Source organism: Lepidochelys kempii, chromosome 12 (assembly GCF_965140285.1).
Source record: "Lepidochelys kempii isolate rLepKem1 chromosome 12, rLepKem1.hap1, whole genome shotgun sequence".
NCBI lineage: Eukaryota > Metazoa > Chordata > Testudines > Cheloniidae > Lepidochelys > Lepidochelys kempii.
In genome coordinates this window covers 23,406,188-23,528,083 of record NC_136391.1, presented here as the reverse complement: position 1 = coordinate 23,528,083, position 121,896 = coordinate 23,406,188, and the positions used below count along the sequence as shown (strand labels likewise).

Genomic DNA, 121,896 nt, shown 5'->3' with positions numbered 1-121,896 from the left:
AATCTTTAATTACTTGATCACAGACTATTTTTCTAGACCCATGCTTCATTCGATTAATTACTTACAGGCATTTCCTATCTTTTGAGTGCTTGACTTGACAACATTAACATTCTTTTCACAATTTTTTTATGTAACATAATTATAGGAGGAACGAACAGTGATGCCTACATTTAGGCAAGCAAACATTTTTTCTTGGTGATACATGCCTTTTTCTGAGAAGCTTTACTACCTCCATTGTTTGCAACCTGGTTTTGATCTTTGACAACAGAAAAGCCCAGGTGCTTTTTGTTCATCTCATGAAATTCTATTCAGATTTGGCAGTTATAAGCTATTGTAAATCACTATTTCCTTACTGTGTCTTATGTTTTTAGAATTTCATTTTGTCAGCATGCAAAAACCCTGAACATTGTAAGGCCAGAACATAGCTATAATAGCTGCACCATACACTATACTGGGAACCCCAGGGAGCAGATATTCAACACAGTTGCTGTGAGCAACTTTGTAGCAGTGGGAGAGAGAGACCCAAGTCTGGTTCCCCTCAGTCAGCCTGTGGACCAGTGTAGGCTTATGCCACACTGAGCATTCACAGAAGCTGGGAATAGAATATAGATGTCTAATATAGCAGATTGTTGGTATGACTCTCATCCACATAGCCATGCTGCCTTTCAGAACTAACCTACTGTATGTTTGTCCTTAGATATGCTATCTGTAAAAGGGGGCTACTCATTCATTGTTAACCTACTGTTTCAGTGTGCTCAAGGGATGAATCGGGATTGTTGCATATTGTTGTTCTTTGTGGGAATCCTGCCACATTTGCTCTAGAAGTTGAAAGTGTGTGAAGAATGAATCAGAGTACTATAAGAAGAGAAAGGATGGGTTTATGGTTTAAGGCTGGTTTAATGACACAAAGAAGAACTCAGTTCTCTCCCTGCTTCTGCCACAAATTTCCTTTATGATGCTGGACAAGTTACTTAAACCAAATTTTAACAGGTGGCCACTAAATGTATTCTTCATTTTTCTAGGTGCTTGAGATATGTAGGACCTAACTTTCAGAAATGCTACTGAGGACTCACAACTATAACTGAAGTCAATGGGAGCTCTGTCTACTTAGTTCCACAGGTAATGAGGCAATGAGATCTGGAGGAATGAGAACAAGGTTGGGAATCAGGAGATCCAGAATTCTCATTTTGACACTGACTTTCTGTCTGATCTGAGACATAACTCTTAGTCTCAGTTTCTCCATCTGTAAAACGAGGATAACAATAATCTCTTGGCTCCCACGGATGCTGTGAATATAAATTATTTAATGTTTGTGAGGCATTCAGATACTGTATTACAGTAATGAGCACCATGAGAAAATTAATTCATTATAGGATTTGGATGGTGTTCAGTAAGTAAGGTGTGAGGCTATATATTGACCAACAAAGATAAAAGGGAATATTGAACACATAACTCAATCATTGAACATTCCCTCCAACTGAATAAGACACAGGTTCTGTGGACAAATAATATATGGTCATGGAATGACTATCATAATGCATATGCACCAGTGGGCAGAATTAAGATTGCATGCATTCTTAATTCTGGCATTTCTTTCAAAGGCTTGACTTTGCAATCTAAATAACTTTATTTTAGGATTTTTGTATGTGGTTTATTTAGACTTTTCAAAAGCCTTTAACAAAGTCATTCACAAGAGGTTATCAAGCAAAGTAAGAAGTCAGAGAGTGAAATACTGTCATGAATTAAAAAGTGATTAAAATCCATAAAACTAGGTAGGAATAGACAATCTTCAACACTGCAAAAAGTTAACCAAGAGCTGCCCCAAACATCAGTACTAGAAATTATATTTAATATAATCATCAATGATCTGGAAAAGGAGGAATAATGAGATAGCAAAATTTTCAAATGACACAAAATTATGTAGATTAACCAAATATTCAAAAAGGAATTAACACAGCTAGATGAATGGTCAGTCTGATGGCAGATGAAATTCAAATAACATACACTGGAGGGTAATAGTCGAACTACTCAGAAATGTTGCTGAGTACAAAATAATCTGTATTCAGTCAGGAGAAATAACTGGGCATATTAATGAAAACATTTATTCCATGTATCCCCCTGATTTGTTCTTCCTCTCTCTGAAATAAGAAGTTGTCCCCAACACATTCCAATAATTTATTGGAAATTTTGTATTTTGCTGTATGACTTTTCCAGCAGATGTCTGGATAGCTCAACTCCCCGGTTACTACCAGGTCTTGTATTTGGGATAGTTCTGTTATTTGTTCTCGAAATTCCTCTTCTACCTCCTCCTCCTGATTTGGTGGTCTAGTATATATCCCTACGATGACATTGCCCCTATTTTTTCCCCATGTTATCTTCACCCAGAGACCTTCAACTGATCTGCTTCTCACCGCCTCTTGGATCTCAGAACAAGTGTGTATGTTCTTTATGTACAATTCAACACCTCCTCGATTTTTTCCCTGCCCAGACTTCCTGAACAAGCTATGCCCTTCTATACCAGTATTCCAGTCATGAAATTTATCCCACCAAATCTCTTTGAGGCCAGTTAGGTCATAAGTTAGCTTGTGTACTAAGACTTCCAACTCTTCTTGTTTATTCCCCATACTCCTTGCATTTGTGTATAGACATCTAAGCAGTTGAGCGGATTCCCCCACAAATTTCTCACTTGTGGCTCCTATACCTTATTGTAATTTACCATTTCCTCCACCCCCAAACATTTAGTCATCTGTCAGGCTCTTTTATACCTACCTGTGGGCTTTTGTCACCTATCCTCTTTGAACCTGGTTTAAAGCCCTCCTCACTTGATCACTAAGTCAGTGTATGAAGTTGCTCTTCCCGTTCTTTGTTAGGTGGACTCTGTCTCCTCCTAGCAGTCCTCCTTCACAGAACAACATCCCATGGTTGAGGAAGCCAAAGCCCTCCTGTTGACATCATCTGCACAGTCATGCATTTATTTCCAGGATGTATATATCCCTGAATGGGTCTTAACTGCAACTGGAAGGATGGACAAAAACACCATCTAGGCCCCTGACTCCTTCAATGTCTGAGAGATCTGTAGTCACTACTGATATGCTTAGGGTCACAGCTGGCAGTATCATTAGTGCCTACATGGATGAGCAACATGGAGCAGTGGTCAGAGGGCTGGATGAGCCTCAGCAACCTTTCTGTAACCTCTTGGATGCAGGCTTCAGACTCACAGAAAACCTCCCAGGATATCTGGTCAGGTCAGCAAATGGATGTGACAGAGGATGGGTGCCTATTTGTGAATCTTCCCATCCATGTCTTTTTTTTTTTTAAGCCTCTCTTTGTCAGTTGTCCAAATTCCTGTGCCTGGTGCTGCTGACCACCCAGTTTACTCCCTTTCTAGGTGAACTTGTAGCTGTGTCTGTGCTGTGTTACAGTGCAGTATTTCCTCAATGAATTGTTGTACACTCTGAAACCTGAAATACTCTAAATTCCACAGCATGCCAGTGTGCACAAAACAGGAATTTGGACTCCATTGTGCATCAGAGTGCACAACAACAATTCAATGGTGAGATGCTGCAAGCTGCAGTTGGGCGTAACAGGCGCAGCTGGGCTACAAGTTCATCTTGGTGCTAGGGTGGCAGACTGCAGAGCACAGAAGGTCAGCCAGCTGGCTGATTATACTAAAATTGGGACAAAACACCAGCTTCAGTATAATCAGCCAAGCCACAAAGCCATTTCCCACCTCCACAAACACACACATGCAAAACCAGGACATCTGGTTACCCAGGCCTCTTTATTTGTACTCCCTCATCAATGATAATGATTAGCATCCTAGGCAGTGGGAGTTTAAAGGACACCCCTGTTTTTGATTACTGCTGGAAGACATTTTGATTCTAAAATCAGAGTTCAGATGACATTTCTTTGTCTTTTGTACTCTTATTACAGTTATCTATTTTTCTCTAGAATGTAAATCTTATTAGAAAATGTGCTACAGCTTAAGAGCTGATTTTAAATGGTGAAATATTAATAAACAAGTAAGGTCTTCCTAGACTTAATGTGCAGTGGATCTAGATTCTGCTGATCAAAGATTCAGATTCAATTATGCTATATCATTCCAGTGTAAAAGCATTTTTAAGCAGTGAGGGCTCATGTATAGATAATGAACAACATCATTTCCAAATCTGCAATATAATATGCCAGCATATTTCTTATAGGCAGCTGTCTTATTCTGGCAAAAATTCAACATTAATTTCTGGAACAGGTGGTCATTATTTCATAACACATCCCCTGAGGAAATTCTGATAATGGAAAACAGTGTAGATCATTTTGTCATCTTATAAACTATGATTTTAACCTGTTCTATCAGCAGTAACCTCTTTTTATCTCAGTACAATCTAAAGGCCGAATCTTTTTCGTGTTACTCAAAAGAGTAATCCCATTAAAAACACTGGGTCCAATTCATCAGTGCAATACAGTCCTATATGCTGACTCCAGTGATCAAAGTGGTCATAAACCTGGCAGATTCAGCCCCTAGAAATTCTCTAATTATAGGGGAAGTCCTTATGTATTATAGAGCTGGAGCAGGAACTCTGCACAGTCCTGCTTGCAGTCTCCTGCACAGGTGGTATGTAGGGGTCATGGGCAGAGATAAGAGAGTCTAGCCATTGCAATGGTCCTATGGTGTCACAGCCAGCCAGTTATGGCATACCCACGGCTACTCTAACCTGTCACACAGGCTCAGCTGGCTCTGGACAGTCCCAGCTTAGCCCGTGGTTAAGGTTAGAGCTATATTGTGTGACAATGTCCCTTTTATGGAACCAGACATTGTAGATGAAGGAACAATATTTGTCTAGTAGCCATATCCAGATCACACAATATTCTCAACTGCTTTTGACAGTTTAATTTTAAATTTCTCAAGCCATAGAGCTTCCAGCACTTCCGGTAGATTATCCCAGTCTCATAGATATCACTGTCTTAAAGTTTTTCCTGTTATTTAACCTATTTTTCCTTTTTTCAAATTTAATCACATTAACCCCTTGATAAAAAAAAATCCTTTTCCAATTTGGTGTCTATTATCAATCCCCCCTCCTTACATACCCCAAACAGAACTTGCATCAGGTCAAACTGTCAGGAGGGGCTCATTTAGTGTTCCCCAAAAGAGAACAAATAACATATTAAAGGGACACCATCACACAATATAGTCCTAAGTTTTAGGTTTTGTGAAAAAGAAGATTTTACAAAACTGGGTATTTTTTGTTAATTAAAGAAAACAGCTACCAGAAACTTTGTTTGTTTGGATTTAAACATTTTCCTGCATTGTCTGCATCCCAGATATACAAGCATTGTATTAGGATATGTGTAAGGGACCGGGGCATAGGCAGTTTGGCCTAGTGCTCAAGGGTGGTAGTTAGCAGGAGTTGGAAGAATCGCTAGAGCCAGGTTCAGTAAGGAGGAGCCAGGGTCAGGCTGGAAATCAGAGGTAGTACCAGGCTAGAGATCATCAGAAATGTTTTGATGAAACTTTTTTTTATCAGAAACTGCTAGTTCATACAACTGAAACATTTTGCAGGAAAGGGTCAGTTTCAATTAATTTCTCCTTTCAAAATATTTATTGCAACAAAAATTAGAAATTAAAAATTGTCATAACTTTCCAATTTGGCATTTTTAAATGAAAAAATCTGGTTTTGTTTGAAACAATTTTATTTAAAAAATTAAATTAATTTATAATATTTTTAAAATAAAAGTTGAAACAATGTTTTGAAATTATTGAAACATAATGTTTCAACTGACCAGAACCTTTTTTTTAAATTTTGGTTCATGAAAATTTTGGCAATTTTTGACATTTCATCCTAATTCATAACTGGAAAATGTTTTGAAATCTTGAAAATTATCACTGTTTTCCACTCAGCTCTAGCCCCAAGCCCCAACCTATTTAATCAGGATTATGTATACACATTGTGTTGCCCACTATGTTTAATAAGTAGACAAAGAGATCTTCAACCTCAGGCTGTGATATTGTCAGATCTTGGAAGCTAAATAGGGTCACTCCAGATCTGTAACTGGATAGCAGACCTCTGCAGAACACACAGCCTGTTTAATAGATGGCACCCACCCCTCTAGTGATTAATGAAATATGCCTTATTTTTAGGGGACACAGTGTGGCAGAGCTAGTTTAGAAAATATTGCCAAATTCCTTGCTGCAAAGGACCTCCCCAAGTCATGGAGTCTCTTCTAATATTTGTGTCATGTTACTGCTCATGTCCCAGTTCCACATTGTGTAAAGGATGAACTACTTCTTGCTGATTTCAAGATCAGTGGTGGAAATAACCCGGGCTTCCTTGTTAACTATTTCATTACTGGTCATTTTAGCAGAAACATGCCTACATCACAATCTCAGACTGCCTTCTATGCCTTCATAGGTGCCAACAGATCCGATTGTCTCTGTGCATCTGCCCCCAGCCAACTTCTAGAATGTGGTAATGCATTTTCAATACAAAACAGTGCAGCACATTGAAAATTATACATTCGGGGGCAGTGTACAATTATATCAACTGAAACATCGCAACAATACTGTACTGATTGGGGATCTTCAGTCTGATCATGGCTCAGGAATGCAGAAACCATATCAGCAGTTTTTTCCAAGTTCAATTATTGCCTATCAGACTGATGAAGAATATTAGATCAGTTCCTGGCAAAAAATAAATTAAGGGTATAGGAAAGACTGTACGCTGGCTTTCTGTCTTTTTTAACATCAGATCATTAACCTACCCATCATCTTCATCTTACATGCCAAGTCTTGCTTTTTCCTGCTACACCCCTTTCTACTCCATTGGTGTGCAAATTATATTACTGTTGTACATGCACTGAATACAAAATCATTGCAAGTTACAGTACTTTTGTGAGTCAAACCAAATGTAACACCTCCATTTCATCACCACTTAATTTGTCTCAGACTTCCATGTGATTTTCATATAATTACAGTAGAACTTTTGTTGTCTACAGTACAAAGGCTTTGTGGTATAGCTTTACCAGTGTAGCTATACTGGCGTACATTCCTAGTGTAGTCCTAGCTTATGTTGAGTGCCAACAGAAGGAGTTTTTCTGTCAGCATAGTTATACCACCTCCCTAACTTATAGTAGCTATGCTGACTGAAGCACTCTTCTGTCAGCATAGCTATGTCTACACTGAGGGTCTTGCTGGCCTAGCTAGATGGTGTATTTTTTTTTCCCACATCTCTGACTGACATAGCTATGCCCACAAAACTTTGTAGGTTAGTCCTAGACTAGGTCTGAGTTTGGTCAGAGGTGTTCAGCTATATTACAAGAGATCTTTCCATACTTTGTAATCTAAGCTTAATGTCCAGCTATGAATTTTGTAGTGTTAAGCTTAATGTCCAGCTATGAATTTTGTAGTGCTGAGGCTATCTGTGTTTATATTTTCCTTAATTTAGTTTTTTGCATTTAATAAGAGGTTTTCCTCATGTCTACTAAGTCCGATCATTAGATGTTATACAGAAAAACTCTTCACTGTGTTTTTCTTCAGCACATCTTTGGGAGACTGTTTCATTATCATGCATGGGAATATATTCCCTCGGGCAAATTCATCACTGATGAAAGCCCCTGAATTCAGTGCTGTCACACCAGAAATGGACTTGGCAGGCAAAGGGTGATATAACTTCTAGAATCATAGCATTACGTTTAATATTGAATACAGTGCCACAAGTTCTCCCTTTCTTTTTGCGGATACAGACTAACATGGCTGCTACTCTGAATACAAGATATAGTTAACAATAGGCAGGCAAGACACCACCTTCACAGGCTTCTGTGAGAACCCACAAGCAACAGACTGAGAAATATCCATTTGAAATAAATGTTTTCAAAGACATTCAGTACAGTGAGAAGTATTTACCTCACAAACTTTCACAAAGGTGTAACGTGCAGGAGTGCTGGTAAGATACAGAACATTCCCTAGTTTTGTGATCTGCTTTAATTTAGCTGGAATATAATTTAGTACACATACAGCTTGAATAGCTTTCATATTCACTTAGGCACTCAGTACAGTGATAGGTATAAGAATAGACATGGAACAAAATCTGTTTTCAAGATTTACAAAACGTTTATTCTGAATCTGAAATTTTTGTTTGGGAAAAATATTGTGAAATATCTTAAAATAAATCTGACTTTTATTTGTATTGTGTGAGCAAACTAAATCCAGTCTAATAGCTTTTAAACTTGCAGTTTGAAAGAAGCTGTTTTTTGAATTGTAGGAACACCCATTACACTCTCCTAATTTTTGAAGATAATTGAAGAGAGGGGTGTATGTATGTGTTTTATTTTATTTTATTATTTTGCTTCTGGTTTGAACTGTTTATATTGCAGCAGGTTTTAGCCACAAGTAATTTTTTGCAGCCAAATTGTAAACTATGTTAAGTATTATACAAATGTAACTAACTTAACTATGTTCATTTTGCTCAGTGCTGATTTGTGCCCACCCCCTAAAAGGCTCATTAGGCAAATCAAGCAAATGTTGTATCCAGCTGATAGAGCTAACAATACCAGCATAAACACTATGGGCCTGATTCTCCTTTAATTGATGCCAATTTTATACTGATGTCACTCCACTGAGCTCAATGGATTTGCTCCTGATTTATAGTAATGTGAGAGAAGATGCAGACCCTTTACGTCTGATAGTATATCTCTTGTTATGAAGGAATAGGCAAGAGCCAGGATATATACAATTCATACATACAGAATTAAGGCGGTTGGTACATCCTTTCCCCTAGATTGAATATTTTAAACTGAAAATGCAAGTTATCAAATAACATACCCCAAAAACAAAATAAAACAAAAAAAAGGTAAAAATACAGAGCTCCAAATCACATATACTTGAACCAATGTGTAAGCACTAACTAAGAATAGCTCACATTACTCTTTGGAAATGTGTCATTGCTTCATTTATTTTCTCAACAAACCATACCTACATTTTACAAGATATTAAACAGAGCTCTGTGTGTGTATATAATATGCAAGACAGTTGAATCTAATGCAAAGTAATACATGGATTCAGGCAATGTTGTTATCATCAGTGTTGTGTTGCATTTTAGATGCCACATCTTGGACTGGAGAATGATACAAGACTTCTTTTTGGATACCTAGGGTTCAGCACTGGCATAATTCCAAGACTCCTTGATATGATTTTTTACTTGTTCAGCAGATAGATTATATATTGAAGCCATGCCCAATCATCTGATCTAGATGTAGAATAAAACAGCTTGAGAATTCAGCACTTACATTCTTTTCCTTTCAGAAAACTGCAAAATATATTTTGAACTATCCTTTAACTTTGGTCAAGTATGGACTGATATGCCACATGATTAATCCAAAGTAACTCATTCTGAAATGCAGCATTTTAAAGTTTAAAATTGTAATCACTTTCATTATCCAATTCATTTTTATTATTTTTCTTTTAGGACTTTAACAAGATGTAATTTATCTTCACCTGTTTAAAACTATATAATAGCATAACCATATTGCAAGGAGTCATACTTTACTGTCATAAAATTATTAAAGTACATATTTGCCCACATACCGTTTTCCTCCCTCCCCAACGTGCACAGGTGAATGAGCTGTCAGTAAGGGTATGTCTACACTACGGAATAAGGTCGAATTTATAGAAGTCAGTTTTTTAGAAATCGGTTTTATATATTTGAGTGTGTGTGTCCCCACAGAAAATGCTCTAAGTGCATTAAGTGCATTAACTCGGCGGAGTTCTTCCACAGTACCGAGGCTAGAGTCGACTTCCGGAACGTTGCACTGTAGATAGCTATCCCACAGTTCCCGCAGTCTCCGCTGCCCATTGGAATTCTGGGTTGAGATCCCAATGCCTGATGGGGCTAAAACATTGTCGCGGGTGGTTCTGGGTACATATTGTCAGGCCCCCCTTTCCTCCCTCCCTCCGTGAAAGCAAGGGCAGACAATCGTTTTGCACCTTTTTTCCTGAGTTACCTGTGCAGACACCATACCACGGCAAGCATGGAGCCCTCTCAGGTAACCGTCACCGTATGTCTCCTGGGTGCTGGCAGACGCGGTACGGCATTGCTACACAGTAGCAGCAACCCATTGCCTTCTGGCAGCAGACGGTGCAGTACGACTGGTAGCTGTCCTCGTCGTGTCCGAGGTGTTCCTGGCCACGTCGGCTGGGAGCGCCTGGGCAGACATGGGCGCAGGGACTAAATTTGGAGTGATTTGACCAGGTCATTCTCTTTAGTCCTGCAGTCAGTCCTATTGAACCATCTTGTGGTGAGTAGGCAGGCGATACTGATTGCTAGCAGTCGTACTGTACCATCTTCTGCCGGGCAGGCAAGAGATGAGGATGGCTAGCAGTCGTACTGTACCATCTTCTGCCGAGCAGCCATGAGATGTGGATGGCATGCAGTCCTTCTGCACCGTCTGCTGCCAGCCAAAGATGTAAAAGATAGATGGAGTGGATCAAAACAAGAAATAGACCAGATTTGTTTTGTACTCATTTGCTTCCCCCCCTCCCCTGTCTAGGGGACTCATTCCTCTAGGTCACACTGCAGTCACTCACAGAGAGGGTGCAGTGAGGTAAATCTAGCCATGTATCAATCAGAGGCCAGGCTAACCTCCTTGTTCCAATAAGAACAATAACTTAGGTGCACCATTTCTTATTGGAACCCTCCGTGAAGTCCTACCTGAATACTCCTTGATGTAAAGCCATCCCCTTTGTTGATTTTAGCTCCCTGAAGCCAACCCTGTAAGCCGTGTCATCAGTCGCCCCTCCCTCCGTCAGAGCAACGGCAGACAATCGTTCCGCGCCTTTTTTCTGTGCGGACGCCATACCAAGGCAAGCATGGAGGCCGCTCAGCTCACTTTGGCAATTAGGAGCACATTAAACACCACACGCATTATCCAGCAGTATATGCAGCACCAGAACCTGGCAAAGCGATACCGGGCGAGGAGGCGACGTCAGCGCGGTCACGTGAGTGATCAGGACATGGACACAGATTTCTCTGAAAGCATGGGCCCTGTCAATGCATGCATCATGGTGCTAATGGGGCAGGTTCATGCTGTGGAACGCCGATTCTGGGCTCGGGAAACAAGCACAGACTGGTGGGACCGCATAGTGTTGCAGCTCTGGGATGATTCCCAGTGGCTGCGAAACTTTCGCATGCGTAAGGGCACTTTCATGGAACTTTGTGACTTGCTTTCCCCTGCCCTGAGGCGCATGAATACCAAGATGAGAGCAGCCCTCACAGTTGAGAAGCGAGTGGCGATAGCCCTGTGGAAGCTTGCAACGCCAGACAGCTACCGGTCAGTTGGGAATCAATTTGGAGTGGGCAAATCTACTGTGGGGGCTGCTGTGATGCAAGTAGCCCACACAATCAAAGATCTGCTGATATCAAGGGTAGTGACCCTGGGAAATGTGTAGGTCATAGTGGATGGCTTTGCTGCAATGGGATTCCCTAACTGTGGTGGGGCCATAGACGGAACCCATATCCCTATTTTGGCACCGGAGCACCAAGCTGCCGAGTACATAAACCGCAAGGGGTACTTTTCAATAGTGCTGCAAGCTCTGGTGGATCACAAGGGACGTTTCACCAACATCAACGTGGGATGGCCGGGAAAGGTACATGACGCTCGCATCTTCAGGAACTCTGGGCTGTTTCAAAAGCTGCAGGAAGGGACTTTATTCCCAGACCAGAAAATAACTGTTAGGGATGTTGAAATGCCTATATGTATCCTTGGGGACCCAGCCTACCCCTTAATGCCATGGCTCATGAAGCCGTACACAGGCAGCCTGGACAGTGGTCAGGAGCTGTTCAACTACAGGCTGAGCAAGTGCAGAATGGTGGTAGAATGTGCATTTGGATGTTTAAAGGCGCGCTGGCGCAGTTTACTGACTCGCTTAGACCTCAGCGAAACCAATATTCCCACTGTTATTACTGCTTGCTGTGTGCTCCACAATATCTGTGAGAGTAAGGGGGAGACGTTTATGGCGGGGTGGGAGGTTGAGGCAAATCGCCTGGCTGCTGGTTACGCGCAGCCAGACACCAGGGCGGTTAGAAGAGCACAGGAGGGCGCGGTACGCATCAGAGAAGCTTTGAAAACCAGTTTCATGACTGGCCAGGCTACGGTGTGAAAGTTCTGTTTGTTTCTCCATGATGAAACCCCCTGCCCCTTGGTTCACTCTACTTCCCTGTAAGCTAACCACCCTCCCCTCTTCCCTTCGATCACCGCTTGCAGAGGCAATAAAGTCATTGTTGCTTCACATTCATGCATTCTTTATTCATTCATCACACAAATAGGGAGATGACTACCAAGGTAGCCCAGGAGGGGTGGTGGAGGAGGGAAGGAAAATGCCACACAGCACTTTAAAAGTTTACAACTTTAAAATTTATTGAATGACAGCCTTCTTTTTTTTGGGCAATCCTCTGTGGCGGAGTGGCTGGTTGGCCAGTGGCCCCCCCACCGCGTTCTTGGGCGTCTGGGTGTGGAGGCTATGGAACTTGGGGAGGAGGGCGGTTGGTTACACAGGGGCTGTAGTGGCAGTCTGTGCTCCAGCTGCCTTTGCTGCAGCTCAACCATACACTGGAGCATACTGGTTTGGTCCTCCAGCAGCCTCAGCATTGAATCCTGCCTCCTCTCATCACGCTGCCGCCACATTTGAGCTTCAGCCCTGTCTTCAGCCCGCCACTTACTCTCTTCAGCCCGCCACTCACTCTCTTCAGCCCGCCACCTTTCCTCCCGGTCATTTTGTGCTTTCCTGCACTCTGACATTATTTGCCTTCACGCATTCGTCTGTGCTCTGTCAGCGTGGGAGGACAGCATGAGCTCAGAGAACATTTCATCTCGAGTACGTTTTTTTTTCTTTCTAAGCTTCACTAGCCTCTGAGAAGGAGAAGATCCTGTGATCATTGAAACACATGCAGCTGGTGGAGAAAAAAAAAGGGACAGCGGTATTTAAAAAGACATTTTATAAAACAGTGGCTACACTCTTTCAGGGTAAACCTTGCTTTTAACATTACATACATAGCACATGTGCTTTCGTTACAAGGTCGCATTTTGCCTCCCCCCACTGCGTGGCTACCCCCTCAACCCTCCCCCCTCCCTGTGGCTAACAGCGGGGAACATTTCTGTTTAGCCACAGGCAAACAGCCCAGCAGGAATGGGCTCCTCTGATTGTCCCCTGAAGAAAAACACTCTATTTCAACCAGGTGACCATGAATTATATCTCACTCTCCTGAGGATAACACAGAGAGATAAAGAACGGATGTTGTTTGAACGCCAGCAAACATACACTGCAATGCTTTGTTGTACAATGATTCCCGAGTACGTGTTACTGGCCTGGAGTGGTAAAGTGTCCTACCATGAAGGACGCAATAAGGCTGCCCTCCCCAGAAACCTTTTGCAAAGGCTTTGGGAGTACATCCAGGAGAGCCGCGAATGCCAGGGCAAAGTAATCCTTTCACATGCTTGCTTTTAAACCATGTATAGTATTTTAAAAGGTACACTCACCGGAGGTCCCTTCTCCGCCTGCTGGGTCCAGGAGGCAGCCTTGGGTGGGTTCGGGGGGTACTGGCTCCAGGTCCAGGGTGAGAAACAGTTCCTGGCTGTCGGGAAAACCGGTTTCTCCGCTTGCTTGCTGTGAGCTATCTACAACCTCCTCCTCATCATCATCTTCTTTGTCCCCAAAACCTGCTTCCGTATTGCCTCCACCTCCATTGAAGGAGTCAAACAACACGGCTGGGGTAGTGGTGGCTGAACCCCCTAAAATGGCATGCAGCTCATCATAGAAGCGGCATGTTTGGGGCTCTGACCCAGAGCGGCCGTTCGCCTCTCTGGTTTTCTGGTAGGCTTGCCTCAGCTCCTTCAGTTTCACACGGCACTGCTTCGGGTCCCTGTTATGGCCTCTGTCCTTCATGCCCTGGGAGATTTTGACAAAGGTTTTGGCATTTCGAAAACTGGAACGGAGTTCTGATAGCACGGATTCCTCTCCCCATACAGCGATCAGATCCCGTACCTCCCGTTCGGTCCATGCTGGAGCTCTTTTGCGATTCTGGGACTCCATCATAGTCACCTCTGCTGATGAGCTCTGCATGGTCACCTGCAGCTTGCCACGCTGGCCAAACAGGAAATAAGATTCAAAAGTTCGCGGTTCTTTTCCTGTCTACCTGGCCAGTGCATCTGAGTTGAGAGTGCTGTCCAGAGCGGTCACAATGGAGCACTCTGGGATAGCTCCTAGAGGCCAATACCGTTGAATTGTGTCCACAGTACCCCAAATTCGAGCCGGCAAGGCCGATTTAAGCGCTAATCCACTTGTCAGGGGTGGAGTAAGGAAATCGATTTTAAGAGCCCTTTAAGTCGAAATAAAGGGCTTCATTGTGTGGACAGGTGCAGGTTTACATCGATTTAATGCTGCTAAATTCGACCTAAAGTCCTAGTGTAGACCAGGGGTAAGATCTTTCCATTGTTATTCAAGTACATCAGATATAACAAATAATAATTTCTTCATTAAGCCCCCTTTTACTGTATGCTTACAACAGCAAATGACTGTTCACATGTAGACCTACTATTCTGCACAGACTCAGCCTGCATTAAAAGACTAACATAATCATATTGAGAGAAAGCATTTAGAGAACTATAATCCAATAGTATTCCTGAAAGACTTTTTACATAATGAAAATCTGTGAAGAGTAAATATATTGATCAGAAGCATCAAAAACATTTAAACATTTCTGTATATATGATCATTCCTCAATATAATTTTTTTTAAAAGGCTATAATCAATCTTTCAGGTTACAAAAATGGGAACTTGTGTTTTATTTTTAAATCCCAATGCTGCTTTGACATCATGCAATTTGTTCAGTATTGTTACTTTGAATAATTTAATTCATATTAGAAAATATTTTTACATAGTTCTGTATATTAAATACTGAGACTTTAATCCTACCTCATATTCATGATGCCATGAGATTCACATTGTGCTGTCAGTTTAGAACATGAGCATTACCAATTAGTCTGGTGTTCAGGTAGTTTATGAACTAAGGCCCAGATCCTGCAGACTTACCCATGCGCTTAACTTTATGGATGGGGAACGATTCCAGAATTAATTTTGTCAAGTTTAACAATTGCAACATTTCACAGAAACAGGTTAGCTTCCACTGTTATTATGAGAGCCAATGGCCCATATTTTGTGGTCCTTCAATCGAGCAAAACTTCTATTGTAGTCAATAGGACCTTTGCTTGACTCAAGACCACAGAATTTGGGTCCCAGACATTAGAGATAGAAAAGATTTATTATATCACCGAGGTGCAGACTCTAATGGTATTTAGGCTCCTTACTTCCATTGAAATCAATGAAACTAGAGTGGGCAAAGTATTAGTATATAATGTACTGCAGGAGACAATGCTGTACTAATGGGGTTAGGGACCAGGGCCCAGATCCACAAAGGTATTTAGGCTCCTAATTTTGGAATAGTAGTCAGAAGGTACTTGTTTTTTCTTTAATAGGAATGTAGAATTATGGTGTTTGTATCTGAGAGTTTGGTATATCAGTCAGATGATTTAGAATTAAATAGAATCATCTGGTTTATTGAGCTAATTGTCAATAGACATATTTTTAAAGTTTTTTTTTATTTAATTACTGCTGCAAGTGAACCAGTTAGTTAACAGAACATACTTTATTTTAAATGGAAGAAATAATAGTGACATTAGCAAGTTTTACTGCAAGTATAGAAAATGTCATTCCACCATGTACAGGATGGAATGATGCAAGTTCATTCAACTCTAAGATTTTAATATTTCACAGACTCATATTAAAATGGCTATGCAATATTGATAAGACAATTATTTTGAAATAAAATCTGATAGTATGAAAAAAATGCACATTGCTTAATTTCTTGCTGAATACACAGAATAACATTTTGGTCCCAGGTTAGCATCATAGTCAAAATATTTTTATTTTTGTCACACATTGAACATGTACAATATTATAAAGCTTGATTTTAATAATTGTTATTTGCAAAAATATTCTTCTCAATCCCTTCAAACTGCAATTATAAAGTTCATTCCTAGCATGAAAATCTGTAAACTGAACAGAATTTTCAGAACAAAAGGATTAATTTGTTTCACAAGAAACCAAATTTCATTGTTTAATTCAGCTTTTTTAAAAAGGTATTCGATGGATAAATAAATTGTAATTGCTAGTTAATGTCTTTCAGGTTGCTCATTGGGATGTTATAACATTCTCCCCATATTCTTATTTGTAAAGTTTCTATTTATAATAAGATATTCTAACATGACACAAAAAGCTTTCTAATAGCAGTAAGAATCAAAGTGCAAAATATTTACTTGGTTGGGGGAATGCTCTTGCTCCCATTTAAATCTAAGGCAAAATTTTGGATTATTTGATGAGACTAGGATCTGCTCCTTGATGCAGACTTGCACAAAGGGTTTTTGTTTATTACCATTTGGATTTTATGCATGTAAGTTTCCCTGAACTATGTCACGTTGTACATACAGTTGTACTAGGTATTTTTAGGAGATTAATGGTAGGGTATTAGCCAATTAGGTGGTGCCAATCCTGCTCTCAGACTTCTGATTATCTTTTAATATCACATACCTTAATGTATGCTCAATTGACAATACTGATGTTGTTGAGACATGGACAAGTTAATGATGTGTAAATCTGCAGTTTACGCTGAGATAGAAAAGTTTAATTTTTTGGAATGATAAGGGGTCCAGTCCTGCAAAGGCTTATTTATGGGAGTAATCACACTGAAGTAAGAGGAGCTACTTACATGAATAAGGGCTACTCACAGAAATAAAGATTTGAGTAGCTGAGTGCATGTGTCTTGTATACACTACAGATTTACAACTCATTAACCTGAGGCTCATTTTTGAAAATGTCAAATCGTTTACTGTTAAAACACTTATACAACTAACTGAATACAGACAGTCTACACAGTTCAGGACTTCAAGACAATTAATCATTTATTATCCACCGGATACCAAAACTGCATTCCTTGGACAACCAAAACTCCTACCAAAGTTAATTGAGCACAATAGGAGTAAAAGGTGTGCAAGGAAAACAGGATAAGGTCCTAGCTCTTATTCAGTTCCTTGTAAACTGAATGATGGGAGAGTGCAAACAGTGAACATGAATATCTAGTGATTGGTGGTAGCAATCCAAATCTATAGTATTAAGGTTTTCCTGCAATTTTTTGTGTGCGTGTGTATTTTTAGAAAAGTTGTCAAGCCCTTATAGTTGTGAAGGAGTCCTTCACTTGTAAGTCAATGCACAGCAGTTTCAGCAAGTCTCCATCTAGGCAGACTGGAACAATAGCACCAAAAATACAAACTTTCTCTCTCTTCTCAAAATAATCTGTTTGTGACCATTAAGCAGTCAGATTAATAATCACATACGATATTACCCCAGTAAAATAAGTGAACTGTATTGGTTAAAAATCTACAGCCTTGCTATGAATCCTCACAACACATAAAGACTTAGCCTGGGCTGGACCATATGCAAAATTCACATTAGCATCTATGAGAATTCCACATGCTGAGGAAGATCAATATATGGCCTTAAATTCAGACTGTAGTAGCATGGATTAGTGTTTCCACTTAGTGTTAACTGACCACTTAAACATGAATGGTCTCTTGAAATATGTGTTAAACATTCTGTTCCACCTTATATTTAGCTGTGATACTCTGAGGATACTTCCCAGACTGAAGAGCTCTGTGTCAGCTTCTCTCTCTCACCAACAGAAGTTGGTCCAATAAACTATAAAAAGAAAAGGAGTACTTGTGGCACCTTAGAGACTAACAAATTTATTTGAGCGTAAGCTTTCGTGAGGCTTTATACACTGCTGTAGCTCACGAAAGCTTATGCTCAAATAAATTTGTTAGTCTCTAAGGTGCCACAAGTACTCCTTTTCTTTTTGCAAATACAGACTAACATGGCTGCTACTCTGAAACCAATAAACTATATTAACTCACCTGCCTTGTCTCTCTGATATCCTAGGACCGACGTGGCTACAACAATGTATAGGTTGAAATATGACATACAAGAGCTTTTATTTGCGCTCCAAAAATCTAACTTTACTCGTCTTCACTTTTAAAGGGTAAACTCTGGGGGCACGAGGAGAAAACTGTGGAGTAGCCAACCAGAAACTCCAGTCAATAAGGGCAGAAGCAACCAAAGCAGGGATTTTTGGTCCATTGGAGAACTTTCTACAGTTTTGACCATGCTTTATCTCTCCTGTGTTGCTTGGCTGTTTGCTCCAACCTTCCTGCTCCCCACTCCTCCCTCAGTCTCTTCACCTCAGAAGAGCATCTTCCTCCAATCTTGTCTATTTAGATTGTAAGCTTTTCAGGGCAGGAACCGTCTACTGCTCTGTGTTTGTATGGTACCTATATATAATGGGGGAGTCACTCTTGATTGGCCCTTAGGCATAACTGTAATAAACATGGTTAATAATAATATTTTAAATATGTTTGCCATCTTTTGAATCACAAAACTGTTTTATTAAGAAAGCTAACATGATTTTGTTTAAAACACGCATACACACTAATACTGCATATGCCCAGTAACTTCTTGTCAACAAATTTCATGGTGAATTTTAGTAATGCGTCCTTTATGCTCAATTCAGAGGAGTCACTAATTTATCACCCTATAAAGCAGTGCCTTGTCTTTATATTTGCCTGAACAGTACAATCTATGCCCCTGACATTGTATACCTCCTCAAGAATCTGTGTGCATAGGAGCAAGTCTACTTTAATCAGAACAGATGTACATAATTTGTATATTTAAAAAATGAATACATGCATTTTTATGCAAGAGATCACAGAAATTCTCTTCAAAGTCAGTGTTGTGTCAGTACTCACAGTTTTATTGGGGGAGGGAAAAGAGTTTAAACTGTCTACATGCAAACAATCAAACAAGAACAAAATGTCAAAGTTAGGCTTTATGCTCTGTTCTTACAAAACTGCACAGGCATCCGATTAAAGATATCAACTATAGGCCCAATTTTGCATTTCCAGTCATTTCAATTGGACTAATCAGGCAAATAAAAACAACAGGATTGAGCCCTGCAGTTCTAGTTTCCTCTGGATTCCTGCAGATATAGATCTCATTAACAGTAAGAGGTCAACATGAGATTAGACCTCTATTTGTGCTACAGAACCTGAGGCAGACAAGCTAGAGCATCGGTTTTCACTTTACATGATTTTGTTAGTTTGCCACAACCCGTTTTAGAAATTACTACTTCTAATTTTGGATAAATATTTAATTTTGCAGCTGATGTGAAGTCCAACCACTTGCATGGAAAGAAGAATTTGGACAAGTAGCAAGAATTAGCTTTTCTGCTGGGGAAAATAAAAGGAGATGTATAAAAGGGAGGGATGGAGCCTGTTAATATCTCTCTGTGAAAGCTGTTCTACAGAAGATACTCTCCATCTACTTTGAAGATTTTTATTGCCTTTAGTGATTATTAATGTGTACCCTGCCAAAAAGTGCAATTAGGGACTGTACAAACAGTGCATTTGGTATCAAATGTTGCACACTCTCCAAGAATTAAGATAAAATAGAGGTTGTTTAATCTTCTTACTGGGATTTTCTATTTTTTCTTCTGGACAGAATATCCTGTGTTTGAGAGGAAAACTCACACACGTGTCCATTAGTTTTGCCACAGACATCCACCTTAGACCCCAAATCCTGTGCAATTCTCAACTACTTTGTAAACATGGACCAGCAATGAACATCAGAGCCTATTAAAGAATAATTTCAGGCTACTGAGAACAGTCATCTATTAATAGCAGACAAATCCCTGCTATAGCCTGTAGTGATAATACCCTGATACTTTGCACACAGTTAACCATTACAAAACCAGCAAAAAGTCATCCTATATTGTAGGCTGATCCGTACCTTTAGAGCTTTCAAACAAACCAAAACCACATACATCCAGATGCTCCACGCATGATCAGATTGTATGCCATCCAGATTTATTTTATACGCAAGATATTAAATTGTCAGCTCTTCCAAGTGACCCATCCTGAAGCGGTCCATACTGCATGAAATACTTGTGAGAGAGAAAGTGGTTCTGTCTTGCAGAAACACTAAGCCAGCCTATGAGAGTTTTACCACACACACCGCCAAGACAATAGCGATAATGAGCACCGCGGAGAAAATGATCCCAGCTAGAACTTTGCTGATATCGCAGAAGGATTTGTTTTCCTCCACGGAGATCATGCCAATGGAGGAGGCGCCCACGCTAATGGTGGATTTGAGTTCAGCCCCAGGGTCCTGCTTAGCCTCTACTGTCCATTGGGGGACATTCACCTTCATCTCCATCTCGTACATCATCTCTCCTACTTGGTTGATCTCGTTCTCCAGGTCTTTCAAATCCACTACATCTATGTTGTGTTCAGCCTCGTATTTCATGTTCTGGACGCTCATAGCCCTGGCGGCCACCCCAGAGGTTCCCCCGCTCATGCCCGTCTGGATCAGGTGCTTTTTGGGAACGTTTAGGGGGAACTCCTGGCCCAGCTCCAGGGCTCTCTTCATGTCAATCTCCAGGATCTCCATGCAAGTGGAGAAGATCACCCAGAGCCTCTCGAATTCAGTCTTATCCTCCTTACTCACCGTCTTGTCCTTCAAGACGGCGGTGAGCTTGTTCCTGTTAGCCACCGCCAGCTCCTGGGCTTTCTGCCGAGTCTTCTTGAGCTCCTCCCGCAGGTTCTGCGAGTCCGAGGTGCCCCCAATGGTCAGCACCATGTGCCGATAGCAAGCAGTCACCTTGCTGAGCGCATCGAGCAGCGCTTTGCATTCCTCCTTCACCATGGCTCAGGCAGGCTGCAGACCAGTGCCCCAGCCAGCGGGCTCCAACTGGCGGGCTGCTCGCTGGGTGAACTGGTGTCCCCGCTGGTCTACCTCCCGCGGCTCAGTTCAGATTACCCTCTATTGGATCCAGGGAGCTGCCAGCGCCAGATGTCACCAACACGCATGGTAATCGCGGAGCTCGGATCCCGCATGCAAATACTTAGATCTAGCCCCTTCCGACCGCTCACACGGCTCCAAATCCTCCTACGGTCCATGCAAGCGGGAGAGGAGTTTGGGGAGTGAGTGGCATCGCTTTGCGCACAGTATTCAGCATCCGAGGGAGGACTGCCCCAGTCCCTACTCCAGATACACCGAGATGGAGAACAGCTGCGGTTTCCTGCAGGCGGCTCCAGTACGAGAAAATCAGATGCACGTTGTTTTTAAATGCACCAAGCCGAATCGGCAGGAATGAATTAAAAACAGAGCTAAAAACAAGACAGCCTTTAATTAAAGCCCGAGTGCTGCCACCATGTGTGCCAGATGACCAGAGGCCGGTCTGTAGCGCCTGGAAACTCGCCTGCCCAATACCAACCTGGCGCCTCAGCTGTTGACATTAAATACTGCACAGCTGGAGCACCTGGAGGAGTCACGTGGTGCCGAGCAGGAAGTAGCGCCGCGGTTTCTCTTTCCAGCGAAATACAGCCGCCCTGCTCCTCGGCGTGCCTAGGCTCCGCCTTCGCAGGCTGCTGATTGAGTGGACGCTACCTCCGTCGCGGGAGAAGCCGGGGCTCATTGGCTTGGCGTAGCTGGGGTGCTGTGGTGCGCCGCCCGCTCGGATCCTGGTAGGGCTTGGTTGAAATGCACAGCAGTTAATGGGGGAGCTGGGCTGGACCGCTAGTGGTGCTCTGTGTCTGGGGAGGAAGTGAGACAATGTTACCTTTGTAAGTAAGTAAATTTTCTGGTGTCTGTTGACTCCCTATTTTCTAAATCGGGCTGGGGGGACTTCCCCCCCCCCCGGAGGGAGTGTATGACTTTGGGGGCTGCTGGGCAAGTGGGGCCCCTTCTCCTGGCCTTGTCAGCACTGACCGAGACGTTTCCTGTGGCAGAGGGTAGCACTTTCGGGGGCTGTAGCTGTCCTTGCGGTGCCCCCAGCTCATCCTTTATAGTGGGGGTGACTGAAAACAGGGTTTGCCGCTGTCACATGGTTTTCATTTTAAATTGTCTTCCTACCAAGGCCTGTGAACTCAAGCTTCGAAAACCACCTTCCATCCTCCTCTGCTACCCCAGCGTAAGAGATGGGATGGAGGGGGAGCGGGAAGTATGTTTTGTTCCAGATCTCTGGGTCCTGGCAGTGCTGTTGCTTCTCTGTGGGAGTTAAGTTACAGCGTAATGCAGGCATGTGGGGCTTGTACACAGAGCTTCGGTTGGCTTCATTTTTATACGCTTCAAGGGAGACACCGTTGCAAAGAGAGTGTGTGTTTTCAGAGAGTGAACGTGTTTCAGAAGGGAAGTATGCAAATTCTTTTTCCACCCTCAACACAGTGCTGGACTCTGGATGGGATTGTTGTAATTGTTTCTCCGGTATAGCAACGTTCACCGTCTTAAATGTTGACACTGCAACTCTGTTGTTGATATCCGATCCAAACTATAGGTTTCTGTCCAAACTGGAGACTTCCAGAGGGCTAATTAAGTCACATTTCTGATTGTCCCATGGGGTGGGGAAAGAGCTCCAAATATATTTTTGAATTAATTTGGGGGGGAAACATTACATTATGTTGGGATTAAACTGCATGCAGCGTAAACACGGGGTTAAGGGTCTTTGAGTTAAACACAGGGTTATTGGTTTTTCTTGTGGTCCCACTTGCGTTAATAGTTGTTGCTGATTATTTCTCAGACAGTACAAACTTTTTTTTCCATGAGTAAATACTGTTTCTATCAGGCTAGGAGAACTGATACTTTTCCGCAGCTTTAATCATAATACTATCTTAGATTTTTTTTTTAAAAGAATGCAGAAGGTGACTCAGACTCGTTGGTTCGTATCAACACATTTTGCTTCCTTCCAAAGCTTCTGATACAGTATGTAGAGTAAAAGGTTGTGTTTCTCTCTTTGAGCTCACTTAAGTGAGTGTGAACTGTTTAGGAAGCTTTGTAGCAAGTATAGATGTTGAGTCAAGAGAGGATTTGTGCTTGGGCTTTTTATAACTGTATATGCAAATTAGCAGTAAGTTAATGTGACAAACTTGAACACTTGTTACAAATTAGTAAAATATTGTGAATTGACTGCTTTGAAAATATATTGTAGAAATACTAATTTAATAGTTTTTAGTGGTGAGTAGTGAATATTTCATACTGTGCTGATTATATTATAATTTTAAAATTTTCTTGGTAGCTATATACTTTGGTAATGGGTGCTCTAGACTCACTTAAATGGTAACAGTGAGTACTGACCACTACACTGTACAGTAACTTATGCTGTTTTGCAACATAGAGTACATATTTATCAACGAGGAGTGCCAGAAAACTTAATTGCCACAGTCTCCACACCTCATTCACCCCTGGTTTAAGGAACAGCCAGATGGCTTGCTGAATTAAGTGACTTGAAATAGATACATTTTCTCTTTTTTCATTCTTTATGGGGATATGAGAATGTAACACATACCACCATAGTGGAACAAAAAATACCATATGTTCTAAGTGGTATCTAGCTTCAGAAACTTTCTTGAAATTTGTCATGGAAGGCCCAAGATCAATTAAGTAGCTGCCTCCCCATTTCAAGGCAATGCTAACCTAGGAAGGTTGAGCCAAAGTATGTGGGATCTTGCATGGGAATGCAATGACGCTAGGTGAACTTGAACTATGTGTAAGCAGGTTTCAGATTAACAGCCGTGTTAGTCTGTATTCGCAAAAAGAAAAGGGGTACTTGTGGCACCTTAGAGACTAACCAATTTATTTGAGCATAAGCTTTCGTGAGCTACAGCTCCCTTCAACGTGTAAGCAAAGATTTGTAATTGCATAATGGTCCTAGTCAGGAAAAAGGATAAGCCCTAGCTCTGGATCCAAAGTCTTATGTGACTTGATGGTGATAAGCTTATGACTATCCAAATTATGCATCCCTTTATACTTATTGAAAGGGTTACATGTAAAAGTCTGATGCACTTCAGTAATAATAAGTTACTTATTTCAGTGCATCAGACCTTTAAATTAGAAAGTCTCCCATCTAGTTTCAGGCAAGTTAACTGGTTGAAGTATTGTCTTTGTCAAGAGGAAACATAATGTTTTAGGAGCTTCTGACTAATTATTTACACCTAGAGGCAGCAATAGATAATACCTGTAGTCAGATACTTCTTGACCACAGATCTTTACATGTATTATTACATGGAAGAATAAGAACAGCATTCTTCTCTGGAATACCTGCTTAAGTTGGTGAACATGTTTTCCAATACCACATCGCAGATGGTACCTCTACTGCAGATTCAGCCACAGTTTTGTTATAGGAATTGTCAAATGACAGGTAGAAAATTCTTAAAATCCAAAGACAAATATTGATACTTTTTTTTTTTTAGGGCAGAGTACTCTTGCAAATGTGTTTGGAAAATGTAGTTCTTGAAAGACATTATAGAGAATTACTTGCTAAATCCCATACCCTTAGTTTATCAATGGGTGCCCCCCTGTCCTATGATGATTAAATTATTGAATCATTGAAAACCTTTGTTAATTCTGTTTTATATGATATATAACAAACCTTGGCTCAGATGTACCAACATTTGGTGTAAACTCAAAAGTTGAGTACCATCATCTAACATTTGGGACAATATAAGGGTGGGTTTTTTCAGAGGAGGGGTTGTGTTTTTTGTTTTTCATCTAGATATAGCTTGAAAACTTTGAAAATAGAAAAAAAAATTGGTACACAACTCAAAAAGCCTCAGCCATTATTCAGACCTGTGCTAATATTAGACCAGTTTCCTTCAAATAACAACCAAGAACATATTTTGATTAGTTCTCCACCTGTCTCGGCTGTAACTACTGTGCAAGTGTTTTGAACAGTGGCATGAAAATATTCTTGATTTTGTTTATCACAAAGCAAAGTAGCAGCCAAGTCTGAAGCTACTGCAGTGACAAGTGTACAGGTTAGTTATTCTGGTACACATTGTATTATGTAGCTTTAAAAGGCCAGTATTGCCTGAAATGTCACTAAATGTTTTAGTGAGTAAAAATGAACTGTGGTGGAACTGTTTGTCTTAGTGAAAAAATGGTAGAAACACTAGTATTGAAGTGCAGTACTGCTCTGATAAGTGAATCCAAAAGGTTGTCATAGGACTCCATGATTACCATGTCTCAGAGAACTCAAATGAAAACTTTTAAAAACTTTCCCTTTAATGAGAAAAAATGTCTTTCCCAGTTTCTGGTTAAAAAAAAAAAAACTGCACAGGCAGTCCGTTCCACCTTTTTCTTCCACATTACATTTTATGTACTGAATTCCGTACAGACACATTCAAATCTCTTGATCTCCACATGTTGTAATAAATATTTCAATGTATTAACTCATCCTTTTCCTTTATTTTTTTTTTCTTTAAAATCAAATACCAAAATATCACTTAATAGCTGAGGACTCCAACCCACAGAAACTGGGCTAAAGGGAGGAAGGAGATACTGAGGGGAAGGAAATTTAGAATTGTGGCTCCTAGAGCAACTGTCATTTGGCCATGTTGCAAGTATTTAACCCCCTGTGCAGCAATATAACACTGTTCAAGCTCAAAGGGACTGAGTTATAATTGTGGAAACTGTTAATGTGATAAGATATTCAAAGTTTAAATTCTCAACCATGATGATATTGTTTGGGGGTGTCATGCAGAGGATAAATTCTATTCTGAAGTCCAAGGTATGTTGTGGGTTTTGTACTCCTTTATTAAGGCACAGTATACATCTGCTATCTTAATTACAGAAGTGTTTTAACTGGTTTTTATTTTTGAATGTGGATTTGTTCATCTTTGTCATTTCATTTTGTTGGTGCTCTAGATCACACTGAACCATGCTCAGAAGTCTGCTTGACCGATGGCAAACGAGTCTATACTGCTGCCACTAAGCGGTTTAGAGCTAGTTATTTGTGATGTGTAATCTGATGTGCTGGGAACTGAAGTAAGATCACCACACTGAACTCTCTTCCTGTGACCATCTGTCAAATCAAAATGATTTTAAATCACTCTGGTCTGTCTTGGATTTGTATTATGTTCTTTTTAGGTCCAGGCAGTGGATTACAAACAGCACATTTATCTAAGCTTATCTATATTCATAAATTAAATTCTGTATTTTGCCCATGAGTTGGGATATGATGGTTGGAGATAGTGTGGTTTCTCATGCACACCTCCCTCTTGTGTTTCTGATCAGCTTTTTCACATGGTTAAAGGGACAACTAAAGCTTTTTTTCAGTCTTCTCTTCCAGATAGAAATCTGAAACTCTGTTCCATGGATCTATGGTAGAAAGGAAGTTGAACTTTTTCCGTAACCTTTCTGAAAAAATAGTTAAGTAAAAACTGTGACTGACTGAAGGACACTTTGTGTTCCCAATTTTTATTTTCTCTTTCCCAGCCTTTGTGGTATAGGAAACTTAAACCCTGTGTTCTAGCTTCTTGACTTAACATATTAATGCTCTTGGAGTTTTTCTGTAGCTTGTGAAATATCGTTTAGCAGTAGCATATGATTAAACAGTTCAGCTATTTATGAATGAGAATAGTTCCTGGCATGCCAAATGTTAAAATAGCGTACATTGGGAAATACATGATCTTAGAATATAGACACAAATTAGTTTCCTGCTGAGATCCGTGTAACTTTTTTAGTTTGAATCTTTAGACAAGAAACCGTTTTTATATGAGAGCTAAAATCAGGATAACTTTTTTAGTTTTGTACGTATCTTAATATTGCTGCTGCTGGGATAAATTTAAATCTGACTCTCTGGATTGAGCCATATATGTGAATCTCTTCTCCTTTAATCCTGTCCATGCAAAACCCCACATGATAGTCTTGGCAAACATTACTCCCATGAGTAACTCCATCTTTAAGATCAGACATTTGAATTATTTACATGAGTAAGACTTCTCAAGATCAGAGAAGCGGGTTCTAGCCCAGGTAAACTATAATGATCCTATCTTAATTGTAAATAACACACCAAAAACTACATTAAATGAATGTTAAGGTTGCAAAGTTAAGCACTACAAATTTAGGAAATACCTGAATTAAGATTGCATATGTAACCTTAATTCAGACTACTCCTGTATATGCATTATGTTATCATTTCTAATTACATGATCTCATACTACTTTTTTTCCCACAGGACCCCTGCCTCATTCAGTGCACAGGATTGATAGTACTCTGGGAATGCACCAGGTGGCATTTGAGTCAGGTGGCTTCCTTTTCTTTGTCTCCTGGGTGCCAGCCGGGGGAGCCTTGAGAGCACAGGAGAGAACATGTCTCTGCTCTGTTCCAGGGCCCTAGCCTGTAGTAATGGGAGAAGCAATTGCAGGGAAAATCCTGGTGAGCTGTTGAAGCATGCTCAGTGCAGGCAAAGTCTTCAGAGAATTTAGCTGCCCAACTCTAATAATTTTCTGCTGAATATGTATGAACTGAGACTGGCCAGGCTATTAGCCTTTGGGTAATTTTTTTCTGGGCAAAAGGCACATCCCTGATGCAAGAGCTGACCTCCAATTCTACACCAGTTTTCAAGTCTGTGGTCTGAACCATGGAGCTGCTAAACTTTTCCATGGAACAGCTGTAGGCCATTTAAAAAAAAAAAAAGAATCGTTTCCCTAATCTAATTTTTGGGAACAGCTGAACTATTTTAGCTGAAGCTTTTTGAAGGAGTTCAGCCCAAGGCAGATACCCAGTATTGAAAAATTCAGCCTGAGTGGTTATCCTTTGGCAAAGTTATAAGCAACTGAAAAGGGGGTCTTGCAATGCAAAGTATCAGGCAGCCTTCGCTATAGGCTGCACTACTAACTCTTCCTAGAATAGGGGGAGCTCTCAGTCTGGTATAGGATCATAAGGCTACATCTGATGCATCGTGTAGCTGCCTCTTAGCCTCCAGTTACACTATCTGTTTTGGAAACTCACATCTTTCTGTTACATGCACTTCCTGGACCCAAGGGAGCCTCAAGGAAAGAGGCATTGCCCTTCTGCCAGCATGGCATACAACCAAGAAATGCAGAGGGGGAATATTTCACAGCTCACTAATATGAACAGTGTGAAAGTATGAGAGAATATCTAGCATTTTATTAAAACACAATATGTTAAAACTGCAACTGCATGTAATGAAGAAAATGTTTGATGGGGGAGAAAGAGGGCAGATACATTGGGATAGCAGAATTCAAATCTAAAGGCTCTTGAAAGAGTACCTGGAGCAATAAGTGACCTGTTGTATGCTGTACATATAGAAATAATTAGAATAAATATCTTACCCTTTATCCTCCTACACTAAGTGAATAGTGCCATTGTGTTTTTGCTTCATGGTGTATACAGTACTGTACTAGAAATTTTTTTTCATGACTATGTACTACTTTTTTATTGGAAATAGGAAAAACTGATTCCAAAATAGGTGGTAAAATAGACTTCCTCTTTATAGAGTGCCTCTGACCTACCCTGTTATAACCAGTAGTGCTTATAAGCTCCAGTCAGACTGTACAAACACGTAAGATATTGTCTCTGCACCAAAGAGCTTACATTCTAACTTGAGACAGGGAGAAACAAATGTGTAATGAACAATTGGAGGGAATGCGGTGACAGGACTAATCTAACTGTCATGTTAGATGCTCTGGCCATAATAACTTAAATTTTATCATGGGTCATGTTGCTATTTTTCTCTGTGGCCTTGTGAACAGTGATAGAAACAGCTGGAACAGTTTCTAAAGATATCTGATATAGTTCAGTTGTAGATGGGTAGAGCTCTTCAAACTGTCCTGATGTTTGTCTAATGCATCTAAATGCATTTCCCCAAATGACCTCTGTCAAATTGAAAAGGGTGAGTGAATGACCCTTATATTTTTAGGGAAATTAATGTGCTAAAGTTAGGAAAGCTCCTCTAAAACAAAAATATTTTTTAAATATTGTGGATAGCGCCCAGATTCCAAGTTGAGTTCCTCTTTTGAGTGAACTATTGGTCTTAAGTCTAGCCTCTTTTGAACTTGGGGATCCCATTACAAACTTCTGTTACCTTCTGCAAAGGGGATTGTGTAGACTTGTCAAGACGACATACTATTGAATGGTTTCAGAGTAACAGCTGTGCTAGTCTGTATTCGCAAAAAGAAAAGGAGTACTTGTGGCACCTTAGAGACTAACCAATTTATTTGAGCATAAGCTTTCGTGAGCTACAGCTCACTTCATCGGATGCATACTGTGGAAACTGCAGAAGACATTATATACACAGAGACCATGAAACAATACCTCCTCCCACCCCACTCTCCTGCTGGTAATAGCTTATCTAAAGTGATCACTCTCCTTACAATGTGTATGATAATCAAGTTGGGCCATTTCCAGCACAAATCCAGGTTTTCTCACCCTCCGCGCCTCCCCCCCCCCCCCACACGTGGTCACTTTGGATGGGCTATTACCAGCAGGAGAGTGAGTTTGTGTGTGTGGGGGGGGGGGGGGGGGCGGCGGAGGGTGAGAGAACCTGGATTTGTGCTGGAAATGGCTCACCTTGATTATCATACACATTGTAAAGAGAGTGGTCAGTTTGGATGAGCTATTACCTCCTCTCACCCCACTCTCCTGCTGGTATTGTTTCATGGTCTCTGTGTATATAATGTCTTCTGCAGTTTCCCCAGTATGCATCCGATGAAGTGAGCTGTAGCTCACGAAAGCTTATGCTCAAATAAATTGGTTAGTCTCTAAGGTGCCACAAGTACTCCTTTTTCTTTTTGCGTGTACTATTGAATGCAAGTTTTGGTTGAGAGCATTGATAAAAGGGTATCTTGTAGCATAGTTTCCTCTGCTACAGTAGTAGTTCTGTGTAAAGGATAAAGGGTGGTGGGGGGAGGAATAGATTGGAAGAATCTAATACATTAGGAATTTATGTCCCAGGCACTTGTAATCTTGACTGACCTCCTTTCCATCTTCTAAGTAAAGTAAAATTTCTGAAGTCATTCCAGAGGCATCCCATTATGAGTCACTGAACCTCATGTTTGTGAAACGTGTACTGTAGAACTTCTGTTGAGAATTAGAACCTAGGAAGCCATAACTCGCATGGGGTTTTTGCAGCTTTAGAAACCAAGAATTTTATTTCATGCATTTAGTTCAGTTTTATAATAAGGACCTTTTTATTTTTACCAAAAGCATACTGTATTTCAGACTTCTTCCATCAGACATGAGCTCATAGACAAACTGAATGTTTTAAAACCTGAATTCATTAGGATTGGTTCACAAATGTATTAATGACGGATCAGGTAAAATATGTTTTTAGACTCTCTGGGCCCAATTCTTCCACCTTGAATCAATGGGATTACTTCTGGAGGTAAGGTATTCCTCAGAGTGAGTAAGTGTGGTAGAATGGGACACTAAATTAGTTGTAATAATTGTTAGTGGTGGCTGTCTCAGAGCACCCTTAGTCCATATTCATAGGGAGAAAGGCAGGCTTGAAAGTAGGAATTAGTTTTTGGCTAATTTCTAAAAGAGATGACATAGACCAGTGTTTCTCAACAACCAGTCCATGGACCCATGCGGGTTCCTGAGATTTCTCTGACAGTTTAGGAAAGGCAGCAAGCTGGTCATTGGTATCAAAAAGCTTGAGAAACACTCACATAGACAACTGTATCCAGAACTTCTTGGTTGTGTGCCTCATTTTAATATTTGATTGGTTCATAATAGATGCACTATTTCATATAATGGAAATTGTTTTCCTTAATTGACTTTCCCCCTTGATAGCTGAGGATAGTGTAATGGAAATACCTGTGTATTGTGCAATTTACATTGGTGTCTGTGTACAGAATACTCATGTTGCCTGTGTGTATGTCCATGTTTCTAAAATAAACAAGAATGTCAGCATCACATAACCAGACAGATTATAATGTATGTACAAAGAATAATGGTAAAAGTGGTTGTGTTATCTTAGCAGGGTTTGTTTTTGGTACACAAGTTTACTGTAGTAATGAATGTTTTAAAGGTTAATGCGGTTTTTTTTTTTTCCGGACAGCATACTGCAGTAACTCTTTATAATTTTTCTTGAAATTGATTAGATTGGGTTGTTTGAAATCATCTATTTATAATTATAGCAGCATTCAGGCCCCAAACAGGTAGTGGTCAGATTTTATGAGACGAGATGGTCTCTGTCCCAGTAGCATAAAGTCTAACTTAACACACACGTGGGCGTAAACAGTTGGAAGAACTGGGGAGGGATAATAGTAATAGGAAATGTTTGGTTATGAAGACTAATTTTGCCTGAAGTTCCATGGTTCTGTATCAGTCACTCTATATTAAAGTTAGCTCAACATATTTTGTATCTTGATGTGAGACAAGGAGGGGAGTTTATTATACTTCTAAAACATGAAAGGAAGCATACAAAAAATCATCTTCTATATTCCCAAATGTTGTTGCATCTAAATATGAAAACTAAACAATAAAATATCTGTTTTTAACTTCTGTAATATTAACACTTGTATCTCTTCTAGAAAATACCTTTGGAATCTCTGACATCCATATGGCTATGTATGATGAAGATCTCTTGAAAAATCCTTTTTATTTGGCTATTCAGAAACGTCGTCCTGACCTTTGCAGGAAAGTTGCAGAATTCCATGGTATTGTAAGTAAAGAGCTTGTTTTAAATTGACTGACTACGTACAGAAGCAATAAAATCTCTCAGATTCTCACTGAAGTTTAGGAAGGGGTGAGAGAGAGCCAACAAACTAGATCAAAACTGAGATACATAAAGTATATTATATTCTTTTTCTTTTAATATATACATGAGGGAATGCATGAGGTAGTAGATGAAATATATGGGCTTCCATCCTCTAGGGGGATTCTTACAATGATGGTTCATAGCAAGACCCAAAATATAAATGCTTTTTTTTTTTTTTTTTTTAAATATGGGATTGGCACTCTTGTGTTCATGAACATATTGAAGTTCCTGGCTTGTAAGGGAAGAAAATAATGGTCTTTTGACCAACAAGCTACTTTATTTTATGTGACATGAGGCTATGAATATCATGCCACAATTGTTTGTGTTCAGTTTTATAGACTCCAGGTGGCTGTTGACTGCACTACTGAAAGGCTGTCTGTACTGGAGTTCCGATAAATAAAGATCCATCTTCTTATCAAGTCTTGTTTTCCTTGCTGGTCTGAATAACTTGTATATCTAGTACTGTTTGTCATAATTATGACCTTGAGAGACTGGGAACTGAAGCATTTTTGCAATTATGTTTTTATATTGTAAATCAGTATGCCCAAATCTGGTCTGGCATTAAAACATCAATTAAGAAAAACCCAATTTATTCCTGCTTTTAAAGTGTTAATAAAATTAGATGAGAGGTGGTGACCTATGACTCCTATGGAGGATGCTATATAAGCTGTATATTGTTTATTTTTCAAGTGCCTAGCCCTAGGATGCAAATGTATTTGCTCAGTAGTTTCTGCATAGCCTTGTCAATGCTAGGGTTTTTCTTTAGAACTTCCAAGTGTTGCTAACAGTGATGCAGTTCCATTGATGATGAGTGCTAATGTAAATGAAGCACCAGCAGCTGAAGGTGTTTTAAGTGCTTTGGTGTTTATACCCTCTTTAAAGCAGGTCTAGACAAAACAGCACTTAATTTGAGGGTGAGAGGGGAACTAACCACTGGTTCCTGGGCCTCTGTCTGTGCTAGTTCCCAGGTAGGGGAAACATCCTAGCATAAACACAGTTTGAGTAATCCTTGCTTGCAAGGCTAATAATTTTACTGCTTTCTACAGCAATCTGGACAATATTTCTAAATGATCTTGGTTTCTATTTTTATTAGCTACATAGAATCTTAGAGGATGAGCTCTAATTGCAAAGCCTACGAAAGTGTTTTATTCGGTTAAATAACCTCACTTATTTTTGGGCTTTTGGATCATCCATTAGCAATGGCATGGGAAAAATTAGTCAGCCTATTTATCTTAATCTTAGAGAGCCCTGATAGCTTTTTGTCCTACTCTTTTTTTTTTTAAAATGTAAGTGTCAAATCATTTCTGCTGTGAGCGGTATTCAGAGTTCAGAAACTTAACTATTTGTTGAACATGTGTGGAAGTGACCTGCAGTATGTGGAATACATGGAGCAAGAAAACTGAAATATTGGGGTTGCCACTTTCAGGGGATTTGAGGGGAAATGTTGCATGTGAAAACAATAAGTTCTTACAACTGTTTTTTTGGTGGAAATTGGGGGAGAGGCAGAAATCTGATTTTTACACAGGCTGTGTCCTAAATCAGTATTAATAATTTAAACTCTAACCCTGTCTACATACACAAGTGGGCCTGTGCAGTATCCATTTTTTTACGACTAGTGTAGGAGGACATTGGACAGAATTGTTGGAACAGGCTTTAACTGTAAAATGTTGTTTTGACGCTGTGCCTGTTAAGTTTCTATAAACTGCTCCATTTAAACTTTTAAATGTTGGCAGCACAAAATGAAAAAGCACTTTTTTTCCTTTTAAAATTTACCATACTTTTAATTCAGTAATATCTTCTGCTTGTTAAGAAATAAATAAGAGGCAATAGGGTATGCTTTATTTATTTTAAATTGCATGCCAAAGGAATGTAGAGAAGTGGACATTGTTTAGAGTCCCATTAGAGTGCTTTGTGAATGTCTGAAACTGCAGTGATGCTGTTAGAAATGTAAATATTTGCAGAACTTACACTTGTCAAGATTCATGGTACCTGCTGCTGCTTTGTTCATCTTAGGTCTGATCTCTTTATGGAGGTGATTCTGCTGCTGCTAATGGTATTGCTTTTTGTGCCTCCAGAATAAAAGCATTTTTTTTTTCTGTGAGCAGTGTTAATATTTCCAGAGAGTGCTCTTATCTGAAGAGTAGAAGTGCTTCTGTAAAAAGTATCTTTAAATACTGAAAGGGTTTTAGTTAGTGCAAAAAATTACAATTTCTCCTGTTCCAGAGAACAGCAGGAATAGACAATGTTGTACTTTGTGACAATATCTTTTATTTGAAAACTAGGCATGTATATTACCAGTTTAAATTAGTTTCTTGATGGAAGAATAGGGGCTCAAAATACTCACCAGGTAGTTTTAATGGTAGGAAGGCAAATTTGTATATATGAGCTAATATGCCATTTGCTCTGGTTCCTTTTAAGACTACCTTTCCTCGCTCTCTGGTGGTTTTGACCTTTTGTGTGGCAAGCATCCAAATGGCGGTGACTTGGGAATGCAAGAAAGAATGGTACTGCTACCTCATTAGTATAACTGTTCTACTGGAGAGAAGTATTGGCCTGTGCTAGATTAGCATTTAGTTTTCAGGAGGTAATGCCAAGTGAGATGCTTGTTAATTTCAATTAGATGCCCTGAATTGCTCACTAAAATAACAGCATTTAGCTAGTTTGTTGAAGTGCTGCTTTTAAATGTAGAAACTGGTGTGATCCCAGTGTTTTTAAGTTGTCCCTCCATTGTGTGTGGCATTTTTCTAAATGCATAGCTGATACAGACAGAGAAGAGTGAAAATGTTTTAGAAAGGAGTATTAGATTTGTGAAAGGCTTTGCTTTAAGAGCTGTGCAGACTAGCTCTTAGAGGTAGTTACAGCCCCACTTCCTATTCTTCTCTGAATTCTTCTTTTCAACTTTTAGTTCTAGGGCTGTTCAGAATCCTGCTGTGCTACTTCTGTTTTAAAGTCTAGCTGTTTGAAGTAGTTGTTGAAATACTGAATTCTTCTTTTTTCTTTCCTTCTCTGTATGACTGAGTAAATTGGCTTCTTAGTGTTTGACTGACTCATCTGAGTTGCAGTAGCTAAGCACATTTGGAGGTGAGGATATATAACTTCCTTGTTGCTGTTGAGGTGGTTGGCAGCGGGGGTGGGAGGTAGGGAAGGGTAGATATCAGTGTTGTGTAGGAAGAGTTCTCTAAGGCTAAGGCTACACTACAGCCCAAATCCAGGCTGAGATCGATCCACCGGCAGTCAATTTAGCGGGTCTAGTGAAGACCTGCCAAATGGACAGAAGATGGCTCTCCAGTCAACCCCTGTACTGTGATTGATTGCAAAGGGGGCAGACTTTTCTTCCTTTTTAAAACCTTTTTAGACAGCTCAAATCCTGGTGAGGATCATAGCAACTGCAAGTCACAGTTCTTAACATTTCACCATGCTTCGGTTTAGTGGCCTCAGTCCACTCCCAGTAATTATGTTTGTAGAGCCAGCGTTAGGCATAAGCAGACTAAGCAATTGCTTAGGGCCTTAAGCAGCTCAAGAGGGCCTCCCATTCACTTTTTTAATTGTAAGAACATGCCTGTTTTAGTATTGGGGATTGGGAGGGGGGGAATATTCCTGCTTCGGGGTAAGCACCGGCACTGTATGTATGTTTGCATCATGAATCCACCGCAGAGAGTACAAACTGGCAGAGATGTAGAAGATTGAATTAGCAAGGTGATGGATAAGAGGCTAGTTTTTAAAATGTTTTCTTCCAGGTCAGGGTTGAGGCACAATGACTGGGCAGCCTGCGGGAGGGAAGCTTGGCAATATCACCGTGCTGTATCCTGTGAATGAAGAGTCTGGTGCTGGATTGACTGCTCCCAGGAACATCAATCTGGCACCTTCCATGAGCACTAAATGCTCACGCAAGCTGAAAACAGACTGTACTTCATTTCAAATGATTGTATAGTTCAGTACTATTAATGTTCACCTGTTGATTCCATAATTCACTCTCCAGCAGGGTTTCTCAACCTTTTTCTCTCTGAGGGCCCCTCCCCCCCCAAACATGCTACAAAAACTCCATGGCCCACGTGTGCTATACCTGTTTGTTTTTCTGCGTATCCAGTAGATTAAAAACCAGGGCCAGGGTTCAGGATAGCAACCAGGGAAATTGCCTAGAGCCCCACACCACAGGGGACCCCACAAAGCTAAATTGCTTTGGCTTTCTGCCCTGGGCCCCAGCTAATCTAATGCCAGCCCAGCTCTTCAGTTTATTTTGGCAGACCGTGAAACCTGCTTGTGGCCTCCCCAGAACCCTGTCTGAGAACCACTGCTTTAAAGGCTCCACTAACCTGTTAATGGGAGGAGGTCCCACTATGCATGTTTTGTTCCTTTTCTGGTGGTCTTTCACTTGGTCTAGGAAAATACCTTAATGAACACTTTAAGCTGCTTAGTCTTGGTTTTTAATTTAGTGTAAAAATGTCAGCAATATAAGATCTATATCTATACGACTGGGGGTCTTGCTAGAGGTGTTGCTTTTTGCCTTTCCTTTTGGGTACAGCGTGCTCTGATTGTCCCCAGCTTGCTATACTTAGGAGATGATCAGAGCATAGATTCTATCTCTTGCAGCTAATTAGAAAAGGGGTGTGTGTGTGTGTGTGTGTGATCTGAGATGTTGAGCGGGAATCTTGGTTACGGGCTCTGTTCCTTTAAAAAGATAAGTAAATTGTAGACACGCACTGTCAAACGTTGTTACAAGTCTGATATGAAGAGTGCTTGATGAGGAACACAGAGAACAAAGGTTGTTTGATTTGGAAGCAGATGGCACACTGAATTTCCTCCTACAAAGGCATGCGATTGACTGATTTTATTCTTTCTCCAGATATTAGTACCGTGCAAAGGGAGCCTTTCAAGCAGCAGTCTCTCTACCTGCCAATTTGATTCCTATGTTCTAAAATCAGTGGAAGAAAAATTTCAGACCTTAAATGGAAAGGTATTCCTTTGTTAATACAGATCTGGTGGAGGGGTCCTGCCTGGGAACATGATAGACAAGAGGGAAAGGGGAGAAACCAAATTTCAAGTGATCCCAGGGTAGGCAGTGTTTGAGACAGTACTATCTGATGATTAGAGCAAGTAACTGGAGGTCTGGTCTCTGTTCCTGATTCTGCTACTTCCAAACTCATTTTACAGAAGGGGAAATGGAGATACAGCTTCAAATTAACATCACTGCATTTGTGCAAAGTATTTGTATTTATTCATAGAGCTAATTAGTAGGACAAACTCAGATGGACTGTCTGTTCTGTCCATGAGAACTTTGCATGTTTTGTTTAAGTTTGTTTGCATGTTTGGGTTGAGTTCTGTGCTTGTACTCTGTACTTGTACAGACAGTCAGGGGGATGTTTATCCAGAAGAGGATGGCACAGTGTCTCAGACTTTTTTTCTTAAGTTATAAATTGCTGTCACCTCACACTCTGTTTCTGACTCAGTTTGTGTATTCTTGTGATTTAATGTTACAAAGTAAAAGATGTATTAAAAAGGATAGTCATGCTAATTGCTATAAATGAGGAGTCCTGCCATATAGTGTGCTAGTATCCGTTAGCATGGCATTGTTTTTTCCAGTGCACTTTGAAATAAAGAAGTTCAGAATTCTTGTTTAAATGCATGTTCTTTGTCCGTAATGCCCATAAAACAAGTTTCAGTGCACCTAAAACATTTCAAAAGTTCTTTTAAAAAAAAATGCTAAGGGTGAATGTGGAAAAACATGATGTTTTAATTATTAAATAAACATGGCTAGTGATTTTTGGGTGCCCAACTCAAGGCACCTTTTAAAGGGCCATGACTTATCAGAAGATGGGTACTTGGCATTTTCTGAAAATTGAGCCCTTTTAAGGTGTCTCAAGTAGAGTAACTTAAAAACTTGGGCACCTACCAACTTCAGACACATTTGTTCAAGATTAAGAATTTTCTTTCAACAAATGATGCAGTGGAGAACAAACTGGGGACGGAGGGGAGACACAAGATCATCCAAGATTATGAATGTGGATTTAAAAAATAAAATCACTCCCTGCAGCACTGACTTGTTGAAGCAACGAGAATATGAAAGGGTCTCTGACCCCCCTGCCCCCAAAAGACTTTTTTAATGGTGGTTTTTTTTGGTCTTACAAGGATACCCCCTTCTTTTCCTAGTATACAGAACTATGTATTACAATTGTCAACTTTCTGTTTTTCTGCTCAATATTATGACTTCTTTTTAATTTCAGGAAATCTTTATCCAGAGAAATTTGATTATTTTAGGAACTGGTTTTAATCATCATCTCTCAGTACCTGTTCTCTTTGAGGAAACATTCTACAATGAAAAAGAAGAAAGTTTTAGCTTATTGTGTGTAGCTCATCCCCTGGAAGAATCTGAAATCTTAGGTGCGTACAGAAATGCTGGGAAAATACGAACAGTGGGTCTGCTTTGGTGTGCAACAAGGCAGTCCTCTATTTTTATAGGGTTCAGTATAATTTTAGGTTTGTCTTACAAAGCAGTACTTTGGATTGAAAACTCAGGATTTTTTTTAGTTGGCATGCTATCGCTGTTGATAGTATAGGTAGGAAAGAGGCAGACTTTAAAAAAAAATACTGGCCAAGGTTTATATAGCAAAGACTTAATAAAATTATATTTTTAAATGGCCTGAATTTAAATTAAAAGTCAGCTCTGTGAAATGCTTGTTTTTAATGCAACATGGAATTAGAATTTCAGGTAGGTCATTATCTGGCAGTTTGTCTTGACTCTGTTTAAAACTAGTACTTGTATCACTTATTAATGGTGTTGCCCCTTTCTACTGAGATCTTGAGGTTAGGGTAAACTTTATGATGTGATCAGTTGCCGTCTTTAAAAGTTGTCTAACTATTTTTTGTAGCAGCTTTTCTTTTGGTGATGTCTGACTTTAGTATTAGAATTTTTAATTCTTGCTTCTTAAACTGGCTGCATTTGACATGGATCTGAGTAACAACACTTTCCTGCTCTGGGTTGGAGATACTGTAGGTGAGATTAGGGAGATATTGCCCGAGTAACTGCTTTAAAGCAGTATATGTAGTCTTTTGCAGAATTTTGGCAAGTCGTCGCTGCTCACAAAAGGTAAAATAAAATTTAAAAGCAAAACTGAAACTTCTAATGCTGTCCCTAAAAGACTAAATATAGTTTACTTTGACATTTTGTCTTGCAGAGGGTCTGGTAAACTCTATAAATGAAACTGACATTAGGGAAAGTGAATTAATAACTAGGAGGGAAGTGTGAAAACTGGATTTGAACAATAAGTTGAAATGAGTCTGAGTTAGTCCTGTATGGAATCAAACCATAAACCTTAATCTGGCTTCTGAAAATAACTTCTCTTTATAAAGGAGTGCTGGGTTTTTGTTTTGTTGGGTTTTTTTTTTTTGGTCCGGTTATTTACTGCACCTTCAGAAGAGCAGTAGAAAACTGCAAGGTTAAAGGTCTGGTTTGGAGGGAATGAGAGCTGAGCTTGCTTATGTCAGAGCTTGCTTTGGCTGTAGGTGGTGGTTAAGTTGCCTAGATAAATGGGATCTGCAATAGAGATGGAAAAAGAACCTGGATGTTTTGTGGTGCACTAACTGCTAGCTTTCATTACAGAAGAATTTAAAACCCCATCAAATTCTTATTCCCTGAAAAACATTGAGGATGTGAAAGATTTTTTGGGAAGACATTCTGAAAGATTTGACAAACACATTGCATCTTTCCATAGGACTTTTAAAGAACATGAAAGAAAAAGCCTACGACATTACATAGTCAGTATCTCATTTTTAACCTTTGATAACCTAGAATTTTGACCTAAATGAGTGTATCTAGGTAATTCACTATTTGAATTTATTTTATTAAAGCTTTCCATGTAACAAAATATTTTGTAAATAGAATTGTGAAAATGTGGGGTATTTAGTCATAAAGGATTATGGTAGTTTGCTTTATTTTTTTTTCATAATAAAAAAAAAATCAAATCCTGCTTGTCTCCGCACTTCAGTAAGTCCTACTAATTGAATGGGACTACTTGCCTGAATAAGATAATCAGGATTTGTCTGAGTTCTAGCATTGCATTGCTCATATTTAAGTAACATAGTGACTTTTTAAAAATCTCATGTCTTGATTTTTTAGGATTCTGTTAATGCGCTTTACACCAAATGCCTCCAGCATTTATTGAGGGATTCTCACTTGGTAAGCATTACTTCAGTAAATCTGTACTGTGAAAATAGCTGCCTATTGTTTAGACAATGTGTTTAACTCAGTGCATAAATTCCCATATCTTTCAGAGGATGCTTGCAAAGCAGGAACATCAGATGAATCTGATGAAACAAGCAGTTGAAGTAAGTTTCTGAGGCTGGGCAAAAACATCAATGAGTTATTTTTATCTCTTCTTTCCTTTTCCTTCCTAAACTCTGGTGTTTGTTCCCCAGATGTATGTGCATCATGATATTTATGATCTGATCTTTAAATATGTGGGAACTATTGAGGCAAGTGAGGTAAGATTGTGTGGGTTTGTTTTTTTTTTTGTTTTTTTCCTTAATATAATTAATCCATGCAAGACTGATAGAAGCTGTACAAAAGTTTGTCTAAAAATGTTGTTTTATTCACTGCTTAGGATGCAGCCTTTAACAAAATTACAAGAAGCCTCCAAGATCTCCAGCAAAAAGATATTGGAGTTAAGCCTGAATTCAGGTGAGAGTTGCATGATGAGGGGCTTCTAAATGACTCCATCAGGAATGGATTAAAGTTAAGTAGGTCTCAGGTCAGGCAAAAAGCAGCTCTCCCCCAAATCTGCTCACTGCTCCAGGGGAGGGAAGTCCATTTCTTTCTGTACTAGCCCCTGCAATGTTCTCACTTCTCCAAAAGATAAAAAAGTAAAGGGTTTGAGGGCGCAAGCTTGGGTTAGCTGCCTCATTGATGTTGTCTTAATTCCTCATTGCTTCCAGTATCTTAAAACTTCTCTCCATTTTTTAATTTTGCTTTCAGAGGCGTCGGCTTTCTAATGTGCCAGGGGTGCTCGATCTCTGCTGTGCCCCACCCCTGTCGCTCCTCCTCTTCCTGCCCCCAGTGCCTCCTGCATGCTGCTGAACAGCTGATCACCAGGAGGCACTGATCGGCAGGGCTGCCAGCGGGTGGGAGGGCTGGAGGGAGGGGGAGGTGCTGGGGGAGGAGCTGATTGGGGGGCTGCTGGCAGGTGCTGAGTACCCACTTTTTTTTCTTTTCTGTGGGTGCTCCAGCCTTGGAGCACCCATGGAGTCGGCGCCTATGTGCTTAACAACATTTGGAACAAGAAGTCCCACCTTTTGTTCAAACATGCAGATCTCCCTGATTCCATGGGTGTGCAGAAGTGTGCACACCCTTTTGGGCTTTAATTCATGTTATTGCCTGAAATTTGAACAATTGCACAAGCATACTTAATTAGTACAGCTCATAAATCTGGGTTGTATACTAAGGCTTTTATCTTTCAAAAATATTTTATAGCTTTAATATTCCACGTGCAAAGCGAGAATTGGGTCAGCTGAATAAATGTACCTCCCCACAACAGAAGCTGATCTGTCTTCGAAAAGTGGTGGAAATTATTATGCAGTCTCCTAGCCAAAGAGGTTGGTATTCAAAGCAATGAACTGGTAATTTAATTTTAATATGTGGCACTTTTCATCTTGAAAGTACTTTACATACACTATAACTTTATATGCATTATTTTTATATATATGGAAGAATTCGTGTTCAAACAGAATACTAAGGGTCTGGCTTGCAGAATATTAAGTACAACAGGTAAAACTAGGGTGACCAGATGTCCCTATAAAAATCAGGACAGTCCTGATATTTGGGGCTTTGTCTTTTATGTAGGTGCCTATTACCCGCCCCCATCCCCTGTCCCGATATTTTTTTCACACTTGCTATCTGGTCACCCTAGGCAAAACAGACCCTTGAAGTAGTATACTTACCTTGGGCATAAACATCCTGTAATAGTTATTGTGGGTGGGAAATACTTGTCTTGCATTGATACCTCAGCAGAGAAAAAGCCTAATGTTGATTTCTTTCTGATGCAGAAGAATATTTTTCTTCAAGGAGTTGAGTGATTCATTGTAGCGCTGTTGAGTTGCTACAACACTCTGACATTTGCCTTGCCATCCACCATAATCTTGTAAATACACTGACACCCAAAGGATGTTAAGTTGATTGAGACTTTCTTTACAAAACTTAAATAGAATAAAACTGTGGAACAATCGTGGAAGATAAATGTTTATTCCCATTATTGCATGATACCTTTTGTTAATTCATTGAAGATGTAAAATTAAGTTCCCTCAAATGAAACCTGACCCTCTTGAAGTCAGATATTGAGTGTTGGTATAGTCACACCAAACTGTTTAATGGGACTGAAGTAAGTAACTCCCCAAGTGAAAAGGGGGCAGTAGTTCTCCACAGTCCATGCCTCTCCTCTCCTCCCCATCACAGTTATTTATTATTTGAATATTTTAAAGGAAGGCTCATTGGCTGTGAGGCTGTCCGTTGTAGGGCTATGCGTGGTTTTGGGGGGAGTAATTATTTAAGCCCTAGAGTCGTAGAAACTCCTTTACTTATTGTGAGGGAAGCGTTTGGCAGAGGTGACTCCTGGGTATTTTTGCACTCTACCATAGGTTGACACTTCTTGAATAGGCTGGCCTACTTGGGTCATCTAGAGGGTGCATGGTCTGTTGGGTGGGTCCTGTTGAGTATATCTGTAGAAAATACTGAATAAGTAACCTTTCTATCTGAAATGAGTTTCAAAAAGTTTAATTATTAAAATCTGCATTCAGTCCTGGCTCTTGTCTTTGGCCTATTGTAGCTTATGTTAAAGGTTTTCCTATTATAAACTCTTATTTCCTTCAGTTAACATGGAGACCATGTGTGCAGATGATCTTCTCTCCGTTTTGCTGTATCTGCTTGTAAAAACGGAGATTCCTAACTGGTATGTAACTTTCTTTTTTTTACTGTACAAACAGATCTGTAACTTGTACATAATGTTGCTGCATAAATAAATATAGATGCTTCAAGAAACAGCTAGCTCTACAAGACAAGCTTGCTGTTTGTTATAAAGTACTTTTTAAAAAAAATTCTTAAATAGGTTTGAAGGAATCTTTAACACTCAGCAATAAAAAGGAACTTTGCTTATCTCTGGTCCCTAGGGAAAGAGCTGTAAACCTTGCTTCCATTCCCTCTCCTTTTTATAGCTCTTGCATCACACATTAAATGCTGCTTGTTTTTTTCCCCTTCCGGACTTCTTGATGTGACCTATTTCATACCAAAATTCCTGACTTCGTCTGTCTCAAAGCAGCCAGGAACCAATCCTCAATTCCCAGTTTAGCTCCTGGGGAACTTGACATTCAAAGGTGTGGAACACCTGGAGATTAATCAATGTCCTGAGGGATAATGTAACTAGAATGTTGCTGAAATTAACTTAACTATTTACTGATAATATCTAACATACTATTAATGTCGAATTCCAGTATCCATAAAGGCATGAATCATGCATTTAGATGTACTTGCAATGTAACAGTTGCATTAGCATTGCAATCTTGGATGTGGCTTTTAACAGGTTTTTTTTTCCTTTGTAAAAAAGGCATCTAAAATTAATGAAGTGCTTATGTTTTCAAGTACCATAGAATTTAGCACCGCCTCACAATCCTGGAAGGTGTGTCCATACTGAATGCTAAATGTATCCATATTTTGCATAACTCTTCATTCTTTCATCCAGCAGTTTAAGGTCATTCTGTATGTAAGATCTTCTCTCCCCTTGCTGGACAATTGGTTCAGCCTTTTCCATTCTCCCCTTCTCCGTTTCAAACAAATACTAAAATAACCCAAAACATAATGTAGTTTTATATGAAAAGGAAGTGAAATATTAGAGATTCTCATTGTGGGTCACATCCCTCATGGGGTTCTTGGCATAAGTTTCCTTTGCCTTCCTTCCTAGGGCTCAGAACAAGCTCAGGGGTCTGTAAATATGGCTGCTAGCTCCTTGTGATGAGAGAATGTGAACTGACTTCTAGTTCCATCCACTTCTTTCCCCTCTCTGAGTAGACTGAACAGCAATATTAAAAATAAGCCCCTCTACCCCACACCTTCATGAATCCTTAAGGATTAGTGTTTTTTCTTTACTTTAGGATGGCAAATTTGAGTTACATCAAAAACTTCAGGTTTTGCAGTTCAGCAAAGGATGAACTGGGATACTGCCTGACCTCTGCTGAGGCTGCTATAGAATATATCCGACAAGGAAACCTCTCCGACAGACCAACAGTAAGATAATTTTATGACCATATTTAGCATCTTACAAGTATTAAGTGCTCATTCTAATACCTTTTTAGAGGTAGGTATTTTTCTTCTTTTACCAACAGAGGTGGGGAGGAGGAAGCTGAGTAACATCAGCTTCCACATTAGAAAAAAGAAGGAAGTGTCAGCCAGTTGTCAGACCTTGGGATTTCCATGTCTCCAGTCTTGCAATGAATCTGTGCATCTCTGTCTGTGCTGGTGTAATACAATTCAGCAGAAAGCATTCTGTCTTCCAGGCCAGTGGTTATGTTCAGTTTCTCAATGAAGTTTGGCCTCAAACACTTAATGGTGATCCAACAACAGGCTACTTAGGAGAGCGAGGTTCCATCCTTTTGGGGGAAAAATCTCAAACCCAGGGTCTCCATCTTATACCTGCACAGCCAGGAGGGAGGCAAAAGATACCACTGCAGTTCTTCGAAAAGAGTAGTGAGCTGGTGTCCTAGCTAATGGTCTTTCTCAAGTGTGGATGAGGGAAATGTGAATTTCACTGGTGAGCACGTAACATCTGCTTTACCTGACAAATCACTGGACTACCTTACCATCCCCTAGTTGCTTATAAAGCAAGTTGGGACACATAGCATGTTAAAGGTGCCATCTAATTCCAAATTCTTACTCTAGCCTGTTATGTGGATCAAAGGCTTTCAGTAATCTGAGGATAGAATGGAAGATCAATTGTTAATTTATCTGTTTCTGATGAAGCATTATCATCGAGAGTTTTGGGTCCTGAAAATGAATGGCATTTTGTAACTGGTAACAGTTAGATGTAGTGAATCCACAAGACATGAAAAGGAATGTGTACTCAGTAATCAAATTTAACTATAGGCAAATGGTTGTCTGTCAAAGTGGAATATGCTGGGTGAAAATATCACACTTACACATTGCACAGTACTTAGCAAGATGTCATGTAGCCTGAAGCATACAACATAATGAACTGCTGTGGCTGGTTGTACAACAACACTATACAAAACTTGATTTTTAAAACTGCATTCTTAAAATATCTACTAAGGAAACAAGCTAAAATGACAGGATCACAAAATGGTTTTTAGTAACTTTTTATAAAATGCTAGAAATTTTTATCTGTATCCAGTTGTCTTATTCAATAGCATTATAGCTTTAACCTCAATACAGTATTCTAGAGCTCAGTGCCATGCTTTCTCTTAGAATGTGGTGCAGCCTTTTTCTTTAATGTTTATTTTAATAACCCGGCTCAAACCTACATCATAGCAGTGGGAGTGGAAAAAAGATTGTACTATAGATCAAAACAGAATTATTCAGCAAGCCTTGACCACCTAGTGCAGCTTCTAAATGTATTCCATTTATACTTCCCAAATAGTGGGCACTGGCTTTGGATTTCCCTCTTGTGAAGCTGATGACATTTAACAAATGATTTATGCAATGCAAATAACTCTGTGGCATCAGCATGATAGCCCAGTGGTAACACAAAGCTCTGTGGTGCTGGACACCAGAGTTTGAAGCCCAGGTTTGCTCTTGGGTCTCTAACCTAGCAGGGGGTCAGAAATGCTGCAGATGCAGGGGATTAATTTCATGGTGGGTGAGCATGCCTTCTGTCAATCAGCTGCAGTCCCTCCAGGCCAATCAAGGGATAGTGCTGATGTGACTTTAAAAGCTGCCATGGTCAAAGGAGAGCCCCTGTGGCTTATTTAGGGTATGGAGCCGGCCTCTTACATGTGGAAAACAGACTAGGTCCTGAATTTAGATCACGCTTGTTTCTTGTGCCAAGTGAGGAGAGCCTAAAAAGACACCTACCTAGGGTTTGGTTTTTTCTTCTTAAAGTCCTTTTAAACTTTAAAGCTTTCAAAAAGTGTTCTGTAGTCTGTTTACTCTGTTTTGTGATCTGTTTTGGTTAAGCTCTCAAAACACTCTAGAGTTTCTGCTCTTGCAAAAATAGGTGTTCCCCGTGTGACCTGGAAACGAAAGGATGTGAACATGGGACCAGAGAATTCAACAAGTCTCAGTCTGTCAACTGCATAGCACTGGAATCTGGATTACCGTGGCTTGACTGATTGGCTCAATGTACAGGGTTTGGGGTGTGACAATTCCACGGCACAATCTTAACAAAGCAAAACCTCTTAGAGTAACCTCAAAATTTTATTTAAAGAAATACTTTTATGGTAGTATGTGATTTTGCTTTTCTGTGGTGCTCTTTTCACAAATCTGTGGCACTCTGAACTATTGAACATTTAGAAAAGAATATGACCTTTTGTATTTAGTATCTCTTGTTTATATTGCTATATTGAATCCTGTTAAGAAAACATAATAAAGTGTTAATGTTAAAAACAAAGTTTGCAATTTTTCCTTTTTAATTTCAGCCATCAAAATTCTTGTAATTCTCAGTAATGTATGAATAGCAATAGTTCCAGCTCACTCTCAGTCCAGAAATATTAACATTTTTAAATTCCCTTAGTTCACGTGCTGTTTTACAAAGATGCCAGTAAAAAAAAAACGCGTTGTTTTGAAGATGCCAGTAAAAAAACTGTGTTTGGTGGATTGTGGTCTTTTTCAAAACACAAAATTAGTTTTATATCAAACAAGTTGCTCATTAAAAAAGAATAAAAATTGCCTTCCTCTAAGTCTGGTACCATCTGTCTTCACAACTGAATAGAGCAATTCTTTACATTACAGGAGATCTCACTATATATTAAAGGTTGTTCCAATTTTCTGACAGTGCTGCCAATCTTAGATGTCTGTTCTGAGAATGAACACTGATTCTTCCAAAGTTCCAAGTAAGAGAACCAGAAACCTGAGCAGTGCCTCAGAGTATCTCCCTGGTACCAGCTTGTTGCATTTGAAATCTCTCTAGCCAGAGTATATGCAGAGTAGTGATTCCAGCCTGGAGGGTTCATAAGCCTTTCAAATGACTGAGGACAGCGCAGACTCTGAATGTGCTGGTGGTTCCTAGTTTTTCTCTTCCTCTGGGCTTCCTTCCTACATCCAATTTCCATTGTTACCTAGCTGGTGAATGGTCCTATGTTGACTTCTAAGGAAAGCCTGCAACACCAGGGAGCAACAAGATCAGCTTCAGGCATCTAGGGAATCTCATTCTCCCCCCCCCCCCCCCCTTCCTTGTCTGTGTGGGAAGCCTGCAGCAGGAGCCCTCATCCTCCCACTGTCAGAGGGGATTGAAAGCTGGGACTCCATGGTGGCCCCGTAATTAGTGCCATTTCTAGGGATGTGCAAACCAGGGAATACTACAGTGCTCCTTTAGCAGCTGCAGCACTGTGGCTTGGGGGCGGTAGCAATAACGTTTATTCTAAGAAAGATGGGAAGCCTGAAAATGACAGGACCCACATGGGGTGGGGGAAGTGAAATTGGGGCCACTCTTCACCAGCACTCCCTCTCCTCCTCTGTTGGGTACCTGGCCAGTCTGAATTTTCTGGATTACCCCAATAAAAAGGGATCTGAGAACTGGCACTGTTTCTAGACAGTGCACTATGAGCCATGGGCAGTGAGGAGTAGAGCCAGGAACTAGCACAAAGCACCCAGCAGCTGCTGAACAGGAAAGAGCAAAATTCCCAGAGGGAAGGGTGGGGTGGGAGGAAGGTGGTATATACAGAAAAAGGTAAAAACTCAGGGTAGTAATGTAGTCTCTGCTGCTCTCACCAGCCCTGAACAAATTTGCATGTTGATCCCTAATTTCCTATTTAGTTCTGCCCCTGCAAAGAATAAATCAATGGGTCTTCAGTTTTCTGGCTCAGACACTAGTCACTAGGCCAAGTTTCAGGCTCTTTGCTTGCCATAGGATCCTGCTGAATCCTTCACTCCGTTCCAAGGTGTCCAGTACTGGTGGGGGGGAAACAGGAGTTAAATGGTAAGGAAAGGTGCTGAATCTCTAGTTCTGCTGTGACCACTTCTGATGCTGCCTGCAGTGGGGACAGATAGCTTCTGAAAGAGCTGCTAGCAGTCAGCCTGCTCGTTCGCCCTTCCCGCCACCAGTCTCTAGAGCACCCAACTGTGGGCAAAACACATAGGGAGGAATCAGCCTATCTAAGGCAATAGTAGGCAGCAGGACGGGCCTGTTGACAGCATATGTGTCTTAGCACTTTGAAAAAGCAAATGAGAAAAGGCCAGAGGCATAGTGGAGAAAACTCGAAGCGATTGAGGCACGGGGGGGAGAGGAGTTGAAAAGCAAGCCCATATCTAGATGGACCTATTGTATGGGTGGTAAAATGGATAGGGAGTGGAGGAGCATGTGAGTTATGAGGGCCCCTCTTGGAATTTGTACCTGTGGATAGTTGGGCTTCATAAATATTATGCCCCACTGGCAGGGGGGCAGTAATGAAGGGCTTTCATTTAATGGGCCAGAATGTACCAAGTTCTAGTTCAGAGATTCTGAACGTAACACCTGCCCTGTGTGTGTAGGGGGGTGGAATTGGGAAGAGAAGACTTTTGCACTGAAATACATAGACAGTACATGTCCTCAACCATCCGAGAGTTCTGCACATCCTCAGAAGGCCTAAAGTGGTGTTCATTATAATAAATATCCCCTCTAATTAGTGACCCATATCAGCACTGATGGAAATGGAGGTATTTACTGTCCTGGACTCAGTTATTGTCTGAGGATTTTGGCAGGGGTTGAAGGCAGGTTCTAATATATTTCACTGTCTCTCTTGTCGTGTAGATAAGAGATGATATGGGCTTAAAAGTTCTCTAATTTCTGGGAATGCAATCTATCTTGTCCTACTGCAACACAAGCAATGTTTTGGTAATTATCTGGAGTATTCTAACCAAAACAATCCATTCAGGGGACCATGCTCTACTCACAAACAAATGAAACACTCATTCTCACTCACTTAAGTGTGGAACATAGTAGCTCAACCAGTACGTGCAATTTATCGTTTCAATTAATTATCTTGCTTGTAGGAATGGACAATACTGTTTCAGAAGGTTACCCATTCATTATTTCTCTTTATTCCCATGTAGGAATATGTGCCAGTTATGTAACAGGGCAAAATCTTTCCTGATATTTCATATGTGACAAGCTTGTGCTCCGGAGCATGAGGACTGCCATCATTTGGGGGAGGGGGAAATAGTGCTGAACTACTTGCCTGGGATTTCTGGTGTTCATTAATTCCATAGATTGTGATTACTCACAGTATTAAAACTATCTCTGATCAATTGCACTACACACTCAGGCCCACATTTTCAAACCTGGGTGCCTCTTATTAGGCACTAAAATCCACATTTTGACGCCTACCTGTCAACTCATCCAGTGAGAGCAGCAGGTGCTACATCACCAAAACCTCTGAAAAACCTGTCTACCTATTTAGGTACCAGAATGCGAGGCACCCAAGTTTGAAAATGTTGAAGTCTCCTGCTGTCTTTTCTGTGTGTAACTAAAACACAAACCAAACCAATTTAGAGGATATACATGTTCTCTAGTCTCACATCACAGTATTGAGTTTTTACATGTCTGTATTGAGTTTTCCATTGTAGGTCAGTCATATGCATAGTTTAAAAACTATTCCATGGTTTAGCATGCATAACTAAATACAGGGGCTTCTAGTGATCAAAGCCAAGCAAGTTCTTAGAATAGTTAGTGCTTTAAAATTTTGTGTGGAAAATTCAAAGAAGAAAACAAACAATGTTAAAGATTGATAAAGATGACCTCCTGAGGTCCCTTCCAACCCTGATATTCTATGATTGTACACCCTTTGGGAGAGAACAGCTCATATAAGTGCAAGCAAATTGAGTTCCTTTTATTCACCTTACAATTGTAAATTTAGTGACTGATGAAATTGCAGTAAGGAGAGCACAGCTCATGTGAGGTTTAGGAAAAATAGTATAATAGCACATGTACCCATAATCCTTTGCAAGTTTCTATCCTAAAATTTCTCTATATCAAACATATTTAACTATTGAAAGAAACCATAATTATAGCCAAATTATCTAGAAGCACAAGTCTGAACCAAACAGATTTCTGTTTCTATTAAATTCTTAAAAGAGTAGTTCTAGTGGTGATGGTGGCTTTATAAATGGTTTTGAGAGGCTTTCTCCATAAGATCACCTACTGTGTTAACATTAAAACCTCAGGGATCCAAGTTTCCAGAAAAGCTGTTGAACTCCACATTCCAGTACCACCAGGAAACCTGAGTGGTCTTGTGTTCATTTGCTCTGTACTGATTTTTCTAATGCTTCAGTTTGACATGCTGCCTTGTAACCTTCACACACAGGGCACTGGTTGAGTATTTGTTATATGCAAATACAGGAACTGTTATTTTGAAATTTAATCTCAAGTGCTGAAGAATGGGTCTCTGTCAAATCCATTTAATCTCAACTAGTATCACAGGAGCTAACTTGGCAGATTTTGTGTCCATGTTAGGTAGAGAAGCCTTCAGCCAAATCCAGCATGATGCTGAGGGGCTTTCTGATTCTGGGGCTGCTTCTTGACTCTGCTACATGGCTGGCAGCAGATAGTATCTGCCCTGGGCCTGTTTTTAGGCAGTAGCTTTGTGATGGTCCATCTTACTCTTTGGCACACCCCCTTTAGTCTGTGTTTTATATGAGGCATATCTCTCACCAATTTGGCCACTTCAAAAGCTGCTTTTACTTTGGTTTTTCTGATAGAAAAAATATTTTTATTTTGTTAATGAAACTCAGATGTTTTAGTACTAAAATGTCTAAGGTGTGCCGGGGAATTATTTTATGGACTAACGTCCAGTTAGCTGGCAGGGGATGCTCTTGTACAAATGTACAAAATCATTGATACAGAATTTTAAGTATTAAATCAAATTTTTAGGCTTTAACCTGTTACGTAAGCTAAGAGCTGGTAAATATATGTATTGCATATTTAAAAATAACTTTTTATAAAACTACTTTCTTTTTACTAATATATGGACTATTGATTGACATGGCTTGTTTCTTTTCAGGAATCTGAGAAGTTTAGTGACAAGTTCTTGAGACAAAGAATGAACTTGCTGTCCCAGATGTCCACGACCCCAATAGATTGCTTGTTCAAGGTGAAAAATCTGCATTGCAGAACATTATATATGTGCAATCTCTTACATACAGTTTTCTAGACTATAACACACACTTTGTAATGACTTCGCCATGTTGCTTGTGCTTGGGAGTGCCAAAAAAGCCATATGTTAGACAATAAAGAGGTGCCTGCATAATCAGTGCATTGCAGTTCTGTGCCAAAGCTTCTGCAAGTTGGCAATGTATTCTTACAAATTCTAGCACAGAAACAAATGGAGTTGGAATAGTGCTGCTGTAATAGTCAATGGCCCATTAAAACAGAGTTGCAATGCCAATGGCTGTTAGTCTCTAGAGACTTTGGTGCCTAAAACCAAGAAGTTTTGCTGAAAAAAAAATCTAAAGTGCAGTCACCTCCCATCTCCTACATATTTTGTTAATCAATCTCATAATGTAATTCTAAAAAGAGAATTTTACCTGTGCAAAGACACAAAGCAGAGCTTTTAATTATACATATTTACATGTATGGCTAGAGACTGCAAGTAATAATGTGTCTGAACAGAGGGAGGTCATTGTTGTAACTGAGTCTAAAACAATGTGAATTTTGTTTTAATTTTTTTTTTATGAAAAGCAAACCAAGATCAGATCTAAGGGCTATTTATACTGAAAACTCATTGAGGATTATGTGCAGCAGCCCTATCCAGCCTTGCACCAGTTCTCCTAGTGCTTCATTTATAATCGGTTGCTTTGTTTTTTTGCTTCAGTGGATGAAGTAGGTTTTATTTTAAGCTTTTTCACATCAGTACCTCATTCTTCCTCCTCTTGGCCTTTTGTAGTATATTGCTTCAGGTAACCAGGAGGAAGTGGGACAATTACTAAGTCAAGGTGATAGTGATAAAGACACTGTACAGAAAATGTGCCACCCACTCTGTTTCTGTGACAACTGCGAGAAGCTGGTTTCTGGGTAAGGATTCTTCATCTCCATATGAAAAGCTTTCTAAAGGTCCGCATTCTAGGGTTTCCTTTAGAGTATGAGGGCAATACTGGAATGTGCAGTGCCTTGTCCAGAAAATTCTTCTGGTTGGAGGGGATATTGGCTGCATTTTAGCATTGTACATGTGTGTATGTATCTAGGTTGAGAGGGACAGAAGACATTGTAGGTGTCTCAGAATTATGCATGCAGATTTGAATAGGAAAGTATTGAAAAGCTGGGAGCTCAGTTACCTAGATAGGGGAGATAGTGTGACATCCTTTGGACATGTTAAAGAGTGACTCTCTTCTCTGTATTTGGATTTCACAGTCAAAAGAATAGATGTCTGGATTTTTTTTTCTTTTGGCTAAGTAAAAAACCCATATGGAATAATCTGTTAATGAGAAATGATAGAGGGTAAATAGGTTTGAAAACTTAAATAGGTGTAAAAACTATGTAGAGTGAGTGAGTGTGTGCGTGTGTAAATTTTCTCCAGTACCTGATATACAGCTAACTTATGTTCTTGGAAACTATCCTGTTTTATAGGAAGATGAATGATCCTTCCATTGTCACTCCATTTTCCAGAGACGACAGGGGATACACACCACTTCATATAGCTGCTATTTATGGTGAGTATTGCTGTCTTTCCATGACTGTGTAATATTTACCTTCTGTTTACTCTTCATTAAGTCCTTGAAAGAGGGGACACATTAGCTTATTTTTCAACTTACATTCTGTGATGAGTTTTGGATGAACTGTATTTTACTTGTGGGATAGACAAACAGAAATCTTGACCCAGAATGAAACTCTTGTATTTTTCCCTTCAATCCAGGTGCTCTTGTCTGCATTTTCTTTTGGTTTCTTATTTGTTTTTCCTTGGCATTTCTTTCAGCCAGATGGGTAGATTAGGAGGTATCCTCAGAAAGGAGATATCCTATTACAAACTGACAGCATTATGTAGGAAGTCTTATATTCATCCTGTAGCCGAGTATATGTGGCATGATATACGCTATCCCTCCCCACCCCTTGAATGTGCATCCTGGTCCTGACCTCAGGCTTGTAAGCAGACACATTAATCTACTCTGGAGATTTTTTTTTATTTGTTCTTGCTTATATTACCTTTGACTTGCACAGTACATAGCAGAGCACTTTGTGTGACATCAGTTTACTTTCCATTCCCTGTTCACCATCAAGATACAATTGCAGTTTAGTTGCGATTAGGGGCCCCCCTTTCTTAGCTGTGCCCTTGAATAATCTGTAGTAACTTGACTGTTCATTACAAAGAGCAAGTACTAAGAAAGCGAATATGCAGTGTGCACAAGAATGAAGAGTGTCAAGGTTTGAAGTTCACATTTTAGTTTGAAAAGTAACTTTTCCTGTGAGATGTTTACTTCTCAGTTTTAATGACCACATATTTTCCATAGGGCAAGCGTCATTAATTGACCTGTTAGTTTCCAAAGGAGCTGTAGTCAATGCTACAGATTACCATGGTTCAACACCTCTTCATCTTGCCTGTCAGAAAGGATATCAGAACGTTACAGTAAGCACTGAAAGGATTAACCAGTGAATTTTTTAATACATATATAAGTTGAAGAAAAAACAAATCTCACTATTGCTGCTCTACTGATACCATTGTTCAGGGATGCAAAAGCTTCATTATAACTGTGTGCTATCACACTTCAGGGCCTTTCAGCATTTTAATTAAATGCTAAACTTTATAGGTTTATAATCCAGATGTCAAAATTTTCTCAGATCTGCAAGATCTCATGTTGAGAATAAATTCTTGTTACCTCTGTCCTCTTGGTTCAAGTTTTTTATTTTTTTAATTTTATTTAACATTTTCTAAATTAGTTTGAAAACTAGATTTTGAGAGGTTTGCCAAATGTGACATGCTTTTCTGCATTCCCAAAACTCCAAGTAGCCTTATTATCTCTAGTTACCTTTTGTAAGCCCATTAGTTCAGAATGGGATTTGTATGGCTTTGCTTATTTCTGAATAACTCAGTTGTTAGTCATTATGTATGCATAGTATTTTTCAATATGTTTTTTAATTCATGTCTAATGTTTAGCACAGACTGATAGGATAGTGGAATCTCTGCTCTGGATTGATGCAAAAGAGCTATTATGATCAGTCAAGTAAATACAATGCTTTAAACATTGTTTTGAAAATAGACTAATCATACAGTTCAGTCAGTTGTTGTACACTTGAATTTTTTAACAAATGTTTCATATAATATTACAGCAACTCATATGTTCAAAACTAAGAAATTCAGAGAGAGAAATGATGCACTTAATTAAACCCATTGTGCCTTTTTCTTTACAGCGCTCTTAGAACACTGAGTGAATATACATGTTATCTGTGCTGAAGTACCTAGCTACAGTGGATGATTTAGAGTCAGTCTGCAGATATATTCTGTGGTTTCTAAATAGTGTGTGACAAGAACTGGAGCAAAATAGTGGCATGAAGCCAAGGACAACCATCTTTACTTACTGGTTTAAAGCAGAAGAGATGTGGTTCTATTTGTACTATAGTAATTCATCATCCTAGAAACCTAAAGGGTGCTACAGCAGTAACAATTGTTTGTCCATTAATTTTCTGTTACTTAGATGTTGACTTTCTTTTTCTGTTAAGCTTCTCTTGTTGCACTATAAGGCAAGTACAGATGTTCAAGACAATAATGGCAATACTCCACTTCATTTAGCCTGCACTTATGGTCATGAGGATGTAAGTAATTGTTTTGTAACAAACTAAATAGACATCCTGATAGGATTACTGCATGCAATGAAATTGTGATGCCAATTTGGATTACATTTGTTTATTTAAAAAAGTAAATAAAACACAGTTTTGGAGGATGACTCTTTAATTCATAAACTGGCACTTTATTATATCATAGTATTTGTTTAATGTAGGTATCCATTTACATTGGTGTAGCTGCTAGAAAACCTAGTTGTTTGGGTCCCTTCTATTCATTGTTTATTTATTATGGCTTTTTAAAAATTGACATATATTTGATAAAAAAACCTACCCGAGGGAGTAGATTCTAGGATCTGCAATAAAACCAGCTTTACTGTTCAGATTGCACATGTTATGTGGATTGGGAACCAGTGATATAATTCATTGGTGGTTTTTCTTTTCTTTCCAGTGTGTCAAAGCTTTAGTCTATTATGATGTACACTCTTGTAGACTAGATACTGGTAACGAAAAAGGAGATACTCCCCTCCATATAGCTGCTCGCTGGGGCTATCAAGGAATAATAGAAGTCCTGCTGCAGAATGGAGCCAACCCAGATATTCAAAACCGGATGAAAGAGACTTCCCTGCAGTGTGCATTAAATTCTAAGGTATTCTTCCCAATCTGCTAGCAGGGAGGTTTTTAAAATGCATTTCCACAGTGATTTAGCTGTATTTGAAGCTTAGTTGTGAATGGGATATGTGGGCATGTACTCTTACAATTAAAAATAATTTTCATTCACTTTCAAGAAAGGAAGCTCATATTTTACATCTTAAAATGCATGGCAGTGTTTTTTTTTAGTATGGAATGTAAACATTGCAAATTATTGCTTTAATCTGATTCATCATAATCTCTTTTGCTGATATTAAGTGGTTGGCTAATTTGTGTTTCCATCAGTAAATTCCTCTTGAAATTGAGTTGCATTGTATCTCTTCATTAATATTTTTTCTGCAGATTTTATCATTGATGGAATTAAACTACCTAACATTTGAAAGGGGACAGAGTGCTTCTGAGGTAACAGAGTGAGTTGCTAATCTTTTGCATACATTTTAGCTATTTAACATGAGGATGTAAACTCTCTTGTTTGTTTTGTTTTTGTTGATCTGATTAAAGTCTCCAGTTAGGTCTCCTCAGCATTCAGCAGACACCTTCAGCAGAGGGTCATCTGTCTCTAGCTTGTCATCAGCGTCAGCAGACACCAGACAAGAAGTTAAAAATAATTACAAAGAGGTAAGAGTAATAAAAGCTTGGTATTTAGCTGTGCAAAGGTAGCCTTGAGTGCCAATTCTACAGTGTCATTTTAAATTACTCCCCCAGACATAGCTGTCTGGGATAGCTAATTAACAGTAAGCAATAAGCATAAGCTAGTCCTGCACTGATAGTAAACTAAGGGAGAGCTCCAGAAAAGGGCAATGGAAGTTTTTTCACTTCAGCCAAAGGGAAAAATCCTCACTTGTCTCCTTTAAACACACTATGACTTTCCTGCTCTGAGAAGGATTCCACGGAAAGAAAGATCATGTACTGTACTTTCTCAGCACTTCACTAAGCATAAGTAAATAGTCAGAGATGGCTCCACAAACAATGAGGTCTTTCAGTACTGTTGCACTACGCAGGAATCTTCTCTGTACAGGAGCACCAAGTGGAGCACCCATTGGATTGGAATACTGTGAATAACAAGCTGCTGCTTTGTGCGTGAATCAGAAATGTGCCAAATAAAGACTCATTCCCCAAGTGTGAGGAAAACTCTTAAGACACCTGGCACTATATATATATCTGGGTGTGGAGGAGGCACACTACTGGTGTTAGAGCAGATGGTGAAGCACTGCTATTCCGAGGTATTGGCTGTCACCTTGGTATCTAAGCATACATTTTTGCTTGACTCTTAGGAAGTGTTAATGATGGAACTGTATTTTTTTTAAAAGTGTACTTTGCAACTGTTAATATCACAATGTGGTTAACTGAGTGCTCTGTGTGTTCATAAGCTCCTGGGGGCATTCAGTCTCCCTTTCTGTCTATAAAACTCAGCATCAGAATCAAATAACATTGTATGGTATGTTTTAAAATTAATAATAGAAAAGAGAAGATTCTAGGCGGGGAGTTGACAAGAAACATGATGAAGTGCAAAGAACTAGCTTTTGTAATAAACCATAGGAAGAAATTTTCAGAACATAGTAAGGAATATATCTCATCTGTTGCCCTGCCTGCATGTCACGTGTCCAGTTCCAATATATCCAAAATGCGGCTGATAAAATCCACTCTTGCCAGGTCACTCAATTTAAATTTCCACACTCACTTCCTCTCACCTTCCACCTCAAACCCATACTTTTCATCTTCCCTTCCCAAGCCCTGCTCAACTCCACCCTTACCTCTCAGGTTTCATTTCTTCTTCCTCTTCCCACTCCTCTGTTCCTTTCAAGCCACCCTCTTAAATACCTTTGTCTCCTTCCATACTACCTCTTGCTTAGAATTCTCTTTCCTTCCTTTTACAAAAAAAAGGACACATCCCTCCTCTCTTCATTCAAATCTCTTCTCAAAATATTTATTCTAGGAGGCTCTTGGATAATAACTCCAAAAAGCATGAAGGAGCATGAATTGAAAATAGAAAAGGAGTACTTGTGGCACCTTAGAGACTAACAAATTTATTTGAGCATAAGCTTTTGTGAGCTCCAGCTCACTTCATCGATGAAATGAGCTGTAGCTCATGAAAGCTTATGCTCAAATAAATTTGTTAGTCTCTAAGGTGTCACAAGTACTCCTTTTCTTTTTGCGAATACAGACTAACACGGCTGCTACTCTGAAACCTGAGTTGAAAATGTTAATTCACAATGTGGTATTATCACTCTCTTCTTGTATACTGTGTTTATTTGTGTGTACACTTTTTCCAGTGTGTAATTTACACTGTAATATCCTTATAACAGGTCCATGTCTGTGTGTACAGAGCCAAGCCCAGTAATGTTGCTCCATAAATAAGGTATAATGCACACAAAATCTCACCCAATAACAGGTTGAGGATTTGTTTTTTCTTAAAGGGACAAACTTATCACACTCCATAGGCTGAGTCTGTAGTTCAAACCAGGAGAAAAGATTACTAGCAGCTTATACCTTAGTCTGTTGAGGTTAATGGCTTTTCTGTAATCCAACTTTAGTTCATTACCGTTAGCCAAGTTTCACATGGGCTCACTGCTATTACTCCCACTAAGCAAGAAGACCAGAGTCTAATTCTGCAAATTCTCCATGTAGGGAATTGCCACTGGAATAGGAGACTGGCAGGATTGGCTCTACAGACTGTAGGAGTTAGACCATGGGCTAAGGGGTCAATGCAGTCTTTATCCATCCACGCTGCTGGCTGCTAAATAACTATTTGTCCAAACAATTCAATGCAAGGAGAGACCTATTTGGTGTTCTACACAAATGACTTGCCATGACTTACTGGCACCATGGAAAAGAACCATTAGTAAAGATATAGGCAAATAATTTAGGAAATTTCTCTCCTGAGGATCTTACAATAACTGCTTTGCCCTCTGGCAATGGAACAATATAGCAAGTAAGTAGGTGAAGTGAAGCAGACTTTGTCAGGTGGAATTCTGCATCTTGTGAGCTTGCATGCAAAGGAAGGTACAGTTCTTCCATTGAGGAGAGAACAACCTGGAGGGGTGCCAGACTTTTTTATAACCATTCATGAATCATGCATAAGCTACATAACAAATGGCTATGTTCCTCTGACTAGGCTGCTGATGTTAAACTCCCGTGAGTTCTTGGATGCATAAGGATGTGAGTGTTTTAACAGAGAGTTGACCACAGAGCTGTGTATGCCTACTATCCCATTCTATTACAGGAAGGCTGTAAGCTATAAAATCAGACTCTGACAATAGTCATGACCTTGTTTTGATCTCTCTGGCAGAGTTGGACACAGGTTTAATGTAACAATATGCAAAGTAATATGTACAAGTCCCCATCCAAGTCCCTCTTCATCTTTGAGTAGATGCCGCATTTCTACATGCCCAGGACATCCCTGCTGACTGTGACAATCCCAAGATTGTGGTAAACCTCCCTTGACAATTGACGTTTTACAGCATATGGTCCAGGGCACCAAGGGAGTGAAGGCAAAGCATAGCATTCTAAATGGAGAGCAGGGAGGAACAGAAAAGCCTTTTCTACACTATAGTAAGTCTCCTAGCCCAGTGGTTCTCAACCAGGGGTACGTAGAGATCTTCCAGGGGGTACTCAACTCATCTAGATAAGTGTTTCTCAATCTGGGGGATGCAGCCCCCAGGGTGGTCATGGGATGTATTTTTTGGGGGGGGTCACAAGTACAGGGCCGACATTAGGAGGTGGCATGCAGGGCAATTGCCCGGGGCTCCATGCCATGGGAGCCACCTGTGAAGTTAAGTTACCTGCTTCAGCCCTGGGCACCAGGGCTTGGGATTCAGACAAGACTCACAAGTGAAAAACAGGCTCGAGTATCACACTGAAATATAAGTACAATATTTATATTCCAATCGATTTATTTTATAATTATATAGTAAAAATGAGAAGGTCAGCAATTTTTCAGTAACAGTGTGTTGTGACACTTTTGTATTTTTATGTCTGATTTTCTAAGCAAGTAATTTTTAAATGAGGTGAAACTGGGGGTACTCAAGACAAATCAGACTCCTGAAAGGGGTACAGTAGTCTGGAAAGATTGAGAACCACTGCCCTAGCCTACAGTGTTAGGCAATATGATGGTAAAATGGCAGAGCCCTGTCTACTCTGACTTCCACAGTTGCTACAGATGGTGGAGCCACACTGGTATTGAATGATGGTTGAAAAGTTTGCTAATGTAGCTCTGCCTTAAGGCATTCAAGCTATGCTGTGGGCTACTGCTGTTGGCTACTGTGTTGTGTGGGAGCTTCCAGAAGAGCCCTGTGCAGTTGCACTGCTTCAATAGGCATAATATCTCTAGAGCTTTCAAGTGTCAATTTCCTATAGTAAAGTTGCAGTCTGTTCCATTTCCCAAACAGCAGCACCTGATTGGTGGATTGGGAATAGGGTTGCCAGGTGTCCGGTTTTAGACTGGAATGCCCGGTTGAAAAGGGGCCCTGGCGGTTCCGGTCAGCACCACTGACCTGACTGTTAATAGTCCAGTCGGCAGGTAGCGGGGCTAAGCCAGGCTCCCTATAGCTCCCGGAAGCAGCAGCATGTCCTCCCCTCTGGCTCCTATGCATAGGGACTCTGCATGCATAGCCAGGGGACTCTGCATGCTGCTCCCACCCCAAGCACCACTCTGAAGCTCCCATTGGCCAGGAACTGTGGCCAGTGGGAGCTGTGGGGGCGGGGAGAGCCTGCGGACGGGGCAGCACACAGAGCTGCTTGGCTGTGCCTCAGCGTAGGAGCCGGAGGGGGGACATGCTGCTGCTTCCGAGAGCTGCTTGAGGTAAGTGCCATCTGCAGCCTGCACCCCTGATCCCCTCCCGCGCCACAACCCCCTGCACCAGCCCTGATCCCTCTCTCACCCCCCCAAACCCATCGGTCCCAGCCCGGAGCACCCTCCTGCACCCCAAACCCCTCATCCCTAGAGCCCACACCCCCAGCCGGAGCCCTCACCCTCCCACCCCCATCCCAACCCTCTGCCCCAGCCTGGAGCCCCTCCCACACTCTGAACCCTCCTACATCCCAGAGCCCACACCCCCAGACAGAGCCCACCCCCTGCCCCAGCCCTGATCTCCCTTCCGCCCCCCGAACTCCTCAGTCCCAGCTGGAACACCCTCCTTCATCCCTAGCCCCACCCCAGAGCCCCCACCACCAGCCAGAGCCCTCACCACCCTCCCGTACCCCAACTCCCTGCCCCAGCCCTAATCCCCCTCCTGTCCTCTGAACCCCTTGGTCCCAGCCTGGAGCTCTCTCATACACTCCAAACCCCCTAGTTCCAGCCTGGAGCACCCTTCTACATCCCAAACCCCTCATCCCCAGCCCCACCTCAGACTCTGCACCCCCAGACAGAGCCCGCACCCCAACCCCCTGCCCCAGCCCTGATCCCCCTCCCATCTCCCAAACAACCTCAGTCCCAGCCCAGAGCACCCTCCTGCATCCTAAACCCCTCATCCCGAGCCCCACTGCAGAGCCCGCACCCCCAGCCAGAGCCCTCACCACTGCTCGCATCCCAACCCACTGTCTCAGCCTAGAGCCCCCTCCTGCACCCTGAACTCCTCATTTCTGGCCCCACCTCGGAACCTGCACCCCCAGCTCAGAGCCCATACCCCCTCCCACACTCCAACTCCCCCCTCAGTCCAGAGCCCCTTCCTATACTCCGAACCCCTCGGCTCCACCCCAGAGCCCCCTCCTGCACCCCAAACCCCTCATCCCTGGCTCCACCCCAGAGCCCACATTCCCAGCCGGAGCCCTCACCCTCTCTCACACCCCAACTCCCTGAGCCAGCCTGGTGAAAATGAGTGAGTGAGGGTGGGGAGAGTGAGCAACAGAGGGATGGGGGTATGGAGTGGGCGGGGCCTGGGAGGAGGGCCAAGGGTTTTCGCTTTTGTGAGAGTAATTGGGAAGAGATATGGAAAGTACAGACCTCCCTGATTTGATTTGATTTGTTTTATTGTAGATTTATACAAACATATATTGCCTATCCCTGGATTGCTTTTACCATATATTAGAAATATGGTAATCTAACAAAATTAATTTTAGCAACCTCCCCAAAACCAGGATGAAAACCAGGGGAGTGGAACCCATGAACCACTCTAGCCTCAGAGTCCCTTGCCCTCAAGGCTCCTATTCCAATCTCCTCCCCAAAAGCCTGGAGAAAGAGATTATCCCAATAAACAATACTTTCCTCTCCAACTATTTCTTTCTTTCTTACTTTATTTGTAGAGAAAAGAAACCTAAGACTAAAGCTTCCAAAATAAGTCAGAGAAAGAACTGAGACCCTAGTCCTACATTTTGATCCTTACTGGGAGATTCTTGAGTCCCTATAGAATCCCATTGAATTCACTTGCTCCCCCATTTATTTGGTCCACTCATGCAGGTCCAACTGCAGGATCTGGGCCTATGTAGCAGTTCTGTTTATCCAAACTAGAAGTCATCTTTAATTTTGTACGGGACAGAAAACAATAAATTATGTATTTTCATCTAGAAATTATTTAGCGATATTAAGTAGTTTATGCCCAAAATGTAGGTTTTGTAATAAATTTGTTGGAATATATAATTATATATTCATTATTTTTTTTAAATTACAAAAAAAAAGATTTTTGGTTTTTGCAACTCCAGCACTGAAGTACTGAGCTAGTGCATGAGAACCAAAACATGAAAACCAATTAGTCTGTTTCTTTGTCCAAGCTGAATGCAATACAAATGTAAACAAAAAACATAAATCTCAAACGTTTATCATCATGATCCAAGCAGTGTAATGTTGAAAAGTAAATTCAGTTTTAATCATCTAAGTTGGTATTAATAACAGGGACAGGAGACTTGTTTTTACTGATTAATTTATTTATTTCATGTTCATCATAGGACTGCTAATGTGCCTTCAAAAATACTTGAATGAATAATTTTAAAGCAGACCTTTCCATTAATTGCAGAATGTTCTTTGGAACTTTGGAAATTGAAAACGTTTTGTTCACCCTCAGTTATACCCTTTCTATCTGGCAAAGGAGTGTGTCTGTCTGTCTTTTGAATGTGCTCAGATACTACCAGTGATGTGGAATGTAGAAATTTCTAGATAGAAGCTGAAATGTCAATCTTGCCATTACTTAGAAATGAGGTCAACTGCCACAATATCTTATGCTGAAACATCTTTTTATACACTAGTATCACTGGTGATAGCACAGTCCTATGAATATTTGTTAAAATGCTGATATATTGGGTCATCAGAGACCTTTTAACATGCTTTTGCAGGTGCAGCAAAAATACTGCATGTTTTTATACCTTTTCAGTGATGTCATAGTAAGTTTTAATTATTTAAAAAAAAGCAAACTCCATACTTAGAATAAATTTAGATTTTGGGTCCAATTTGACAATGTTTATTTTAACACTGAAGTAGAGTAGAACTTGCAACTACTACAAACCACTAATATGCAGATGTAGAAGTGCAAAACATGTTTTGACTCAAGCTACTATTAAAAAAAGAAAAAAAAAAAGGGACCCCTTTGGCATCAACTACCAGCCTAGCAAGAGCCCAAAACATCATCCATGGGGAGCTACATGCCTTTAATAGCTTTTATTTCTTTTGTAATGCTGGATCCTAAATAAAGGTACACGCATAATTGCTGGTGAGGTTGAAAAATGTATTTGCTATATTAACTAGCATGATCTTATTTACATATGCACCATATGTGTTCTATATTTAGATGATTATCTTCTGCTGCACAATTCAAAAATCATTGAATGGCTCTATAGCCTTATACAGCTTTTGTATTTCATAAGTTAATAACGTTTTCCTTTATAACTTTATCAACATATCTGAAATGGGCCAGCTGTAATCCTTCAGATTAAGATTAGGAGGTTAATAAAGGACACTGGATTTTCAGAGTACAGTTTAATACCAGTATTACCAAAGCAAGTAAAATTCCCTTTTCTGATTTTATATACAGATAGAAAAACTCTTAAGAGCAGTTGCTGATGGAGATCTGGAAATGGTAAGTTCTTAGAATGACTTGATGTAGAATACTGAATTCCCAGCTATCCTGCTGAAGTTGAGGAAGCTGTTTACACATAACACTGCATGGGGAATGCATAGTCAATTTCATTTAAAAAAATATGACTCAAGTGCTGATTGACTTATGCTGCTGTGAATATTCATTTCACATTCCAAAAGTACTCAGCTAACAATATTTTTAAGTCAATAATTTGAAATTACTTGGTGCTCTAGAGAATAATTTAGATCTGAGCAAATATAAAATATTGTCTGTTAAAGGAGAAAACTATGGATATAATTCTTTTAAACATGCTCCTCTTTATTCATTGATTTGAAATATCTTAGTTTTATTCTTTTATTTGGTGCCCTTGTGATTTTAAAAATAAAACAAACTCCAAGCTGATGTATCCTATGCTTACTTCATTTAGAACAGAGTTCCTCAAATGCGCTTAGTAGCACTCCAGCCCAAAGCAAGAAATGTCTTCCAGCTCAGATAGACCTACTTTCAGGGCACTAAATAAATGCATATTAGAAACTGCTTTGATCCAATTATTTTTGTAGCACCAAACTATAATCTAGGTGGCAGGCCTCCAGATTTCAGAGTTGTTTACCACTGGTGAAATTGGGACACTTGTGAATCCCAGAAAAAAACAGTGTCTGATTCTCCTTTTGCTTATGCTAGTTTTGATCTGGTGTATCTCTGTGGACTTCAGTAGAGTTTCTTCAGATTTATTCCAGTATCAGTGAGAGGAAAATATGGCAAAGTCACTGTTCCTGTATTACTCTTTTCCTTTCTTCTGTGTTTTCTGAATCCTCGTTGTTTTTGCTGTCCACAGGTTTGTGTCTACATCTCTATAAATAAGGCGTATGGGTTTTGGAGTTCTTTTGGGTGCCACATTATTAGGATATTGTGGGTTTTTTTCTATGTTATATTCCATCTTCTGGTTTTTTTTATGCTGAGTAATTTATTTACACTGTTCTTCCTTGTGAATTAAAGCCAACACTTTAAAAATGTGCACATTACTCCACTTCACATGTGCAAAGAGCTCAGACTTCAAGAACGTTCACAACTCAGTTTCCCTTCATATGTTATAGCAATTATGAAAGTTTGAAATTGACAAATATTTCCTGAACTCTAAGTTGCCAGCACCTTTAGTAGAGACGGATCAAAGCTCCAAATCAATACAAACAGAAAGTTTCAACCTGCTGATTTTAAGCACTCCCTGTTCACAGTGTATACATAGTACATATATAACATATTTGGGCATGTGCATATACTGTAGGATGGAAGTCTGGCTTTTCTTATTTAGTGTTTTTGGCAATAGCAGAGACCATAAATAAAAATTTAAGTTGGCATTAGTATGTCATTAGCAAGTACAGAGTAAAAATGGGTTTGAATAGTACACAATTTGGGTATATTTTGACTTTTGTACTTCACTTCCAATAAAGAGTCGACATCTACAGCAATATGAACATGAACGTTTATATCCTATAATTTGCATTACTTACTGTCTGTCTTGATACATTTGAGCTACTATAGCAATTTCCTTCTTTTCTTCTGAAATACTTGAAAATTATGGTACTTTTGAAGATATTTTACTGAAAAATAGCAGCTGACATTTAAAAAAAATTAGAGCTCTAAATTTGGGGGTATACATGGGTTTTTGTTGTAGTTTTTTAATACTCATCGTAAAACAGAAGATTGTGGAAACCCTGTAACAGAGTATATGATATACTGGGTTTATGTACAGTATGTACATAATGAATCTTTCTAAAAATTCCCATAGGGTAACACATACCAGGATTAACAGATATGTTGATATGGCATCATAAGTCATCTGTCTGAATATAATATATAGTATGTAGTTGATTCTCTAGTGTCTTCTATACCAGTCAGATGGTAGGTATAAGTTTACCTACTAGCTGATTAAGAAAAGGAAAGAACCATTGGTAATACTGTACGCTCATTAGTTAAGTAAACATGTAAAACCCACATTTACACATAGAGACACCTGACCTTATTGATTAGGTCAAGGTCACCCAGCAAGTCATTGTCAGAAGTAAGATTAGAATACAGGTTAGCTGATTGCTAGAGCTATGTCTAGTCCTTACTGCTTCCTATGGTTAGGCATTTTAACTTTGTGAGACTATTTCTTAATCTGTAAAATGGGATAGTAATACCCACTTGCCTGGGGCTGGGGACATCTTATATCCTGTTTATTCTCAGGCTCACATAGAGTAAATAGTGTTGCCCTGTCTTACAAATGGGCAACCTGAGACGCAGAGAGGCTAAGTCCCATATTTCTACAAATGGCCTTTTATTTTGGATGCCCAACTTCAGACCCCTGTGAGTTTGAATTTTTTCCCCGAAGGTGTGGAATGCCTGCAGTTCCCATTGACTTCAGTTGGAGTTATGGTTGCTCAATGCTGAAAATCAGGCCCCACGTGTCTCAAGCTGGGCATTCAAAAACTCAGCCATGTGTAATAAGAGGAGGCCATTTTCGAAAATGCTGCTGAAGTGTCTTGTCATGGAGGCATTTGTGATGATTTAGGGGTCTTGTCTGTACTGCTTCTGAATCGGAGATGTTTTTACGAAATTGTTTCATGAAATTACTGTGCCATGGAAAGCTTATATGTATGTGGATCCACTCTGAGTTAGCAAGGTTTTGTTATGTCTCTCTGCCAGGCCAGAGACAATGGTGAATGATCAACATTCAGTGTTTTTCTATTTACTGTCAAATACCTTGGGACAGAGGGTTTGCTCTTGCTGGGAGGTGAGCTGGGGCTGGGCACAGGGCAGGGAGCTGCCGGTGGGTACTCTGCACCCTAAAGCATCACTTTTGATGTGATCAGTGGGGTGGAGCAGCTGCTCCCCCTGCTCCCCCCCAGCTATGTTCCCCCGCCCCTAGGAGCCAGTGGGACCTGCCGGATGCTTCCTTGGAGCTGTCCCAGGTAAGCATTGCTGGGACTCCCCACCTCGCACCCTGGCAGGTCCCTCTGGCTCTTAGGGGCAGGGCGGGGTGGGCACCCACTACGGTGGCCCACGAGACCTCAGTTCTGGGGACAGTCAGGGGACGGGGGAGGAGGGTGGATGGGACAGAGATCCTTGGAGTGGGGGGCATCAAGGAATGCTGGGGGTTGGATGGGGCAGGAGTCCCGGGGAGGCGGGGGCGGGCCACAACCTCCTTGTGGGGTAAGGAGGGTACCGGTTGTTAAGATTTTGGCAGCTCATCACTGCGCTTATGTTTGTGATGGTGATTATGTTACTCTGTGACACTACAGAGTTGGAGAGTAGGGTCTGCAGTGTGAGAGCCTTGCAGATTCTGAAACTATTTAGGGTACTGAAAATTGTTTTCCTGCAGTCAGGGTGCTGCAGTGACAAAACACTGCCCTTTTTAGCTATTGCTGGACATGCACAGATACACTGGACAGTAAAACCTCGCTAATCTGCTCTTCTACAACCGCATACTTACCCAAGAGAAGTTCTCAGCTTTGCAGTTTACTGCATTTCAGAGAGGTGAGACCTCACTTGTGAAGAGGGAGGGGAATACAGGTGCAGTCATACTCTCCATGGGATGGCAGGGAGGACAACATATCCCTTTTCTATCTCTATCCCCCAGCACTTAATACCCTGAAACAGGCTTAAGTCCCTCATTGTTGCTCCTGGTGCTCCTTCCAGCTGCTTCTGCCTGGGGGCAAGGCCAGGCTGTTTGTGCTCTTGTGGCTTGCTGAACCACCCTGGGGGGTAAGGAGAAGACCTTGCTGGCACCTGCAGGATTGAACTGAGTGGGTGAAAGGGAAGAAGCCTGTAGAAAAGCTGCCCCTCTCCCTTCTGCTTCAGCAGCAGCTTGGAGATCCATTGCCTGTGCACTCCTGCAGCATCAAGCCCCGCTATGGAATCCAGTAAAGATGCTCTTATTTCTGTCTTCAATTGGTGGGAGGCATTGCCCCCTGTCTTTGCCCTATGCCACTGCTCGTTGGAAGGCACAGGGCAGATCTGTTAGAGACTCTCCCCCTCTAAGGCAATAAGGCAGTAACCTCCATTTTCACATGCTCCTGCAGGGGCTTTTAGTGCTGGAGCAGCATACAGGCATTTGTTCTATTATAAATGCTGCTGCCTAAGAGGAGAGGAATAAGATGGCACATATTAAAGCTTTGCACTCTCCATGCTACCATAATCCTGCATAATCCTAATGGACAGGTTCCTTTCCATTCCTGTGGCAGCCCCAGAAGAGCTACGTGAGCCCTGGAAGCCCTTACACCATGCATCAGCTGGAGGGGAAGAGCACCAGCACCAAATAAGTGCCCTTACTTGTTTCAGGCTGTTCTTGAGTGCTGGGGTGAGGCCAAGGATAACAAGGGCAGAAAAGGTGGGGGAGTAGCACTGTATGTAAGGGAGCAGTATGACTGCTCAGAGCTCCGGTACGAAACTGCAGAAAAACCTGAGTGTCTCTGGATTAAGTTTAGAAGTGTGTGCAACAAGAGTGATGTAGTGGTGGGAGTCTGCTATAGACCACCGGACCAGGGGGATGAGGTGGATGAGGCTTTCTTCCGGCAGCTCACGGAAGCTACTAGATCGCATGCCCTGATTCTCATGGGTGACTTTAATTTTCCTGATATCTGCTGGGAGAGCAATACAGCGGTGCATAGACAATCCAGGAAGTTTTTGGAAAGCGTAGGGGACAATTTCCTGGCGCAAGTGCTAGAGGAGCCAACTAGGGGGGGTGCTTTTCTTGACCTGCTGCTCACAAACCGGGTAGAATTAGTGGGGGAAGCAAAAGTGGATGGGAATCTGGGAGGCAGTGACCATGAGTTGGTTGAGTTCAGGATCCTGACGCAGGGAACAAAGGTAAGCAGCAGGATACGGACCCTGGACTTCAGGAAAGCAGACTTCGACTCCCTCAGGGAACGGATGGCCAGGATCCCCTGGGGGACTAACTTGAAGGGGAAAGGAGTCCAGGAGAGCTGGCTGTATTTCAAGGAATCCCTGTTGAGGTTACAGGGACAAACCATCCCGATGAGTCGAAAGAATAGTAAATATGGCAGGCGACCAACTTGGCTTAATGGTGAAATCCTAGCGGATCTTAAACATAAAAAAGAAGCTTACAAGAAGTGGAAGGTTGGACATATGACCAGGGAAGAGTATAAAAATATTGCTCGGGCATGTAGGAATGTTATCAGGAGGGCCAAATCGCACCTGGAGCTGCAGCTAGCCAGAGATGTCAAGAGTAACAAGAAGGGTTTCTTCAGGTATGTTGGCAACAAGAAGAAAGCCAAGGAATGTGTGGGCCCCTTACTGAATGAGGGAGGCAACCTAGTGACAGAGGATGTGGAAAAAGCTAATGTACTCAATGCTTTTTTTGCCTCTGTTTTCACTAACAAGGTCAGCTCCCAGACTGCTGCGCTGGGCATCACAAAATGCGGAAGAGATGGCCAGCCCTCTGTGGAGATAGAGGCGGTTAGGGACTATTTAGAAAAGCTGGACGTGCACAAGTCCATGGGGCCGGACGAGTTGCATCCGAGAGTGCTGAAGGAATTGGCGGCTGTGATTGCAGAGCCACTGGCCATTATCTTTGAAAACTCGTGGCGAACCGGGGAAGTCCCGGATGACTGGAAAAAGGCTAATGTAGTGCCAATCTTTAAAAAAGGGAAGAAGGAAGATCCTGGGAACTACAGGCCAGTCAGCCTCACCTCAGTCCCTGGAAAAATCATGGAGCAGGTCCTCAAAGAATCAATCCTGAAGCACTTGCATGAGAGGAAAGTGATCAGGAACAGCCAGCATGGATTCACCAAGGGAAGGTCATGCCTGACTAATCTAATCGCCTTTTATGATGAGATTACTGGTTCTGTGGATGAAGGGAAAGCAGTGGATGTATTGTTTCTTGACTTTAGCAAAGCTTTTGACACGGTCTCCCATAGTATTCTTGTCAGCAAGTTAAGGAACTATGGGCTGGATGAATGCACCATAAGGTGGGTAGAAAGCTGGCTAAATTGTCGGGCTCAACGGGTAGTGATCAATGGCTCCATGTCTAGTTGGCAGCCGGTATCAAGTGGAGTGCCCCAGGGGTCGGTCCTGGGGCCGGTTTTATTCAATATCTTCATAAATGATCTGGAGGATGGTGTGGATTGCACTCTCAGCAAATTTGCGGATGATACTAAACTGGGAGGAGTGGTAGATACGCTGGAGGGGAGGGATAGGATACAGAAGGACCTAGACCAATTGGAAGATTGGGCCAAAAGGAATCTGATGAGGTTCAATAAGGATAAGTGCAGGGTCCTGCACTTAGGACGGAAGAACCCAATGCACAGCTACAGACTAGGGACCGAATGGCTAGGCAGCAGTTCTGCAGAAAAGGACCTAGGGGTGACAGTGGACGAGAAGCTGGATATGAGTCAGCAGTGTGCCCTTGTTGCCAAGAAGGCCAATGGCATTTTGGGATGTATAAGTAGGGGCATAGCGAGCAGATCGAGGGACGTGATCGTTCCCCTCTATTCGACATTGGTGAGGCCTCATCTGGAGTACTGTGTCCAGTTTTGGGCCCCACACTTCAAGAAGGATGTGGATAAATTGGAGAGAGTCCAGCGAAGGGCAACAAAAATGATTAGGGGACTGGAACACATGAGTTATGAGGAGAGGCTGAGGGAGCTGGGATTGTTTAGCCTGCAGAAGAGAAGAATGAGGGGGGATTTGATAGCTGCTTTCAACTACCTGAAAGGGGGTTCCAAAGAGGATGGCTCTAGACTGTTCTCAATGGTAGCAGATGACAGAACGAGGAGTAATGGTCTCAAGTTGCAGTGGGGGAGGTTTAGATTGGATATTAGGAAAAACTTTTTCACTAAGAGGGTGGTGAAACACTGGAATGCGTTACCTAGGGAGGTGGTAGAATCTCCTTCCTTAGAGGTTTTTAAGGTCAGGCTTGACAAAGCCCTGGCTGGGATGATTTAACTGGGAATTGGTCCTGCTTTGAGCAGGGGGTTGGACTAGATGACCTTCTGGGGTCCCTTCCAACCCTGATATTCTATGATTCTATGATTCTATGATGCTCTGACCACTTTAACCCTGCCCTGACACCTGGAAAGGAACAATTGTCCATTTGTTTGGGGCACTACCTTGGGATTTGGGAGACCTGGATTTAATTCCCTCTTTGGCCATGGACTAGCTGTATGACCTTGGGCAAGCTACTTAATCTCTCCATGCTTCAGTTCCCCATCTGTAAAATGGGGATAATAGCACTGCCCTTCCTCGCAGGTGCTGTGAGGATAAATACATTAAAAGATTGTGAGGAAGTTGGATACTACAACAATGGGCTTGATCGAAGTACCTAAGACAGATACAATTACTTGGTATTCCCCAAATCTCATTGGTCCACAATGGGTTAATGAGGTTCTCTGTAAACAAATAAAAACAAAAAAGAACTACTTAATGGTGTTTTTGTTATTTACAACTACATGTAACACTAATGTTCAGTGAATATTCTCTATGTGCAGCATTACTCTGTAGATTGTCTTCAGTGGAAATGTGTCTTACAAATGAAGGAATCATATTATTTAGACACAAACTTAGGTCGCCCTTCCAGGCTTAGGAAGTGCATCCAGCTCATGAGAAGTTATAGCTATGAGGAGAAAATGTATTGCACCTACACAGTTTGTATGCTGGTTAAACTTCATCATCCTTGTCACTTCTATACTTTTAAAAGCAGATGATGAACAAAGAATCATGTTGACGTGAACTGGCACAAACTTTGGCCTAATCTTTTGCAGTCCGAGCTAAAAGGATTTGAAAGGGTTTAAGCAGAGGTGAACACTGAAGTCTTGATTAGGCAGTAGGAAGTCATTTATAATTTACTTCATTGTTACTTGGTGAACTGCTGCTGGCTGCCTTGTCAACTGTAACATTAATTTTTTTTAATTTGGCCTGCAGGGAAGCCAAGGTTGGGAGTTGGCTCATTCAGGCTCTCTAACTTATTCTGTGTTTGTGAAATTAACATGTACATGTTTTTAATTATCAGGAGATAGAAATTTTGGGCAATATAAAGTCGGACTTCCTTTTTATGCCAGGTTCGCTATCTTTTGGAATGGATGGAGGAAGATGTAGAAGAAACAGACGAAGCTGACGATACAGTAACTCCAGAGCTTTGTCACCCATTATGCCAGTGCTCAAAATGTGAGCCAATACAAAAGGTTGGAATTTTTTTCTGTTTTGTAGACAGAATAACTTTTGCATTCCTGTAGTTAGGTTTTTTTAGCCCAGGGAAATAATATTCCTATTCTTCTGCACAGCTGCGTCTCTGCTCACAAGAGTCCTGTAATAAATGTGCACAGATCTTAATAAGAAAAGGAGTACTTGTGGCACCTTAGAGACTAACCAATTTATTTGAGCATGAGCTTTTGTGAGCTACAGCTCACGAAAGCTCATGCTCAAATAAATTGGTTAGTCTCTAAGGTGCCACAAGTACTCCTTTTCTTTTTGCGAATACGGACTAACAGGGCTGTTACTCTGAAACAGATCTTAATAGAGTTCATCACCTTATGAGATGAAGTTGCTGTACTTGATAATCAGGCTGTGGAAAGGATTGGAATAGAGAATCAGTGTTCAGAAGCTCATTTTGATTTCTGATGGAGGAGTGGAAAACTTGTATTTTTGGATTTTCTTCTTCACCCCCTTTTTGTATTGTTTTGGTCCAGGATTTGTAGTCCATGTTTTCAGTACGTTCTGAGTAACTTCGTAAACGTGAGGGTAAAGAGCAACTCTGCTCTAGGCCTCCCAGTTGTTTCCTTTACCCCCTTATCTGCTCTAGGCCCTTGATAACTTGCCCTCTCGGCTCACGGAACGTTTTATTCTTTGGTAATATCTTAGCAGGAAATTTCCTGTCCTCATAAATATCAATACAATACTTATAAGACCACTTTATTGTTTATCATATCTTTCATTCAAACTGTATCTAAAAAACTAAAGAGCTAAATAAAATTATGGAGAATTGTTGTCTCCCTTACCCATTATTTATCATATAGCAGAGAGAGAAATGGGCTATGATATGGGATTAATCATGTTCCTTCTTGGAAGCCACTGCCATGCCTCCTAAGGAGGAGTAGTATTGAATGCATAAATACTAATAACTGTTTCCTTAGAACACATGTTTTGGGTCTCATTTGTGGAAATAAGGAATGCTCATAATTTAAAGAAAATAGAAAGCTAATTATCTGCAACTGAGAAGGAAAAATGATTATTGTGACTGAGTGATGGAATCTCTTGCTTACCGAAACAAGGGCTTTGAGACATTTTAGTTTAGCTAACTGGTAACTGTGGAATGACCACCTGGCTCTTGAATAAAAATAAGAAGGCATTTGTTAAGTAATCTTGCAACTACACACTGTAGTTGGGAATAAGGAAGAATGGGAAAGGTTCACTACCATTGTGAAACTTTGGCTTCCATGCAGTCTGAGAGAGCAGTAGAACAGGACATTCTCTAAGTAGTCTGTAGGCCACATCCCAGTTGGATCTCAAGTGACTTTTTCCATAGACGGCCTCCAAGGAATTCATGCCATATAGTCCCTCCTATTGTTCTGTCTCAGTCAGGGTACTGTTTCCTAAAGGGCTGTCATACGAATGCAGATCAATAAAGTTTAGCAGATCTGCAGAATTCCATTTCCTCAAAGTTTGTGATTTCCCAAAGACTATAGCAATTATTAGTATACACTATATTGTGCCATGGATTGTTTCCATAGGACTGGAATTAATTTTAGCTGTAGTTGTAGCCCTCAAAAACTGGACCTTCTCATAGAAGGGAAGTAGACTAAGTAATATCTGTCTCTAAGAATGTAGACTGTGTTCAGTTCTATAATCAAGTGTGTAAAACAAATGTGAGGTGTAACATTAACCCCTACCAGTCATACCATACTATATCCCACTAGAGCTAACAACTAATGCAAGTCTGGATCTCTTAAATCACCTGTCAAACTGAGCAGTTTTCAGTCCCTGCTAATAATAAAAATCTTTTTGTGAAATTTCTCTATAGTAACCTATCTTGTTTAAGGAGGGAAAAATAAGACAATTATCTGTCACCAGTGCTCAGGGCCAGTTCTAGGGGTGGGGCAGCAGGGCGATAATTCCCTGGGTGCCAGTTTTCAGGGGGCACTATCCTGCTGTGCCACTTGCCTTTTTTTGCTCCCATCTGATTGGCTGACTCTGTGGGGTTTTTTGTTTTTTTTGGCTTGGCTCGGGCTGTTGATGCCAGTGCCACCCAACTGCTTGGCTTTACCAGGTATCTCACTGAAGGTCTTAAATAAGACTCCCTGGACAATAGTGTTTGTAATGTCTGTCTGCCTGTTTCATATGTACTATGCAGGTATTTAACTGCTCTTTACTGAGTAGAAAGTGTTGTGATCAGTTTTCTGTGGTTTTTATTCTTTCTCCCAACAGAAGCTTGCAAGAATCCCTGCTAATGGACTTGGAGTAAATGTTACAAACCAGGATGGCTTTACACCACTACATGTGGCTGCACTGCATGGGCATCCTGAGTTAGTCTACCTTTTGTTGAAACACGGTGCCAATATCAGTGCAAAGAATACTAACCATGCTGTACCTCTTCATCTGGCTTGTCAGAAAGGTCACTTTCAGGTAACTGGTTCACTTCATAGCTATAAGCACAGCAGGTAGATTTTATTGGGGTGTGGGTGGTAGCTGAGTAAGTGTGTGTCCTTGGAGGGAGGAGACTAGAACGGGGAAGAAAGGGGACAAATTCCTATCCCCTCTCTTCATTCCAGGAAGTGGGAGGGTTGGTTAAGGTAGCAGAGGCCAGAGTATAAAGGGGACTTCATAGTATTGTTCCTTGTGCTGCTTTATGCTGAAGAAGCAGACTGGGCACAGTGAGGCGCTCTGTCTGCTTGGGTAAGGGATAAAGCCTCTTTCAGTAGCCTCAGCATGGACTGTGCTGGGCTAGCCTGAGGATTTTGTTTTGAAGGGTGAGGTGAGTAAACTAGACCAGACGGGTCTGGCCCCTTGTTTTGGAGAGGGGACACAGGATGAATGTATTCCTCCTAAATGTTAAACTTGATATGGTGCCTCAGGGACTCCCTTCTGAATCCAAAATGGCGGTGGGACTTGCAGGAAGGCAAGCTATTGTCACTTTGCAGCAGTCAAATGCAAGTGGGTTATAGCTCTGCTTTACTGCACAACCTGACAGACCTGAGGTCACCCCACACTCCTGAAAATCAATAGTAGTTCCCAGTGTGTGTGTATCTTCTTTATATTAGTGAACACACACATTCAGATATCAGAATATATATACAATTTCAAAACACTTGGTTACAGGCAGTCTGTCATAAAGGCATGTATGTGTCCTCTGCATCCATTGTATTCTCTTAGTGAGCTTCTCTATATGATACAAACATAGAAACTAAAGGTATTTCAAGGGAATCTGTGATCTAAATAGGTGAGGCCTTGATGGTTCTCATTAACTCACTGGGACCCCAGTCCTACTTCTATTGGAGATCGTGGGAGTTTTGCCATCACTTCGGTTGGAAGCATAATCAGGTCCAAGAGACTGTCTTGACTTGTCACTTGGCAGCAGTCAACATCATGCAGTGAAAATTAGGCCTTCTGGAGTGAAAGAACTAACCCATTAGCCCGCTACACTAATCTGCTACATACATTTCTTCAATCTGCAAACTACTTTGACACTGACTTCTTACAACTCATCTTGTGTAGTGTATTAACAGTGAGAAATATCTTTACATTCAAGTGAGGCACATTTGGGTGTATTAAAAATTATTAAAGCTTCCATATATAGGCAGCTGGACACTTCTCATTACAAGGTAGAATGACTTCTCCCAAATTAACCATTTAAAGAGGGCTTTTAGACTGAAAAGATTTTAGTTTTGTGATTACTTTAGCCTCCCAAGCTCAGACACTTTTCTGATACCTATGCTGTGGAGTAGGCTTTTAATGTGGTTTTCATGTACATTTTTGTGGTTCAAGTTGATTTAATCAGATTATTAATTCCTTGGGGCAGGGATTGTGTCTTCATATGTGTTAGTACAACACCTAGCACAGCAGGAATCCAGTCCTGTTGTGGGGGAGTAAGGGTGAGGGTTGGCCCTCCAGAAATATTACTGATAACATTCTCAGCCCAGAGTGTATATTTGCAACATCACTTACTAGAATAGATTTGTTTTGTTCTGGAATAGAAGGCCTTGACCCTGGTCTGTATCCCAAAGAATTGTCACTGTTTACATTGTTTCCCGTGTGCTTTTTGTATTGTATTTTGGCATGGATGTGTCAAAAATGACAAATTGAGCTTTCAGAGTAATAGTTCTAGTCTCCACAAAAGAAATATATACTACAGGATATCACCTCTAGCGGTCTCTTCATCATACGTATGCTTAGAAAAAAGTATACACCAGTAACACACACTATGAACTATGGGTCAGTCAAACATTTTTTATGTGAAAGAATTCTTTTCACTTCAAAACAAAATACAACTTCCTTATTGGTGGTCTGAACTTTGTGGCCAAACAAGCAAAGCAGTTTGCATCAGGTAGTGCTGTTAGCTAATATTTCATGTTCCAAAATAACTAAGTGGTTTTGGAAAATAGTCAAGATAAGCCTGACATAGAGCAAAAAGGAAGTTAAAGGTTTTTATGTCTTTAAAAAAACCTCCCATCCAGAAAATTCCCCTGAGAAAGAGAGAGAAGATGCCTCCCATGCTGCAGTAACCACTCTCTCAGTACTGAAATTGTTTATGTATGGGCTTTCTCCTTCTTAATGGCCTGAAATTACTGTATAATGTAAGTGTTGGCTCAAATTGAACCATTTCATATCAAACATGTTATAATAAATGTCTTGTGAACCGGCTTTTCATACATATTTTTATTCATTTTTAGACTGATTTCAACCCATGTTTAAAAACTTCTGCCTCATGTTTAAAGATTTAAAAAGAAACTAATTTAATAGCTATCTGCTAGCAGCAGAATTTCTGCTAACAGACCTCGTGAAATTAGCCTTGCTGAGACTGGGAGTGATGCTGTTTTAAGTAGATTTTCCCAGGATTTCATCCCCTCTCCATTACATTGCCTGGCTTAGTCTCCCTTATGGCTATGTATTCATATACTTCGGGTCATTCTTTTCTTTGTGTTGTGCTCCGTTCTTCTCTGAGGACGTGACGTCATTGAGTTCCTTTTATATGCACTTGCTGCTGCATTTTTAGATGGAATGTGGTCAGTGTTGTACACACCTGAGTTTAGTTTTAGCGTAACGCTGATCCAGGGATTGAAACTTCCTTCTACCCTTCAGAAAACTGTAGTCAGGTGGATCTGTTTCATCCTGTGGCATGTCCATCTCCTGGGCTTTTCAGAGGGTTTGTTCCGTATCTTTTGAGAACTTCACAGAGGAAGAAAGTCTCTCCCTTCAGAGTTCAAGGATATGTGTGTGTATATGCATGCACACATTGGAGTCCTTACGGGGGAGTGCTACGTTCTTCTGCTCTTTAATCATGCAGTCAGAGCAGGGAGACGTGCCACTTGAAGCTCTGTGAATGGTGTTTAGTTCCCTGTTTGGTTCCAGGCGCAGCTGCGGACATGGAAAGTACTGAAGGAGAAAAATAAGCTAGTTGAGGTGGTGGGGAGGAGAGAAAGTGGTTGAAGAGACTGATGTAGGGGAGACAGTAAATGGAAGGGGAAAATATTGGATGTGAGAAAGCAGGTGGAAAGGACAGAAATGGAGAAGGGGATGAGAAATCTGATATTTTTCTTCCTTTTCTCTCTGGAGTGTGGAAAGAAGAGAGGAAAAGCCAGTACAATGGAATTAAAATGAAGAGAACTTGAGAGAGTGAGAGAGAGAGAGAGAGAGAGAGAGAGAGAATACTAAAGAAAATGTAAACAAGGAGGAAAAGATGTCCATGAATGGTCAATGAATGTTAGTTCTCTGGTGTTAGACTGTATAGTACTTACCTGCCAATTATCCTACAACTCCCTAATCTGCTAGGATGAGGGATGCCAGGATGGCGTTGCTGTGGAGCATTCATCCTTTATAAGGTCATTGGCCGTGTGTGTGTGCGTGCACACACATACAATTCACATGTTCCAGAACCAGGTTATTTATTTTACTGACTATATGGGACTGGTGGGGAAAGTTTCAAATTAATTTTTTTTAACCTCTAAGGAGCAAAATATTAAAACAAAGTAGGTAGAAAACTGTGCCAGATGGTCAGCAGTTGACCCGGAGAGAAGCATCCTTCTACTGCTTGTCAGCCATGATGAGTGCTGTGTCATCCAGACAGATACCAAGCAAAGCATCCATACTTCAGACAGAGGAAAAATCTTTTCATTGTTTGGATTTTCTTTGAATGTTAAATTTATATTGGATCCTTTAAAGATCTCCTCCAACCTGTTTATTTTAAAGGAAAGTAAATTGCATGCAGCATTCCTAGATTAGGTGCTTAAAATAACTAAACTTTCTTATTGTGACCAGTGGAAATTTATACTGAAATTACTGCTTTTTCCATCTATCTGTGTTTGTTCTCCATGAACTTAACTTCCCAAAGTTGACTGGTAAATTTGGGTGCCTCCATTTTTGGCAGCCCCACTTTGAGCAAGCCTGGTTTTCAAAAAGTGCTGGGCACCCAAAATCACAAGTCACATTTGAAAATGCAGGCCCATGTAAGTCTGATGGGCATAGGTAACAAAGCAGCCTTTAGATTGTCTGCATAAGATGCTCCTTATTGGCATTACAACAAGTTGGCACAATATAGGAACATGGAGCAAGGGGTACACAAGGTTCAAGAATCCAGATTCTGAATTTTTCCTAGTTTGAACCAGTGTTCTCTGCATCAGTGGGACTCTTAAATTAAACCACTGGTTCTGAGTATCTGAAACACTTCAGTCTTGATTTACAGTATCAGAAAATATATTCCATTAGAAGTGTCATTAATGGTGATGCAGTAATGACAATGGTATTTTAACTCTATGATTCTGGTAAGTTAAAGTATTTTAAACTGGCATTTTAATCTCTCTTCCCATAGGTAGTAAAGTGTCTAGTGGATTGCAATGCTAAACAAAATAAAAAGGATGTACATGGAAATACTCCCTTAATTTATGCTTGCTTGAATGGCCAACATGAGATTGCTGCCTTGTTGTTAGAGGTAAGACTTCTTCACAGAAAAGGTTATGTTCAAAATATCCTTCCTCTTGTGATATTTAAGATGGAACCTTTAATATTACAAGTACTGAATACAAAACATTAGTATTAATACTAGTAATGCATTTATCCTTTAAAACTGCTGGAAGGAAAATTCAGAGCAGTTTTGTATCCCTCCCCCATTAACTCCATCCACTATGGTGTTTTGTTTAGATAAATACTTCTGTAATGTTATTGCAAGTAACATATATTATTTAACAACTTAGTGCCTGGTGTCTAGCTTTTTTGCTAATGGTGTATGTCATCAGAATTCCAGATAACTGGTAGCAAAAGCTGATAATATACCAAAAGCATTTTCTTCTTAAAGATCTCTCTCAGGCCTCACCAACATGAGTGGGATATGTAGCAGATATATGCAAAATGAGATGAGTTGATTCATGAAATTAAGGGGAGAATGATCACTGTTGTAGTGTTTATTGCTGTTGAACTCACTGTGGAAATCTACACTTTCTGTAAGTAGCTGTAAGGTTTCTAATGGATTGTTTTGGTGTAGTACTCTGTGCTTTTTTACAGGAGACAAGGAGAAAGGTAGTGTGATGCTATTTTTTCCTTATAACATTTAATTCAAATGTTTACTTTTTCTTCCAGCATGGGGCCTCAGTCAACCTTTCTAACAGAAAGGGAAATACAGCACTGCATGAGGCTGTGTTAGGAAAACATGAAGTCTTGGTAGAGCTGTTACTTCAGAATGGTGCTTCGAACCACATTAGGAACAAAAGACAGTGTACACCTCTTGACTGTGCTGAGCTGGTAGGTGAAGAAAGTCCACATCTACTATTAGTTGTCCCATTTTAGCTTGTTCTAAACTCCAGTATTTATCTCTTACGAGGAAAATGGAATTGTACAGGCTTGTCACATAACCATTTCCAGCCAAACATAAGCGAGGATTGTCAGGAATATTGTTAATTTAAAATGATAGGTGAGGGCAGGAAATCCTGAAGCACAATGAAGCTCTAGTGCTCATTTGATAAATCTTGTTTTTGATTAACATCTTACAATATCATTTCTCTCCTTCTCCTTCAGTTTTGTTTTATCACAGGTCTGTTGAGAATTTCCAGCTAAACAAAATTTCCTTCTGTTTGAACAGCCACATTTGAGTTCTTCAGTAGCATTCTAACTGTGTTTCCAGAGGACTAGAAATGGCCTTATTTTGATTCTTTCAATTCCATGTAGCTTCTGTAGAACTGTCTGGCTAAAACAGCATGTACCACAAGGAACTGTGTTGCAAACATATTGGTAAAAGCAAAATAGAATTGGGGTACCATCTCTGTTAACTCTTAATGAAAAACTGCCATTGGTTACTTATTGAAATCTACAGCAAAATATGCCATCAGGGAGGGAAAAGACAAAACAAAACATTCTTTAGTAAAAGAGGATGGAAGCTTTAAGTATATGCAGAGCAAGTAATTCTCTGACTTAAATTATCACAGGATGTGCTTCATGGCTGGGTGAGTCAGGGCAGTCTGAAGGACCATATTGTTGAGTACTAGAATTCTTTTGCTTCCCTTAGGAGAATCCTTGCTTGGCAGAAGGGGAGGAAAGAAGTCCATTGCGGGAAGCTGAATGCTTCCTACCATAGATGATAGTGAGGCAGATTGTTCAAAGGAATAAGGGCTCTTCAGATTGTTTGTTTGTTTTTCTACTATCGTATATTTCCAAAATCCATTGTCAGGGAAAGCAATGTTTTAGACCGGGGCGGGCAAACTTTTTGGCCTGAGTGCCACATTGGGTTTTGGAAATAGTATGGAGGGCCGGGGGTTGTGGCCTGGCCCCCACCTCCTATCCGCACCCCCCCGGGACCCCTGCCCCATCCAACCCCCCCATTCCCTGACGGCCCCCCCGGGACCCCTGCCCCATCCACACACCCCCGCTCCCTGTCCCCTGACTGCCCCTGGACTCCTGCCCCTAACTGCCCCCCGCCACCCCATCCAAACCCTCCTCTTCATTCCTGACTGCCCGCCTAGAACCCCTGCCCCATCCAACCACCCCCTTCTCCCTGTCCCCTGACTGCCCCCCACTGCCCCATCCAACCCCCCCTCCTTCCTGACTGCCCCCCGGGACCCCTGCCCCCATTCAACCTCCTGTTCCCGCCCCGCCCCCTATCCACACCCCTGCCCCGAACTCCCCAGCCCTCTATCCAACCCCCCCTGCTCCGTGCCCCCTTACTGCACGGTCTGGAGCACCGGGGGCTGGCATTGCTACAGCCGTGCCACCTGGCTGGAGCCAGGCCACGGCCTGCTGCCACCGCGCAGCACAGAGCACCGGGTCAGGCCGGGCTCTGCAGCTGTGCTGCCCCAGGAGCTCACAGAGCATTGCACTGGTGGTGGAGTGAGCTGCGGCTGCGGGGGTGAGGGACAGCGGGGGAGGGGCCGGGAGCTAGTCTCCTGGGGCAGGAGCTCAGGGGCTGGGCAGGAGGGTCCCGTGGGCCGTAGATTGCCCACCTCTGTTTTAGACCCATTTGCAGTCCCTCTTGTCCCTTAGGTGCCTGGCTTGGCTTCCTTCTCTTCACTGTGTTCCAACCCCTTGGATCTCTGGCTTGCAGTGCCCTGTGTTACAGTGCCTGTAAATATGACCGGCCTAACTGTATTGGGCACCTGCAAGAAACTTTTCTTTGGGAGTCTGTGACCAGTGGCTAATTACAGTGACCTCAAAACAACTTATTCAGAACAAATATATTGTTTATTCATCCAAAGGTGCATAACCTCACAAGCAAAGAGAAAAGGGTTAAAACACCAAAAGTCTATATGAATCTGGTCTAATCTAAACTTGCCTTACAAATTCTGGTAAGCACCACTTAGCTCAACTATATCCATTTCTGTGCTGGGAGCAACATAGCCCTGCTGAAGCTTCTCTCTCTCTGTTTCCCCCTGAGCAGCTGCTGCCCAGCCCCGACTTCCTGTCTAGGTGATGGTTTTAATGGTTTAGTATCCCTTTGATCCTAGGTTCTGGCCTTGGGGGAATAAATCAGGAACCAGGTAGGTAGGCATTTCCTGATTCAATAGTGTCTCTCTTTCCCCCTCTCCTCACTTTCTGTTAAGGACGCCTAGTATTCTCTGAGGAGGTTTCTATCTCTTTTTTCATTTCCTGCTTGTTTTTTTTTCTTAACAGCCCCTTTGATTTAACTCTGTGTAGTCAGACAGAATTAATATCAAGCAAATAAACTGGGGAACATATACAATTCATGCAAAAATAATACAGCTCCCCCTCATTCTTCACATCCATACATCCCTCTCTTCTGATGCAAACCTTGCTCATTCTCTGATTGATTTCTCATCTTGATTACAGAAACCATTTTTTCCAGCCCTCCATTTTCTTCTCTCCTCCTCCAATTTGATATCAGTCCCACTGCTAGTTGTATTCCTCACTCCAGCTATCTCCACATTTTCCCTTCACTCCCTTTTGCTGTTTCTTACCATGTCAAACTCAAGCCCTTCTCACGCTCCCCTTCAGAGGTAATGCATGATCTTGCCTCCAAGTCTTCTTGCTTCAGCCTATTGCCTTTGCTTACTCCCTACTCTCCTCCTAATCCAGCCTCCTTACCACTCCCTTTATTGTCCTTTTTCAGACTGCTACCTTATGCTTGGAACAGTTCCCCACTCCTTGCCTGCCTGGTGTCCTCTCTTCCAAGAATACATCCTATACTAGTCTCATCTTCTCTAGTAACCTCCTCACACTTTCCCTTACCTGAATTATTGTCCGTTTGCCCTCTGGGGAGTGCCTACCTCTTGTAACACACTGTGTTCAGTAAGTCAGGGAAATTTAAAGTGACTGTACTTTTTTTTTTTTTTTTTTTAAAGAAAATGGGAGAAAGATTATATTTTAAAATATAAAACAGCAACAGCCTTCTTTCTGAGCCACATGGGTATAGCCACATGTGTATAGTCATGCTCTGAGGGAAGAGCACTGGGAATCTCCTATGGCTACTCCCCTAGTTATTGCTTTAGTAATGCTTTAGAAATCAAGAAGATATTGGGATATTCTAATTGGCTATGAGTGATGGGAATTCTACCTAAATAATGTTTAGTTAAATGCACAGCTCTAACTTCCCCATTTAGTAATAGCAATAAATGCTCCACAATATTAAATTACCCAGGATTATTGCACTGCGTGGGTGATTACAGTCACTCTGCTTTCAGCTTTGTACTCTATAACAGCCCCTAAGGTATGTGATAGTGGCCCTAAAGTGCACTGCTGCCTGGATCTTATTACATCTATTATTTATTCATAAATTAGATCAACCCATAAATTACCTGGTTTAAAACAGCAATTTGTAGAATTGGTAACTTTCATCTTTTCCAAATCGGCAATATTTTAATGGTAGACCACCTGTGGAGAACACAACCTTTAGCTCACCAGTTTGGAATAGCAGAGCTTGTGGAACATTAGATGAATTTCTGCTTCCATTTAAACTTTAGATTAAAATATTCATGTAATTGTAGGTTTGTATTTATAAAGGGGTATATCATGCTGTTTGTTCCAGTCATTTTGGCTGAAAAGGATTAACCAGCTCATTCTGCATTGACTACTAGAAACCTAATGTATACTGATGTTTTCTTTGTTTTAATAATGGTGAAAACTGAAACTCTTGTTATTAAGAATTCAAATATCATGAAGTTGCTACAAACAGCACCAAGCTGTGCACCATCATCAGCGGAGGAAGGAGAAACAGACTATGGGCAGCATGTTACTGTCAAGATCAGGAAAAAAGGTATGTGTCGCATTTTTATTAGTATAAATAGAAAGAAGAGATTTGGGGATGAATTTGTGCTAGATCAGATATTCTCTAGTATTTATTTTATACATAAGGAACTTTAAGGAACAGTCAGCTGCATTACGTACTATTTATTACAAGTAACATCTAAATTTACTGTAACTGAAAAAGATTGGAGGAGGGAAAGTAATTTGGCTGTTAAATTTACCTTGTGCATTTGATGTTACTTTGCGTAACTTTCATAGTCTCTTCTGAGTAGTCAGTTTTCTCTTTTTGCTTGTGAGTCTCCATCACACGCACCAACAGAAGAGAGACATGTAACAGTGGGGAAAATGTGGCAGTAAAACCATCACAGCTGCTGGGGAATTGAGGACAGGGTAGTACCTGACACTGCTTTTAGATTACTTTTTAAAATTGTGACTAGATTTCAGGTTGGCCGTTCCTTTTACACATTATGGAATCTGTAAACACAGAGGTCCATTTGTGTTTATACAGAGGGAGAAGAGAATTTGTTAATTCAGTATTCCTGTGTGTTTGCTTTGTGGTCTTTTCTTAATATATGTAAGGATAATTTTTTAAGAGAGTTGTGTGGAAAGAAGAGAGAGTTAGGATCTACGTTACCTTCACCGAAGACCTATTTCATCTGAAAAAAATATGTTCAAGTAGTCAAGTAAATGGGCAGAATCCGAGTTTAAAGTGATTTACACTGAAAAGCTGCCTTGGAAACTGAATGAAGGAAGTACTCTCTGTAGTTGTGCTAACTAGCTGCTCATGTTTGGAAACAAATACAATCAGTGCTACTAACTCTGCACTAAGCTATGGCAAAGTGCCAGTCTTGCCTTAAAATCCACCTGCAGTTTCTCAGATGAGCTGGCATGAGGGGGAGCAATACAACAGGAAAGATAAGTGACATTTTGCATTCGTGCTTAGCATCAGAAAAGGGCAGGACCTGGTTTAAGGAAGACTTAAGTCTCTGCTTTTGTTTGTGTACATGCAGCCAGTTCGACTTGTTACATCCCAGTTGATAACAGGGCAGTAGCATTCTGTACCTATGCTGAAATACACATGTTCCATGAATTTGAACTCAGGGGTCGCAGTGGTTTTTGTCTGCTACAGGAAGCAGTGTTTTTTTTGCTTTGCTAGGTTCATAAGGTAACCTGTGGGTCTGAAATATCCTGACACCTGGTGCAATCCAAACCAACACACTGAGGCACACAGTGCTTGCCTACCTAATGCATACATACGTTATGTATTTTACAAACTTAGCATCCAGGGGTAAGTTTACACTGCAATTAAAACCCACAGCGGGCCCATGTCAGCTGACTCAGGCTTGCGGGCTCTGGCTAAGAGACTGTTCAATTACGTTGTAGACATTTAGTCTTGGCTGGAGCCCAAGCTTGGGGACCCTTCGACAGGAGAGCATCCCAGAGCTGCGCTCAAGTCTGAGCCCAGACATCCATACCACAGTTAAACAGTCCTTAGCCCAAGCTCAAGTCAGCTGACACTGGCCACCTGGGGGTGTTTAACTGCAGTGTGGACATACCCAGGAAGTCCTGGAGAAGCTAAGTGCCTTTCAGTCTTCAGCCTTTCAGAACCATGATTACAGCCCGTAACTTCATTTATTTTTATATGTTAACTTTTTAATGTAATGTTGTAACCTCCTCCAGGATGAATGGAACTATATTTTTACTTTTTTTAGTAGCACCCAGATGTTTGGAGTCAGACATATCCTTTTGTTTGTTTTGTCCTAAGGAACAGTGACGGACTAAGTCCAGCATTCTTTCTAATTAGCTTGTACCCATATGGATGTTTTGCCCTACTTGCCTATGCTTCAAACAGCTTAATAAATGTTCACTATGGGGAAAAAATCTTATTTCTACCAAAATTAGTTAACTTATTTAATAGATAAACTTCAGTATTGATTTTTTGAGGACTGGTTTTTCAGTCTCTCTACAAATGTATGTATCTTTGTTACCATAACTATGACATCAGACACTTTTGGACAGGCATTAATAAGGTTGAATCAAAATATAATGTGTATATTTTAAAATAATTGATTTATAATGATGTCCAAATGCATGAATGCAGTTTGGTTTTCAGTGTTGCTACTATTTTCAAAACTATAATGCTTTTTCTGCTACAGAACTAATCACATCTTTTCATGAGAAATATATTTTTAAAAAATCAGAGTTTTAGTAGTAGTTTAAATTAATGTTGGGAGCTAATTAGAATCCACGGTACACAATGCCCATGCCTGCCTCTCTTGGGAAGTTTGTTGCTGTAGCAGTGGTCACAACCTCCACAGCAGGTTTTTGAAGCTAGAATGTGATACTAAGAGCAGCCTCTGGGCCCTTAACATGTGATCAGTTTAACCATAATACATCAAGGCTTTAGTTAACAGAGGTATTTCAGATTTTGGATAAGCTTTAGATAAGCTATTACCAGCAGGACAGTGGGGTGGGAGGGGGTATTGTTTCATGGTCTCTGTGTGTATATAATGTCTACTGCAGTTTCCACGGTATGCATCCGATGAAGTGAGCTGTAGTTCACGAAAGCTCATGCTCGAATAAATTGGTTAGTCTCTAAGGTGCCACAAGTACTCCTTTTCTTTTTGCAAAGACAGACTAACACGGCTGTTACTCTGAAACCTGTCAGATTTTGGTTGTGGATCAGGCAGTAGGTCTTAGTGTTGTGAATGATGATGTTGATAATTAAATGAAGTTGAGTCACTGCTTTAAAAACTTTGGCCAACCTGCAAATTTAGGTGAGCTTTTACAAATGATTATTGCCATTTTCTGATGTAATTTTTCTTAAGAAAGATGATAAAAGTTTTGTAGTTTAATAAGAGAATTAGAGAAGTATCCTGATGCGAGAGGCAGAAATGCTACTTTCAGGAATGATGGTGGCAGTTTTATAGAACAGTAAGATAGCCATGCCATAATAAATCTGAATAACACTGGAGTTATGTGGTGATTCTGACTTGGAAACATTTGAACTGAAGTCCCTGAACTTGAGAACTATTTTTACATAGTTTAACAAAATGCCCTTGTGAAGCTGGGACAGTCATGCTCATCTGATCAGGGCTGTTTCTTTCTTTTTGCAACTTCAAATGGCTTAAAACGTCCAATAAGAAGAAAATGTGACTGGTTCAGATGACTTCTATTATAGTTTTTAATGTGATTTTAAAAATTAAGTTCAGCAGATATCACTTTTCTATTCAAAACTGTTCTAACTTGATTCTAAAATATGATTGAAATTTAATTTCTCACATCCCATCTCCATCCTCCCCTCCTGTTTTTTTTAACCTGTAGTAAATGTTAAGCTACCCGAGACAGCAGATGATCCCATCAGCAGACGACTTCAGCTGGTCCAATCAATCAACAGGTTTAACAAGTAAGCATAGAAACCTCCTTGAAATACCACTGACGTCATTTCCCAACAAGTAAGAAACATAACTTTTTAAATAAAGAAGAAAATGGGCCAAGCATATATCACACTCCAGATAAGCTTTGGCTGGTGTTTTCAAAGCAGTCTAAGGGATTTTACTACACATTTCTCATTAATTTTAATGTGTGGCAAAATCATCTAGACTGCTTTGAAAATATCCTCCAAGCACTGCTTCACTGAGATATTTGAAAACTATGATGATGATGACTTTTTTAATAATTGCAGATACTTGTATTTAAGCTCTTATACATAGAATCATAGGACTGGAAGGGTCCTCGAGAGTCATCTAGTCCTGTCCCCTTCACTCGTGGCAGGACTAAGTATTATCTAGACCGTCCCTGACAGGTGTTTGTTTAACCTGCTCTTAAAAATCTCCAATGATGGAGACTCCACAACTTCCCTAGGCAATTTATTCTAGTGCTTAACCATGACAGTTAAGAAGTTTTTCCTAATGTCCAACCTAAACCTCCCTTGCTGCAATTTAAGCCCATTGCTTCTTGTCTTATCCTCAGAGGTTAAGAAAAGCATTTTTTCTTTCTCCTTCTTGTAACCACCTTTTACATACTTGAAAACTGTTCTTATGTCCCCTCTCAGTCTTCTCTTCTCCAGACTAAACAAACCCAGTTTTTTTAATCTTGCCTCATAGGTCATGTTTTCTAGACCTTTAATAATTTTTGATGCTCTTCTCTGGACTTTCTCCAATTTGTCCACATCCTTTCTGAAATGTGGTGCCCAGAACTGGTACTCCAGTTGAGGCCTAATCAGCACGGAGTAGAGCGGAAGAATTACTTCTTGTGTCTTGCTTACAACACTCCTGCTAATACATCCCAGAATCATGTTCACTTTTTTTGCAACAGCGTTACATTGTTGACTCATATTTAGGTATGGTCCACTTTGACCCCCAGATCCCTTTCTGCAGTACTCCTTCTTCGGAAGTAATTTCCCATTTTGTATGTGTGCAACTAATTGTTCCTTCCTAAATGGAGTACTTTGCATTTGTCCTTATTTAATTTCATCCTATTCACTTCAGACCATTTTGAATGATAATCCTATCCTCCAAAGCACTTGTAACCCCTCTCAGCTTGGTATCGTCCGCAAACTTTATAAGTGTACTCCGTATGCCATTATCTAAATCATTGATGAAGATATTGAACAGAACCAGATTCAGAATTGATCCCTGCAGGACCCCACCTGTTATGCCCTTCCAGCATGATTGTGATCCACTGATAACTCCTCTCTGGGAACAGCTTTCCAACCAGTTTTGCACCCACCTTATAGTAGCTTCATCTAGGTTGCATTTCCCTAGTTTGTTTATGAGAAGGTCATGTGAGATAGTAACAAAAGTTTTACCAAAGTCAAGCTATACCCCATCTACCACTTCCCGCCCCCCATCCACAAAGCTTGTTACCCTGTCAAAGAAAGCTATCAGGTTGGTTTGATGTGATTTGTTTTTGACGAATTGATGCTGACTTATTGTCTTCTAGGTATTTGCAAACTGATTGCTTAATAATTTGCTCCATTATCTTTCTGCGTACAGAAGTTAAGCTGACTGGTCTGTAATTCCCTGGGTTGTCCTTATTTCCCTTTTTAAAGATTGGCACTATATTTGCCCTTTTTCAGTCTTCTGGAATCTCTCCCATCTTCTATGACTTTTCAAAATTAATCGCTAATGGCTCAGATATTTCCTCTGTCAGCTCCTTGAGTATTCTGGGATGTATTTCATCAGGCCCTGCTGACTTGAAGACATCTAATTTGTCTAATTTGTCCAAATAATTTTAAACTTCTTCTTCCTCTATTTTAGCCTCTTCTGATCCTACCTCATTTTCACTGGCATTCACTACATTATACTTCCAGTCACCACCAGCCTTCTTGATGAAATCTGAAACAAAGAAGTCATTAAGCACCTCTGTCATTTCCCCGTCATTGAGTAATGGGCCTACGCTGAGTCTTCCTCTTGCTTCTAATGTATTTGTAGAATGTTTTTTTATTACCCTTTATGTCTCTAGCTAGTTTGATCTCATTTTGTGCCTTGGCCTTTCTAATTTTGTACTATATACTTGTTTTGTTTGTTTATATCATCCTTTGTAATTTGACCTAGTTTCCACTTTTTGTTGGACTCTTTTTTGATTTTTAGATCTTTGAGGATCTCCTGGTTAAGCCATGGTGGTCTCTTGCCATCCCTCCTATCTTTCCTATACAGTGGGATAGTTGGCTCTTGTGCCCTTAATAAAGTCTCTTTGAAAAACTGCCAACTGTCTTCTATTGTTTTTCCCCTTAGACTTGCTTCCCATGGGATCTTACCTACCAACTCACTGAGTTTGCTGAAGTCTCCCTTCTTGAACTCCATTGTCCTTATTTTGCTGTTCTCTCCTACCATTTCTTAGAATCATAAACTCCATCATTTCATGACCACTTTCACCCATGCTGCCTTCCACTTTCAAATTCTCAACCAATTCCTCCCTATTTGTCAAAATCGAATCTAGAACAGCCTCTCCCCTAGTAGCTGTCTGCACCTTCTGAAATAAAAAATTGTTTCTAATCTGTGCCGTGCTGTGTTATTTTCCCACCAGATGTTTGGGTAATTGAAGTCCCCCATCAGCACCAAGTTCTGTGCTTTGGATGATTTTGTTAGCTGTTTAAAAAAATCTTCATCCTCGTCTTCCTGGTTAGGTGGTCTGTAGTAAAATCCAAACTATATTCTATGCTCAATAGTTGTTTATCCACAGAAAATACTCGTAGATTTTTTTCTGTTTTTGTTTTTAATATGAACACACAATTCAGGTACCAGATCTTTGTATGTTATTGAAATGTTGCCATCTTGTGGCTGATGAATCCACAAGATTATGTTGCAGAAAGACTGAAACTAAAGGCATTTTGCTTTGTAGTTAGTTCTAATCCTTTCAAAATATATTTTTAGATCAAAATATTTACGGAGAACAATAACAAGAGATAAAAGTGTCCCTAATTTTGATGACGAATTATTGCATCAGGTAGGAGAAAATGTTTGCTTGAGTTCTTTGTATAGCAGTTTTATTTGCTTCTACACTTACGGAGTCCTCATGTCAATCCTTACATCTCTTCTGTTTAGTCACTCATTGCAGGCTCCATCTGTGTGTTGTCTGTGTCCTGGCCAGAGCAATCTGGGATATATGTATCAAACCTTAGAGAGCCAGAGCATATGAGAAAAGAGCTGTAGTCAAGCGGAGATTAAGTTGATATTATTGGGTTTTTTTAAGTAGGATGAGCAAGAATCCTAGAAGGGACCATTGAGGTGGAGACCTTGGTGTTGAGATTCAAGATGGCTCTTACATTATAAGCTAATGTGCCCATTGTTAGGGAGGGATTCTTTGCAAGTAATTAAGGCAGCAAACTGGGTGTTGGAACTCCTGAATTCCATGCCCAGCTCTACCAGATTTCTTTTGTGACTTTGGCCAAGTCACTTAATCAGTCTGCCTCTGATTCCCCACCTGTAAAATGGAAGAATGCTTTTCTGCTTCATAAAGTTATGAGGCTTTGTAAAGCACTTCAAGATCTTCAAATGAAGATGCTCAATATGTTATTACTTCTAACCAATACTAACCATAATACATCAACGGTTTAGTTAACAGTGGGATTTCAGATTTTTGGTTGTGGATTAGGCAGTAGGTCATACCAAGATGGTGGTTTCCAAAAAGTTGATGTGTAAAAATGAAATACATCACTTCTGCCATGTGTGGCTGTTAAGCACTGATTTTACTAAAGCTTTGAGTTCTGAATTATTACAGTAGTTTGTATTTTGGAGATGCCCATTTTGAAATTTTTGGAAGATCTTGTTTCAGGAAAAGCTTTTGGTAATAAGGATTATTTTTAGTTATTCTTATTTATAGACATCTATCATTAATATACCTGGATTTTATTTTTAGTTACTTTAACTTCTGTAAAGTATCCAGTGTTCCGGGAGAACCACCCCTTTGCCAAGCAAAAAATAATCAAGATGGGAAGGAGTAGGTGTGAAAAGGGGAAATTAAAATAGTTAAAGATGCAGTGAATAAAAGGGCGAGGCCTTGAGGAGAGCTAGAGAGACACTGTGGCAGACAAGGACCCTGTTACACCCTGAAGTCTCAACTGAGACCAGTGACAATTTGGGTGATCTCAATTGTCTTGGAGGGTAGAAATGGTGGTTGCTTAGGTCCTTGAGTCCTTGATTTAGAAAGGTGCTGTGGACAGAGCACTGAAAATGAGACCGCTTGAGTTTTATTCCCAGCTCTACTGGTGACTTTGTATAGCCTAGACAAATTACTTAACATCTTTGTACTTGTTTCTCCATATGTAAAATGGGGAGAATGATTATGCTTCTTCGTAAAGCACTTTTAATCCTTGACTATATGCCCTAAGTACTTTTTGATAATACTGTATAATAAAAGTAGACCTTGGAATGAATTTGTAGGCTTATATTTAAAATGTAGTCTTTTGACTTTTTATAGCCAGAGAAATATACAGTGCCTTTAACATGTACCATTTCTTTCTTCCCACAGTTAGCTATTAAGAGCTTTGATAAGACCAAGTTAAAACCTATTGACCAGATGTTGGACCAGAGCAAAGTTAAGATTATTGATGCAGAAAGCAGTGGTGAATCTGTGAAACAGGATGATGTGATAGATGCTCCTCTTAGAAGTAAACTAATGCACCGAAGACATACAGTTAGTGTGGCACTTTCAGCAGAGAACGTCAGTGATGACAGTGATTTATCCAACACAAGAGATCCAAGTATTTCACTGTCAAAAGACTGTTCTGGTGACTTGCTATCAAAACACTAACAAGAAAGTGTAAATTTGCTGCCAAAAACTAAAGAAGCAGGTGGTGCCAGTTTCAAGATCCTCCTGCTGGGCATTAAAGAATTAAATGAAACTTAGAAACTGTGCTTTCAAAAATAGATCCTAAAGATGAATCTTTAGCAGAGGCAGAATGTTCCCGTATGGCTTGCACTTTTGAAGACTATTGTGGAGACCCCCTCCCCAGCCAATTTGTGACTGATTTCAGGAAACTGAGACATATTGAAATGTCCAAGTATTTAGACAGAAAGAAGTGACTGTTTCCCATTCCACTATCAAAGCACTTATTAAGAAATTACTTATACAGTAGAGGAGAAAAAGGCTATATGGTACTTTCTAGCTACCCACTCCTGTTTTTTAAAAGGCATTTAATTTTTTCTTTTCAGTTTTTGTCCCTAAATTGGTTACATTATATTTATTGCCAGAAGGAATTCAAAATTCTCTATTTTTATTATAATGCCATGAACCACTGTATAGTGTTTATTTAATACCATTTTAGAAATTAGTGTAATTTCTATGTTGCAACTAGCTATGCAAACAATCCTTAAAATCTACAACATGATGTAAAGACCTTTAAATGAGATGAACGGCAGTATCCTGCAGTCCCTATTCAGACAAAGTGCCCACTGATTTCAGTGGGACATTTACCTGCATAGACTCTGTAGGATCATGTATACTGGGGATGGAATAAAGTAAAATGCTCTCGACACAGAACAGCTTTGGACTGAAGAATGTTCAGATCCCAATTAAAATATTCATTTCTGTGCAGAAACGAGCATGCTTAACACACACACAGTTGGCTTTTCCCCCGGAACAAATCAGACAAAACCACACACATTCACACCTCTGCACATGGGCAGAAGTCTACAGCTACTAGGTAAGTGATCTGGTAGGAAAAGTAAGAGTTTGCAGAAACTGGCTGCATGTTATCCTATTTTTAAAGGTGATCATTTTAAAGGATGCCCATAAATAACTAGATGGAAGCTTAGATGTGGAACTTGTTTCTTAACATGTTTTCAGTTTAAATTTTTTTTTAAAGTGTGAATTAATCAGAAAAAGACTTCAATAGCACAATTCAGGTTCTTGATAGTTTTGGTTTACACTGGTCACATCCAATTAACATTGTTTCTTTTATAAAATAGTAATATAGACCATTTTGATTTTGTATAGTGGTATTGATAACATGCTTAGGGCACTGGGAAATTGGAGGACTTCCCATGTGATTGTTTTCAAATAGATTTTTAATGAGAGAGGTACAAGGTGCAGCCTGTGCACACCACTGAAAAAACACTCAGCTGAAGGTTGCATGTATATTTTTCTAAATAATTTGAGTTCATTTAATATTCTAACTTGCCTTGGAGTTGTGCCAAATGTTGGAAAAGAAAAATAGTAAAAGTAATGATTCTTGAAACTGTTCTTAATTTTGACTACTCATTTAAAAACTGACCCCCTTTAGCACTTTCGTCTCACTTTTGTTGTTGTAGCTTAATGTTTGACTATTTTACTTTAAGCCTAAGGATAGTTTAATTGATCTTTTGGAATAGTTACATTAAGTTTGGATGGCTTCCCCTTCCCCACACTGAACAAATGAACATGCTTTTCCCCCCTTGAGCTTTATTCTTTAACCTAATATAAAGGCCTGCATATAAAAGGGAAAAAGTTACAGAAGCAGTTGGATTTAAACAGGATATTTCCTCTTTCTAGATGACTTCTATGTATGTCCTTCCCTCTCTTCCCCATACGATACATTCTAGTTATAAACAACTTGAGAAAAAGGATGATCTTATGCTTAAATTACAGCAGGAGACATGGATTGTGCTTTTCGTCCTCAAAACAGACTTTAAATGTGACCTATGGCAAATTCTTTATTGTTACTCTTTGTAAAATTGGGTTAATTTTACATAGGGTTGTTTCGTGGCCAAATTTATTTTCTATAGAGTGCCTGGACATGTTTAGCTGGAAGATGCTGCAAGGTATCATTTGTAAATTTAAGATTAAAATATGGGTATTTTATAATGCAGCATATTCAAACAGTCCAAGTATATTTCATTAGGTATTTATTATAAATCTATTATGTGGACTAGCCTTGGCAACAAGATTTGTCATGTTGTTTATTCTGTAACCTCTCCTTTGGAAAATACACCTCTAATACTGCTCTTTTACTCCTTTTGGGGAAAAACTAAAGATAAATGTAAGTGGATCTGAAATTAACTAGTTACAACTTTTTAAATTTTGCTAGTAGCAAACTAGATGCAATTCCTAACAAAAATTTCAAAACGGTACAATACTTACTGCAAAATACTTCATACTTCAAATCTATTTCTATGCAACTAATAAAACAGCTCCCATAATAGTATTTGTAATAAGCTTCAGCATTAATTTTTTTTTATTTGGCCTGAGTCTGAGCTATTTCCCAATCACTGTCTAACTTTTCATTTTCAGCCTTGTCTGTTGGGTTATTATTGTGATTGCCTCCCTTCTCAAAAGTTTCAGTAATCTTAACTCTCCCCTGTAGAAGTGAAAGTATCTCCGATACTTCCAATAGTAAGTAGTCCTGAGCATGGGTAACATGGATGGATGGTTCAAAACTGCTAGAGTGCTTCAGTTATCAAAACAGGGAGGCACTAAAATGACGTGGCACATTGAGCAAAGTTTTTGATGTTTGACTAGAACTGCCTAACCACTGATTGGTTGGGGTGTAGTTTTTTAAATACCAAGACGACACCTATGCTAAATTCTAGGTCATCCATCCATTAATATAGTGCAATACATACAGCAAATCACACCGAGCAAACCAAGACTTCCCCACCACAGCTCTTCCCCAAATACCTCTTCAAAACAATGTATTTGCAGTATGGTCTGCATGTGATCAAGTTCCTCTTGCTCTGAAACAGCATGTGTGAATTCTAAAGTCATCACCTCAGCAGTTCCTTCATATTGAAGATGGTCATTGCTGTTACTATGATCACACATGGCACAGAGAAGGGGCAGTTCTTCAAGTAAGCAGGTTCTAGGACATTTAGGGCACTGGTTTTTTTTTTTTTTATATATAAAACCCACCTATTTTTTCAGCTGAAATGAACAGGTCTGCACTATAATAACTCTCCTCTTTGATAAGTGTGAAACAGATACCTCTCACTCTTAATTTATAACCCAATATGAGAAATATGACTGCTTCAGTCCCAAAATGATTCAAATCTTTGCTGCTATGAAGCAAAGTTAAGTTGTGAGCAAAAGGCAGGGCCTGCTCACAGAATCTGGCAAGAACAGGACTGATATTGCAGAAATAAATATTCCTAAAGCAGTGCTAGGCACAAGAACACACATGCAAACATTCCAGAAGGATGGTACCAGAACACCTCATACCAAGTATGATACAAACACCTCCCTGCAAAGTTAACAGGAGCACACTGAGCCCTCCTAAAGATAAGGTCAGGATGATGGATAGAGATGTTTTGATCAAATCAACATGTACAAGGTAATGGATGGTAACAACCCATGTCAGGGGGCAGTAACAAATCACATTAGAGGAGCAATATGTAACTTGTTTGTATTGATGTATAAAATGAAGTCTGAGGGAGTGTCTTTGGCTGGCTATGGGGATAATGGAAAGTCCTGCCATTAACTGAGCTAGTCCATTGCAACAGCCATATATTTGTTAGTGTACCCGTAACCTTTGAGGCAGGACATTAGGACCGTGCTTCAGTGACAATAAACCTGAGTGAGTTCCTTCGCTACGAACGGATCTGTGGTTATTGGGCAGTGCGATCGAGATCTGCTGTGCCAACTGTCTGCGCAGAGCTGGGACAGCACACAGAGAAAACACACATGTAGCCAAACATCTAACAAGGTCTCACCATACTAAGCAGTATCACTCTTCTGAGATGCAAGGAAATGGCTTAAACTAAATTTAAGTAAATTCAGTAGCATCTTAAACCTATCTAAAAGGAAGATCCTTCCTTAATAATGAGATGGTTAATGTTGAGAAAGATGGGGAGCAGACTTAAAGAACACTTTTAACAGTTTACCAGTATACCCCACAACTGCAGACTAAAGCCCTGATATCATATGAGATTCAAATTGTACTGGGTTTTCACGTCTTTGACTTATTTACAATGAAAAAGTAGACATCATAGAATCATAGAATATCAGGGTTGGAAGGGACCCCTGAAGGTCATCTAGTCCAACCCCCCGCTCGAAGCAGGACCAATTCCCAGTTAAATCATCCCAGCCAGGGCTTTGTCAAGCCTGACCTTAAAAACCTCTAAGGAAGGAGATTCTACCACCTCCCTAGGTAACGCATTCCAGTGTTTCATCACCCTCTTAATGAAAAAGTTTTTCCTAATATCCAATCTAAACCTCCCCCACTGCAACTTGAGACCATTACTCCTCGTTCTGTCATCTGCTACCATTGAGAACAGTCTAGAGCCATCCTCTTTGGAACCCCCTTTCAGGTAGTTGAAAGCAGCTATCAAATCCCCCCTCATTCTTCTCTTCTGCAGGCTAAACAATCCCAGCTCCCTCAGCCTCTCCTCATAAGTCATGTGTTCTAGACCCCTAATCATTTTTGTTGCCCTTCGCTGGACTCTCTCCAATTTATCCACATCCTTCTTGTAGTGTGGGGCCCAAAACTGGACACAGTACTCCAGATGAGGCCTCACCAATGTCGAACAGAGGGGAATGATCACGTCCCTCGATCTGCTCGCTATGCCCCTACTTATACATCCCAAAATGCCATTGGCCTTCTTGGCAACAAGGGCACACTGCTGACTCATATCCAGCTTCTCGTCCACTGTCACCCCTAGGTCCTTTTCCGCAGAACTGCTGCCTAGCCATTCGGTCCCTAGTCTGTAGCGGTGCATTGGATTCTTCCATCCTAAGTGCAGGACCCTGCACTTATCCTTATTGAACCTCATCAGATTTCTTTTGGCCCAATCCTCCAATTGGTCTAGGTCCTTCTGTATCCTATCCCTCCCCTCCAGCGTATCTACCACTCCTCCCAGTTTAGTATCATCCACAAAAATAACATCGTTACTGCAAAAGCCAGTTTACTCTCTGAAAGGAGTCAAAATTTTTTTTTAACAAAACAGGCTTTTCTATTAACTTCTCACTGCACTAAAATTAAATGTTTGGGTTATTATTAACATGAAGAGTTGCATAGAGGTATCACCTTTGTGGAAGCTAAGAACTATAGCCTACAATTAAGTGCCATTTTAAATAAGGAAGTTGGTAATGTAGACTGCAAGTTAAAAATACAAAATTGACAAACACTAGCTGTACTAATCAAAGTTTTTACAATATTCACACAGATGGAAAAAACAGTCACTACTGCTCATACTTTTTTAAACAAAATTTTAATCAGTTCCAAACCATTACAGCTGGAATGGTGTACACTGTTGCTCTTAAATGACAGCAGAAAACAGTTCTTCTCTGGTAGTGAAATCTCTCTCCCCTTTTCACTTCCATCTTATCACACAAGATGTAACAGTATTTGTACCACAAATTTTCAAACTATATTCAAATAAGATGACAACACAGGGTCTGTTTTACTTTATGCATGCAAGTCACATGGAATTTAGAGCAGTTGCCTTTCCTTTTTTGACAAAAATAAACTCCAACCATTTAATAAATGGGAGAATGAAGAACATGTGTTACCAACTACCTGAATAGAGTTTATTACATTAGTTATCCAATTAATTTTTAACCACAACTGAATATCCACTCTACTCAACTTTTTAACCTCATTCTGCAGAGACATCTCACCAGTGAGAGACAACTTGACAGTTTCCAGAAGGAACTGGTTCAATCAAACTACATGCTATGTACAATTTAATCCAGCAGACTACATGGTAAGATGTCCTCTCAAAGAACCACCTCTTCTCACCAACTGGTTCATCAGCTGTTCTATTCTGCAGACTCCAACAAAAGGTTCCACCAGTTTGAGAACCAGTGAGGTATTGGATAACTAGAGGATATCAACTGTTGTGACATTGAGAGAGTTGACATTCTTGCAGTTCCCACCGCTGTTTGCAACGTAAGACACTTTTACTGCCCTCCCAAGACCTCTCTTATGGTAGCAATAATTTATGGAGTGGCAGGTGCCGATAGCATAGCTTACAGGCTGAGTGGGACAAAGGAAAGTTCATGCTAAGAAAGTGGTGAGAAAATCCATACCACGCAAGCCTCTACTACTACAAAAAGTTAAGCTATAAAAACCCTTCTCAAATTTTGTTTTACAGAACATGAGTTCTTTATTGACCTTTATCAAAAAAAGAATGCAGAAAGCAAATACATATAAATGTTTTGTCAGAACTTTCAATTTGCCTATACCATATGTTTTCTTTGCCTTTTTCCAGGCAGTGAAGCAATCTTACAGTAGCATTTAATCATCATCATCCTCTTCATCAGAATCCAGTACTTTTCTTCTGTTGAACTAGAAACAAACACAGTAAATTCAGTTTACAGCAACTCCTTCCAGCTTCAAAGATTGAAGACTCAAGTTAATCACTAAGGGCAAAGTTCTCAATGCTCATCCAAGTTAGTAGTCCACATGGGTGCTGTGTGGATGGAATCTAGAATCCTTCCCTCCCCAGCATGGCAAGATGAAGAAAGGGCAGTGAATAACTTATAGAATTGTAGCCACTACAGCTCATTGCTCCCTGTAAAAACATTTGTGACCAGTGGACCTATGGCCCTACAAACCAAGCCCACAAACCTTCCACCTGAAACTCAGCTCCAAGGTACAGGGCTACAGTCCCCAATACAGGGAATTCAGGCTTCAGAAATACGATCTTATAGAATTATTATGGTTCTGCTGAGTTTTGGCCTCCCTACACATTTAGAAGAAGGAATCTTTATCTAAGTGTTTAAATAGCCTGTCAACTTTCCAGAACCTCTTATTTCTGCAGAAGTAATGCAGATTCACAGTGAGCATCACCAAGGGCAAAGACAATAGGAAAAATAGCTAGCACTAAAATACTGTCCACCTTCTGTGGTCAAAAGCTACTTCCATAGTTGAGTACTCTGTTGGTTACTTTAGTACTATTCTGGGTGATTAAAAAAAATTCTATGATATAAATCAAAATTAGACTTAATTTAATACTCTAGTAAAATTAAATTTGAAATTAACCTACATTAAGGGCTAAACTTACCTATTAATCATTACAAAAATAATTCAAGCAGTACATGTTTGCTGCCAAAGATTTAAAGAAGTCAATCATCTGAACTGGTCACTGGCTAAGCACGTGGAACCACAGTTTGAAATCCAGAATCTGCTTTTAAAAGCAGTAGCCTCTTCTGCAGGTGCAGAGAGAATATTTTCTTTCAGTTTATTCCACTAACTCAATCCAATGACTAGCTAATGCAAAGTTGAGAAACCAACCAGGAGACGAAAGTGGAGGAAAGATAGTTTTCCTTTTCCAATTTATGAATAAAAATGAGGTATGAGAAGATCTACCAGTTCTAAAATCTTGAAGGCATGCTGGCCAGCTATAAACTACAGATACTTCCTTTGTTTAAAGAATCACTTTTAAATGCAAAATATGTTTTAATAAACTTATTTAGTCTGTGCATTTAAGGTAGTTTTATTTAACAAAAAAAATCTGAAAATGTTTTTTTGTGCAACTGATTGAATTCCAGTTTTCATCCAAATGTAACCTGACAAATCATGAGTAAAAATGATCTAGTAAATAAATGCACACACTATTTTCTAACAAAAATGTAAAATTAAGAATCTAAATATATTTTAAGCAGTTATATAGCTTAAACATACAAATAGTGTATCCATAGCATTGAATATGTGCAGCAACTATTGTTGGCCCTAGCCTTTTATTTTTCTGCATTGTCTGATAAGAGGTTTGAATCAAGTTTACGCTGCCTTTGGAAAAAACCTTACCTTTACTGTTGTTTTCTTTTCTGTTTGCTGGCTCACTTTTTCAAGTATTTCTATCAACCCTTGTTCTGATACCTAGAAAGGCAGAATAAAAGCCACAAACTATTTGGAGAAGTGGCTTAGACTCAAATAATTGAATCTAGTACAGTTGTTCTCTTGCTTCCCCTTCCCCATTTGTGTGCTTGCAGAGGTGTTCAATTGACTATTGAGACTGTAACATACTGTTTAGCATGTGGCTCACATGCTAAAGAGACTGATTACCAATTAGGGCTGTCAATTAATCACAGCTAACACACACAATTAACTCAAAAATTAATGATTAAAAAAACTAATTGAGATTAATCGCAGTTTTAGTCACACTGTTAAACAATAGAATACAACTGAAATGTATTAAATATTTTGGGATGTTTTTCTACATTTTCAAATATATTGATTTCAATTACAACACAGAATACGAAGTGTAAAGTGCTCACTTTATATTTTTATTACGAATATTTGCATTGTAAAAGTGATAAACAAAACAGTATTTTTCAATTCACCTAAAACAAGTACTGTAGTGCAATCTCTTTATCATGAAAGTGGAACTTATAAATGTAGATTCTTTTTGTTACATAACTGCACTCAAAAACATAACAATGTAAAACTTTAAAGCCTAACAAGTCCACTCAGTCCTACTTCTTGTTCAGCCAATTGCTAAGACAAACAAGTTTGTTTACATTTATGGGCGATAATGCTGCCCACTTCTTAATTACAACGTCACCTGAAAGTGAGAACAGGCGTTCAAATGGCACTGTTGTAGCTGGCATTGCAAGATATTTACATGCCAGATGCGCTAAAGATTCATATGCTTCTTCATGCTTCGGCACTGTTCCAGAGGACATGCTTCCAAGGTAAAAAATAATTAATTAAATTACTGACTGAACTCCTTAAGGGAGAATTATATGTCTCCTGCTCTGTTTTACCAGCCTTCTGACATATATTTCATGTTATAGCAGTCTTGGATGATGACCCAGCACATGTTGTTTGTTTTAAGAACACTTTTGTGACAGATTTCTGTTACAAATCTTCCTGAAGCGTCAGTTGATCAGGCTGAGGCCGCAGGATCTTTAAGGGAGGAGATGACCTAACACACCAAATGTCTAAGTTTTATTGATAAAATGATAAAATAACAGCAGAGAGTGATGGGTGCTCCCCACGTCACAAAGAGGAAGGAAGAAAGAAAGCGTTAGCGCCCCAAGCCCTAACCCACATTCATACTCACACACGTACTACCTGAAGCTGGCCAGGGCTGGGTGTAACGTAAGAAGAAGGGGGGTGGGGTGGGTGGACAGAGTTCTTGTCCTGGACCCAGGTCATCCAAAGTCCGCTGCAAATCTCCAAATTACTCCAGCTCTCAGGAGGGGTTTAAGTCCTGGGCTCCTTTGGGGGTATTCCATTCCCCGACCTCTGTTCCTGGTGCTCTTTGGGTCAATCCAAACCGGCTTTCTGTGGTCTCCTTCCCTTTCCCAAAACACCCCGGCTTCAGGGACACCTGGCTCAGCTCCCCCTCTTGTTGCCTCGTCTGTGTTTTCAGACTGCAGCTCTGGGCTTTGTTTTCTTCTTTGCTGGCCTTGCTGTCTTGCAGGTGCATGTCTGTGCAGTTGGATTTTCTCTCTCACAGCTGCCCGGTCAACTTTCAAGCCCCCATCTTTCTCAGCTCGCAGCCAAACGTCAGCTGTGAGCTGCGACCTTGGGCTGGATGGGGCCAGTGTCTTATCTTTGAATTGAGCTAGCTGAAGTGTTGAATTAACTCGTTCTCTGCTCTCTTCTTCTCGGCCTCTCACACCCTGTAAAGAAAACTTCCACTCCCCACTCGCACACCTTTGACCCTCCCCAAAATGCTTTGCCATGCTTGCAACAGTGTTAGCAATATACAGTGTTGATCTGCCTCCCCAGGGGACTCCCTGAGAGAAGGGGGCCATTGGGTTGTGACACTTTCACTGCAAATCTGACAAAATGCAAAGAAGGTACCAATGTGAAATTTCTAAATTTCAACCCAAGGTTTAAAAATCTGAAGTGCCTTCCAAAATCTGTGAGGGATGAGGTGTGGAGCATGCTTTCAGAATTCTTAAAAGAGCAACACACCGATGCGGAAACTACAGAACCCAAACCACCTTCTCCTGGTGGCATCTGAGGCAGATGATGAAAAAGAACATGCATCAGTCTGCACTGGTTTGGATAATTACCAAGCAGAACCTGTCATCAGCATAGACGCATGTCCTCTGGAACGGTGACTGAAGCGTAAAGGGACGTATGAATCTTTAGCGCATCTAGCATGTAAATATCTTGCGATGTTGGCTACAACAATGCCTAGTGAATGCCAGTTCTCACTTTCAGGTGACATTGTAAACAAGAAGCGGGCAGCATTATCTTCTGCAAATGTAAACAAACTTGTTTGTCTGAGCGATTAGCTGAACAAGAAGTGGGACTGAGTGGACTTGTAGGCTATAAAATTTTACATTATTTTTAAATGCAGTTTATTTGTATATAATTCTACATTTGTAAGTTCAACTTTCATGATAAAGAGATTGCACTACAGCACTTGTATTAGGTGAATTGAAAAATACTATTTTTTTGTTTTTTACAGTGCAAATATTTGTAATCAAAAATATAAAATGAGCACTGTACACTTTGTATTCTGTGTTGTAATCGAAATCAATATATTTGAAAATGTAGAAAACATCCAAAAATATTTAAATAAATGGTATTCTATTATTGTTTTACAGTGTTGTTAATCATGCAATAAATCATGATTAATTTTTTTAATCGCTTGACAGCCCTATTACCAATGCGATATTACTGCCTCTAGAAGATATTCCTGTAACAAGTTACAATATGGCTCACAGAAATTTGCAGCATTTCTGTACCAATGACAGATATTTTTAAGGACTACTTATCCACAGTAACTTGTTTTCAGATTTTATTGCCTCAAAAAGCCCTGCTGCAGGAGTCATGGTCCTGGACAGTTATAGATTAAGTGCAATTTCCTCAAGCCCTGTGTTTCATTTACAGGGAGTGTAAAAGTCCTGTGTCCTCTAGTAGTCCCTTAGTTCCCATCTACCTCCAGAAGCCTTAATTAAAGCTGCTTTCTGGAGTGGGGAGAGGCTTCCCTCAGAAGTCAGGCTGAGAAGCACTGCCCTCCTAAAAATCAGCATTTGGTCTTGCTGCACTATTGAAAGAACAGTAATTTGTGAATTGAATTCTAAGTACCAACCCTAAATGTTTTGGATAACACACTGTAGATTCACGGGGCTACCATCCAACAAAATGAGTGAACCCTGATGGTGAGACACTAGAATGTCCACTAGTTCTCAATGACTAGTTACATGATCTTATTCACTTAGACTTACAGCCAATAGCTCTTAACATTCAGGGTATAGAAACTTCCCTTCCCCAGGATGCTTATGATACTTTGGGAAGCCACCCAGGTAGCAAAATTGATTAAGATGAAAATACAATACAGTTTTATCACATTTGAGGTGAAGCTTAAGGTAGCCCCTGTCTTTGTGGAAGCTGGTATAATGTGGGTTAGCTGTCAGTACCTGCAACTCTGGAATTCCCAGCTGAGTCAGTGGCCTCTGTGGAGGCAATGTCACAAAGGAGAACAAATGCTTTAAATTGCAAGGCTGACTGTCTTCCTGGGCATTAAACTGCACTTCTCCACCCCAGAAAAGCACTTCAGTTAAAGACAGCTAAATCATAAATGTTTTTAAATAAGTATGGACAGTGTTTGCATACAAATGTACATACACACACACAGTTTAAGGATTTGAGAATCACTCAGATACATGCTGTAGCTCACACCGTCACATGTAATACAAAATTTTATACACTTCAGTGTTAAATTTCTCAATTTGTTTCATTGGGAACACTTGGTTTGAAAGTGACCAGACAAACAAGAGCTAGAGTAACATAAAAAATTTAACTTACCTTCCCACCTAGCTGTCCAAATCTTGCCATCTGTATAAGGTAATTTTCTACAGCTTTTGCCTTTTCTGGCTTCACAAGTGCTAAATTGCTTACTGCAACAAAAATAGGCACTGTTCATTTTTGTATTTTACTTCCAACTACAATACAACAGAAGTGAATAAGGTACTGTACAATTTAGTCCTAAATTCATGCTAGGGTATGAAAGAACCATGAATTGAAGGGAATAGTTTTAATTTATACAAAACTGCAAGACTCTCCAACTATGCTCCTTCTAAAAATTTGTTAGGGGTTCAAATCTCTTACTATTTACAAGAAGGCAACCCTACATACTTACCAGTGTTTCATCCTGCTACTAAATTTAATGCTGCAGATCAATAACAAGGCCACATTCCTCTACCAAGCACCACCTCCATTTTTAATACATACAAATTAAAATCTTGTTATGGGAAATTGGCAATGGACGAAAATGCCTTTCACTCCTAGGTACTGGTTCAAATCTAAATTAAATCAGTTGTGACCAATTTGTTACCACTTTATATAGATGATCTTTGGCATACAAATAAGTTGGTAGTCTACAGTACACAGGTCAACATAAAGCAGCTTATGTTGACCTAATTCTGTCAGTGTACACTCTACAGCCTTCCTCCCACCAATGTAAATGCCCTACTACACCAACATAACAAGTCCACCTCCATGAGAGGTGTAAGGCTTATGTTGGTGTAGTTAGGGCGACAGTATTTGTGTAGACACTACATCCCTTACATCAGCTGTCTTGTCAATTTCATGGCAAGAAAGTCAGGCAGCTATAGCCCACCTGCTCCCCGGCTCCCAGATGGAAGCCAGGGTGAGAAGCCCCAGTGGTACCTGCTGGAATCCGGGCAGCCTTGTCCCCAGTGGAGAAGGGGGAGAGGGCAGCCTGCCAGGAGCCTGTTGGGCAGCCAGGCTCCTGGCAGGGAGCTGCCAGCAAAGCTGAGATACCGGGCTCTCAGTTCTCTGCACTCCCCCTCTTAGGTTGGTGGAAGTACTCCTGGTGAGGACGCACCACCAACCCATGGAGGGTAGTGTGGACATGCACCACCACAGTAATTACTGCGGTGGCTGTAAATTAAGCTAACATAGGTCGACTTAGGTTTGTATTGTAGACATACCCTTAATTTACTAATGAACAAACATCCGTATCACAAAAACTCCTCATGACAACTCTCATCCTTGCATGCAGTCTTGGCAGAGACCCTGATTTATTCTCTCATTACTAGAGCTGAGCCCCTCTAAATAAAGGTTAAGATACACTGATACATAGGGATGTTGGCACTTCTGCTTGCTATGCTTTTCACATGCTCTCCCCATAAACAGAGAAATTCAGACTAAGCAGGCTATCAATTTGGCACCTTTCACAAGCACAAATTCACTAATTCCTGCTCCCACTAGAATAAACCACCACATCTGAGGATTTGCTTTTCAGCATGTGTGTATTCATGATCAGTTTTTAAAAAATATTAGTGATTTGAAAATCCACAGCATTAGTCTTATTATTTTTCCATCATCAGAGATGAAATAAAAGAATGCATTTATCTCCTATGCATTCTATTTAAGGCCTTGATTTAGGGGGACATAATACAGTAAAAATGAGAATTTTTATTTAATGGCAAAATACATGGATGCTTACATCTGGCACGAGCTGCTTGATCGAGCACTTGAGCTAAAATGCTATTTCTCATCTCTGCCTCCCTGTAATGAAAATTCAGTTACACAATAGAACTATGGTTTCAAGCATCAGACATAGCATCTTGCAAGATGACCAAGTCTGCTGAATACTTTGTATTATCAAAACAAAAAACAAATTATTTTTAAGGACTAAACGTCATATCATTCAAGAAGGTACAGATGCTACGTATGACAGATTAACACAAAAATGAAGAAAATTTAATGTTTATCTGAGGTGTAGGAAAAGAATGTTTTTAGAGATTGTAAAAACAAAACAAAAAACCCCAAAAAGCCACAACGCCCGACAAAATCAAACTAAAGATTTGATCCAGTTCCCACTAACAGGCACAGGTTCTAAATAATTTAGGGCCCAATTCCAAGCATCTGTGGCAAAACTCCCAAATTTTGCATAAGTGAAGAGCCAAAGATAAAACCCCTTGACTTATTAGCAGTTGATTTACTGGCTGTTCTGTAACAAAATAACCCAGTTTAGTGTTTCAAGGAACTGCAATTAATGTTTAAAAACATGAACTGATAGAAATTCAAAACCATTTGACTATGAATATGCTACCTAAAATCAACAGCTCACATTCATACCTCTGTTTGGTTTCTTGTTGCGTTGGATCACCAGAAGGGTCCTGTAAGACAAGAATTACATAAAAACTTTAGGTTTCAGAGTAACAGCCGTGTTAGTCTGTATTTGCAAAAAGAAAAGGAGTACTTGTGGCACCTCAGAGACTAACCAATTTATTTGAGCATAAGCTTTCGTGAGCTACAGTTCACTTCACTGGATGCATACTGTGGAAAATACAGATGATGTTTTTATACACACAGACCAAGCTTATGCTCAAATAAATTGGTTAGTCTCTAAGGTGCCACAAGTACTCCTTTTCTTTTTATAAAAACTTTAGCAATCCCTTTAGAAAACACTCCGTGCAGGATGTCAGATCTTAGTATTTCACTGGAATTTAAAATAAGCCGGCTAAAGCGAAATTATCTGCCTGACCATGGTTAAGAGAGGCAAGGTGGGCGAGGGAATATCTTTTACTGGACCAAATTCTGTTGGTGAGAGATACAAGTATTTTGAGCTAAACAGAACTCTTTCCCAGACCTGTGGTACTCCGAGTACCTTTTCCAGACCTGAGAAAGAGCTCTGTGTCGCTCAAAAACTTGTCTCTCTCACCAACAGAAGTTGGTCCAATAAAAAAAATATTACCTCTCTCACCTTGTCATTCTAATATCCTGGGACCGACAAGCCTGCAACAATACAATTACCATAGTTTAGACATTGAGAATGTAAAGTGCCTGCTCCAACAGATGAGTGATCCATGGTTGTTTGTCCTGGTGGAGCAAACTTGTACCCTAATCCTGCAACTGGATTCGCCCAGATAAAGGCAGTTGCAGGTTTGGGGCAGCTTTGTGATCTTTGAAGGCAGAAGGGTGAGCTTTCCAACAGCCTGCCGTAGATCATAGCTACAGACATCAAACTCCCTAAATTAGGCTTGCAATTAAAGTTGAAATCTTCAAAACTCCCAACCTATGAACAAACTACAAGCAGCAGCAACAGTGGTAACCAGTCTAGAAAGGCTTTTGAAAGTGTTGCTTTCTAAACAATTTGTAAAAGTCTATCTTCTCTCCTACTTAACAATTTTGTTTGCAATTTTTCAAAATAAAATTATGTACACAATAGAATAGCCCTGTTCTATTTTAACAGAATGTTTTATTCAAAGAAAGTGATTTCACAGGTTACATCTCTTCAAGTTCTTTTCCCAGCCTATTAATTTCTTAAAAGGAAGTTATTAAACACAGATTAATGGAAGGGGAAGAAGAGTCCCACCCCTAAACACTTCATATCAGACATGTGATTAAAGTACAAAGCAGATTTCCATTAGTTACACTGTACATGAATAGTTCCTTTGGCCATCCCATTACCCAATTTGGTATTTATATTCCCCTGCCAAGTATTTCACAAAGACAATGATATACAAGTTATTCTATAACTCCACAGTTTCTTAAAACCCTTCTAGCAATGCAGGTTTGCTTCTGTTTACTCTTTTAATTCATTCAATACGTCAGTTCTGAAAAACACTGACTGGCCTTTCAGAAAACCAAGGGAACCGTGCAACATGTCTAGTGGTTGTGAAAGAAGAGACAGATACTGCTTGGGTACTGGGTGGAGGACCAAGGGAACAGGAGTTGAAATAGGGTGGGGAAACTACCCAGACGAGGTCCTTGGAGCCTGAATAGGGGAATGGGGGCTGCTGGTGTTTGTTGGAAGTGATGAGGGGTAGGGCAGAGAGCCGCATGGGCCCTGAAGGAGAGGAGGAGGCTGGCAAAAAGGCCATCTGGGTTACAAGGACTGGGCATCAGGTGTCTGGAGAAGCTGTCTGGTCCCTGGGGAGGCAGATAAGGTGTGGAGGGAGTGGTCTGGGCCCAGGGTGTATGGGTGGGCTAAGGGGACCACCTTTGTCAGATGACAATAATGGTCGCTTTATTTTAAAGGTCATTTTAGGGAAACACCATTTCCCTTAGCCTATCTAGTGTTTTTCTCCCAAGTGTACTTTTCTACTTCCCTCGTGTACACCATGCAATTATCATAACATTCAATTTAATGTTTAAAATGGTCAAGGGACCTCCTTTCAAATAGGGGGCAGCAAGTCACCCTAGTCCGGGCCCTGGGCAGGCTGAGCGGTGCATGGGCCCCAGTGAAGGGGGGGCTGTCGGGGCTAGCGGAGGGGACCGGAGAGAGGTGTCGGGGGAGCTTTTGGGCCCGAGCAGGGAGACTGTCAGGGCCCTGAGGAGCGGTGGGCTGAGAGGAGTTGCCAGGACTGTGGGGTGTAGGCGGGCTGAGGAGGGAGCGGTGGGGGCTGTCGGGTCCCCGGGGAGGGAGGCTGAATGGGGCTGTCTGGACCGGATGGGGGGAAGCTGAGGAGGTAGCGGTGGGGGCTGTCAAGGCGGAGGGGGAACTAGTTCATAGTCGGTGTCCACGAGCGGTGCCAGCCCCTTACCCCATGCTTAGCCTGCAGCTCAGTCAGCCGCTGCTTGCGGAGCGCCTCCAGCTCCTCGTCCGCCATGGCTGGGGGTGGCGGAACAGCGCGGGGTGACCGGCGGGGCCGCTTACTACACAGTGCGCATGCGCCCCGGTCCGAGACCCCGCCAATCCATTGCCGAGAGCCCTGTCAGGCTGCCGGCCGAGAGCCGGTGGGATGAGGGAATTGCGCGGGGAACGGGCGCTGAGGGGAGGTGCTAGCAGGACCTGGCGGAGCGAGATGTAAGGGGTGAGCGGGTGGGGCCAGCTTCCCACATCCCCCACCTCAGGCTGCCGGCCGGGGACTCCACCTCCGGGGGAATCTCACCCCTCGGAGCGTCGTCACGGCCATGGGCGCCGCAGTGCCCAGGGGCGCGTTACCGGGCCTAGCCCTCCCCCTTCTGCCCGGCATGCTGCCTCCCCTTCAAACTCTCCCCGAGCCTCGGTAGAGCAGCCCGGCTCTGCTCCTCGCCCAGCCACTGGCGTCGCGTAGGCCCCGACGAGCTGGTTGTGTTGATAGATTCCACCCAGGGCCTGGTGCATCGTGGCTGCGCCGTACCGGCGGAGCCTGCCCTCTCAGCGCCACAGGGGTGCAGGTTACACTCCGCCAGCTGGCTACGTGCACCCGTTTTTCTGGCCAATATACAGCCAGTCTGTGACTGGCTATATCCAGCGAATTTGGTATGCCGACACTAGAGAAATCGTTGTCTGTAGTGTCCCTGAGCTGACTGAAATGCACCTTGCACCCACTTGCAGAAGGGCTTTGGTGGATTCATAGGGAGACCCCATGTGGTTGAAGTTACCCCTATAATTTATAGAAGTAAAGGAGGGGTTCTCAAGCTGGGGGTCAGGACCCCTCAGGGGGTCACAAGGTTCTTACATGGGGGGTCATGAGCAATGTTCCCTCTAAATTTTGACAGGCTGTGTGCACAAAAAATTTCTTCTGTACAAATTGTTGTGCTTCTGCAAATTTTTGTGCTCACAGTGTTTCGCCATGTGCGTGGGGTTTAGGATCTGTTTGTGCGCACACATGCGCACAGCTTAGAGGGAACAGTGGTCATGAGCTGTCAGCTTCCACCCCAAACCCTGCTTTGTTTCCAGTATTTATAATGGTGTTAAATAAATAAAAAGTGTTTTTAATTTATAAGGAGGGGTCACACTCAGAGGCTTGCTATGTGAAAGGGGTCACCAGTACAAAAGTTTGAGAACCACTAGAGTAAAGCCTCAAAGTCGCAATCAGTCTCCATCCTCAGAACTGCTCAACTAATAAACTTCCTTATTTTGATGGCTGAGTCACCTCTCTGTCCCCACCAGGCTATGGCTCCTTCAGCATCGCCCCCACCCCCCTTTAGATTCCCATACCACTTTAGAAATGCTCTCCCCAAGCCTCACTTCCACATGTGGATCACTGGCTGACACTGCAATATCTGCTACCGGTGCCATTTACACCCCTTCCCTGATATACTCTCCCGGCAGCCAGGCTTCCCATAGGGCATGATTCACCTCATATACACACACACACACACACACACACACCCCATTATGCCCGCTCTGGCCAAGGAACTCCACATCCATCTTTGGACTGTTGGGGATACTATATCTCAGCACCCAGTGGAGGGTAGGAAGAACTCAGCTGGTAGCTATGCTCCTAACAGCCCCTCAGCTACTAGCTGCTTCTTACCCTCCAGATCTAATAAGGCATGGAAAGCTGATAAATATACCAGCCCGCACCTGAGCTGGTATAAGGTAGCACTTATACCAATTCAAAGTGGCTATTATGGACACATTCCACCTGGTGGTGGTGTAATCAGTGCTACACAAAACATAAGTGATGATGCATGATTGATCGAGATCTCTAATTTGGCAAGAGCACTGTCTACACTGCCACTTGCAATGCTGCACTGAAACTTGAAGCGCTGAGGGGGGTATTTTTTCAAACTCCTGAGTGAGAAAGTTGCAACACTTTAAAGTGCTGGTGTAGATGTCCTAATTTGGGAGTTATCATGGGCCAAATGCGGAACACATTTGGCACTAGATATTATTCCATCTGAGATACCGATTATCAAACAGGCAGCTCTTCAGGGACTGAAAGAGCTACAAGTTTTTAAAGATTAATATTTCTATAGAAATTCAGGAGGTAATAATATAACAAAAATCAGTTATACAAGGTATCAAATTGTTTGCTTTTTGGTGCTTTGAACTAAAAATTCCTGCAGTGGATGGGAAAGCAATTAGTAGAGAATTTTTTGTTTGTTTGTTCTATTTCTTTGTAATTATTACAGCAGGAGGGGCAATTCAGTAGCTTATTATGACTAGCTGTGAAGGAGGAGAGAGGGAAAGGGAGAAAAAGTTTTGATTTTCCTTCAGCGGAGCTAGAGTCACTCACATTCCTATCCTGCACAAGACCTGAAGTCCTGTGTCCATCCTCAGAGTCAGCTTAGTATGTACTGCTGATTTCCTGTTGGGCCTGCTGTTGCTTCTTTAAATTTAAAAGAAAAGTGTTATCAGGAGGGCACATTTCTGCTGATGATTTTGAGGAAGCTTTATTATCATCATACTAACAGTAGATTTCAGAGTAGCCGTGTTAGTCTGTATTCGCAAAAAGAAAAGGAGTACTTGTGGCACCCGAGAGACGAACAAATTTATTTGAGCATAAGCTTTCGTGAGCTGCAGCTCACTTCATCGGATGCATTCAGCAGAGGGAGCCCTAGTTCTACCAAAGCTCCTTTGTTGATCATTAAAATATAAAGCAGCAAACACAATAATTGTTGTTTTTTGCTGTGCAGTATGTCCTTGCAGATGAAGCTTTAATCTATATTGTACATCTCTGTTGCTGTAAATTCATGCTCCATTATACCACCATATGCTTTGATTCACTCAGAGGAAGCTGCGGCAATCCTAACATTTTGTTTTGGCTTCATAGCTGTTTATACTGCATGTTTGATTGCATATTGTTTTCTCACACACTTAAAGGTTATGTCTTAATAAGTTGTTTTAAACAAGTTTATTAGCAATGAGCCTGCAGTTGGTGAGTTTTTATGTCATGAGAAGGTATCATTGCAATCACTGACAATTGCATTATGAGTTTCAAGAGACAGAAGGAGAGTTTGGCCCATTAAAAGAATCTGGAAGCATGAAGCACAGTGTTTTGGTTTTTATCTCATTGTTGTCTAGTCAGCTGTCTATTTGCTTTTTTTGTGTATTTTTCGGTAATACGTATTGATGCTTCTTTGATGCAAGCTGGACTGTTTCATAGCTGAAAGCATGAAGGTACAGAAGCAGTTTTTCAGAATAATTCACAGGTTGATTGATCTTCTCCATGATATCTGAATATTTTAATGGGGAATTTAAGTTATTATTAAGTAAAATTAGTTCTTTAATCTTTTTAAACACAATAGTAGGTCCACAGAGTCTTGAGTACCATTTTTATGGATGAACTGCTTTTCAAACTGCCCAAAGGCCTGGTTCTAAATCTTTCAGTACATTTTATGATTAACTGTGTTTCTCCTAAAAATGGTCTCTAATATATACAGCCTAAATTTTCAAAAGTAACTAATGATTTTGAGTGCCTCGGTTTTTGTGTGCTCAACCTGAGGGATCTTAAAAAGGCCTGTTTTCAGAGTCTGGGTGCTCAGCTTTTTCTGGAAATCAGGCCTCTTGAAGATGGCTCAAGTGGAGCACTCCACAACTGAGTGACTTTTTTTAACATTTAGGCCTAATTGCTTGTGAACAGAGGGATCAAAAGGAAGAACATGGAATGTGTCATAGTTGTCAGAGAAATGAAACAACATTTTGCGGCTGTTGCGTGCTAGACTAAACATAAAGTCAGATTTCACACTCCGGTACATGGGTGCAACTGTCAGTGAAGTCAGTGGGAGTTGCACCTGTGTAGCTCTGGATGTAATTTGGTTCACAGAGAGCATGCATGTGTAACACTGACAGACCCTGGTCATTGTAGGCCAGGATCAAACCTGTGATCTCTGGAGCTTAACACATGAGCCTCTATTGCATGAACTAAAAGACACATCTCTGTTAGCCAAGGCTGCAGCAGACTCTTCGATCTCTAGCTGATCTAGGAACTACTAGAATGGGACAGATTGCCACACCCAACAGGTGAGGGTTACACATGCTGTAAATGTAATGAACCATTTGTGACTATTATTTGAGTTAGTCGAAACAAATCTAATTTGGTAACTACTTACAGTATTTTTATATCATCCTTAGGAAGATTCCTAAGGACCTTCAACATTTAAGAGACTCAGTTGGCTACAAACTTTATATGGGACATCTTAAACATGTTGGGCATTATTCACTAGTGCTTTAGCCCACTTTCATATCAGTATGTCCATCAATGGTTACGCTGATGTAAAACTGGAGTAACACAATGGTGAATCCAGCCCAATATCACTTACACTGTGTCTCATTTAATAACATGGACCTGATTGTGATCTCATGGTTTAGACTGGTGTAACTGAATTCACTTAAATGGAATTATTCCTGATTTACATCACTGCGAGATCAGACCCCATTTGTTTAATATGTCTTAGCATGTCAGGTAACTTTCACTGTATGCCAAATAGCTTTTGCACTAGTACCCATTATTTATGCTTGGTGCAAAGCACCAAGGTTTATAAGCAGGGTAATATTCCAGGAATTTGACCAACCTGCAAGGGACAGAGAGTGGAGGAGTCAAGCACTAGAGAGAAAACAGTGAATACGATGTCTTTAATGGCGTGAGATCCTTTGGTCAGACTGGGTCTAGAACAGCTGTGATATTCTCCCCTTTCATCCCACACACCCTAGTTATTATCAGTTATTTACACTTTTCTTAGAGAAACCAAGTCACTGAAGGGTTAAAGATTTTATTCTAATATACATCTCTTTTTTGTTATACTACACCGTCAAATATTTCATATTGCTGATGTTTATATATTATTTAGGCCTTATCTATTTTAAAATTTCTAGGTACTGTTGAACATGTGAGGAACTCTGATGTTCTAAGAAACTTGGCAGTTACCCCAGAGAAGCCTGAAATTCCTATTTATAGGCTGTTTGTCACTTACTCTTTTTTTTAAAAATCAGTGTCTATGTACTGTTCCTGAAATTCTGATCCACCCAAAAATTAATCCGTATAGTCTTCTAAGGGAATCTAATTACTTAATTAATGACAAAAGGTTGTTGATACTGTTACTAAAATGACAACATGTTTCACAGATATTATAAAACGTTCATTTAACAACATTTGAGAAAAATCACCAAGTTGGAATATTGTACTCTTTAAAATTGTGATTGTCTAGCTGAGGAAGATGATCAACATCAATAGATTGGCTATGCAATGAAGATATATTATCAATCGAGTATAATGACAGAAAAAGAGGACTTAACTGTGTATTTTGAAGATGTGTCTAACTCCAGGAAATAATTTTTGATTAACAAAAATTTCATTTCCAAGAACTGTGAAGTTTAATTTCAAACAGTAGGTGGCTCATAAAGACTTTTTCCTTATATTCATGAGCTGTTAAATATTGTGAGAAATACAGTCAGTCTATCTTACACAAGCATTCGCATGACCCTTATCAATCTTATAAAAGTACTACTGTATTCTGTAACAATAGCCAAAAAACTGCAGCAGCACTCTGGCAGGCTCCCGTGTTATGGCCTATTACGGCTGCATCCTGTAGTACTTTATTGATGTAGCATATAGAAGAATTCCTTGTTTCCTAATGAGATGCTACCAGTCATTTATGACCCAGAATAATGGTTTTCTAAAAACAGTATTTTACAGAATTTAAAATAAATAGAAATAACTCCATGGTTTTCTTCTAAATTCAAGTAGAAACATTTTTTTAACAAATAAATATGCCCTTGCAGTGTTTGCAACCTAACCATCACAGAATTTTTCCACTTCATGAAAACCTACAAATTAAGCGGTCGAGAAATTAATTACAAACAAAAGTAAAATTGACCGGTGCATTCAGCATTCATTCTGAGAGAAATTAAATTTAAAAAGTCACATTGTTAAAATTCCTTCACTTTTAATAATATATGGGGATATTTGTAACATAGGTAAGGAAATGTGTTTTATTTAAAAAATATCATTAACCAATCAGCATTTGGTCACTGTTACTCATATCAAGCATGACCCAAAACCCATTGAGGTCAATGGAAAAATTCCCATTTTATTACATTTACGAGAAATTCCAATCAAGTCAATGGGGTAATTTGCAATGTAAGGTTCTACTCAACCTGAATAAGGGCAGCAGAATTGGGCCCTTAATGAGTATAATCTGGAAACATTAAAAATGAAATTGTTTTTATGTGTAATCAATTTCATTTTAATGACAAATGCAAAGGAAGGTATGAGAAGTATTTTTAAAAAATATTTTACTTTAAAAGTATTAAGGAAAAAACTGTTTGAGGATGTGAGGGATGTAATGCAAGGATCAGAGGGGGGAAGCTTTTCCAGACTGGAAAAGAGAGAGGTGAGGAATGGAAAATCTTTCTAAACCAATTATTTGTGAGTAGTTCCATGTTTTAAGTGATGTGTATATATATTCTAGGCTTTTCTGACTGCATCCCTCTTTGGGTTCAACACTGACCACCCTGAAATAATAATGAAAATTCTCAGATGCTTACCCTATTGATACTATCAGATCAGCACAGCACATTTCAACACTTTTGTACTAGTTATACATTTAAGGCCTGACACAGAGCCCCTTGAAGTCAATGAAAAGGTCCTATTGATTTCAGTGGGCCCTGGATCAGGACCTTAGGTCTTAAGCCAGCAAAGCACTCGAGGAATGAATGTGAATAACTTTCTGCACCTGAGAAATCCCATTAAAATCAACATTAAAATTTGCTACCATTGTGCTATCACTTGTAAAGCTCCACATTATGGGCAAGGTGCCAGTTGTTGCCAGTAGTATCATCTAAAATTCCCTTGAGCAGTATTTTAAATAAGAGACTGATATCACTTCATCTCCCCATTCTTTGACTGGTACCTGATTTTCTAATAAATATCTGCAATGAAACTGCTTTATCTTTCATAATGACAGGTTTCAGAGTAGCAGCCGTGTTAGTCTGTATTTGCAAAAAGAAAAGGAGTATTTGTGGCACCTTAGAGACTAACAAATTTATTTGAGCTTAAGCTTTCGTGAGCTACAGCTCACTTCATCGGATGCATTCAGTGGAAAATACAGTGGGGAGATTTATATACATAGAGAACATGAAACAAAGGGTGTTACCATACACACTGTAACGAGAGTGATCACTTAAGGTGAGCTATTAGATAAGCTAATAACTAGCTAGTAACTCACGAAAGCTTATGGTCAAATAAATTTGTTAGTCTCTAAGATGCCACACGTATTCCTTTTCTTTTTGCTTTATCTTGTGTGCAGTTAAACAAAGTTATAGTTTTAGAGCACCCACTCCTCTTTACTTTGGCCCCAAATCTTCTCTTTCTATTGTTCAAGTGGCACCTTATAGACTAAAAGACGTATTGGAGCATAAACTTTCGTGGGTGAATACCCACTTCGTCGGATGCATGTGACATTCACCCATGAAAGCTTATGCTCCAATACGTCTGGTTAGTCTATAAGGTGCCACAGGACTCTTTGCCGCTTTTACAGATCCAGACTAACATGGCTACCCCTCTGATTCTTTATATTGTTGTAGCTCATTCTCTGTCTGTCTGTATGTCTTCGTCCTGTATTTGTGCACATCAAGAGCAGCTGTGGTTAATGAACTGGTGCACAATAGGGTCAATAAAACATATGTAGTGTGCATTGTTAGCACATATACAAAAGTGATTAGCAACTTAAAGATTAAAACGGAACTGGATTTTTAAAATTTTTTGGATCTTAATACTATCTATAATAACTCAGCAGTCTTCTGTAATAATATTGAATGTAACTAAAATTTCTACAAGCTGGATTTCAGAGTCACTTATTCATTGTGTTAATTAATGACAAATGTAGAATAAATTGTCGTGTTCCTTTCCTACGAACTTTTATTCTTACTTTATTTCAGATTCAAACTGGAATTTAATTTGAACAGAACATTATAACTGCATTAACACAGTCAAGAATCATAATTTTTAGACCAACTGAACAGGTTAAGCGACTCTGTGACAACAGAGGTGAGGGTTACCCTAATTCATTATCTGTGTTTGCAGCTGAATATTGCATGTTCTGTTCTCACACACTGACATTCCTAAACTCCCATGTAAATCATTGAACCATAAATAATATGGGGTAGACAATCTAGGAATTTCTTACTGAACTAAAGCAAAGCAAATGTGTAATTTGTAGTCACTAATAGTGTTGTTTTAAGTAACAAAATTAGATTTTCTCATTTTCACTAAAGCTGTTCTTTTAAGGGTTTCAGCTCTCCTTCTAAATGAGATATGGTAGTTTACCTTTGAGCTCCATGCAACTGAATTGCTGATTTAAAAAAAGATCTTAGATGCTGCTACTTTGGAATTTGACAAGGGAGATGCTGAAGTGTGGATCTGCTAAAATGTGATCTGTAAAAAATGACACATTCTTGCTCAACAGATCTCCCTCTATATACTGAATCATATCTGCCTAGTTTAGTGACAAAAAATAAGTTGTTTTTTCTTTTACTCCTCTTCAGAAGTAACATGGCTCTGGGAGAGTGAACTAGATTCTTTACCTTCTTTTGCCTGTTTAACAGAATTATAACATTTACTTACTTATTAGAACTGTGTGGGACCTCATTCTCCTTTCATGTAGGACCCATTCACACTAGCTGGATAAATTTTAAAAATGTATTCACTAACATGTTTTAACTAACATGTTTAAAATCCGTAGCATGGAAAAAGCAAGTTTTAAGTGAACCCCAGGCTTTAACTCAGCCAGCTGTTTACATGCTAAAATTCAACTTGTCTACATTAGAATTTTAGAATGTGTAAGCTGGAACACAATGGAGGTGAGGAATGTTAGAAAAGAGGACATAGCATGTGTAACTGGGAATGGAATCCTCAGTCCCAGTCTGTAGCAGCCAGCGCTCATCTGCTGCACATCTGTTACCATGGCATATGCACATAAGTAGTGAACATAAGCTGCTATTCCCCACCGCCATATGCATGTTTGTAGGACAAGAGCTCTGTACAATTTGTGGACCTACTTGCCACATTTTGCCCCACCATGCTTTTTCATGATATATAATGACCTGCAGAATCTTCTTTGCTCCACCGCTGCTTTTCATTCTCCCTGCCTGTGCAGCAGAACCACAGTAATTCTACTGGGCTAGGAGTTTTTTCTGTAACCCCTCCCAGGGTCTCAGGATTTCAGCCATAGAAATAAGTTCCTAAATTACAGGATATTATTATAGAGGCTCTGACTAAGTCATTATATATAGTAATTTGAGTTTTTTTGGCGTTTTCATTACAATTATATTAATCCAGTTTTTATATCATAGCTGCATAACTTGCTTCAAAGTGGAATTTGGCATACAATTTCTGAGCTGAAGAACAAAGAGTTGCTAAATACGTAGATGCTATATATAGGTAACTTAATCTGTTCCTCACTCAGGCAAAACTTCCATTGAAGTCCATGGGAATTTTGACTTAGTAAGACTGTTGTAGGCGTAGATTTGGCTCTGTGTGTGTTGTGTGTGTGGGGGTGTATTCAAAATGTTTGAGTATTGTTAATTTCTGAGGGCTTTGAAATGGTAGTTAGCTAAGTTAAGATATGAATATACATTTGTATTACTCAAATGGTGCTTTGATTTAAAACATGCAAATGAGCTAATTACTGTAAACCTGACATTTTCTAGCTGTGTATATGGGATTTTATTCTTTATTATTCACTAAACCTGGATATTTGCAGTGATAATTGTTGTGTCATTCAGTATGACACACATGCTAATTCAGATCTACAGTACAAAGCACCTTCCCAAATAAGCACACATACCAGCGTTCAGCACTGTCACATTGTTCATAGTTATTTAAACAGCCATTAACTTCAAGAGAGAGTTGAAATAAATCTGAACTAATTACTGTTTTGTTTCCTTCTCTGGGAATTCAGGAAATTGGAAGAAACTAATGCTTTAGGGCAGTTTGGCAGAAATTTTGAGCAGGTCTTTTTCTCATGGAAGCACGCAGTACAGGATGTCTCAACCTTTTGACCTGTCCAGGACAAATGTTGTCCTGCAGAATCATTTGCGTCCAGTGCTGTACAAGGCAAAGGTGAAGTAGAGACTCCATTCTAATACCTCTCTCTGTATTTTCATGCAGATCACTGAGATAAGGAGCCAAACACTAACTTTACATGTTCACACCAAACATTTTTTCCCCATTTTGGATTTCAATCTAGTATACTGCTTGAGTTGTATTAGTAATTTATATTCTTTAACCATGAGCATGGAAGCTTAAAAGGAGAGCCATATTAAAGTTCTTGACTTGGAATAATTCATCATACATGATGCTCATACATGATGTAGATTTCTACCCATCTGTTAGAGCAGTGATTCTTAACCTATTTACCACTGTAGGCCACACATGTAGCTCTTTATGTGCGATGTGGGCTGCAGCTGCACAATAATGTACTAGTTGTATGGCCCTGAGGATGTCACATGGGCTGCAGTTATGTGCTGATTGGGCCAAAAGCAGCCCATGGGCCGCAGGTTGAGAACCACTGTGTTAGAGTGTCTACAGATGAGGTGATTGTCAGTTTTGAAAGGACAAAGTTTCCAAGCATAGATGGGCAGACTGTGTAAAAGCTCAATTTTCCATTTCCATTTTCCTTATGACTTGTTATGTAATTTTCCATTTCCCTTATTACTTGCTATGTCACATTATTGTCCCATGCTTCCATAGGCTTAGTCTCAAACGATTGTACATTTAACACATCAAACAAAGACTTTCTTTTGGCTTCCCCCTTTCATTCTGTATCACTGTTTGGCTATCTGCATATGGCAGTGGAAAGGAATGTACACCTTAGCCAGAAAGAGTTACAATAATCTATTAATAGGTTGGTTGCTGAGAGACTTGCTTGTTGTGACTGCAATTTTATGAAGTTTGATCTGTCTCACACGTGCACCTTTTTCATACTGAAAGTAAATCATGTTTTTCTGGACCGAGAAGAAACCATGCATTAAGATGTTAAGTGTGTTTTTAATAATTTAAAATATTAGAGGAAGTCCTCTCTTAGAGCCCCTGTATTGGATATATCCTCATGACATTTGTAATATCTTGGGAGAGTTTTTAGCAGGGGAAAGTGACATTACTTGTGTGTTCCAAATGACCCTCTCAAATGCAGTTCCTCAGCAGAGGATCTTTACAGAGAGTCAAGGATGCTGTATGCCACAAGGATCAGCAAAACATGGGTCCTAGATACTAGAGTGATGGGAGCAACAAAGTTGCAGAGATAGAGGAAGTCTGTAATGGGATCTCTGCCACTTCTGGTGGTCCCAGAGTGCTAGGAGCGTTAGATTGGGTGCATAATCTTCATGAGAATGAAGAAATGTATAAGAATTACAAAGTATGACACAGCAGATGATCTGCCACCTGTTTTCCTTTCCGAGCATCTACCAGCTCCTACCAAGTTATGCTTTGAGTACTTGTAGCGACTCATCAGGCATGGATCGGGAGGAGAGAGTGAGATCTGTGAAAGGGTTATTTGTTGCTGCAAGTTTCACAACATGGTAGTCAAGAAATAACTTTCCCTTGGGAAGGAAATGAATAAGCAAACCTGGTTTGGAGCCTGCATTGACCATCCTTCTCTAAGAGGTGGATTTCAGAGGAGATTTCAAAACATAGTGACTTCCAAAATAAAAGATACTACTCTGTTATAGTATCCCCCTCACCCACTCCTTTCCCCCCATATGTTTCAAAAGTACTAATGGGATAGATTGTATCTAATGCTATGAAAATCACCAAGTTCGTAAAGTACTTCTTTTTATATAATGTGCCAGTCAATGAATATCTAAGCACAAGTGTAACTGAGGCCTGATCTACTCTACAAACTTAGGTTGACAGAATCCACCTTATGTTGACCTAATGTACACTACTACACTAATAGGTCCCTTCTGCCGTCCTAACTTGCCTGTAACATCAACTTAATTACTCCACCTTCATTGGCGCTTAATTCGATGTTGATGAGTCAACAGGCAGTGTGGACACAGCATTGTGTAAGTCAACTGAATTGGCCTTCAGAAGGTGTCCCACAATGCTCAGTTGTGACCACTCTAGAGATTGCATTCAACTCTGCCGCACAGCAGCCAGAAATACAGGAAACAGCCCCTTCCCTGTTAAAGCCCCAGGAACTTTTGAATTCCCATTTGCTGTATGATCAGCAGGGAGAGCTCACCAGCCCAGCTGATCATGGTGACTCAGTGCCCCAAATGTGCTCCAGATTGGAGTACACAGGAGGTGGTGGACCTTATTGGTCTGTGGGGAGAAAAATCTGTGCAAGCACAGCTCTGATCCAATAGAAGAAATGCAGCCATCTATCCAAAGATTGTGTGAGGCATGGGGGACAAGGGCTACAGTAAGGACATGCAGCAGTGCTGCATGAAAATCAAAGAACTTTGGAGGTGTACCAGAAGACAAGGGAGGCGAACAGTAATTCTGATTCTGCACCACAGACATGCCGCTTCTTCAATGAGCTGCTTACGATTCTTGATAGCAACCCCACCACTACCCACAAATGCAGCATGGACACCTCCCATGAGTCTGAGTCCAGGGCCATCTCAGGCAACAACAAGGTGGGCATTCTAGATGAGATAGAAAAGGAGGAGGAGAAAGGGAGAAAGGCAAGTCATGGATCCATTCTCCCTGAGAATCAGGAGCTGTCTGTATCCCTGGAGCCTAGCTGGTCACAGGACAGCATGATGTCCAAGCATGATGCTGGGGAAGGCACCTCTGGTGTGTATGCAATTCCAATCGAATTGTAGGGGTTACATGCTCTTATATTTTATGTTTAATCTGAAGAAAAAGTGAGGTGCTGTGGGTATCTGCTTCCCAGTGGCTGCTCCAGCTACACAGAGGGTACCCCGCTGGAAAAGACTTGTTATGTGCACAGGGATGCCCTGGCAATCCTTCATGGAGATCTCTAGGAAACGTTCATGGAGGTACTCTGCATCCTTTGCAGAAGGTTTCTGGGGAGGGCTGCCTTATTTCTTCCACCACAGTAGGACACTTCCCCATGCCACTCCAGTATTAACTCTGCTGGCATCATAGCAGCATCATAGCAGCCTAGCAGCATAAGGACCAGGTCTGTATCCAAACACTTGCAGCATCTGCTCCCTTGCCACCTTTGTTATCCTCAGGAGACTGATCTCACATAGAACAAACGGTGGAAGTTTTCATTACAAGTGTTCGTAAACAACAGAGCATGTGATCTACCACCCATGGTGACTTCCGGGTCCCTCAGCCACGCTTTTCCTAGCATGCTGGTGGTTTGGTTGGCAGGAATCAATGTTGACCTCAGATTCTGCAAGTCCAGGGCTACTACTACCAGCAGCATTAAGGGAAGGAGGGATGGACTTCCTGTGTTCTCTCATGGCCTCAACCCCCCACCCACACCAAGTTGGACAAAGACAGCAATTTGGGAGGCTTAATGCTGGTCCCTGGTCTCAAAGCAATGTCCATGTTTCTAGGGGGGAGAAGGCATTGTCCAGCTGCCCGCCTGTGCTCCCGACGTGGGTTTGCCACAAGTTACAGAACAAGACCCATCGCCCATACTGCAGGGCCATATTCACCATGGCTGGAACAGCAAACCGGTTCATTGAATAGCTAGGGATTCTGAGCGTGTTCTGACTTGCACTTGAGTTTAATAAGGGGAGTGTTTTTAAAATAGCAACCTTGCACTAGACCCAGGGAATGCACTGACAATGGTTTCCTTGTACTTTGCATGCCTTATAGTGG

The 121,896-nt window shown here is 40.5% G+C and overlaps 3 protein-coding genes and 1 long non-coding RNA gene across 14 annotated transcripts in view; 2 read left to right on the top strand and 2 right to left on the bottom strand.

Moving 5' to 3' along the window:
- Positions 1-17,955: 17,955 nt before the first annotated feature.
- On the bottom strand, positions 17,956-21,548 carry RGS9BP (regulator of G protein signaling 9 binding protein). Its single transcript, XM_073307843.2, has one exon. It carries the CDS (start codon positions 20,849-20,851, stop codon positions 20,138-20,140), a length of 714 nt encoding a protein of 237 aa, XP_073163944.2. The 5' UTR covers positions 20,852-21,548; the 3' UTR covers positions 17,956-20,137.
- ANKRD27 (ankyrin repeat domain 27) lies at positions 21,500-92,824 on the top strand. 11 transcript variants are annotated; one of them, XM_078848119.1, is made up of 30 exons: positions 21,500-21,771; positions 25,847-25,966; positions 31,483-31,613; positions 36,553-36,663; positions 37,931-38,087; positions 39,307-39,461; positions 39,823-39,882; positions 39,978-40,031; positions 40,122-40,187; positions 40,307-40,383; positions 41,173-41,294; positions 42,565-42,643; positions 43,839-43,971; positions 50,892-50,981; positions 51,774-51,901; positions 52,454-52,536; positions 53,332-53,447; positions 54,539-54,631; positions 55,050-55,247; positions 55,592-55,651; positions 55,751-55,867; positions 63,208-63,252; positions 71,310-71,432; positions 73,672-73,869; positions 78,269-78,388; positions 79,033-79,194; positions 83,041-83,152; positions 86,467-86,548; positions 89,520-89,592; positions 91,117-92,824. In XM_078848119.1, exons 3-30 carry the CDS (start codon positions 31,512-31,514, stop codon positions 91,396-91,398), a joined length of 3,198 nt encoding a protein of 1,065 aa, XP_078704245.1. In that variant the 5' UTR covers positions 21,500-21,771; positions 25,847-25,966; positions 31,483-31,511; the 3' UTR covers positions 91,399-92,824. The 11 variants fall into 11 exon arrangements, with proteins under 11 accessions (XP_078704245.1, XP_073163939.2, XP_073163942.2 ...); XM_073307838.2 differs by having other exon boundaries at positions 21,500-21,775; XM_073307834.2 differs by lacking the exons at positions 21,500-21,771; positions 25,847-25,966 and adding exons at positions 25,973-26,349; positions 27,159-27,227.
- A 3,924-nt stretch (positions 92,825-96,748) lies between these two features.
- Positions 96,749-108,150, bottom strand: PDCD5 (programmed cell death 5). The gene is made up of 6 exons (XM_073307844.2): positions 107,986-108,150; positions 105,575-105,615; positions 104,940-105,001; positions 103,274-103,365; positions 99,308-99,379; positions 96,749-97,846 (listed from the first exon to the last, which is right to left on the bottom strand). Exons 1-6 carry the CDS (start codon positions 108,049-108,051, stop codon positions 97,796-97,798), a joined length of 384 nt encoding a protein of 127 aa, XP_073163945.1. The 5' UTR covers positions 108,052-108,150; the 3' UTR covers positions 96,749-97,795.
- A 7,923-nt stretch (positions 108,151-116,073) lies between these two features.
- The window catches only part of LOC140896281 (uncharacterized), a 6,396-nt gene continuing 573 nt past the window's right edge, over positions 116,074-121,896 (top strand). The window contains exons 1-3 of the long non-coding RNA XR_012154501.1: positions 116,074-116,142; positions 118,055-118,215; positions 121,894-121,896. The exon at positions 121,894-121,896 is cut by the window's right edge and continues 573 nt beyond it. This is a non-coding gene — a long non-coding RNA (uncharacterized LOC140896281). The remainder of the gene's footprint in view (positions 116,143-118,054; positions 118,216-121,893) is intronic.

Excerpts from the sequence above, each read along its gene's own strand:
- RGS9BP (XM_073307843.2), bottom strand. The coding sequence starts at position 20,851 with ATGGTGAAGGAGGAATGCAAAGCGCTGCTCGATGCGCTCAGCAAGGTG.
- ANKRD27 (XM_073307834.2), top strand. The coding sequence starts at position 27,203 with ATGCACCAGGTGGCATTTGAGTCAG. Across the intron at positions 36,664-37,930 it reads TTCAGACCTTAAATGGAAAG|GAAATCTTTATCCAGAGAAA; the intron begins GTATTCCTTTGT and ends TTTTAATTTCAG. Across the intron at positions 79,195-83,040 it reads CTCTTGACTGTGCTGAGCTG|AATTCAAATATCATGAAGTT; the intron begins GTAGGTGAAGAA and ends CTTGTTATTAAG.
- PDCD5 (XM_073307844.2), bottom strand. The coding sequence starts at position 108,051 with ATGGCGGACGAGGAGCTGGAGGCGCTCCGCAAGCAGCGGCTGACTGAG. Across the intron at positions 103,366-104,939 it reads TCAAGCAGCTCGTGCCAGAT|TAAGCAATTTAGCACTTGTG; the intron begins GTAAGCATCCAT and ends TTTTTGTTGCAG. Across the intron at positions 97,847-99,307 it reads AAAAGAAAACAACAGTAAAG|TTCAACAGAAGAAAAGTACT; the intron begins GTAAGGTTTTTT and ends GTTTGTTTCTAG.